Below are 144,179 nucleotides of genomic sequence, written 5' to 3'. Positions count from 1 at the left end.
GAATAAATGCCCTTTCACTTGACACTGGCTAGTCAAATCAATTGCGGCGTAGTCAAGAAGCCACCAGAATAACAATTTTAACATACAAAAAAAAAAACTACAGAACGCCCCACAAGTTGAGCCGATCCTATGCTCTCCTAAGGTCAAGATGATGTGGGCAGCCAAATTAAAACATGTGATTGTTGAACATATTCCAAATCCACGGGTATTTATCTGCTGCTATAACAGCCTCCACTATCACTATTTTGGAAACCTGGCTGAAGGGATTTAACTGCCATTCAGCCACAAGAGCATAAGTGAGGTCGAAGGTGTGTGATGAGGTCTGGCGCTCCAGCTCATCCCAAACGTGTTTGATGGGGTTGAGGTCACGGCTCTGTGCAGGCCAGTCAAGTTCTTCCACATCAAATTGGGAAGACAACTTCTGGAGTTGAAGGGCTGAAGTCGGTGTACTCAGGCAGTCGTGTTGCAACAGGAAAGGTTTGTCCCCAAGCTCCCCACAAAGATGAAGTCTAAAGAAGCGTTGCTTTCTGTATCAATAAGATTTATGATACAACGCTTCTTTGTAATGCATAACTCGCCAAAACAATGCACAAATGGTGTGTGATGAAGCATCATTTTTCAAATAAGGATTTCAAGATTAAATATTAAAGACAGAAATGCAAACATAGAAAATATAAATGTAAAATATACAATTGTTAGTTGTGAGACAAATTATACCGTAATATTTTTTACCTGCTTGAGTGCAAATATGCAAATGATGGTACTTTTGGACTTTGGCATTACATTGTGCTTCAAATGTACACAATAACAATCCTAAACCAAGTACTTACATAGACAAAATGTAGCATATAATTATTGCAAATCAATTTTAGGTGTCTTCAAGGAGGGTAGTTTTGTGCATGTTTAGTTTTAAGCATCTAGTATCTCTATCTTGGTTAATTGGACAACATCTATTTCCGCTTTCTGCTTGAAGCTACATCCTGGTTCCTGTTCTGATCTCTGCTGTGCGAGTTCACATAAGTGTTTGCGACACTTTTGTAATATTTGAAATCCTTTGTTCTGTATTTTCTTGAACATTGTGGAGGTTGAGGGGGGGAGGGGGGGTCGCACTGATGTGTATTTCAAGTTGTATTTCTTCTGCTGGAGGGAAAACAAACATATGGAGAAACAAATAATCAAATAGTGTGAAAAACAGAAAAAGAAAACAAACACTGTTTGTCGTATCTTGTAAAGCTGTTCACACATATCGCCCACACAACTCCTCCTTAGCCATAGCATCAGGGTTTCAGTATCTGGCAGTAAGACATGATGGGTGCGGAGTAAGTGTTCGTGGCAGAGGTCAACTGGGGGGCCAACAGGGGCAGGATGGCGCCCCACTAAATAGCTAATTACACTTGGTGCCCTGTTACTGTTGCTTGGATACAGTGTGATTCTAATTAACAGTTTTGTGATTCGCATGCTCTCCCGTTAACCTCTGTTTCTCACACTTTCCATGCCATTAACAGTTTATAAGCTTCACCCATTGACGAGATGGACAGCAAACTAAAGTTAAACTTCAATTCCTCAAATCATCGCCTAAATTGCACAACCCGAACGCATGCTGTCTTGTGGACAGAAGCTCAGTTTGTGGGCGGCTCTGACTTTAAGGGTCACGGACCAACAAACTCTCTGTAGATTTCGCTCTCACTTTTTATTTTTCACATTATAATACCACATGATTATATACAATTACCATGGTGCATTATTTCACCAGTTTTTGCAAACAATAAACTCCTTTTATATTTCTTGAAAGTCTGAATGGTGCCCCTGGGACTGGAGCTCTTTTAGCGATTAGGATCGCTGAACTCTCACAGAGTCTGCTCTTTGAATTAAGTCCCCCTCCCCTCTCCAGCAGGCCTCTCACTAGGCTGCTCTTGCAGGCTAATTGGCCTCGGGGTTGACGTGCAGTGTTTACCAGCGTTCCTCCGGGAGCCGGATGAACCGGTAGAGGGGAAGGGGTGCTGCGGCTTCCCTTCCATCAGCGCTGGCTCACAGCATGGACCGCTAGTCCTTATAACTGTCCCCTGCAGTGCCTGGTCGGGACCCAGGCTTTAGCCTCAAGTTAAAATAGAAAATTCTTCTGAGTTCATGTCAGGTGACTCGAACAACACACACTACCAGGAAATGCAAGAAAAACAAACCCTGGACCACTGATTGCAGACATGAATAATGTAAAGATTGTATTTCTTTCTCCGTGATAAGAAAGATGTAGCGTTAGCACGGAGAAGCACATTTTTTTGTGGAGCACATTTCACACACAAGCAATCAAATAGCTCTACATAATGGATTAAAACAGGGAAAAGAAAAAAATACTTGTGCTATAGTTGTAAGTGCCAAGCTATCTCAAATGCTAGGGAACTACATTTCCACAGTTTATTCAAGACATTTTTTTGTCTTTCTACCATTGACTCTGGTCTCATACCTGTCTGAAAATCATGTGTCTATTGAGCAGACTTATCAATGTCAAGGCCGCTTGCTATCGGTCAATGTCTCAATGAGGGATGGGAAACTCACAATAAGCCGATTGTGGTGAATTTCTATTATCGGGATAATCGTGAGTGACTTGAAACAGCTGTCTGTTGTCTGATTAATCAGATTTATTTTACTTGTTGAATTTGCTTCTAAATCCAACAATTAAATACTGGCCTTGAACATTAGATATGCAAATGGTGGTGTTAGAAACTATTTTAAAAGAAATTATTAAAGGAAAAACTGATATAAGTGCAAGTTGGTTAATGAGTGTGGTTAGTCAAAGTATTTTTTTGGGGGGGGGGGGGGGGGGGGGGGCTAGATAAAGCATATATTCTGTTTTTCTTGCTGTAATAACGCTGTGAGGTTTTAATGAAAATATCTACTTCAGTCAATGTCAGGCTTCACATTAGAAAACCGACCTCTTAAACTGTCAAACTACAGCTTGTCTCTATCACACGCTGTATTGTGGTTAGGTAATTGTATCCCCCCCAATTTTCTGTCACAAAACATGCATTGTAATTTTGAGAACGTGTTCATTTCACACCATTTTGCTCGACCAGACTTCCATTAAAACTATTGTATTCTGGGCACTATTTTCTGTTTGTTTGTCAACTTCTCATTGAGGGAGAAAATTTCCATCGGTTGTATTATGCTCTCTTCTCACTTCAATCTGGCTTTGAGCGCAGCAACGTTGTTAGCGGTTATGAATGGAAATCATTGATGTACCCTCCGAAAATGCAGCAGAATCATATTGTCACTCTTCGATTGACTCAAAGAGGCATTTGTTTCAATTATCCAGAAAGAGCGAGAAGCTGCACAGCCGCTTTCCTTGAACCTTTCTCTGATTGAATGGGAAGCCCTGCATACAGAGAAAGCGTATGGCATCCACTGGCTGAGACAAATCAATTACAGATTAATACCTTGTGCACCAAAATAAGGCTTTTTCAGTGGATTCGGAGTCAAACGAAGAGGCACAGCTTGAATGTCACTGACCTTGTGAAGAGTAAAACGTGAAAAATACCATAAAATTTGTGCTTAAATGTCATGTCGGTGTGCTAAAATCTTTCATAAGGGTCAGACATTGTGACTTTTTTATTCTCTCCTGCAGTCGTAGAATTGGGCAGTATATCTGGGAAATTCTACCAAACATTTCCTGAACAGAACTCCGTAGAACAAAGTCTGCAAATTAACGAGAATATGCGCCTCCATCCTGCGGGATTTGTGGCATTACTCAGTAAGTCCTGGATTATGATATTTCACAGACAGCAAGAACTGCCATCCTTAACAGGAACAGTACCCTAATTTCAAATTAAAAGTACTAGAGCAAACTTTGGATGAATAACAGCCCAAACCCGGCTGCTTCAAAAAGCAAAATTTTAGCCTTTATTTCACTTGTTTGTGTCACAAGTGAGTCCACTTTCTTGTTGCTAATACCCAATTAGGGAGATGATTATTGATTGAGGTGTTGAAAGTTGACTGCTAATCTCCCCTCTCTCAGGTTGAGGCAATCAATAGGCGACCGTAATGAGCAACCTGGTTTCTCAGTCCTAATAAATAGAATTAGATTTAGACTGGATACAGATTTGTAATGCAATTTATGGAGGATTTCAGGTGCGGATATCTCCAGGATTTCATCTAATTTATCGGCCATGCTCTAAAGCACACACAAAAAGGAGCGCTGGTATTCTTTTAAAGTTAGTTTTTAGCTTGTATGTCAGTGAAAGTGCACTAATTTATGCCAAAAGCCATTTCAGGACCCCTCTGTTCTTTTGCTAAAAAATGTTCTATACATATCCGTGAAGCCACCTCTGAAGTTTCAGTCCTGTGCGTGTATTTACATTTTTAGGACTCTTGGGGGCTAGTAAACAAACAGTGATTAAGACTGAAGGTAAGCTCATGCCACCAGTAGCTGCAGAACAGCATGATTATGGCTAATTACTTCCAGAAGGCAATTCCTCCCCCCCCCCCAGTTCCACTTTGTTTTACCAACTTTGTTATGATGAAAGTGGCTCATGAATGAATGCCTTTGTTTGTTAAGTGACAAGTTTGTTGCTGACCCATCAAGGGCAGCTAAACAATCAAACAGTGCAATTGCGGGGCAATTATTGTAAAGAGGAATTTGCACTTCAAGGACGATACAGATGCTCTTGACATTGAGGTCCTACATCATTCTCGACTTGATTAGAGTTAACACCAGGGATCTCTTGAATTTAAGTTGACTTTTTCAATTAATTTCTTTGCACCAGTCTTCCTCTGTCTTGTAAAAAAACAGTTTGTGTATACAACCCAGAAACATCACTTGTTTTCGTGGAGAGAAAATGTCATGTTTACTTCCTGGTTGTCACTTTCCTCTGAAAGGATGCTACACTGTGCCATGATGCAGCCTCTGTGGGCCAAGTTTTGTTTTCCGACAGTGTATTAAAATGCAGGGAAACTTTAGGAAACATGACACATTGCCCAGCACATTAAATCTCAGACTTTTGGGCTTCCCAACTTGTTGTAAAATACAGAGATCTGTGACAGTTGCAAATAAAAAAGAAAATCTCTATGCAACGTCTTTAATAATAAATAAAGCCAAAGAAGCTTCAGCTGGAAACTGTTTTAAATGATAACATTACAACATGAGCAATATGAACATAATGGAGAATTAAGCAGATATGCAGAAGAAAGATTAAAAGTTGATTAAAGATAGGACAACATCTGTCAGGTCACCTGAGATACCGGAGTTTAGTTTTGTGTTTAACTTCTTTTTAATTTGCTTAATATTGAAGACTGATGTCACAAGAATAACAACTCAAAACACAATTTATTATCTAATGACACAAAATGACCTTTTTTATTTAAACAATTATTTTAATTTCTGACGCATTTAAAGATTGAAAGGGCAGAAAACAAATACTGATTTCAATTTACTGGCGCCCAAGGTGATGTCTTCATTCTGTCTTTAAATAGCGGATTTGGCAAATTGGCAAAGCAAACGATTTTCTTCAGTGCAATGTTGCTTTTGAAAGGCTAAATGCCAACAACAAAAATATTGAACCAGAATATTTAATTTGATAAAAGCATGTTGTGGATATTGAAAGCAGCACATCTATTTTTTTCTTAATAACTGTTGAATACTAAACTTTTGGAAATGTTTGGCACACACAAGTCCGAAACATTTTTCCTCCACAGCAGTTACTGGAATTTAATTCTACAAATAGTATTTACTAACACTAAATGCTTGGTGTCGTCTGTTTTTTATATGCAACTGTAGAAACCAGGTTTAAACAGAATGAATACAAATGTAAAACAGGATATTCCTTTACTATATGTCTCTGTCACATTGACGGGGAATTAATTCATGTTGTCGTGCATTGTGGAGGAAGGGAAGGGACAAGTACATCATTATTTTTTAATAAACATTAAATATGATAAACATGTAGGCTATTAATGAATAATGAAAACGCGAGGCCCATTGCATTCAGATGCAACCCGTGGGAGGCTTGGAGTGAAAGGGCGGTGGAAGCTTCCATCGGCTGCGTTACACACAGGCTTGCAGTCAATGCACGGAGACATCTGTCTCAAAATGCCTACTTTTGGGGGCCAGAGGGCCAGCAAACGTTGAAGTAGCCCACGTCTACATGTGCACACAGAGGGATGAGGAGAGGAAACATTTAGCACCATTCCCACCAGGCATAAAAACAGCACTCATGGATCCATCATGATACAGTTTGTGACAGAGGATTCTGTAAATAAAAACATCCACCATAAATGTGTGCATAGAAATACATGAGAATGCAGGAAATAAGGTGTTTGAAAATAAGATTGTGTAGCTTATACTGATCTCATCCCTTCTCTTTGCCACTTAATTCAGTTTGTTTTATCCACAGAAAATATATTCAGGTCTTCGTGCTGTAAAAAAAAAAATATTTACAAGTCCAAACTCTCAACTGGGTTAACTTTCGCTTTCCCTCCCTTTTGAAAGTTTGGACTTTTCTCACTTGCCGACATCAGTGGAGAGTCATTACAGGTGCACTCCTGCAAAAAGTTTGCCAGCTCATTTGCAAAGCTAGGTTAAGCGTATGTAAACGAGATGCATTCTGAGTTAGTTGGAGGGCCGGAAACAAACATTTTCCCCTCCTCCCCTCCCCTTGACAGACGAGTGACAGCTATTTAAATGCAAACTGTCATTAACAAACACAACCCTGCGCGACACCTGCTTTAATCACGGCAACAAAGGCGCAGCAAGTGGCCGAGTAGGAGCCCCCTCTCTGTGTGATATTCAAATGATGGGGCGGTGCAACATAGAAAAACAACAACATCAAAGAATAGGCTGTGCAGGGAGAGGGATATGCTGCACTATGTGCCTCCTACCACCACTGTTAATCAGCTTAATTTTAAAGTGATTAAAGCAAGAAGGGCTGAAAGTCACTAAATCGCTTACCCTTAGAATTGTGCGGAATTGTTGTGCTTTACTTCAAATCTCTTGTTTGTTTTTTTGTTTTTTTAACAGCTATTTCCTGCAGCCCACTTTCACCTTCTTTTCATGCAGTTGCAATTGTCTTAATCCACCTTATGGGCTGAAATATAGAGCTCCACAAGATCGCTGCTAATTCTAACTGAATTAAACCATCTGCAACGACGTTAGTCATGTCATTAAGAAAGTAGAACGGCTAGTTGGGAAGAGTTGAAGCAGTTTGTTCTGAATTCTGGATTTGTTTTGCCTTGGACTTTGGCCTGATTTGTCTTGGTTGCAGTCTTGTCTCGGGTTGTTGTTGTTGTTGTTCTGCCTGGTCATAATTTAAATGAATAAGTCATTGGGCTGTAACATCCTACGTGCCCGCCAAGGTCCGGGCACTTGTAACTAATGCAAGGCATTTGTCTTGATTAGTTTTTGTCTTTTTTGGGGGGATTTTCTAAGCAATTACTTCACAACATCCAGCTGTATTTGCAACAAATTCACTTTGTTTGTTCTGCCATAGATTTTCACAGTTTGAGCTCAGCAAATCAAGATAATCATTTCTTTCAGGGCATTCTTTTGTTCATTTATTCCTCAGTGGCGTGTATCTACTGTACAACAAAAATCTGCTGCCGCTCACAATAATCAAGGGACTAATTCACCATATAACCATTTTTTGCTGTTTGTTCCTCATATACAAGCTATGTTACAATTTTCATCATACACCCACCAAAAGGTATTGTCTATACAACATGTTGTGTACATCCTATTCCAATTTGTGCCCGCTAGGCATACAGATAAGGAATACATTTACAAATATTCCACCTTTTACAGCTCAACTTCCTATTGCATTGTCCAACGGTGCTTCAGGCATGTTTGATACCAACCAAACGTCATTTGATGGATTTAATTGGAAATCCTGATCATCTAAACTCATGTGTTTCCAGACTAGATGTATGGTATATACATCAGTAGGAATCCACACAGTCTCACCAACTTTGTGCCACATATGATTCCGAAGCGCAACTGATTGGACTAATTCCTGAAGTGAATCATGCATCTGTGCAGCAGATCTACTAGAAGACTTGTGCATGTGTGTCGGTTGTATCGCTACAACTTCCGAACCGATGTAGCTGCGGTTATTAGACATCTGTTACAAGAACAGGAGAGAATAAATCAGGAGCCACTCTAACTAATCAAATTTAATCACACAACCAGCCTATTGGATATAATTAATGGACACAGCATGCAACATATATCTGCTTCAATTTGCTTCAAATGTACCTCTTAAATATTATAATTTTATGCAACGTGTTTCATACACATATGTAGAAGTCATGCTCCAGAAAACCTGATTGTCAAGATAAATAAGTACACAGATCCTTTACTTAAGAGGGGGGGGGGGAAATACTCAATTACAAGTGCAGTCAAAATCCTTCCAAGTGAAGCAAAATTTATTAAAAGTAACTAAAGTGAAAGTTTGAGTCCTGCTGGAAAATGTGAATTTAATTATATTATTAAATGTGAAATGTGAACTACTACGTCATTTGCCCATCGAGACAGAAGACAACGAAGTGTTCGTGTAAAGGCCAGTAGGTTTTTATTCACTGTTACGATCATGCAAAAGCAGCATGTATCTACATTCAGCAAGCGTAGCATGGGCATGCTAATGCTTGTAATTGATGTGCTAACTTGCTTGCTAATATTAGCCCCACTGGCTTTTATATAGAAATGAAGTGATTTAGAAACATGTATCTCATTCCACCCTCATCAGGTAACGAGCATCACTATTACACACCTTTTAACTATGACTAGCTTGGAATCCACAAAACCTGCCTGAAATTCCATGTAGTGGAATAGAAGTATGAAGTACTGTAGCTTAGAATAACCAACTAAAACACTTGTACCTCATCCTTGTACTTAAATACAGTACTTTAGTATTCTAGTTACCTTTCACCACTTGTTTTAGTTTTTACCCTGCAGCTTTGCATATTCCAACAGTCACAGACTTAAAACACTCCCACGTTCTCGCCGTGAAAACTCTTCACACTATAAGATTAGACCTTCAGTGTGCACAGAATGCCCAAGCCATGACAGTGAATGATGGCTTTATTTAAAATCGTAATACTTTTAATAAATGAAGTACAGGGTTGCGCCGCAAACTCGTAAGACGTGATTAAATACTCCAGTCCCTTGTTAATTAGATTCCCTCAGGTGTTAACTGCAAATGCCAAGCCTCCCAAAACGCAACGGCGGTGAAGTCTGAACGAAGACGCCGAACTAAGGAGGCCACTCGCTATGTTGGGAGCAAAAATTCCTGTATATATCAGGACAGGAAGCCTCGATCAGATGGGGATTTGGGGGCTTTCGCTTCCAGCAGATTTGCGAAAATCCACCATATCCACGAACATGCAATCCAAATGACATTTAGGAAGAGCACCTGTGGAAGTCACTTTCATATAAAGTCATCCATATGTCCTTTGCGATTTAACATTTGCGACAATGAGTGAGGAAGTGCAGGTCTATTTGTTTTTAACTTCGCAGTCAATGCCATTATTACTATTCCATTTCTGACAATCCCTTCACACCGAGAGCAGGGCTCATAAACTGTTGACAGAATTATATAGAAAATCTCCAGGGCTTAACTGGATCACTGCTTTCCTTTGGCAACAACTGACTTGCAATTACAAAGAAAGACATTAAGTCTGTGACGTACTACAAATCTATACATCAAGGGTTTAGATGTCTGGTTTGTTCCCTTTGGGGGTTATCTTGTATGGAAAAGAGTGTTTGATTTTGTGCTTTTCCGTTTGAATCTTGCATGCTTTTATACCTCGCTGAAACCGCCTGAGCAAGAAAGTCCCGCTCTTATATTTTTCTGAGCTTGGACACAGGCGTGTGTGCATTCAATTTATCCTCCTCCGTGCATATGAAATAATAAATAGATGCATTCTTTGAGGTGGAAAGCATCAACTAACTCTGAATATTGAATAACCGCTCTTCGAGGGGGCAGCTATTTTTGCTTACCTTTTTCTATGTGCGTGCATATTGTATTTGAACATAATCCCCCCCCCTTGGCGCTCTTTGTTCTCACCGCCATGAACTGTATTTAAATCTCTGAGCCAGGCTCCTCACAGCCATCGGTAAACTCTTTGCACCTGCTTGAGTGTTTGTGTGAGATTTGACGTGATGAATGACGCCGTCACCTTTGTACATAATAGCGAGCGGGAGCAGAATGCGAGATGAGCGTGAGGCGCTTTAATTCAAGCACCACGGGGTGAAACGATATCCCGGCTGATACAGTTTATTGTGTACTTTAATATTAATGTTAAATTAATATTATATTATGTTAATGGTTCAGCGGTGAGGCCTAAAGTGACTGTGGCAGCTCGGTCTTCTGCATGAGGAACCCTGCGGTCTGACACAACGGGGGAAACGAAGCGGTGCGACCAACATCAGCTGGCCGTCGACTGTCTAATAACATTCCTCATATTCATACATTTTACGGTATTTGTTAAGAAAGGAAAAAAAGGACCTTGAACATCAAGTAGAACCAATTCCTCCCCAAATGAATTTACCACAAATTCTGTGATGAATCCTTGGTCACAAACAGCTGCGTTTGTTTTCCATCCATAACCCTCCCACCCACTCGGTCCTTGGTGCTTGGGGTCTCAACCTTGGCTACTTGTCAAGTGCAGAAGCTTCACAAATTTTATTTGGACTGTTTCTCTTTTTTGGGGTGTTATGAAAAACAGTCAGATTCGGCTGCTGATTGGGTGGAGGTGTAGGACGTGTTAAGCACCTCGGGCTGAAAGGAAATAATTGATTCTTGCCTACAAGGTTAGAAAGTGTGAACTTTGAAAACCTACACAGGCCCAGCAGTATACCAATTAATGGTTTTGAGTTGGCAAAAAGAGAGTATGCAGGAACCTCTCGCCGTGTTCGCTTGAAATTAGTGGGAATTATCAAGCATAAACAATCATTTCAAACAACACCCCTCTTATTCAACCTTCTGTGTCTTTGTCTGAAAATGTTAAGCTCACAGGAAGTGTGTTCACACCATCAGAAAAAGTATTTTTCTTAAAAGCTGCATATATTTCCTTTGGCATTAACATCAAATACAGATATTTTTAGCTCCCTCTTCGTCTCTTACCTCGAAAGCAAGTGCGACTTTTAGTGAAATTAGGGAAGTTGCTTCATGCCATCTCCTGTGACTTCTATTTATACTTTTTAGCAACATATATTATGAAGCATCAAAGGCTTTTGTCAGCATATTTATAATAATTTTTTATTATTTCATCAGGCGGTGCATTTCATTATGTGAGGGTAAGAGGGAAGTGGGAGTTTACTCGTCTTGAACATAAAAGAAAATATTAATAAATGGTCACTTAGCATGCTGCTCTTCACTTTAAAGAAGTCCCTCTAGATATCTAAGCCAAATGCAGTGGTGAGCAGATAAACACACATCTATTCTTATTATTTAGAATTTACTTCATTGAGATGCTAATGTACTTCAGGTGAGAAGCCTTTTACTCTTCAAGTTTTCAGTTTCTGCGATAGATCAGCTTCTAAAAATGCCGGTTCACGGCTGAGGAAGGCAGCCAGATCAGTGCGAGTCCGCCCATGTGTCTTCTCACCTCTTCGTCGTACGTATTCTAAACTAGGTTGCATCAGGCGGCTTCAGGAAGCAGGTTTAGCAGAACAAGTTGATTGGAGTCACACTATGGTGAAGCTGAAGATCTCGTCTGCTGGTTCCCGGTCAGCTTCAACGGCAAGAGAGAGGCAATCAACATGGCAATTCCATGCTTTGGTCCGCTCTTATTAGCTGTGTTTGAGGGCGCGCCAAACTAGCAGCTGGGCAGATATTATGCAAATGTATAACTTGGTGACATCACTTTACAGAAGAAAAGATTCAATTGAGGCGTTTGAAGCCAGTCAGGGGAGGTGTTTCTGTGGGGGGGAGGAACTCCCTTTGGGCATAAACCCTGGAGACCTTTTACATGCACAAAAAAACTGAATCACACACTGAAGGAAAGTGAAAAGCAGAAAACCATAATTGGTCCTCTTTAAGATATTCAGTGTGCAGCCAGATATGTTAATATGAAAGTAACACGGATTTTTAGCTTTCTTTTGCTGTAGTAGATTCTGGTTGTCTTTTTTTAAAGTTGATGAAGATTAAAAGTACAGATATTAGTGTTATTCTTAGTCTGGGATGTCTGATAATTTTGGGGCATGTTTTTGTTCAGTAAGGAGAGAAATAGGACTCCCTTCATCACTAGTAGCATACTAAAGGTAAAACATTTAATTTTCTTAGTTTTTATGGATAAATGGGTGGCTTTGCCCGGGATTAAAAATCGCAACAATTCCTTTTAAAAAAAGAATAAAATAACATGCCTTTTTTTCACCCCTTATGAGTTTGCATAAATACAGTCATGATGTAATGCTTTATATTTCTTCTTTCGCTCCAGTTTAGTTAAATAACTAACAGATTTATCTATGGATGCATTCATTTATATTTTGGACTTATGATAATGTTCCGATCCATGTAACACGCAGACTGTGTGCTACGAACAGGAGTCCAATCTGAGAAAATCACCTGAAAGACGCGGGAGTGAGCTATGCAATCATCGTTGGGAGCCATTGCTTGGGGGACATCGAGTCAGATTTATGTGAAATGATTTAGGAGATAAAACCGGGATGTGCTACATTTTGGCGTGTACATATCCATTTGTGTAATTAACTAGGAGTGCTCCCGTTAGCGACGACGGTTAATAAGCTCCGGTGGGAACACGCGGAGGCAGGTGAACCCGTGGCCCTAGAGATGTTAAACACAGATGAATAGATGCCATAGCACACACACAGCCTAGTAAATCAGATAAAATGAGCAGTGGAACAGGACCCAAATGGGCCTCGCGGTGAAAACTCAATATCACATAAATGGACAGGCCTCTCATAGATATTGGAAACTGGTAACCTTGCCACTGCGAGCTCACCTTTTTCTATTGCTCACACGCCCACTTCACATTTACGGGCTTTACCTTCTTCACGTCCATTTTAGCCTTCAAAACCTTTACACGTGGAAGCTGGCCCTAATGGGCAGTTGGCTTAATGAATGTATAATTTTAATAGCTCTGGTAACAAGACAGTGACAACAATATATTATGGAGTCGTACAGTAGCATAGCTTTAGCGTAGTTATAGGCGTGGCACCGTGGCCTCGACTCAGAGAGGCCAGAAGATTGAAGAAAATTCTTGTTGTTCATCTGGAGGAGAGGCATTGACCTCGCGAACTCTTTGCACCTTGTTAAAATAAAAGCTTTTATAGATATAGTTTCTACGCGGCAAGTTTTACTGAGATTTCGATAAATCCGCTTCAAGGGTGACCCATTTAAATCATGTATTTTATGGTATATTCCTTTGAGGAACTTGACAATCTTTTAGTGGTACCTCTAGATTTGCATGAATCTCAAATCGTTTCTTCTATATACACCGCGCTTCCAGAATTTCTGGACTTCATTTAGAATGTTCTAGATATGAATGACTTGAAAATGATAATGGCTTAATCTCTTAATCTTAATTAAAATGGCTTAATGGCATTGGGGTTTAAAGTTTTAATAAGAAGGATTCAGAGCATTAACATAGCAGCATACATCTATTAGAACTGTAAATACATAGAGGAGTGATGTCTACCTGAGCAGAGCCTTGCTATCCCTCTGTGTGTGTTGTATTCCAAGCTTTTCTGTGCTTTGCTGACATAGCCAGAGTGGCCGTGCATGCATTTTAGTGAGTCCTGTATGTGTGGCTAGCTAATGGCTGTCGCTCTGCACCAAGCCTGTTAGCGGTTACTGCTGATAATGCAGTCCCTCCCTACCCACATCATTGTCGTAGAAATAAATGTAGGGCCCAACCTCCGGTCCCATTGTTCGCGATCTCCCACTAGAAACGAGAGGAGGGGGGCTTACCTCCATCTAGACACTGACAATGTTGCATCAATCATGGCTTACATAACCACTGTTGCGTCTTTGCACATGTTGTGGAAGTCCCACATACGCCGGGGTAATCAATCACCTTGCTGCCTGCGTTCATAACGTCACCCATAGGTTCTCAGCAGATTTCCTTGAGCTGTATTCACTGTGAATAGCAAGCCACAACGTCGGTTGGTTTACTACTGCGGTATGAACCCAAAATAAAAAAAATCTTCTTTATTGCAATAAGTGGATAAAAGTATGCCGAAATAACTACACAATGTCTATAATCTCTTTACTAGCACCAGTAAAGCAGTTTCTTTTGCATTGGGTGTTTGCACTGGAAGTAGTCAGACCCAGCCACCTTAAGGACAAGATACAATAGGTTGCGATCCAATGAGCAGTCTGCCGTGTCTCTTGGGCAAGTTACTGCAAGAATTTGACTCTACGATTACCTAACCTGACACAGAGATTACCTCAAACACAGAAATATTGTGTAGCCTGCTCCTAGCATTGTGGGTCAGTAAAAAAAATCCTTTTAAGAAGCTGAAAATAAACACTGTGTTGCTGATGAAGCTCGGTGGATTGCAGGCTGTATACTCCATATCATAGCACCGTGTCATATATCATTAGGAAGTTATTCTACACACAAATGCACCAGAGAGAATAGGAAATAATTAAACTGTTTGATGCCAGAAATATCCATTTAGATTCATAATGCAAGAAAACAGCACTGAGAGTATAAAAAGAACTGAGGAAACACAACCCGTCTGTGATATCCAACAGGTCATATTTTATAGAATTATTTGGGGTTTATTTTTGTGGATGAATTTGCTTCGGGTGAAATTATTGCTACGAAGTTTATTTTCCTTTTTATTCAAAAAGAAAATGTAAAAAGTAGACAACTCTAAAGATACCAGAATATACTGCCACTCATCACTTAATGTACTTGCAGTCTTTTAAAAGGTACCTCACGGTACTTTAGTAATGACAAAATTATGGCATGAACTCCAGCCTACATTGTTATAATAATGCAATAAAGTCTTGTAAATGCCCACAAACCAATGCACTTATCAGAAAAGGGTTTAAATTGTCCCTAATTGCATCGAGTTACAGTCGGTTAGATGGGTTTAGAATAGCTGCACTTGGCACTTTTATAAAGTGGGGACACGGCAGAGAAAGTGTGGGAAAGAATACTTTTTGTGGTGTTTTTTATTTCATGAGCTTTTCAGTGACTTTGGGCCAGACATCCCCTCGCCCTGCCCTTTTCCCTTCTCCATTCGTTCCTATGATTTAAATAATGAAACTCCCGTGTTTTGCCTCTTAGCAGTGCTCTTGTACATCACAGCTGCACAAGAAGAGTGCTTGGATCACCAGTCGCTGTCACAAAGGACTTTACTGCACAGCGGAGACGTAGATGGGAATTATTTTTTTAAGCAATGTCACCTTGATAGAATCACAAGATTGCAGTTCAGGATTTCGTTGGGAGTCACTGCTCTGCGTTGTTTTCGAGCACTTTGATGCCATGTAAGTTGTCAGGTGACAAAAATAACTATATTTTCTGACTTCAGGTGCACGGAGACGCTCGTCCTTTGCAGTCAGATGAGACGCTCTCCCCGATGATCATTACTGTAGAAGTAGAAATGTCTACTAACTTGTGTGCTCTTATTTTGGGAACACAGCCCTGATTAGCATACTCTCCCGCTGCACACGTCCCTTTGGTGGTCTTTGAGTGATTTGCGCGCCGATACATTTTCACAGATTCATACCACAGATTCAATAACATCGGAGTCCGGTTTCTCCCGCGGACTCCTCGCGCCCGCCGTTCTCCAGCCCTCCCGCTCACTCCTCCGTCCTTCACACCGCGCCTCTCCGGTGGTAATTAACAGCAGCGTTACATCTGGGAAGATACCGCGAGCTATGTCAGAAAATTAGGCTGTGGAATAATGAGGGTTGAGGGACGTGTACTGTACCGCTGGTCTGTAGCTCTGCATTAAAATCAAAGGAGTTTCACAGCTAATTGGAGAGGGGTTAAACTGCTTCGCTGCCTCACCCCTGTCCCGAGCCCCCCGCCCAAACCCGCCCCTCAGGAGATGAACGCCTGCCTTTTTACTGTAATTTTGTTTTTCATTTCCATACCAAAGTGTGATTTTTTTTTTTGCGGTTTTCGCCCTCTTTACAGGGGGCATCTGTGGTGGTGAGATACTGTTGAGATAGCTTTGGCTGGAATCTACAGAGCCAATTTAAACTACAAGCAATTACTTCTTGTTATGACTTTTTCCCCTCCTCTTTCTGGGACCGGAAAGGCCACCCAGCTGGGTTGTTTTCTGTTGAATGGCCACCAATTACCTCAACGTCCTCGCAATTGACCATAAGATACACATAGCATGAATCAATGCAGAGTTCCTTCATTTGAGCTGGCCAGCACATCGACTCGCACAAGTGGAATTAGCACAGCACGAATTGGCGACACTCCCCTGCTCTTGCCTCTCCCTGGTTACAATGATGGGATCAGCAGCATGACACTGTATAATGAGCACGGCCATGGTCCACCGCTCAGAAGAATACAGTAAATGCACACCCTCTCCATTGTGTTTGTGCTGAGCAGCTGCATGGTACCACTGTAGATGGCTGCACAGCACCTAATTACAAGTCAGCACTGTGTGTGTGTGTGTGTGTGTGTGTGTGTGTGTGTGTGTGTGTGTGTGTGTGTGTGTGTGTGTGTGTTTGTGTGTGTGTGTGTGTTGTGTGTGTGTGTTTTTTGTGCGTTTGTATTTATTTTAGAGGAAATCCAACCAAATTGTTTTCTTTGCTTTCAAAATCAAAATATGTACAAGAGCCAGTGTTTGTTTCTTACCCTACTTTATATTCTGCATCCAGAAACGGCATTTGCGCTTAATCGTCATTACGAACTAGTTATATATTTTAATAACAGCCATGCTTTTAGCTACACTAATAACAATAATGATGCTTAATAAACATTCCAGGAAATTGCTTCCACAGTATAATTGACTGAAGTAACAGACCGCCAATTAATCTCAGTTGCATTATAAAAATATGATAATTAAGGGATGAAAAAGTATTATATATTGTGGTGATACCATTTGACACACGTGATATCAACTTCATTCCATTTTATAACTATTGTAATACAACATTTAGATGTTTTCTTATGATCAAATTGAACCACATTACAACATACAAAATGGTATGTATTTGTATCAAGAGGAGATGTTAGCTTAATTAATAAGGAAAGATAACGGAATCCTATCAAGAACCAGAAGAGGATAAACCTCTTTGAACTGTCTTATTTATAATCGGTGCCACATCACTTTGACAGTGAAGTGGTTAACGAATGTGAGAAAATGACAACTGAACTCACTTTATGTAACCATTCAGTAATTACTTAATTACTGAATGGCACACAAACAGACACACAGACACCAAGTTAACACACATTGTAATCAAATGACTATAATAATAATAATGTGACAAGAGATATGGATTTGATGTTTGATGTGGGCTTTCAGAATAAGAGGATGGGTGTTTTCTCCTGGCAGGAACTGGTTTTTGCAGTAGTCCAGTGAAACATCATTTCAGAAATGCAACAACTTTATGTCAGTCTGCTCTTATATGAAGCAATAAAACATTCCAAACTCATAGTAGGCACATTATTAGCAACTTTTCAAACTCAGGGCTGCCCTCAGCAACTTGCACAACCGTAGTTGCCCTCCTCCTCCTCCAGGTGGACTTTCAGGTCAAGCACAAACAAAAAAAATATTTTTTCTTTTTTTCCCCCTCAAATGTTATGTAGACATTCAGGCTTTTGTTCTATAGCGATTGACTAGTCCGCCCATGACTTTTAAGGATTCATCATAGAGCCATTTTCAGTCCGTCCATGTATTGTGGGCAAACACCTGCTGGTTTTCAATGAACTAATCACGAACCGGGGAAAGTTTCTTTAGTGTTTGTTGCTAGTCACAAATATGTGGACTGTGTTGCTAAAGCAGCACTACATGTTTTGAAAGTTGCAGCACTGTGGATGAGTGTTATGATTACAGCTGATTATGATCACTAGGTAAAAGCAAAAGCATTGAACATAATCAGCTCAGGTAATGTGTTCGGTTTGAGGTGTATACCTATTGAGTTCATATTCACTATTAATAAACAAAACAAATTGAATTTAATGTTAACCTGTGATTTTGAATGTTCTGATATTGCATTAAGGAGTATAATGGCATTCCTTGTGGCTGCGTATCTTGATCCAAAATGTGACATCCTGCTGGAAAAGACCACAATGTTTGATTGTTAAGAAAGAGAAATAATTTCAAAAAGCCCTTGAGTGCTGGGTATGCATTTGCACAATCATAAAGTCAGTGAGGTGATGCCAAAAAAGACTTAATCAACGTCAACAAAAAGTGTCTGTAGATGCTTAAATAAAAGACGTTGATAATCTGTGTTTTCATAGCTGGTGCTAGGATTTTATGGGTCCATGTCTGTGAAGCAGCTGAATTTGACGTCCTTGAGGCTCTACACTGTCAGGTTTCACTTTGCGTCTTTCAGAAAGATCTCCTCTTTCTGTCCTGGGACACCAGGGCAACACACTGACTGTAAATTTTTTAAACGGCTGGCATCCTCCTCTTTAAGTGTCAGGTTGCTAAAATAAAAAAAAAACACCTTCACTTCACACTCAGTCTGCTGTATTACATATTGAAAAGCACCTTGGAAGTAGAGCGCCTCTTGTTTGTCGACACCTAATAAGGTGTTGTGCTGTTTTCCAGCTGCCGCTGCTATTGTTAGGCTTTTTTTTTAATGTATTATTATTTGTGTTGGCGAGAGCGTCTGCTGTCACTGTCAGTCATTAACAGGAGGCACAATGGGTCCTGACAGATGAAAGAAGCAAATTAATCCAAGACTGATATTAGAACCTGAAGTGTAACCATCTTGGCATGTGCTGGCTGCGTTTTTGGCTTAATGTATTGGAAATGCATCCAGAGCCAGAAGATGAACACGTCAACAAATAGCATCAGTGTTTGTCATAGCTTTGTGGTGTCAAAATGGCAAATTTTTCAGATATTTCAAACGTTTCCTGTAAATGTTTTCCTGTGTTTTGGACACACGTTAAAAGGTGATTCTGCATATTCCAGCATCCTGGCAAAGGAATGTGTTTTACTGCTCGACATTAACAGATGTTTTGAGCCAAGAGTCCCCATGATTTTGTTGTGCAGACGTGGAAGAACTAAATAACGTGAATAAAATGTTCTTTTAATGTACTTATTCATCAAGTTGCTTCACTAAAAAATGTCATGAGCCATAACTAGCTGCCTCTATTTGGACTTCATCCTTCCAGTGATTATGTTCCCAGTCCGGGCGATTCAGTTGATACGGGAGGGAAGCAATAGTTCTGTGCAGAACCAAAGGGAGAGTGTGAGCTCTACACAGGCTGAAGCTGCCTTTCTATTGTTGCAGTCGACGAGGCGGCCGGTGAAGGCAGCAAGGATGGTAGTTTTGCATTGAGATTTAATGGGAATATAAGTCCATTTAATCATTCAAAGGTGTGTTTCACAGTCCAGTATGATAAGGCGAGTAACTACTGTCTTACTGAAAACCGGAATAGTAAAACCACTAATACTCGAAGCATAGATTTCATCTACATGTAAAACCTTGAGCTGATGCCTTCAATATCGAATAGTAAAATACAAGAAATGATTTTAAAGGGCTTTGCTTTGGACTGTGTAGCTTCGGAAAAACGAATAATACGAGCACATAGTAGCGTTTTGATTGGATTAAAGTTTGAATTAATTCCTTCTTTCATTCTTCCGTCGATTCAGAGTTTTCATTTTCCATTTGAACTCAAGAGAGCCGTGTCAAAATAAGAAAGAGGAAGCTTCTGGGAAGATTTGTCATGTAAGAAACTGTCCTTGGACAAAATATTGTTAGATTTGTTCAGTCAAAGCATGGTAATAATCATGTCAATCAATTGTATAACATTTACATGACCCCTAACATGACCCCTTGTTTGTGAACACGGCCTCTTGCAGTGATGACTCCCAATCTTGCAGTTCTCCTCAGCTCTGGGGAGCATTTTAGCTCCTTGGTTTGATTTTGATTGACTCTCATCAGCAGTTTCATCAGTTTTCTCCCAAAAAGCCTTAAATGCAAAGTGACCTTCCATTTTTTGTCTAATGATGTGTAAACTGAAGGTCAGTGCCCGTCTTGACTAGAGCCAGCAGCCAATTAGCCTAGTTTAACATAAAAACTCACTATTTAACACTTTGTTTATTCCCTAAAAAACAACACATTGCTTTCACTTTTTCTTGCTAACCTAATCGGCTCCTTGCTCTTGTTTAATATCGAGTGTACGAACATGAGTGGTATTGATTTTTCCTTCTAACTCTGCAAAAAAGCAAATACGTGCACTTTCCCAGCCTTTCCGAACACATGTATCCCCCCCCAAAAAAATAAAAATAAATAAATGGATGATGTATTACAGGCTGCCTGAGCTGAAAACAATCAAGTGACATTATCACAGAAGCCTTCAAAATATGTGTGTGGCTGCAGAATCAAAACCGTAGTAATTTAGTGTATGGTGGGCATTAGATTCTTTTTTTTTTTCATAAATCCATTAAAATAGAGTGAAGAATGGGGGGGGGGGGGGGGGAGTATTATAAAACACGGCAGCATCTGCAGTAACTCAAATCTGCATTCAGTCACAATAATGAAATTTGAAAGAAAGCCCTTGGGAGATTAGGGATTCCCCTTTGCCAACAGATGTTTGTGAAATGAAAGAGTTTGAAAGAGAAGAGGCCAGGGGAGCGGTGGCGAGGCAGGGCAAGAAAACAAGCAAATTGTAATCTTGAGATGGAGGGAAAAATGTTTGGATTCTCTCCGCATTTGCGCGGTGGGGGCTCAGAGGACAATGGATGAGGCTGATTTCTACATTGTAAATGTGCAAGCAGAGGAGTGCTGCATCAGGATCAAGACTTAACAATGTCGCCTTGCTTTTATCTCGCCGCCACACTCTCCAGCGGACCTGCTGGAATTGACTCGCAGTCTGTTATTCCCAAACGCCCCGAATCACAAACAGCTCGCTCTCATTCAAGTGCAACTTCATTACGGCTTGAAATATGCTCAGATTCAAGTATACATTGCTGTTATATTCCTTGGCTCGTGCCAAACATGATAATTTAGTTGACACTGGGCTGCCATTTAATCAGAGTTTAACACGTCTTCCTGTTGCAGTAAGATGCCTGTAAAGTTAACTTTGTGATAACCCTGGAAGGCCGACTTTAACCTTCAGCTATGATAAAAACATCAAACAACGGCGGAATCTGAGCAAGAAATTGCTTATAGATGGGGTGATACAATCTTCCACTCACCCTCTGTACAAATTCAACTAAAAGAACACTTGTTAAAGACCTCCACTTCATTGGACCCAAGCTGTCACATCTGATAAAGCTCACTGTCACCGAATGGGCGACCCAGGGACAGCGGGAGATTGGTTGGTGCCAAACGCCTGTGACGATGAAATGCACCTTTAACTTAGGTTTTTTACCACATGATCATTTCGAATTGGGGAAGAAAAAAACAAGTCCCAGCCTCAAAGGCGGCAGACTCTTCCCTCAAACAATATTATAGCTTTTAAAAATCTGGCTCCAACTGTCAGACTTTGCTGCAATCTGGGAGCAACATTTGCCTGGAACACCTTGGACTTTAATGATGGCCATGAAACCACAAATGAGCAAGTGAAGTCTTCCAGTGTGAAATCAGGAATGAACACATTAGCGTGCGCTGACAGATGAGTCTTAATTGTTACCTCTGGCAAATGGGACTTCACACGGGAGAACAAAAGCTCTCCTCCCCGGCACCCCGTTTGATGCAATGTGACGATGACCTTGCTGCAATGCACCCTCCGCAAGATCCCTAAGAGTTTATCTTGACAGACTCCCAAAGACTGTCTCTCAGGTGTCGCACTGATAGACCAATTCATTTAACTCTGTCACGATCCGGGGCTTTAGAGGCTGCTGCTTGATGAATCCCTATTGTTCCTCTGCCTGTCTGGCTGTTTGCACTCCTTCAGGCGAAGCTACATTACTGTTTCAATAGCCGGGACTATTACCACGTGAAAAAAATCGGCGCCGTTTTCAATGAGCTTTGTCTTCTCTGTCCTATATTTGCGATTCCATGGCAACAATGACAATACACACCGCCGGACGAATGAAGCGTGAGTTGCTTATAATGCTTGAAGTTTAACTTTTTCAATAAGTTTAAATGTGATGTCTATATTCTGACAGTTAACATAGAAACCTAAAATCTTTTCACCGTAGTGTTAAACCATTGCTTTTTAATGTTTCAACACCCCTATAAACTCATCCTGGTAATAAAAGACCCCCAACAACACCTCTAAACCTCATGAATTATGTTATATCTTGTTCTTTGTCTGTTCCCTCTCGTTCATCACACTTAAGCTAGCTATGGCTTCATGTTTACCCTCCAAACTTTTCATCCATCGCTCGGCGAGAAACCCAACAAACTTAATTCAGATACTGTTTCGCTGTTTCTTTATCTATTGTCTATTTACTGTCTCACTACAATGAATGCTGAAGCATGACAGAGGAGAAGAAAAATGACCTGCAAGATGATTCTTGTAGCAGAAGACATTAACCGATAAGAATGATTTAATATCCATGTTGAAAGGTCAAACATAAATATGAGCTTATGGATTTAGATGTGTTATTTTGCATCTTGTTTTATTAAATCTAGAAAGAGTAATAATGTGGAGCCTTTATTTATTTTTTACTTATGATCTTGGCTGCATTTTTAACTAAACAAGGTTAATTTATTACCACTGAGCCAAGTTCTGTGAGATAATAATAATACAGCATGGTCTGTAGGTCATGTCTGCATGTTTGGCACCCTCGTAAACATTAGGAAATAGTTAAAAATAGCATTTTAGAGGAGGCGATTGACTGAGATTTTCCTCCACACCCACACACAGCATGTTGGAGGCTCCATATGGTTGCAAGAGAGGTGTGAAAACTTTCAATCCAATACTCTCACTCCATATGAGGGCTGAACAATAACCAATGCCTGCTTTCCTGGGGGCAAGTAAAATGCAGCATCATGCTTGTAAATCTAGCAACTCACATAATAAAGAACTAAGAATTAAAGAGGACCTGGTATGCGCCTTTTCTGGTGACATCACCACTTTGCGGAAGGAATATGAGGCGTTTGAAACAGACTGGGAGCAGAGTTTCTGTGGGGGAGAGTAACTTGTATATGTACAAAAAAACTGCATAACACACTAAAGGAAAGGGAAAAGCAGAAAACCATATTTTTTCTGCATAGTGATGGAAGCAGCTTATGAGTGACTCATCTTGCTTCCTTCTCATCTCTGTTGAGAGATATTTAAATGATCAATGTTGACGCATTATCCGCATCAATGTCATCAATTACGCCGACTAATTGCAGCAGACCTAGTTGAACCCTGCTTATGGTGCTGGTATACATTTCACACAGCATTGCTTCATATGAAGGCATAGCAGAAATAAATGATCTGAAACCCTGACATGTCCACTTTTCTCTGGTGGAGAGGAGACACTTCTGTTGCTGTTTCTGTTTCGTTTTCCTCTCGGTGCATTACTATAATCCACTGTATAGGAGAGTGCAATGTGGACTTTGGGTGACCAACCCTTCCTTGTAATACATCAACAAATCACCACAAGTGGCTGCATCTCAGTGTGCACACTCATTCCGAGCAGCTGGACAAGCTCATCGCCAGGCGGGGAGTGTGTGAGCGGTGTGAGTGGTCTGGCCTGGTTCAGGAGTAGGCATGTGGGTGCTAGATGAGCCATTGATCCTTCCCAGCAGGCTTTCCACCAGGCGATTCCTCCGCTCGCACATTTCCTCCCCCACTCCATTGACTTTCTGCCATGACGTTCCGCTGTCACGGCAGAACATTTAATGATCCTCTGATGGAGTAACATCACATTTATCACTTGCCGGCAAATGTGACAGGGCAGAATTTGAGGGGTGACCAGAGGCCAGAGCAAAAAACAAACATTACAAGCCAGGAAGAGGAGCTGCACTCTGACTAACAGTAGTGGCAGTCGCAGAAGTGGCAGAAATTGAGGATTAAATCCCCAAAATGACTGCGCAGAAATGTCTTAGGACAGATTTGGCCAGGACAGTGAGGAATTACATTCGAAGAGGACAAAGTCGATCCCAGACACTGAAAGGTTGCCTTGTGACATCTCTCTTTTTCTTTTATTCTGATCCCTCCATAGCCTCAGTCGTTTCGCTTTTTATTATGTAGCCATCAAGTGCATATTTAAGACTCCTTCTAATGGATTGTAGTTTTAAAACAAATCAGCTGGAGGAACATTTAACCAAAAAGGGTGAAATTAGACTTACGTTGGGAAAGAGACACCTGTAACTCAGCGTATTATAATTTTTTTTCATGTGAGTTAACTTCCCAGTTAAACGCTGTATCTCTCCATCCACGAAACTAACGTTAGCTTGTCTTCTTGGTTGGTGATCGAAGAAGTGAAGTGAGAAGCTACTTTTATCAACCGCCGCCTGAAATCAAGGACCCACTTTCACAACTTATTCAGAATTTCAAGTTGTACTTTAGCTCTGTGCTAGAATGGGACGTTTGGCGGGCGTAGCGACAGCAACCAAAGGTCACTAGAAGTTGAAATTAGACATTGGCCATGGTTAAGATGTGTGAGCCGTGACAACAAGAGCCACTGTTCATGCAAAACAACAATGGCGGCTTCCAAAAGATGGTGCAATAGCATCAGTAGAGCATTTCTTCATAGAAAAAAAGAGCAAAGAACGGCACTGAAGGCTTTTCTCCATGGAAAAGATGCTCTTCTCTCAATTGGCTCCGACAAGAGTTGTGTTAACAGAATAGTTTCCAACGAAGGCTTCTGTGTAGCAAACCATCTGGCGCATTGGGTTAACTCGGGATTTCAGAAGTAAAAGTCTTACAATCTGAAATGATTCACATACAATTTGCCGAATATAAAAACATCCAGTGCGCTCTTGCCTCAAGCAACTGGTCTGACTTACATCCGAAGGGAAAAATCTGCACTGTAAGGTAAAACAGTGGCTATAAGGTCGAATAATTAGAGTGTGGCGTACCGCTGCACAAGAAAAAAGCTGTCTAACAAATTTTGACCGAGAAAAAGAAGAAGAAGAAAAAGAAAAACAATGTCGAAGGACACTGAAAGAGATCTGTTAATTTACAAAAAGGCTCGAGGAAGATTTAATTAAGCCAGCTGCAGGAATGGTAGAAAGTGCTGAGTCCTGGAGACACAAAATATTTATTCATCAGCCCATTAAACTTTAATTTACCCCCGCCCCCTATTTTTAAAGTGGAGGGAGAATGGAGGAAAGCTTTGAACATTTGACCTTATATGTAAAAGTGTAGGGTGAGTCTGAGGAGCCGCAGGGATTGTTTTAATCATTAAGAACCAGCAGCAAAGAAAAAAAGAATTAGCTCTATTGGAGTGGACTTGGATTTTATTCAAATCCTATTATTGCGGCATTTGATTAGTCCCATTGCTTGTGAAAATTCTGATCACGCTCGGATGAGGAAAACAGATATGTGACAGTTTGAGCAGGTAACCCCTTTCTGGAGGATCAATAATTGCCGACAGAACAATGACAGATTACAGTGTCAAGCAACAAGCTTGCCCGAATCCCGCTCCAAATATCCATCATGTCATACGTAACACTTCGCTGTACTGTCGGCAGCGCTCTTTCAATCTGTGCCTGATGAAAGAATGCCGGCCCCGGCTAAGGAGGAAACAGTCATGTGCTTGATTTGTCTGCGGCCTAATTATATGGCAACAAACGAGTTGCCAATCATGAGAATATATTGTCTGGTTTTATCTCAGGAACTCATCAAGTCAACCCAATTAAAAGCTGCAATGAGAAAGACATCGGCAGTGAACAGGGCTTTCATTCAGTTAATTCATGATTGCCAATTAAAATAGAATAGCGTGCAAAGTTGTAAAGCTGTCAGGAGGGCCAAGCTAAATTACCCTTTTCCACTTTGAATGATGGATGTGTTCATTGCTCTCCCTTATCTTATTTATTCTCCGGGCGGAGGAGGGAGGGAGAAGGGGGACAAAACAGGAACAGTTTAAAGAGTATCTCTAATGGAGAAGCTTCCTTCTTTTGGAAAACCCAAAATCTGCCAGTGGAAGATTCTTAGATAGAAAAAAACCCTGTAATTAAATAACGTACAGTATCGCAGATCCATGCAGATGGCGCAAATTTTTTCTTATAAAAATGAAATCCAAAGACTGCAGATTGCATTTGCAGTCAGTATTGATTTTGATATATTAAAAGGCCATAGGTGCATTAATATGCCTTCTTATTTTTTACCAATAGAGTCAGCATATATTGACAGCATAAATCAAGGCATTTTGCAAGAAACCGTCTCAAAAGTCTCTGTTTGTGTCCACGCAGCTTATTTCAATGCCTTTTTAAATGTATCCACAACAGTTAAAGTGAAGGCAACTTATCCTGATTGTGTCTTCTGCACCATTAGCCACTGTTGCTTTACTATTGATGGCCTAATTAAAATGTGTCAGGCTGAAATATGTCACTTTTTTTTTTTAAAGGCTGAAATTGATAGCTCACATTAATTTTCACTTTCTCAAAATGACCTTTAATTTCACCCGGCAAACGCAGGCTTGTGTATACACCGGCACTCACTCCCCTTTTTCCCACTCCTGAAACAATATGTCAGACAGCTTTGACAACAAGCGGAGGAAGCCGACCGCTCGTCTCAAAGCTCAAATAGGAGCCGCTCTTATGTTTCAAGCTTTCAGGAGAAAACGATATGCCAACGCCTCCAAGTAGTGTCAGTGCTTACTCTTAGCGCTAAATATAAGCATGTAGTTACTGACTTGAAACTATAGGGGGCGAGTGTACAAAGCAAGATAACTTTAATGTTCGTCGGACCGACTCAACGCTGCCAACAAAACGTGAACGATTACCTCATCATCACATCACTCCGCCAACCTTAACCATTACTAAAATTACAGGCGTCATGTAGTTCCCAATCTCACTTATGGAAAATAATACAATATATATGAATGTAGTTACCATTAATTCATTAAATACATCCATCCATTATCTGTAACTGCTCATCCCATTCAGGGTCGCGGGGTGGCTGCAGCCAATCCCAGCTGACATTGGCTGAAGGTAGGGTACACCTGGACAGGTCGCCAGGCTATCACAGCGCATTAATTAGATCATGTGAATTATTTCAATAAAGCTGAGAAGTTAACGTGCAAAGAAATATTCATGCCATCTTTCATTGTCTTCAAAAAAAATCTCCCCATTTTTCTCCCCATCCTGCCACTCCTTTGTGCCGTTTGGTATTTCTGTTCTTTTTCCTCCTTCCCCAGCTTTTCTATTCCCCCCTTGGGATTCTCTCTTTGTGAAAGCGAAACAACCCCCAGATCCAAAAGTGTCGCTGTGGGGAGGTTTCCCCCTGAAACGGCCAAGAAGAAAGGGATATTTTCTATGTGGCGTCCTCGGCCTCGGGAGACGTGCTCCACAGGTCAAAGTTTTTGCAGCAGATTAAAAGCGAGCCTCACCCGGGCCCAGGGAATCGATGGCGTAGCGTAGGAAATGAAAGCTGTGACGGACGCGGACGACCACATCAGCTCCTGTCACCGTGCGTCCACTCGGAGAATTCTCTTCATCGTTGGCAGCTGCTGAGACCTGAGGGGGGACCGAGCGGGGGCGGCTCTGTCAGCTGAAGCCAACGTGGCCCCGGCACACTTTTGAACCGCGGAAAGCCCACCGGGGGCCTTTTCTAGAAAAAGGCTTACAGGGCTTCAGACACTCACACTATCAGCTCAATCAACTTGTGCCACTCTGGACTGAGCTTTGAGAACTTTTCTCATTTCAGGGTTTGTCCTCACATGAGAAATCAAAGAGTTAGAAGTTGGATACAGAGAACAAAGTTAATGGTGAACGGACAGAAAGCAGTTATTTTCTGAAGACTTTTATTCTGGTCACATTGATAATCAACAGAGCTCATTGTTGCTTAATCTTTATTCCATATACTGATTGCACCCATTTTTCAGACAATGGATTTAATTACAGTTTGTCATCCTCTTTTTTATTTCTTTGTCTCTTGTGCAGAGAATCTCATCCATTTAGATGCGTACATTAGTCCCAACTGACAAATACAGATCTCGTTATATCACATCCCTTCAGTGTTTAATGTATCTGAGGCTAAAAAAGTACTTAATGCTAACGTAAGCCTGCCCCCCTAGTTACTGTTGCTAGGCCACAGATGATGTGGTTGAAATTGTTTGTAATATCCACCTAATGACGGCACAAATATGCAAAAAAAAAAACAACAACAACAAATATACACAAGGAAACCACATTATCCTTGTATTGAAGTGCAGAGCTACTTAGTGTGCATATTATTCATATAACTGGGATAAATGTAAGGTCAAACTGTGTTCTTTTTTAAACGTAGCATTGTCCACCAATAATGCTCCTTGGCCTCGAAAGTTGGCCATGATAACCATTGCAGCTTAGAGCAGACAAAAACGCTCATTAATACATTCATAAGAGTTTTTCCCTTGTGATTTTGTTTTCGGAAAGGCTGAAACAAGACCCTGAACATTTAAAATACAGAGTAGTGCTGTTACTGTGGCCCCCATGAACCCTGCTTCAACAAGTCCCTACGTACAGTAGTTGCCAGGCTGTAAGTGGACAGTTGCTGTTGGGGGTGAGATGTTCATCTAAAAGTTTTGGCATCCAAAAGTTTCATCCTCGATTCTCAAGCAACACAGGTAGTTTTCACATTATGCAGAGACACCTGAAAGTTTTATCCTATTATGAGAACGCATTAACTCAGCATCATTTTAACAAATTGAGGCATTCCACACTTGACAGCAAATATTTGTCCTCATCTTCCCATTTTGAAGACAATCTGCTGCCCCTCTAAAGTCTATTTTCACTTTGTGCCTTAAACAATGCCTTACTTTATATTCCCTATCTATGTTCTAGGAAAAGAAAAAGAAAACATTTGTAATGTATTTTGTTCTGCTCTCCTTCCACCCACTGACTCAGCAAGAGTTCTTGGCGGCTCCTACAATCCCTTCCATATAAAACCAGAACATTTAATGGGTAGAATAGAAACTCCCCAAGTTAATGAGAAACATTTGAAATATGCCCGATAAGAAGAAGACCTGGGTTTTCCTCCGGCATTCATTACCCGTCGGATTCAGTCAGCCCGGCTCCTCATGTCTGTGTATTCCCATTTGACACTTGTTGGTTGATCGAGTTCATTAGATCACCACTGTCCATTTCCTGTCCTTGCGATCGGGGACTCACTTGTGTCAGCGGTGGGAAGGGTTCGGGGCGCCGCGGGAGCACCAGATTGGGCTCGACAGGACTGCATTTGATTTTCAGCATCATGACGCAAACGCCACCTGGGCTGTTGCGCGCTGTTTGTGTTCACCTGTGTCTTTCTGAAAGAATAGAAAAGGGCAATGCTTGTCTCCTTGTTACATGGTGGCCAGGAAACACGGGGGCTCGTTGAAGCAAACAGAATGCAGATGCTTGTGGTGAAAGAGGGATGTGGAAAGACGAGGAGCAAGCAGATGAAGGGATGGGGGGATAACAAGCTCTTTGCCAGCCAGGCAGCCATGAGTGCTATTGCTCTGCTGGAGTGAATGCAACAGGCTCGGGTTTTTCAGTCTGACTACTGGAGCATGTGAACACACATCTCTGCCACCATGGGAGAGGAGACTGTCATGACAAAGCCAATGCCTTTGCCTCTTTTTTTTGTTTTGTCTTCCACTATCCCTTCCTGTTCCTCGTCTATGTCTCCGTCTCATCCTGTCCTCATTTCTGTCTTGTTTGTGCCTGCTCTCTGTTTGCCTCTTCCTTTCTTTCTCATTGGATATAACACAAGGTGACATTATTTTCCCTCTTTTCAAAATGGAAAGAAAAGCATCTGGGTGATATGCAGTCGAGTCTCGCTGTCAAAAGCTCGGAACATTTGCCACCTTTCAGGGGAAATCCTAATTGAAAACCCTGGCTCGGGAGGCGCAACAAATAAACTAGAAATGTGCGAGCTAGAAGCGAATACAGATGCGATCCGATATGCAACCAAAAGACGTTTCTATAAGTGATCGTGTGAGGCCACAAAATCTATCTTTTGTGTACCTTGTAGAAAGACGGAAATTGAAAGCTGTGAGTTGTAGCTCCTTTGCAGATGGTGGTAGCTGTCGTCACCTTGGATTTACAGCGGTTTTGTTCAGAACGTTCATAGAAACTTCTTACTTATAGCAAAAGGCACTTGCCTGCCCTTCATATTGGATGATTAATGTTCAAATGCAGACCTAAATACTTAACACTTCACAATGCACATGGAAGATTCTCAAGGCTAAATTAGAACGTGGATCTGTTGTCGGTGTGCTAGCCACGTGGGCGCCGGCAGTTTAAGCTACCTATACTACTTCCACTACTATATATAATATAATATAAATATATTTATTTATATGCCCGTGGTTAGGCTATTCTGAGGGATTCAAGAAGTTAGCATCTTTTTGCACCAACTGGTTCACCATTGGAAAAACTGATGCCATCCATGAAGGAGCAAGACTACATGAGTCGGTGTTTAATACACTGGTATTTGCAACATTGCAGTTCAGGTTAAAGCTGCATTACTATTGTTTGGCCACTGAAATAAAAATAAAAAACATAGTTTAACTTGACTTTTTAAGTTATTTTGGCAAACTTTGTCATGTCTAGGATAAGACCCGGGTCTCTAGGGATTGTGCTGGCTGAAAGTCTGTCTTCAATCCCCAACACTGTAAATTTAGATTTTATCGACCCAGTAGTAAAGTTTAAATGCTGCCCATTTTTTCTCTGGACAGATTACACATTGCACTTTTAAGCTCTACGGAGCTTTGTCGTCGATTTTAGCAAATTAAATTAAAATATAATCAGCCTAATTCAATCATAAAAGCTCTGATAAGCTCTGTGCTGGAAAAACCCCCCAGAAAACTGACCAAGTCAGTGAACAGCTAATGAAGAAAGTAACAATTTAACAAGAACAATGTAAGTGCAGGGAACAACCAGCAGAATGTATTACGTTGAATTAAAAGAAGAACTTCAATTTGGGACATTCGTTGTTAAGTCTGGGACAGTTGAAAGTAGAATTTGTTCATTTTGAATCCCGATCCTGGGGGACTGCCCCGACTCACCCCTATATCAACAAACTTTCTGTTGCAGCAATTACACATGTTTGACCTAGCGTCAGTCTGCTGTAACTCCCGGTGTGGGGTTTCTAGTTGCTATAGCTAACAGCTAATTTAATGCCGTCTCCCAGAGCCAGAGCCTGGTCTCTTACTGGTGATGAGGACAAAATGAAAATACAAGTTATTTTCTCTTTTCTGCCTTTTGTTGATACAATCCAATAAATAAGCTTGCACTTGCAGTGGGTATGACAGTATATAATAATGCTTGGGTCGGCGAGCAGGATCCCCTCTGACAGCCTTATTTCCCTTTTGCAGAGGTGTTGTTGCTGCAGATTTGAGTGTGAATTGAGAGCACGGCCCGAGCTGCCACGGCTCTGTGACACACAGGCCGCTGAATGCTAGCAAGTTTGTGTGTCATTAGGATTCGGATCAGGAAGCTGTCTCCGTCGACACAAACTGAGGTGAATGAACATGTCTGTCTGCGGCGAGACATTTCTCTTGCAGAAGCCGTTGCGACGCATCTGAAGGGAAATTGCCGAGAGTGACCTCTGTACTTGTCTGTTATCCATCTCGAGTATTTACCTAGATGTATTTTTTTCCCCCTCGCTTTTAAGGGTTTTATGCCCAATCTTCTCGAGAAAGAGTGAATGTCACTTTACCTCTAGATGCGCGGTTGTATTACCTGACGGGATGCAAGAGATGCCACAAGTTCATGATAAACTCTCAGAAACATTGATTATTCGCACAGATGCAGAAGATTGTCCTTGAGGAATGACTGTCTCTGCAGCGTTGGCAGGCCGTGTCACCAACCACCAAGTCATAATTTTGCTTGTGTGCAAAATTGCATCTGCAAGCATGACAATATTTGCAACACACTGTATATCAATGAGGATTAAGACAATTTATATATGGGGGGGGGGGGGGGGGGGGGGGGGTGCACGCAGAGGTAGTTTGTGCTGCAGAATCTCCTTGTGAGGAAATATGAAATATTTTTTGAAAAAAAGGGAGTAAGTATGAAAAAAAACCTGTTCCGTTAAATTATTCTGGAAGACAAGTTCTAAGGTGCAACTCAGCAAGATTGCCATTCCTCCCCCGTAATCTTTTTAACCCCCCAGGGAAACAGAAGAGGTATGGGCTAAATTAGTGTAATCTGAATGAGGGTTCCTTGAATGTGGTGGTTTCAGCCAGTGAGCGATTGTATCCGCCTCCAGCTTCAGTGTCCTGACAGACAATGAGGATATGACCATCTGAATCGATACAGCCAATCCCCCATGATTAGGTCATCCATTAGTTCACTTGATCTCTCGACCCTCTTACATAGCATTAGATGAAAATGTAATCGCTCAATACTTGCTGGATGATTAGTCCAAATCCCTGCCTTTTAAAAGAGGAGCGGCCGGACTGTTTTGATGCATCGTATGCAAATAAGTCCGTCTTTTGTATTTTGGTCATGGTGCCAGAGTCAGGGGGACGTCAACTCCCCGGCCTTGTCCCTTGAACATCAAGGCCCCTCTGATCCCCGGCTCTCTGCAGACTTACCAACACCACGGAGTGAGATGCATGTTCACACACAGCGCGTGCAAAGCGAAGCCCACACTCTAGCCGAGCCTCTCCGAGAGGAACGCTGCCGCCCCGAAAGTGTCTGAGCTGGACATAAAGAAAAAAATCAATCAACAAGAATTAGAATAAAATTAAAAAAAACAATTAAGGGGGCCTTTTTACTTGTGTGCGAATGTCTTGGTGCAATTATGGAGACTAGAAGGAGTTGGAGATGAATTAGAACAACCACTAAATGGAATTCAGTTTGATGATAAATCAGGAGCCCACTGTCAAGATCACGGTGTGAAAAAGGTCACTAGCTTTGAATCATTGCTCCGCCGGCACTAAAGAACGTGAAGGCCGACGCAGTGCGGTGAATCCTGTTTTCATTCACTTAAAACTTGCATCAAAATTCATTAAACTGCGACTGTAAGGACATTTTTAAATGTTCAATGTGGGTTTGCTTATCTGCATAATAAGAACAACCATATCATGAGTGGCTCTTTCAGCATTATTCTTCTATTTGTGCTTGCTGTGTGTTTAGTGCTTTGTCTCCACAGTGCTGTTAAAAAAAAAAAAAAAAAACATGTGTTATGCACTTTAATTGTGGGCACAGAGACATTTTCTTTTAAATGTCCACTGGGGAAATCAATACCTTGTTCCGAGCTGAAATTGGCCAGTCAATGTTACAATTATCTGTTTCCAATGAAAGTGAAGGGCAAATACTAGAATTATAATAATAATGCCAATTGTCTTTGAGCAGGTCAGAGATTGAACAGAAATGAACGTTACTTATCTTGATGTTAAGGGTATCAACCCATATTATACATCAGTTAGAGGAGCGATATCCAACCAGCTGGTACTTAAGCAGATTGTAAGGGGGGCATGGAAAGATAGCAGAATGAAAACAAAGAATTAGAAATTGGTTGGGGAAAATAACATATATCGAGACAGCTGTAAGTCAAACTCTATACTGAGTTAGCAAGCAGAGCTTGGGAAAGTTGATAAACACTTGAAGTAGTTACAATAAATATATGTCCATTGACAACATTGATAAATGTTCTACCATGATAAACCTCTACCATGTTTATCAAAATTGCTTTATTTTTGAGATAGCTTGTTTGTTTACCTTTTGTCCGTATAAGAAAATGTTTGTCAAGGTCTTTGTTAAAATCCTCCTTCTGGCTCAAGTTCCATTTTTCTAAGTGTAATGTTGTGATTGACAGCTCAGAGGGCGGAACGGAAAGTATAAAGGAGGTCAACGATTGGCTGGAAGTTAAACCTCGGGCTTTTGTGAATTTCAGGCTCGTATTGACATCAAATCGCATCATAAATGAATCATTTTCAACTTCTCCCAGTACGTCTTCCTCATATTCATACTGGGACATGTTGTGAAGTAGTTTTCTGACCACTATCTTCTTCTCTACATTGAAATGTGGATCATTAACCAACGTCGAGCGATATCTCAAACAAGCTTGTTTATCTCGCCGCTTCCTAGTTACAAATCCAATCAGAGCCAGCCAGAGAGGATATCACTGCACACCTTTTTATTAATTTTATTAGAGTAATATTACATCATATAAACAACGGGCTGATTTTCACAAGGTTGAACGTAAACCCAGCGTCTCGTGAAGTGTTTTTACACACCGTTTTTAACATGAATGGCAGTGAAAAACAGTTAAAACAGGTAGGCTGAGCTTTACTAATATATGCACACAAGATGTGTTGAAGACAGGGGGAACCTCTGCTAATGGAGAGAAGTCAGAATTAGACTGGTATGGTCCATTTAAGTGGCTCTTGGATTTACAGTTAAAGCACTAAATGGTTGACGTTTGATAGCGAACAGTTGCCAAATGGATAAAGCATAGAAATAGAATATGAGGAGAACATACATTGGATTGTTGGCCATGGTCATTGGACTTGTTCAATAGAAAATAGTGCTCAGCACTGAGCATTGATCATGTAAATATAATTAGTCGGCCCGCTACCACAATGGCAATGGTCATAAAAATGGCCGCCGTTCTGACCACCCTTCTTTGTTGATTAGAATGTGATATTCTAGTCTCTACACTCATGCTGTTTCTACAGGATGAACAATATATCTGAAATAAGGGATAAAAGGTACAGTTTGCTAAAATGGTTGACAGTAAAGGATTCATTGTTGAAATAGCTAAACATAGCCGAGTAAATATGTGGTTAAGACAGATAAAGCTAAAAGTGATGGATACACAGAGTAGTGTTTGAAAGAAATACACATTTAAAATAGTTATCTAAATGTATTGCATAAATTGTTAGCTCAACGTAATCGATACATTGTTGAAATATCCATTAAAACTAACCAAACCACCGACAGTCGAACTGTATGAAACCTAGTAAACAAAATGCAGCTGCTGACATTAAGTATGCATTGGCAAATAATGCAGAAATCTGACTTGATTGTCCTTGGAGGTCACACTTTATTAATGCTCGATAAGCTGCTACAGTAACCCCTTCACTGTTTTTCTTGTTAGTGTGCGAACGAAAAGACCCATCAGGCGGTGTGTCACCGGGGAGCAGATAACAGTGGGCTAGGTGAGCGGAGGTCAGAGCATCCTGCGTGCGGGGAGCGGGCTGGGTGGCGGAGATGTAATGGAGGCAGGGCCGCTAAATGCCGGGGACGGCCGTTGGGACCCGGAGGGAGCGGGACGCGGGCCACATCACCTGAGGCATCTCCTGACCGCGAGTGATTGATGGGGAAGAGCCGACGAGCCGGGCTCCCAATGTCACTCGCCAATTAAATAACTCTCACCGCTGAACTGCAGCACCCCACCCCCACCCCCCTCGTTCATCCCCTCCTGCCATACACCTCCCTCTTCTCCTCCCTTTCACCTCTCCCTCCATTATCACACACCCACTCTCCCTCTGTACTCTGTCTCCCTTTAAGTTCTTATTTAGTCCAGCTTTCCTCACCTCTATCTCCTCGGCATTACGCTCCTTTAACGTTCCCTTTGCCTCCAACAACATTATTCTTCCTCTCATCCCCACTACATTGTGCTGTAGATTATTTCCACCTGTCCATTGTCCCCTGTGTCTAATTCCATCTTTGCTAACTGCTCTTCCAGGTATGACAGACAGAGGCTGCTCTTTCTATTAGTTTGGGTCAGCGCTCCTTTGCTTTAAATGACAGAAAGAGCTGCACAATAGTAATGTATTCTGGGTCCAAGAATGCAAATGGCGTGGAGGAGAACACGCGGAGGATAGGCCTTTGGATGAATAACGATCCGGACTATTTAATGTGAAATGTAATGTTTTCTCATGTGAGAACAGGTGTAAATGACTGAAGTTAAGGAATGCAAACATTTGAATTATATCTGTTTACTCTCACGAGGCTGGACGAGGATAGTTATATTCTGTGCAAACAGTGGCATTATTAATTGGAGATGTTTACTGTCACTAATTAGAGGTGTAACTTCTACTGGTTTGGTTTAAAAAAAAAAACTGCTGGAGCTCTTGTTTGCAGCTAATTGGATGGAGATCAAAACTCTATCTATGTGGAAGTGCACTTAAAAAAAAAAATCATTTTTGGAAAGTATGTGTTTTGCAAGGAAAATTACATGTGATTTAATTAATTCTCGGTGTGAAGTGGGGTTTCAATCCCTCTCATTGGTTAAAAATGTCAAGATTTTTGTATTGATTTCCTTTCCAGCAAGGCGATCATTTAACAGTACACATGCCATCTGCTGCCTCGGCTCCCCCGTTCTCTCCGCCAAAACGCTGCGTGTGATTCTGGCTCCCCCCCGGCCAACTTATTTCGGTCAAACTATTTCAATAGGCAGTCTCTCTCCATCTCACTCTCTCTCTCTCTCTCTCTCTCCCCGCGCTCCAGTCGGCGACGACTTGGCTCAGACGAGAGCGTTTCCTGTCTCCGTCCGGCGCCCTCGCATGTCTTCGCTGCTGCGCGCGTCCCCCCGTGTGCCCGTGCAAGGGAGCGATAGATAGATACATACCCCCCAAAAGCCTGCAGCTGGAGTTCCCTGCACAGAGTCAGCACTGCGCAGGATAGGGAGAGAGAGAGGGTGGGAGGGAAGGAGGAAGAGAGAGACACACACACAGAGAGGGATCAGACTTGCCACATCCCTGCCAAGAGGGTGAGCATTTTACGCGCGATCCTGTAGCCGATCTCCAGCAGCCCCGCTCTGCCAACAGGACTAATTTCACCACGACAACTTGTAAACTCTTTATCTTTAAGTTGTTTGTGTGTGTGTGCGTGTGTGTGTGCGGTGCGTGGAGAGGGGAAAACACCCCACAACTTTTAGCAGCAGACACCATCTGCGCCGCGGTGAAGTTATTCCCTCTTCTTTCGGTGAGTAATTGCAGTTGTGTCCAGTTACGTATCACGCGTGGATGTTTTTTTTTTACATTCCCGCAATGCATCTCATTTCGTTTGCGGTTTTTTTTTTGTCCCGCATGGAATTAGTATTCCGTGGACACAGGTTTCCTGCGGCGGCCGCGCACTGACGGTCCGCGCTGCTCGATTCCCATCATCTTCTTATTTGCCGCCGTCCTCTTCCGCTACCCCCCCCCCCCCCCAAACCCCGAAGTTGTTGAGATGTTAAATCGATCTGTGTTATTGATGCGAGCTATTGTTTTTTCTTTTTATCCGACAATCGTCTCTTATCGATTCGGGAACAGGTGCGCCCTGCGAACTTTTTTTCTTCTTCTGCATTGTGCAGGTGTTGACAGCTAATGCGCAATGATTGATACTTAACAGGAGGGTCAAAGCAATCAGGTCACATCAAGGCCGAGCACGGGGGGCTACCTGCTGATTTACACTGCAAAGAGTCCATGTCAAAGAGTGCAGGACTGGGCTGCAACATCTCCATTTGTTTGAATCAAGAGGGGGGAATGCAAGCAAGCAGTGTGGAAGAAGATACATTGAGGCGAAATGAATCATTCTCTTAATTAGACGATCTGTCCTATTTCAGGTTAATATACCTCCACATGTTTCCAGGGAATTCATGAAATGAATGTGCCACTTGTTTAATAGATCAATACACAATAAAATGACTTGTAATGATGGATATTCATTGCAGTGCAGGTTGATTTCGAAGCTAAATGCATCAAATGATATGAGAGATCGGTGACTGTGCAAAATGCTAAATGTGTTTTTATTGCCTGAAACTCCGGTAGTCCCTTCAGTGAGTGTGTGTGTGTGTGTGATAGTATTTTGCAGCATTTATAATTTATATGATCATGTCCCTGTCAGGACAGGGTGGGTGCGTTTCTGCCTGTGCACATGTGGAACTTTAGATCTCAGTTTAAGGAAAAAACGTGACTCCAAAAATTCCCAGTTTTGGCTTTTGCCACAGGAATATGTCAAATCTTTATCAATAATCCACCTCCTGTTTGGTGGACGGACCGGTGCTCCATCGTGTAACAAAAAGGCAAATCTTTACACAGTGTCATTCAGCCTCAGATCGTCTTGCCACGGATGCCAGAGGAATTGAAATGAATGCGGGATGAGGTATTAAAATCTGCGAGTGGGGAGACCACCCCTTCAGCCGGGCTCAAGCTCCTGCGTCAGCAAGAGTCTGGTCCGTCTGTACTGTAGTCGGCCTTGAAGACTCACCGGCTGCAGGGTTGTTGTTGTACTGAAGCTGACCCTATGCTCTGATTTTCCCCCGGGAAGGAGACACAGAGAGGGAAGGTGGAGGAGAAATCAATAATAACTGCTGTTTTTTTTTTTATTATCACAGAGTTTCAAATGTCACTAAAAAGATCTACATGCTGGTTCACTCACTGTGCTTGACTGACACCACAAACCGCCTTTATGAAGTGACTGAAACCATAATTCACTTAAGTTCTCTGCAGTTTGTGTTGTGTATTCTGGCCCGTGAGTGAAGACACTCAATGATTGAGGAGAATATGGATCAGAGGAAGCGTGTGATTGGTTACTGAGCGCCCTAGCACTGGTAATCCTGTTGTGAGACTGGCAAATGGGATTAGGACACTGTGTGTAAGAGAAACAGAGCCGGGGGATGACTGGGAGGCTTTTACGTTCACGGCTTTATCTCACATTTTCACTTAATTTGCCGTCTTGGCTTTGACACGTTTGCCCAACAATGAGTCTGCTTCTCCGCGGGGAGTCAAACATGGACTTTGATCGTTTTTTGAAAGGCTGGTGTCGGTACACTGAGTCTGCCAGAGATGGTATTTTTTGCTGATATTTGAATATTTGTAAAGGCAGCATCATTAAAAGTACCAAAATGTTGCATATGCTTTAAGGTAGGACCCCAGCGATTGATCAGAAGACTAAACAGCCTTTATATCAGAAATAATAGACAGTTTGAAATGTGGAAGTTAACACACGATGCCTCTGTTTTTTGTTTTTTTATGTGCCTGTCCTTCTTCTTTACATTTTCCTTGCTCGTAGCTCCACAGTCAGTCATCATACTTGAAGACATCAGGCCTGGTTGTCACTCCTTGAGTGTATGAAAAAACATCTTCCACCCAGAGAGATAATCCATCACAGTCGACGCCTTCATTTGTTGTTGTTTTTGTTTTTTTGCCCAAAGTTTTTTTTTTCTTCCTCCTTTGTCACTTCAGTGTGCCCGAGTCGAGCGTTTTCATATCAACGCTGCGTTGCGTTACGCTCTGCTTACTGTCAATCACCTGGCACCGACGGGGAAGAAGAAACGGTCATGAGAAAACACACTCGTGTCACATTCTTCTCTTTGTATTCGTTTGCGAGCGGAGCAGCTAATTTCAAGCTAGATTTGACGTTGTACGCTTTTAATCTTTACAATGATATAACAATAGACATGTATTGAGGGGAAAAAATGGATTTATCTGCAGCATGAACTGCTTCTTAATTTGGGCAAATCAGCTAGACAGTAAATCAGCGAAAACTCATTTAATAACAAGCCAATATCTTCTGCACCCATTACTACATTAGCGTTATCTCCTGAACCCACCCCCACCTCTCCCGGTGTTCAGGGTTCAGCGAAGCATTAACCCCGGCCGCGTGGCTCCGACTGACCCTACGCGTTTTTTCTCCCCCACGATACCACCGCTGCAACCTTCCTTCCACGACCAGGTCTTGCCCTGCAGACACATCTGCTCCACTTTCCACCTCCACCATTAAATCGTCATGCAGAGCCAGTGACTTTGAACGCGTGCGTATGTGCGTGCGCGTTCATGTGCCGCAGCCTCAGCGTGTATTTTGCGTCCTAGTTCACGTGAAAGCAGATCGGGGTGCATGTCTTCATAGATTTATGGCTTTCGGATCCGGTTTTGCCTTGTAGGGGTTTGTGTGCTTCTCTGCACTGTCTGAAAAAAAACAAAAACGTTCAAGATTATGAATTTGAACATCTTTAACTGCGTGATTCCAGATGCTTCTCACACACACATCTAGGTGTCTGCAGAGGTGACAGTCACTCTGTTGTCATTTACTTCCGCGTTGATTATTAGCACCGGATAATTACTCCGCTGTGGCGAACCATAACGGATCACTTCCACAGGATGTGTGCTGCTGTGCTTTTTTTTTCTTTTCTTTTTTTCATTTTTGCTAGGGGGAAACAAGAGACTTAAAAAATGAGAACTGAAGAAGCTGTGTGGGAAGAAAGAGGTCACTTTATGCCAAAGCAATTACCTTACTCGTCCAAGCCCCTGCCAATACTCTGCATAGAGGAGAGAGACAGAGAGGTCAGCGTGGAAATAAATACACATGTGGTCAAACTCTCGTTTTTTAAAACGTCTGCACCTCCTGCAGTTAAAATGCCATTTAGGAGTCAGAATCACCCCGAGATATTGCATAAATTTGCAAAGCAAGCTCTTCACTGTTTTCATTTTCCTCCTTCCACATATTTATTGTGGGAAGCCATTGTTTCGTGTCCTGTGAGATAATAGCAGCGATATTATGAAGTTTATGTAATTGACTAATGACTCAGGACTGCCGGGATGCGTTGTGACATGACGAACCTCATCTGTCAGGAGCTGATGCTTTCCTCCGCGTTGACAAGTCTCTGGCATCTTGGGGGATCTGTCACGGCATGACGACGGCGGGGAGACAGATCCCCCTCGCTCGTGCTCGGGCCGGCGAAACAGACTGTTCGGGAGTAGAGGTCAGGAGCACTCGGGCCATCACGCTGCTGACAGCTCAGATTTATTTTTAATCTCGGTGATGAGAGCTCGCCACACAGATCATGTGGCTTGTTAGCGTTGAGTGGCGAGCCCTGCCACCATTATGCCACGCTCGTATGCGAAGGAAATGTGACAAAATAATGACCTTGCTGAGGTGAGGCCCAGATAATAGGGAGCCAGCCGAACAGCGTGTGATTGTTATTCCACGCAGCCACTGTTGTTTCAGTCGCTGTGAAATCTCTACGCTTATGTCATTTCCTCCTCCATCTTACCCTCATTAACATCTCGACCTCGCTGGATTTCTTTCTTTGCCACGCATGGTGGTGAAGGACATTGTGTTGATTGTACAATATTTACTGTCTATTAATATATGTTTTTTTTTTTTTTACCGATTTCGTCGTGATTGGTGGAAAAAAAATGTCATTATCGTTGCATCAGCAAGCACATTACTTGCTGTCTAAAGTGACTGCGGTCACAGAGACAATTTTGCTGACGGTACTTTCTCTCCTCTCTCCTCTATGTCTTTGTCTCCCCTCCCTCCCTCTCGCTCTCTCCCTCTGTTCTGATAGGTGCCAATTATACAGCCTGTGTGTTGAAGCCTGCCCGGTCGCCACTGACCCTGTTACCCAGCTTTAATGTCAACTCCCTGGCTCCTAAGTGGAGGGAATTACCCCGCTTTTAGTCTCCAATCAGGAAAAAAAGAAGAGCAACACAGCAAAATGCAGAGCTTGACTCTTTTTCAACCCGTGCGCTCTTTTCAGGGTCTGACTGCTGTTGCTCTCTGGTGAAACACAGGGTTTTTTCAGGACTGTGTGGATAAAACCCAGAGGGTTTTGACATTTCAGCCTTGTTGTCTTTTTTTTGACTTTTTTTTTATTTTTTAAACTTGCTCTTCTTCTGGCCTCGTTGCTTTTTGGAAGGGGCCCAGATGATGGGGTGGTGTTGCTCAGGCATATGCAGAGCCCTGGCTCTCCTGGCGCTCCTGTTTCCCCTGCGGGAGAGGGGCTGCTGGGGGCTGAATCCCAGCCCTGGGCATCTGGAGAAGTCCCCACACTCTGATCCAGACCCCTGGGAGGCCCTGCAAAGGCACAAGCGCAGCTGGGTATGGAACCAGTTCTTCGTATTGGAGGAGTACACAGGAAATGAACCGCTCTATGTTGGCAAGGTAAGCGATCTGCGACTGTTAATGGGTCAGCATTAGCACGGCTTATCGATGTGTTGTTATATTCACCTAAAATACAACAACAAAAAACACCTTATGATAAACTGAATCACACAAGTCCTATTATAGCAGGTCTGGCACCAGGTTTAGTGCACCTGTACAGTAGTACACATATCAATAATCTCCTACTATAATGGCCTGCAAAATCTGGGACACAGCAGTGTTTTACAGAGTTGCACATATTCCTATTGCCCTATATACAATGTTAAACAAATGGAAATATGAAACTCAGATGGTGGAGGATGGTGTTCTCCATTTTTATTCCAGCCAGGCTGAAGTATGTGCTTGTTGAAATGTGCAGTTTTAATTTATAGGCCGGTGTTCGATGTGACAAGGTAATCTGCATCGTAATCATTCCCCAGAAAAAAATATTCAAAATTGTCTTGTACAGTAAGCGTTCTGCCAAGGTACAAGCAGGTAGATCAAAGTAATGCATGTTTTGGCAGATAAATAACTTAAAAAATGTATTTCAGACCAGTGGAAGCAGAAGTAAGATACCACTATTTAAAAGTACTTAATTTTAAATAACTTTTAGTCATATTTTACGTTTGTATTATTATTACTAGTGCATTAATGTGTAAGCAGCATTGTACTGTTATATGAGCTGCTTTGAACTGCATTACATTCTGCTGGGTTGTTTGTTCATTGTATTTTATGAGTCCATCATTTTTTTTTAAATCAGCAAAGTAAAGCTGTCAGATCAGTGTATGGAGTAAAAAGAAGAGATGTGATGATGTAGAAGTATAAATACGTATGAAATGGAAATGCTTTGATAAACACACAGTAGTAACTAACTTCTAATTTTAAATGTCAGATACATCGAGTGCAGTAAAGCGTGATTTATTTCCTTTTGAACTGTAGGGAAGTAGATGTACAAGGGAGTACACAACTGAGAGTCAAGTAAAATGTAAGCGCAAGTACCTCAAAATGTACTTAAGTACAGAACCTGAATAAAAGTGCTTAATTACAGTCCAGTACTGGAAGGTACTTCTAACTGTGAAACAAGTATGAAGCAGAAAAAATGAAAAAATATAGTAGAGGCATATCTACCCCAATATGAACTACTCTCTACAATCCAATAAACGTAACAATTATTACAATTTCTTTCTTTAATTTTTAAATCAAATATTTATGTTGAAGTCGGCAGTAAAAGTGCAGTCTTTGGTGTACACAAGGCTTTCAGCACCACTGTGTTCGTGGACAGCTCCTGCTTAGAAAACGGCTCCAGTGTGTGCCGTGCAGGCCAGATGGGTCCTGGATTGGTCTCTAGATCCCTGTTATCTTGGAGAATTTTCTGGTCTTATTATTAAATTAGTTTTCATCTTTCCACTCATCTGCAGGATAATCATTCTCATCTGCATGTATTTGCCGGGTCTGCTCTCGTAAGCCCATTTCCTTGCTGTCTCTGAACTGGATTAGCGTCTCCAGCTGGAATTAGGATACATTTGACTGTCCTATTGTTCTCCTCGTTTTTTTTTTTTTTTTTTCGCCAGAGAGATGCTGGAGGAAAGCAAATCAGAATGAGAGTATTTTGTGTGAAAACTGCTGGAGTTCAGCTAAAGGTCAAATCTTGTCCGAGCGTCGACAATATCTTCAAATCCTGTCTTGTCTGATCTGCGTGTCCCCAAGATATCTACTCTTTCTGATTTATCTGGGAGAGTATTTTCTGCTTGTGAACCTCTGTCGCCTGATTCAGATGTTTGTGTCCTTTCCTGGGTTTGCCATCTGAAAGTAATAGAAGAGAGGCCAGAGTGTTTATTTTCTTTTACACATGCTTGTGTCAGATTTTCTCCCCCCTTCTTGTTAGTAAATCCCCAAGGATGTCAACAGGCTGATTATTTATTCATGGATGTGTAGAGATTTGCTTATCCACGTGGAATATACGCATTTGCAAACCCTTTACTAACAGCTGGTCTGTTTTTTTCCCCATACATGCATGATTTTTCGTATTTTTATGTTCATTGTTGTGCTAGCTTTAGTCGTCTGGGGTAAAGACGTTTAAAAAGCTAGCTACATCTTTACATCTGACCTCGTGCCCAAGCTCAATCTAACCCTTTCAGAAATATGAAAAAAATGGATTCATTTACTCCCCGCAGGCAGAGCAGACTGCCTGGGAGGCTGAGAAGCTGTCACATTATTTGTTCCCTAAGATCATAGTTGTCACATAGTGTGTGTTTGTTTGGTATCACGAGGGCACGCCGCTGCTGCAAAAAAGACTGGGCAGGACACCCTGGCCTCGTGTGAGCGACGTGGAAGGTCCCTCCATGTCAAAAGAATGACCTCAAGAGGGATGATTTTTTTTTAGGGAGCTTCTGCCAAAAAAACAAACAAACATGCAGCCAAAGCTTCCTACTCAGCTCTACAATTTCCAGCAGGTTATTGGCAAAAGCAACAGAGTGACATTAACCGTAATTTCTTTTGTCAGATATGTGCGGTTATCTAATATGACAAACAATGGGACTCTGTGTCCAAACAATGGCACAGTTGCTGCACAATTTGGTCATTTGTTTGGCTGGAAGCAAAGGGAAATATGATATAGTCGGTAGGAAATGGGAAGTCATCACTTTGGCCTGGCTACTCCCTTTGCATCTGCAGTCTGCTCGGCATTAATGCATTCTGTCAGATTCTGAATTTCACAACCAAATGTCCTATTATGCCTTGGCACTCTGCCTCGGGTAAGTTTACTGGCCTGGAATCAGCTGCAGTCACATCAAGCCACTGGAAATATACATTAAAGAACAAACAGCGCGGCGCACCGACGAGCACAAACGCCGGAGCAATGCATCCACTTAACAAACACTCTCCTGTAAACATGGTGTGATTAACATTTTCTGCTGTGTTTTCATGTGACTAAATATTTACAAGCGCTGAAACGTACTAATCTGTAGCTTCTGCTGAATAAGCCACAATTTTTTTGGAACACGTCTTTGGATCTTCTTTTTTTTTTTGGTCAATGCACCGACTCTCCTCTTTAGTGATGGATCAGTTTCAATTAAAGTGACTGGAGGAATTTCATGCGAGGCACAAGCACACAAACACGGCCCTTATGCTGCATCCCACTTTGTTTATAAAGAGGTCTGATGAATGGACTTACTGTATTGCACCTTATAATTCAGGCTCACACTCACAGCAGAGCCTCAAATGGAAAACACCCTGTGAGGGAAGAATCTCTTATAGCTCGCTGTCAAATCTTCAAGTGAGACTGAAGAAAAGGAAATTACTTACCTCACGTGTCGCAACGCAGGAAACAGGAAATGTCCCTTTTTCCTCTCTGCAACAAGTGCTTCCGTTTGATCATATTTATTTCAACAACGATTACGCATTTTCATGAGCGTGCATCATGACTCATTTCTGACCTGGCAGCGAGAGCCTGGTGCTGTGCAGGCCTGTGATTCAGTTTTCATAATCAAACAATTTGCATCATGCGCATCAGGGATAATCCCACAGATAATTACAATGGAGCCAACATAGCATGTCACTATGCAAGGTACTTCATTAGCATTCTATTAGACGCTCGCTGTCAAATGGGTTAGAATCATGGAGCGTGCGGCGACGCGGCAAAGGTCAGCCTCGGCGGCGTGTACTTGCACTCGCTGGTGCCGCAAACACAAATCGGTGCAGCTGGGGAGTGGTGAGAGCAGCATGTTGAGCCGGGAACGAGGGTGATTCAAGCTGACGGAGGGGACATCGTACACGCGGCACCCAGGGAAAAAAGCTCACAAGGGGGGTGGGGGGCTCATGAGACATCCTGGGGGCCTCCGGGATGGTGGCAAAGCCTTTATCTGAGCCAGGGAATCAAAGCGGATGAAAACAGCAGTGTAAACCACACTAGAGGGTAGTTATCAGCAGGGTAGGGGAAAGGACAGGAGAGAAACATTGTTAACACTTTCTCTCACATGTAAACGGTGAGACTGGAGTCAACGTCAGCAGGTCACTTTTAAGATGTCCAGCAAAGAGCTCGGGACAATGACAGGAGAGTGTTGTGTAAACTGGTTGATTCAAGACCAAAACCCAATAATTTAAGGTGGTAAAAATATTAAATTGCTCTGCCTTGTGTGTGTGAATGTGTGTTGTTAGTGTGGCTGTGATGTAAAACCCTCGTATGTGTCTATATAACAACCAGCAAAAACAAACGCATATATGAGACTAACAGACAATCGATTGTTGCATCTATTTTAAAGGCTGTCTAAATTTAGCCGTGCCAATGTCATGTTGTTCGATTGGATCTCCTGTCAGGCGCAAATGTGTGTTTAGTAAGAATGACAGCATTGCGAGAGCTCGCCCTGCAATAATACCCGCAGGAGAGTGAGAGATGTCAGTCAAAGCGAGTTCTACACGCCCACGCAGACCTGAGAACGGTCTAATCAGGCAACGTCGGTGAGAAACACCTGGGTAGGTGGACTGGGGTCGGCAGCAGCCCACAGCTGCATCAACCCATAAACTCAAAAAGCCAAATTTGCTCCAGTGCGTAGCTTACACACACTAAATTTGATAAATCTGTCAAATTAAAATGTTGTTCTCCAGACACCAGTGCGGAAAATGAACTACAGCTTGGCATTTTCTCCTTTTGTTCCCAAGATGTTTACTAAAACAGATGCCTGTGTGAGTCAAAGTACAGCAGAGACAAAGGCATTCCAGACGTTTTTTTGATCGGGCACAGTGATTTACGTCTCATATGTTTGCACTCATCACAGAAGCAGTTTGCCTTTTTGGCAAACTTAAGTCGTTATTTAGAGCTGTAGATTTACTCGCCTTGTCTCACCTCTTGGCTTCGATTCGTCAAATTTATGGCGGTCTGTTTACGGCTCCGTAAAAAATAATGTCCATCATTGTGGCATTTGGAGGTATTGTATAAGATAAATGCTCTTTTTTTGTAGCCGCTAGAACTGTAACTTAATTAAATATTTAGCAACATTGTGGGCGCGCGGGAGTTGTGCGATACTTTGTAGTTGTTTTTTATGTTACGCTTTCTGTCTGAATCCTCTTTTATGTGCTTTTTTGTCTGAGTATGGAGAAGTATCCTGAAGTGCTGATGTATTGGATTTTCCACATCCCCAACTGGTCTGACCGTGAATAATTCAGGAGAGGTCCTCCGCCTGTGCTGAGAGTATAGACATACTATGAATACACAAAAGTTAAGTTTTTAGATCTCTCCATTTTGCCGCTGCAAAATGGATAACAGGTGGCCCAGAGACTATTGTGTTTGGGATAATGGTGGTATCTAGCATTCTCCTCCATTTCAATGAATAATGTAAACATGGCAGGGCTTAACAGCAGTTCATGTATAACAAAAGAAGCCGGTAAATGTCTGCCACTTGTTCCGCCTAGAAGGGAAGACCATTTACCTTTTGTTTAATATATATATGAAGTTTTAGTTGAACAGAAAACAAGACGTGATATGTTGCACAGGCTTGTGTGTGCAGAGGCTCCTCGGCTTTCCTTTCCATATTACAGAGCGGTGGTGGTTTTTCAAGCACGGACTGATTACATTTAATATGATATCCGAAGGAAATTAAAGCAGTTTGATCTCAGTGTACCTGATATTGGTTTTCATGCAGCCTGATCAAACACCGGACTGCATTACAAATGTTTCCTTAAAGTGCAATTGCAGAGATATCGAATTTTACTCATCTCTATAATTTCTCCTTCAGAGAATTGCTCATTGTGTCAAGCGTGGTTTGAGATTGATTCATTATGTATTAACCTCTGTTGCCTATGGGGCCCCATTTTTAAAGTCTGTCAAACCTCCATTGACTGTAATAAACATTGAAGCTCCATAGTTATCAGATTATTTTCCACTTTCTGCTTCAGTCTAATTTTAGAAACATCCATCTAAGTGAGAAATTTGGTTTCCTTTTCATGTAATGAGGATGAATAATATGATCAACGAAGGTGGATTTATACATTTGAAACCAAATTGCTTGGTACAGTATTACCATGATCCAGGTTTCTTGGAGTTGTTGCATGTAGTAGTGAGTAAGTAAGTAACCCTAACCCCTGATGATTCTCAACCAGGGGCGCTTGTGTCCAGGGGGGTTCCACTGTTAGATTGCTAAGTGGATTATCTTGGAGAGAGTTAAACTTTGGAAAAGCTTACTCTATCCAGTTATGGATATCTAACCATATTCAACCCTAACACTCACCCTACAATGCGTATGTGGCATTTTTATGTGTAATAAACGTCAAATAAAACATACAATTATATATCGTCGGCATAGAAATTGTAACGTGTGTTTCTTAATAATATAATGAAGTAGTAGCATGTAAACGGAAAATACTGAGGGACCTAGAAAGCATCTCTGTGGAACGCCGTATTTTATAGGTACTAAAGCTGATTGATAATTCCCAATTTCCACACAGAATGATTAGATCGATCCAACAGGAGTAATACAGTGTGCTGACCACAGTCAGCCTGCAAATCATTAAAAACCCTGAGGAGTGTGGTTGCTGTGCTTGCCATTAAAACCCAACTGAAATTTCGCAAAGACACCATTCATAAAAGAAAGTATGCTTCTAATTTTTTAAGACCTTTGCAAGGAATGTCTGTTTTGAGATTGGACAGAAATGATTAGGAGTATCAGGGTTTTTTTTAAGGCTGCTTAATGATAACATCAGCATTCTAACATGCTGACTTAGTTTAGTGAGTTAGCTTTAAAAAATGATTAGATTTGCAGGTTTATGGTCACAAATCAAAGTATCGGACAAATAATTATTTTGACCCAATGATGAAAGTAACAGAGCCACCAAAGTTATTACACTTCATTGTGTGAAGGATGTGAATGTACAAAATGTTGTGGCTTTCAAATAGTTGCCAAGACATTTCAGTCCGGACCAAAGTGGAGTTGCTTCCCTGGAGCCATGCTGTTACCATGGCTAAAATATTTAAACTTTTATAATTAGTAGTGGTACATAATATCCAGTGTAAAATCCGTTTAATTGTAAATGCTGGGTACTGGAGGTCATTCACCGGGTTATGAAAGGACAACTGTTCCCTATTCCAATTGACAATAATTAATTGCTCTAACAAACTGGCTTTTGTGTGATTATTTTGCATGCACTCTCTTTGTTTACAATAGTGCACTGAGGGTTGATTTGGATTTTTGTTTAAATGATAGGAGAAGAAATACATAAATGGGTTATTCAAATGTCTCTCTTTAACTTGATTACTCTCAGTGTGTGTGTGTGTGTGTGTGTGTGTGTGTGTTTGTGTGTATATAAATATGTACAAATTCCAGCTCTGCTAAAGTCTTCTCTCCTCCATCCCCTACACACACATCCACACACACACACACACACACACACACACACACACACACACACACACACACACACACACACACACACGTTATACAACCCAACCCCCACAACCTCCTTTAGACATTTACAATCCAAAGGATGTATGTTAAAACCGGGGATGCATTGGCCACCTCTCGGTGTAATTAAATTCAGTCATAATGAATCATAGCCCCTAATCCTAAAACAGGCTATATTTCCACAGGGAGGAGAAATGACCTACATGTACTGGAAAACCTCTTAGTATAGCCTTTCTACTACAGCTTTCTCACTTGGCATTTGCTCTGAAAGCATGGCAAACAAACACAAACTTCACTTTGAGTTTTCATTGAAAGTCAATGCGTTGCGCTTATTTCCATATCAGTGATATATACATATATACATATATACACACACATCACACGATCCATTGTTATCAAAATTAGGTAGCAGCTTCAAAAGATACATAGCAAGTCATGCCATGGTTTGCAAGTATTTTTTTAATAATGTGGTTGAATCTTTTTTTTTTTTTTCTTTTCTTCTGTCTACGTTTTATGTTCTGGTTCCAGCTAATCTTATGTGACTTGAAAAGCAGTAGAATGTGCAGCGGCTCATTGCTCTGCGGAGAAAGAATCCATGCATAGTAACACCAGGCAATTAGGGTATTGTATGGGCCAGTCATCGGACTAATGTTGGTGATTCACAATGGAGGGTTCGTACCTTTTGCTCTAGGATGTGTATTTTATCATTTTCAGGCAGTGTTGGTAGTGGCCCAAGAAGCTGTCACCGGTTCATTGTGTTAAAAAAAAATAAAAAAATTAGCTTGGCAGCAGGAGTACACAGAGATAATGTGTACTTTGTTTTTCTGTTTTGAATGGCCACGGGTAAAGAAGAAATAGTGCACTTGGTTGCGCTAATTACGATCTCTATCTTTGTTCCGTGTGTTTGAATCATTGTGTTGAATTCATTCATTTTTTTAATTGCACTTAGTCCCTAATTAAATCATTGAATGTAAAAAAAGAAATGAATCAATCTTTTATTCTCGCCTAATAATAGGCATCCACTATTAATCATGTGGTGCTGAAAAACAGTACATACATGATGCAAAATTCCATTCCACACACATTTTTAAAGGAAGCCATTGATTCATAGATTTTGTCAAAATAAAGTATTCTGACAAATTAACCAAATTTGGACCTGATGATGGCACTATTTATCACAATTCATGTGTGCCAATTAATCTCAGAGTTGCTGATATATTTCAGTCCAACCCAGCGAACTATCCGCCTCTGATCCCAAAAGTGAAGCCAGAGAAACAAAGCTGTCACTTTGTTCAAAAGGTATTTCCTTCACAGCCCGAGCTCAATCACCAAATGATCTGGTAAATAATTAGAATGCAAGAAGTGACCTTTGCCTCCGTCTGAGTCAAAGGCATGGCCATAAAAACATAATTGCTTGATTCTGTGTCCATGTACCCCAGTGAAGAAAACCAGCCCCCCTCATTCCTGACTCCGTATGACAGACTTTTAGAGCCTCAAGGCCGATTTTTGAAATTTAGAACCACAATAGCTGCATTGGGCAGAGCTGGTGGATTAATCGATCTGTTTCTTTTAACCCAAAGTATTCATTCAATTTCAGGGACAGCAGGGATAAGTGGATCTTCCGTGGCACAAAAAATGTAGTAAATGTAGTAAATAATTGTTCTCGTATTAGTATGTCTTTTTCTATGTTTTATGCCCATGAAAAACCAATGGCACTTTCCTTTCATATGGCCAACCACAAAACTTAACTGTGGCCCCTTTCTTTTATTTTTCCTTTTCGTTTCGTCCTACTAGATTGAAGTGATTCCATAAAAACGCGCAAAATGGCCTACTTTTATAACCATTTCTGGACTACCTATATTAAACCAACCTTCCAGCCAATAGGACCTGGGCCTTAAGCTGACAATTGGTTTGGACTTAGGTAAACTAAAGATGGAAGACAAATTATTCCACCTCCATTCCCAAATTTCACTCCTTCCAGAAGATATCACTTTGACACCGCCTGAAGTCAGTTAAATTTAGTGGCTCCAGAGAGGTTTGAGGGATTTCTCTGAAGATATCCCGGTCTTGGAACCGAGCCCGATCATTTTCTATGGAGGAGATGAGTTCATATCCTGACAGTGTTAAATTATGCCGGGGGGCTAAGGCTATGCAAAGACTATGTGATGATTCAGAGATGGATTAGGCTATGATCTAAAGTTATTGAATTTGGCTGCTGATATCCCGCACAATGAAGAATGGAGGCAGGCGAATGATTTTCTCTTTTTCTTCGTGCAAGACTAAATATATTCACTACTGGAGGGATTGTGTACACATCAAAAGTCTTCCTTCCCAAAGGCCCTCTCATGTTGGGGTTTAATAAGGTATTTTATTGTTTGAAGTAGTGCTGCTTGTTTGAGTTGTTTATAATCCCTTTGGATCGCAGCAGCACTGTCAGTAGTGTAAAAGAGATGGCATTATCCTCGTGTTTTCTTTTCTTTCCCACTAGCAGCGTCTTCGGTCACATTATATTATCCAGGTGGGCTTTTCATTCTTTCCCCGAAGAATTTAAGGACGGCTCGAGTCACTGAGCTCAGGATTTGTATTATATACTTCAATGCCAGTAGTGGGCGATGGACATGTTTGATGGTTATGGTACGTGGAAGACAGGATGGAAGGCAAATAAAAAGCTGGTGACAAGGTAAACATTCTGTACTGAATAGCAAGTGAAGAGCTCACGTGTGACTGCGGTCCTCGAACATCTCACAGTGGAGTGTCTATTAGCTACGCTGGATTTAGTTCATGGTCAGTTGCACTTTGCTTTTTTATTTCAGACCTTCAGATCTTGTGATTTCAAGAAATAGAATTAAAATAAATTTATAGCTGGATTCCCCATGCTTTTTGCTTTTTGGAAGTATTCACTATGTATGTACATATGTATGTATGTATTTTTTTATTTTCACAAAGATGGCAGTAATTGTTCTTTTTGTTCAGTTGAGTCTTTTGCAATTTCTTTGGAAAGCAAAACAACAAACTGACATGATTAACTTATTTTCAACAGTTTACTGACAGATGGCAAAAGATAATCATATTGTAATATTTTCATAATTAAACATATGAAACAGTAATTAGGATTAGCTTCTTTTCTTTCTTTTGCATGATAGCATCTGTCTAAATATCTTTCATCGTGAGTTGAGCAAAACAAGGATTTACTGGATGAAAATAACATAAGTTATCATCTGATTTATTGATAATAATAAAATCATTTAGGGGTAGCCTTATGATAATTCAGAAAAGTACTGCATTCAGTCTCTAGATATTCTCCTTGACATGTAGAGGACAGGTTGCAGCACCGGGCAGAGGGACAATTCCCAGCTGGCCATCTGACATGAAGAATTCATAGATACAAGCACAGTTTGACTTCTTTGAGTGAAAGTCCAACAGATCAATGTCTCAAATATTTGAAATAGACTCAGGACATAAACGTTTCTTTCCCTCTCAGCTGAAAATACATCACTTCTCAAAAGAGAGGACCATTAACAGCTGGAGCCATGATGAAGATGACATTGTCTAAAACTGAATTTGCTAATTTATTAATTAGTCAATCAAGAGAAAAATAATGTGCGACTTTTGTTAATCAATTAATCGCTAGTAATTATAGTAAAATGGCTTTTTTCCAGACTGAAATATAAAGATCTGCTTTTTTCCATGTTATATCATTGTCATATGAGATATGATTGGAAAAAAACGAGACATTTGAAGACTTGCATTGGATATTTTTTCATTATTGTCATAATTTCCTGGCATTTCATAGACTATAGGCATCGAAGATTCATTGAATGAAAAATTGACAGATGAATAGATAATGCAAATCATCAATAGCTGCAGGTGAATGCATATTTGATCCTTTCTTTTTTTTTATTTTACTATCCTTGAGACATTCTTTGTGTCATAAAAAAATCAATTATATGCCCACAAAGGCCTACAGCATGCAAATGGAAGGTATTTAAATTTGTGAGAACAAAAGTGACATTGTCTATATTAACTGTTAGCTGATATACTTTATTTATGAACTGTGAAATATATGGACTTGATATCAGTATTTCTCACACACCTAACATGTGGAGAAAGGTTGGCAGAGTGTGATGTAGTGCAGCAGTTATTTAAGAGACTGGCATCCCCACTCACTGATGGAGAATGGTGTGGACATGCATCATCCCATGTTGAGTGCAGGCTACAGTGAGCTTCCATTATAATTAGCGCTGGACTGTAATGCAGACGGTTAAATGGTTTGTGTGGTCATTTACGTCGGTTTTATTTTCCAAGAGATGATCAGTTCTAATTTACATGGCAACCCATCAATTAAAGTACATAATTTAAAGGTGTCCACTTACCTGGTGCTCCTGGTAAGTACACTGGCCAAATTTAAAAACTGTGATGTTCTGTTCTTATGATTTGTACAATAGTTCCTTAAGATGTTGACATTATTAAATGTAAATAATATTCACTTTCCTCACCATGAACACAAGTGTAAATGTTTGTCAATATAATCCAATCCACCGCAAACATGAAAGTCTCTGTCTCCAACCTCCACAGATATGTCGAGCCACAGGATTTTAATGCGAAATTGCCCGCGTAAGAAACTTCTGCCGCAGATTTAATTCACAGATTTGTTTTCTTTTTTAAAGCTCTAAAACACCGTCAGGAGACCTTGATACAGGCAAAAGCAAAATCAATAGACCAGAGTGCACACCACATACGTGTGGAGATTGCTCTCAAAACGCTTCAACTCCTGCTCTCACTGTAGAGATGTGTCTGGAGTACCAGGACTGCTCTCTCCACCCACGCATAAAATCCATACAGCCTCAGGTATGTTGTCTGTGCATTTTGGGAAATGTAGGCACTCATTTGGACAAGCTTGGATTCGAAAAGGAAACTTAAAGCACCCACACTGATTATTAATAAAGGACCACAGACACAGCATGAGCCCGTGCTTTAATTTGACCTCTGTATCGATTAAATAAGCTGAATCTACATCTCTCACATGGGATGTGATGTGTTGGACGCCGAGGTGCAAGCATGCTACGCCTTTTTGACCTTAATCGTTTGCGTCAAACATCATTTTGCCATTTATTTCAGACGCATTGCATCTTATTTACTTGAATAAGATACTTAATTCGCCCACATGTTAATCGGTGCTTCAAAATTAGGTCCCTGATACCTTAAAAATAAACTGAGCAATCTCTAGCACTCTTTATGAGTGTTAGGTCCAGACAAATTCCCAGGGTACACTGCAGTTTTTAGAATCCAACCTTTTCAGGACCTTTGAGGGCATTACTGACAAAAAATGTCCAGTGGAATGTGACCATGACCTGTTCATTTTATTTATTTATTTAATTTCAGAGGGCTTACGGAACAGTTATATATAAACTTGAAACATTGTACTGACTTTTAAAAATAAAAAAAGTATTTGTTTTTTTTCCATAAATGTCTAGACATTGCTCTTGACCAAATTGAGAGATGTCAAAAAAAATTTTTTAATTTTTTAAATTTCACTTTAATGAAGGAAAATGTATTTAGATAGTTACAGATTTACTTTGCAACTACCTAGTTGAAACTCACATTTAAAAAAATGTAGTGGTCGGTTTAAAAACTGAAAAAGAAAAGGTTGAGTGCATAAATTAAGAAATATAAATGCCAAATTTCCATTGTTTTCAGATAAATGACGAGGTAAAGAAAAATCAGATCCAAGTTATGTGCTTCTGGTTTGGTTTAGAACCGTGGACCATGAGGCGTTGACATCACTGCGTTGGCCTAACTTGCCGAGTCTTCATCTCTTGGGTTTGGGGTCTTTTTAGCACATAACACACACACACACACACACACATCACACACACACAGCAGAGATATCATGCTGACTCCGGTGCTGTCTTGGGTACTTAAGGCAGCGACGGGAACAACACATTGGTTTCCCACAAGCGGCAGACAAAATCAAAGATGACTCGCTCCTGACAGCGAGATTCCCAAATGTCATGTGAGCGATAGATTGAACACATAGCCCATAATACCACATTTACTCACAGAGGAATCATACATGTTGCTTGGATATCTGCTGTTTCCTCCAAATGTGGTGGCATATTTTTCAGGTCCAACACTGCATTAATCATTCAAACTAACAGCAGGCTGCGTGCGGGGATGTGGGGGAGTACAATAAGATGCATGTGAGCTAACAAGACAAAGAGCTAGCTGTGCTAGCTGGCTGTACGCCACGGTGTTAAAGGGTGGAATGAAGTGATGGGAGAAATTCCTGTGTTAATGACATCATCAAGACGAGATTCAGTAATGTTACTGCATTGACATGCCTATGCCAATTAAATTCAGTTTTAATTAAGGTCCTTATTCCTTGTGTGTTTTCATGTTTTAGTTGGATATAGCAGAGCTTTCAGAAACATCCATGTTTCCATTCGTAATTATGACCTGGAGATTTACAGAAATGTTATCATTTCAAGTCAAACTCGTGGTTCCTTTAACTCTGGTAAGGCATGAATGCGACATTAGACATACAGAGGAAACCACTCGGGCCTGAAACATTCTGTTCAAATGCTGTTTAAATAATGAGCTTAAAGTAACCAATCAGTTTCATTTTGGGTTTCATAAGGAAAACACATTTAAAAACGACTGTAGGCTAAGCTTAATTCAATTTTGTTTTTTTTAACTTTACTCATCTTCTTCCTGTTGGTTGATGCTGCCCTTGTCAAGTGGATAATACCAGGTCGACTAATGCCACCAGTGTAGTCAAACCCTGCCCATCGCCGACTGAGTCCAACTCCAACAACGTAGCGTGAGCAGCACATGTAGACGAACGGCGCCCGCCTCCCTCCCTGCCACTCATCGGGAGGCCGGTCAAAGGGCCAGCTTTAATCTGCATGCACCGCCTACGCAGCGATGACAGAGACGCGGCCAAAAACTGTAGAAGCCTTAACCCTTGGTGAGGGAAAAGCGGGAGAATTGTCAGCGAGCCAGTAAATGGCAGAGCTGTCCGTCTAATTACTTTATATCCATGTAGTAAATATCCAAATGTCAATTAGGTGGTTATCAGGCATGATCACTACAACCGGTTTCCACTGTAGTGGCACTTTAAGCTAAATGGTGACATCAGCATGCCAACACAACAGCAGTGCGATGTTGACCATCTTTAATATGGATTGTTAACATGCTAACATTTCGCATCAGCATTAAACCCAAAGCCCAACTGAGGTGTGGGTCATAAACCACAGTGATGATGATGATCCAAGTTATAACGGGTCATCCTGAGGTGACAAATTCCACAGCAATACATGCAAAAGTTGTTGTGAGTTTAATCAATGGCAATCCATCCAGAAAGACTCTGGATCGCGAGCCCCTCTACTGATCTGTCGAAGTAAACACCGATAGAAGTGTTTGCACCCGATCCTCAGCCGACGTGACCGACTGATATATTGCTCTTTTAACGCAGCCTTTCTGTCTTATTGGCCCAGAAAATGGAGACGCTTCACAGGCTCATCAGAAAACCTCTTCACGCTTTAGCTATGACTTTTACTAAAGGCCACTTTCAATAAATGTCAGGCGCCAAACATTGGTAAACAGTTTTAGCTCTGATCAAATTCCAGAGGGGTGGTATACACAGTGAGGTTGCCATGTCTGTACGATTACAAGGGTTCCACTTCGGAAATGGCACATTAAACAAATGGAGCGTTTCCCACCGGTGCCTGACAGTATTTATTCCCAACACTGAGGAGGCATGCCCTTTCACTTCACGTCCCACTCATCCAAACGCTGAGCCCCCCCAGTCCATCCCGTCACCGATGAGGACTTGTTTGACTCCAGTTACAAAGCTTTACTAGAGAGAAGACAGTTGAAAGGAAGTGAGGGGAGAGAAGGGAGATGGCGTACAATACATGTCTCAGGGTGAACCAGGCTCTTTACGATGTCCTAACCCCCTCGGGAACAGATTTTGTGCGTTATAGTCATAAACGGTGAAGTGATGTCAGTCTCCAGTTCTTGAAATTGTCTGATTTATGGGTGATAATAAGGCGGTTATCATTCTCCTGATCCACATCTCCAATATTTGGATTGTCCATTGTCCTTGTCGGTCATCTCCGTCCATGTATTGTGGGTGAGTAGCGGCGGAGAAGAGATTATTGATGCCACTGTCATCAGGCGGTCACCTCTGAGTGCTCGGAGAGACGAGTGCTCTTCACCGAACAGGTTTTTAATCAAAATAATGTGTGTCAAACACCGTTTCCCGCCGAGAGCTCGAGTGCGTGTGGAAGAACATGAGTAAACAAACATTGGGGCAATTATGCTTCTCCAAGCATTCAAAAAACATATGAATGGCACGAACATTTTTTTGTCAAAATCAACAAAGGAAACGTGGGAAGTGGAGGGATTTAACTGGTGAGGATATCGTATGAGATTATTTTATTGTCACATTTTTTTTTTAATGAATAACTTTTTGTTTGTGATATTTCGTGAACACAGACATAGAGATTTATGACATTTCATTTCCCACAGTTGTTTGTCAGCTGGATGTCTGTTGACATTATCGTAGAATAAAGCACTACAATGTGTTGTGATGGACATTATTGGCACAATGGGACAAGTATAAGAATGAGAATGATTAAGTCAGTGATTTGGTTACTAACAATGAAGATGCAAATGCTTTCAGACAAGTAATATATGTTATTGTTATTTTTTTTTAATTGTTGATATATGGTATAATCATGTTTTGGAACTTAAAGTCCTATAGATTTGGGCCTGTGGCGAATGTCAACAGTCAACATGTTGCCTTGACAACACATAGGATATAACATTGATTTTATTAACCCATTCACATTTATAAGGACCCTAATCGGAAGCCTAAATATGCTCATTAAGATGAATGCATTGACGTAATTTCGAATATTGACGCAATATTTATAAGCATTCCTTATTGACACCAGCTCTATCAGGTAGATTTAGTTAATAGCTACGAAAAATCCTGCCGAAATGCATGTAAATTTACCATTTCGAACAGTTTACACACAAATTTGTTCTGCTCACATTTCATGAACAAGACCCAAAGTCGGTAATTTCTTACCTCACAAAAGTCAGTAGTATTCGTCTTCTGGAGACCTTGAACATCTGAACAAAATTTCCTGGCGCTACATCCGATGCTTGTTGTTTCAGTGTGTGTGACGGACAGACCTGCGATTATCCACCTGAAGTGCCGTCCAGAAATCCCTTCCCAGGCAGTTGCACACCACTTCACCATTTAATTAATGTGACTTTGATGACTCATGAGTGCCATGTGAACCCAAACCACCTGGCTGGGTTTAAATGTCTGGGAACTCCACTTGATTATCAATCAGTATATGAGTTTGAAGACTAAAACAGCAAATCCAGGTACCTTTCACCTATAGACACATGGATATATAAAAATATATTACAAAGCTCCTATTGCTGTCGTTTTATGTCATCTTTGCCCAAAAAGTATAGTAAATTCAACGACATGCTAGAGTGGAAATACCCTCTTTTTGGCCCTGTTAAGGCTTTTTAACAAACTGCCAGGGCCTTTTTCATATGACAGCCAATGGCGAGTGGCTGCAAGACAGATGGAAAACAGCCACTTTGGAAAGGGCTGTCACTTTTGTTGGCAGAGTGGAGCTCTTTCTAAAGTCGTAGAACTTTTTAACTTTGTAGACGTGACCACACAAAGTCGACTGCTGTTTTCATGAGCAGACTAAGTTTGCCTCGCATGGTTGATACATTGTAATAACAATATAATGATAGAGCAGTTTGTAGTAGTTTTGAAGCCAGTGCGGAGCAGTGTTGTTTCTTTGACTGCCGCAAACGCCTTTTGTGACTCACCTATTCCTATTTTCTGCACAATAGAAAGTGTTTTCTCTGGAGAGCCGGAGAAATATGATGCTAACCTCACTTTTCTAATCTGAAACACTCATCCTCAGACTTCCAAACTTTTCTTATTGTATTGTAAATTATGAAAGAAAGATACACCAAAACGCCACTAGCCTCATAGATACCATCAAAGAGCACGTAAATAATGTGCCAGACTGAAGGCACAAAAAGAGACACGGTGCACAAAGTGTTTGTTTATGGATTTTTTGAGTATCTCTCAATAGGATTATTATTTTATGAGAGAAACAATTTATTATTAAGATTAACTAGAATATAAGGGTTCATCCATGAGTGGCAGCTCCCAAAGTAGGTGAAATCTGTATATTTAGACGTAGATTTTGATATAGATTTGGTTTAGCTTCTTTTTTTCTTTTCAACTTTTTTTAATTTTTTTTTTTTATACCAGACTCCATCTTTAATGTAATATAATATAAATAGTGATATTTTGATAGCCTCCATATGATGGAAATAGTTAAACTTCAACTTTATTTATTTATATAGTGCCTTTCATGCAAAATCGCAATACAAGGTTCTTACAATTTAAATACAACAATACAGGGAATTACAGCCAAACAATTAAAATAAATAATAATAGTAATATAGAAAATAAATAAAACATAAATAAATAAAAATGCATGATTAAGAGAATGCTAACTGCTGTATAAATACCTTTGAGATTGTCATCTACTTTAAACAGTAAAATGTCAGTAAAATCAACGTGCTATGCAGTCGTCATAGAGAGGTACATTTCAGGAGGAAATCATAACATTGATATATCATGTGTCTAATTGTGATAAATTAATAAAAAGTTTCCATAATCCCTGGTTTAGGGTTATAGTCGAAGGGATTTTCAGTGGATTCAGTGGGCTGTAACACTGAGCCAGAGTTTGTGTTCGGGACCAGAGGTTCAGAACAGTATGTGAAGTGATATTTATAGCCCACTGTGGCCTCTTATACTGTACTGTATGTCCTGCACTCATCCCTAGCAGCTCTTTTTGTTACTTCTACATGTAGTTTTGCAATTGTGTCATTTCTAAGCCTGTGGCAATGTCACTTGACAAACTTCTGCTGTTTTACCGGAGCATACTTTGCAAACATAGTAAGTAAAACTGTTGAGATTGAATCCTCATTCCCAGCAGAAAGTCGGCGTCCCACCCACTGTTAAAATTCGGCTGTAAAAAAGAAGTTGCCATCTCACTGTCAGTGAAGATATCAATAACGTAGTGTCTATTTACAACTGGGTGGGAACCGTCACCAAGATGAATGTACTCCTTCATCCAGCAGTAAGGCTTTCTGGCAGAATGTTTGGTAGTAGTAGTAATAGTAGAAGTACTTTATAGAAAGAGCAACAAAGAACATATTATGTTATAGTATGTTGTGATGGATGCGTGGATCAAACTCTGGACTTTCACCCAGGAGACCTTGTTAGAATCCTGATTTAAAACTTAGTTGACTAATTATTTTCAATTGCAGTTTGGTGAGCTTTAGGCAACAAAACTAGTTGGGTTACTTGCATTTGGGTTAGGATTACTTACTGTAGTCTATGTAAGCATAATGCAGTTTTTACTGTTTGACCAAGTGAGGTACTGGGTGATTGTCTGTGCCATGCTAGATCATCTTTAGTTTGGCAGGATATGGTGTCTGGAAACATATTTGTTTCTCTTTAAGAATTTTCTTTCTTTCCAGTCTATCTACTTTAAGTTTACTGTTCACGTTAATGTCATTTCTGAAGACGTTTTTATAGTCCAACAGTTCCTACTTGAGCTCACTTTTCAAATCGTGTATGTTCTTACTCTTTGAATGGCTTCAGCTGTAGTAAATTTGCCCTCCTTGAGGGCGATTTTCATCCATGCTGTTTCTCTCATCATTATTTTTGGGTTTTCACAAAACTTCCTTGCTTCTAACCCCACTCACTCTGTCATTTTAGTTTCTTGTGCGTTACTGTCTCAAGTTTCTATACTAATTATTCAGGAGCGCTTTACGCTCTGTGTAGTAGAAGATTCATTCACATTGATATAAACTTCAACCGTATGTTCAATCATGTTAGATTTTTTGCTGATTTTCTGATTGTTTCAACGTGCAGACGAGAGGAAAGGCAAAGCAATTTCTTGTATTGTAGCCTACCTGTACGGAGATACAGGCTCCTCCTTACTGTTCACGTTATTGTTCTGATTCATCCTTCGATAGACTATCAGTTGTAGCCTGTACTCACTCACACATAAAGAAATATGTGTCACAACGATGGCATCGAAGGAGCCTTTTTGTGACAAGAAAAGAGCTTTGATTTCTCCACCGGTAATACTTTGAAGTGAGAGAAAAAAGTACTTTGAAAGGGATGCCTATTCTTGTCTTCCATTTATGTGCATCTCTGTGATGAGGGCAGCTGAATGCTACACAGACACAACGTAAAAAATAAGTGAAAGCTTGCCCTGATTGCTAGCTTGATTAATTTCATTGATGTGGATGACAAATCGGCACGGTGGCAAGGCTGGCAAACCACGAAAGGCACCAGATTGACAGACCTGGGAAGCACTCCAGCTTTAATTAACATGTGTATGTTTGTTTGTGTGTGTGTGTGTGTGTGTGTGTGTGTGTGTGTGTGTGTGTGTGTGTGTGTGTGTGTGTGTGTGTCAAAGGCTACTCCCAACACAATACGCTTCTATTGTGCAAAAGTAAATTAAAGTTAATGTCACATTTGACATGTATTTAAGAGCTTATGTTGAGCAGTCAATAAGCATCAAGTCGTTTGGAAAATGCTGGATCTTTGGCTCATGTGTGTGTTAAAAATAATGAGTGAATTAAATTCTGACATTTTTATTATTGTGGCATGCGTACCACCATGATTTCATACAAACCAGGACCGGACAACAGCAGCGAAATGGAGAAGTTAAACGGCTAAAACGGCCCAATATTTAGATCGTCATTGAGTGCCAAAAAATGAATTCATCACTGACAGAAACATTTAGTATGTAGTGCTGGAAAAATCTGAATAAATACCAATTAATCTATCGTTTTAGGCAAAGTGAGCAAACACATTCAAAATTAAACAGCCATTCAGGTTTCCGCTCACCAGGATGTGTCAGGGTTCTGTCGAGCCATTTCATGGAACATTAACTCCCTTAAATCATTATAATATGTACAAAAGAAAATGGGACTTACTTTCCACTTCACGTAAATCACATAGCTCATAGAAGTTCACTGATGCCACTCTTATTTGTAGCATTCATATTGGCACTGATACAGCTGCTTAATACTTCTGCACATCAGAAATTGAATTTGTTATATGTATTTATGAGTAATAAGGTAGTATATCTGCTTTCTTTCACTAAGTTTTAAAGGACCAGTGTGAAGGATATATATATATATATACACCAATGCGTTTTGAATAATCATAATTACATTTTTCTGATTTATAATTCAAATATCTGCAGTTGCTTTCTGGCTGGTGAGAACAGCAACTGAAGATATGTGTAATAGATTCCCACCAGTCAGATCTCTTTAAGATATCTGTAATCACAGTCATTACACGCTGTTTCAAATTTCATTATTTATTACGCTGACAGGATTCACATTACAGATATTCACAGCACACTCACGAGTACTCTAATTTAAATCTTTTTAATTACATTTTGACTCGTAAGAATTAACAATTGAGTTGTACAGATAATCTCATGAGCGATATGTGAGGGAAGTTATGACTGCTCAAAACTAGATATCTTATATATTCTATTCTCCATACAACTGGGCGATTAACTATTACCAGCCAGAATATTGAATATAAGTTTTGACTTGCAGATGTGTTCAATGTTTTACAAAATTAAAAGGATTTGCCATAGATGATCATTGATTAATGTACTGTCAGTTATTTCTTCTCAGCCTGTTTTATTATATTTAAAGTGTTTTGGCCTTGTGACTTTCACCAATACAACACAGGCTGCAACACTGTTTCCTGTTGGATCTGATTGTTTTGGTTTGTCGAAGCACGTTCTATGAGTGCATGACGTTTCAGTAACATTAAAAGCAGCGCATCCTATGACATTCATGTTGATTTAATGTGAAAACGCATGGAAACAAGAATGACTAATTTAATAAACACTTGGATCAGAAAACAGATTGAAAAAAAAAAATGTGTGCACACCATTGTTTTGCCTTTTGAGATCTTGAATAAAATAATTAGAGCCCATTTCTTTGGAAAACCCGAAATCATTTTCTCCGCATGGAGAACAGGGCCATTATCTCTCAGGTGTTATGACTCAGCCAGCAGGTGCAGATATGAGCCGCTGCTGTCGGATGGAGACAAAGTGTATAAATGGCATTCACAATCCAGGAAATCATTTCTGACTTTGATTGAAAGCCGATTCTCGCGTGTGAACAGTCGCCACATCGGAGACACAGAGCCATGAACCCAGCCTTATCCCTGCAGAAAACCGCCTCTCTGCATTTTCATATTTATCCTCTAAAAAAAGCTATTTGCGCTTGCTTTGTACCTGCTGTCAAGCCATCACACACATCTGTTTGTGTAGATTTAACAGTCTCTTAAACTGCCTTTTTCACTCATTTTGAAGCCGCTTTTTCGGGGTAGAAAATAGAACGTCTCCTTATTTGATTTTGTTCAATAAATTACAAAAAAAGTGTTTCTTCTTTTGATGAATATTCAACCGACTTTTGCTCTTCAAAGTGACACTCCAGCTACTCCAATTTCAACTGCCGATGCACACACTTCACCTAAGTGCTTTACCTTCTACTGCTTTCGTTGCTTACACTTCAGCAGGCAATTCAACTGCCAACAGGGCTTGAACTGAACTGAAAATGCCCTCAGCGATCAAAGTGACCGCTTTTGTCTCTCACAGATCAATTGACACCTCCACTCCTTTTAGTGTTTTAACATGAGCTGACATCTTCAGCTTAAACTGCGACTGTCGTAGATTCAGTTTTAAGTGTTAACAAAAAAAAAAAACATTTGACCTTTTCTGAATGCTCGGGCACATGCTGCAAAATCTATATAATGCAGATCACACTATCTATTTTATTTTATTTATTGTACATATATTTGTAATATTGCACAGTGGTTCGGAGAGAAACGCATTTTCGATTCCTCTGTATGTCTGGCACATATTGTAGAATTGACAATAAAGCTGAATTTTACTTTATTTTTTTTACAATCCATTGCTGTAAAATACCGTACCTTAATTATAGTTACACATAAAAATATTTAGCGAAACAAATGGCCATCTGTCTCTTGTAATTACTTAAAAAAGTTCCTTATACACTCATTTATTTTTAACTATCTTATTCAGGGCAGAAAATAGAGTTTCACCAATTTTGTGCAAAAAAAATTGTTGCATACTTACTTGAACTTTCCTGATGTGTCAGCTGCTGCTGCTGCTGCTGCTTCGTGCAAGCTGTTCAAAGAATTCACATTTGAACTTTTCCGGCATCTTAAAAATCGTCTTAAAAATATCCGTTAATTTGCTCTGTAGGTAAGCGCAATTCTTCACATGGCAGACTGCCACACTTCAAATGACATAAACTTCGGATACTTCAGGGAGTTGAGCTAAAAGGGAACACGTCCGCTCCACCAGCATCCGATATTTTTGTGCTTGAGAAGGTTTTCATCTCGCAGGGTAAATAACATACAGTTATTCTGAGAAAATAGACTGATTAACTGCAAATGAGTCAACAACCAAAAAAAAAACCTTGAAATGGCTTCTCAGAAAAATACATGAAACTTTGTTGGAGAGAATTCTGTATTTCAGTCAATCTCTTAAATTGCCTGAATTGCGGGGATGTTTATGCTTTTATAAACTGTGTCTTTATGCTGGAATCTGCCTTTTCGTAATCACTCAGATCCACATAGCACTAATCCAAACGAGTGCATGTAATCATGGTGTGTTTTAAGTGTTAATGCAAATTTCCCAGCACAAAGATGCTACCCAATAGAATCAGACAACCAACACACTCATTCACTCAGAATCAAGATTTAAAAGCCGCTTCATACAAGAACACAAGGTACATTAAAGATAATTGAGAAGGGACCAATAAGTAAGACATAAAGACATTAAATTAAAGGAGAATAACTATCATTCTATGTGTACAGATCCCATACATCTGTGTGATAGCTGGTAACAGTTTCTCCATGGCGATTGCTAATTCACTCCCAACTAGAACTGAAAGAGGACAGGCTGAGCCTCTCAGAGCACAGCACCATGGCTACCCACCAGAACATAGTGAATAGTGAAAAGAAGAAAAGCCAAGCATGTCAGTGACAGCTGCACCGGAGCCCCCCTCTACATTTCAAGCCCCTTTATGTAGCAGAATGACCCTTCTTGCTCCTGTATCCTGTCCTGCTTTATGTGCGCCTCATGTATGTTTTATTGTGCAAGCCTCAACTCCCTGCTGCGTCCTGTAATCACCTTTATTCCCTAGTAAATTCATGATTTCTCTTGGCTATAATAGCATGATACAATTATGCAGTGGGAAGGCTCATTAGGGTACACGCAGGTTTTCTTGTGCAACACCTTGAAACGGTGTCAGAGTGCCGTCGTCTATGTTTCACATTCTACATTTAGGTTGTTTGTGAAACATACCTTTGCCCGCAGAGACCCCATTAAACCCCGACATTCAGCTGCTCTGTGAAATATCTGGAGGGTGATTGTTGATTAAGGCCTCCTGAGCAGCGGCGGAGGCTGTTTTGTTGTAGCGGATCCGGTGATGCTCACAGGTTGCCTGTAGGTATAGACTTTTTGTATCCATTTTGGATTGTGCACGGTCCATTGAACAGGGGAATTTGTACTTTCCTCAAGGGAGGTGCAAACACAAAGCTTGAAACACACACCGTTGGGTTTGAGCATTTTTTATTTTTATATCTATTCATATTTTTCTTCTTGCGGTGGTGTGCCGGGCCGAGCCAAATGGGCGCAAAGAGGGAACAAAGTAGAATAACACGCTTTCCCAATGTGACTTTTCATGTAGCAAATGTAACAATTTCAACACATTGTGCAGCCGCGCTAGTGATAGGACATGCACGTTTCTGTGGGTTGTTGTTACGGCTTCTTTTGTGCCTTCTACCCCTCTCCCTCGCTACAAGGTAAACAAGCAAGCACAAAGCTAACAGGATGGTCCCCGGAGAACTGCCTGCATACAAAGCGATGATAAGTGTCAGCACTGATTTCAGAAGGGTTCGTGTTCAGATCCCATCCCCCCCTCCCCCCCTCACAATCCCTGGGAGTGCCTTTGAGCTACACCGCTGCGCTGCATGCTGTGTTATAGTCACCTCGAGGGAAGCAAAGGAAAGAATTACAGAAGGAGACTTTTCACTTTTTGCAAGTTAGGCAAGTATGATACGAGTCGAAGCTTCAAATACCACCTGAAAATCAGCAGCGACGGTTTGAAAATGGGTTAGATTAATGAGAGAGGAACATGTTTGACCAGGGTATACTTCTAATAAGCCCTGCCAAACTCTGAATATTTTATGTAGCCCTCGGTGTTGATGAGATTTACAGATGGAATTTGCGGCGACAGTTGCTGCACTGGTTGATGGAGGATGGGGAAATGGAGCAAACAGTTCACTGAAAAGACCACATAGTTTGCTTGACCCCTTGAACCAGCTTGCATGCTTTGTGGCCTGCCACTGTTGTCCTTCTTGTCCATGGCATTTACCGGAAACAAACGGCCACGGATGGCTTCCTCCAGATTAAATGTTGACTTTCTTTCGCGGCTGACAGTTTACCTCGAGTTTGCTCCCGATAGCAGGAGGCAGCGAACAAACACGGCAAGCTCTATAAGAGAGGCGACGTATGCACGCCGAGGCTCGAGGACACAACCAACGCAATCATCACGACCCCTGAAAGCGGCATCCATCAGCGGGCTGATGGATTCCATTAATAAAAAAGCATCGGTGTTGTATCCACTGTTCAGCTTGTACTCCTTCAGTGCCACCGCTATAATATCGACCTAATCATTCCCCCTTCCCTGCAGCGCTGGCTTGGAACCTGAAATACCATTGTTATTTATCCAGTAATGAGATGTTGACATTTACAGATAAATTGGAGGAAGAGTTTCGACAATAATCCAGTGTGAGTGCATTGTAATATCAAAAGAAATGCTGTATAATATGCTCTTGTTATTGAGCAAGAAAACTGCCCAACTACTTAATTGAAAAGCACTGTAAACGATGTGCACGTGCTTTGTTTGTTGTCGTAATGATAAGAAATAATCAAATTGCTCAAATATAACGTCTATAAACTTTTCACAGAGTAATAAAGTAGCTTTTTTTTGTGCTCTTGAGCACCGGGTCAGGCGTGGTGAGGATATTAAAAATCATGTAGCGTCAAATATGTTCTGACAATCCATCAAAGGAGTCTAGACATCAGGCCTTTATCCTGGTGCTTTTCATCAGCGATCGTTAGCTACTGAGCTCAACCGGGGATCAAGCAGTGGCGGGAACACAGCGATGATCTCCTGAACCCTAATGACGACATGTCGGCGGACTGGTTCTAAGCCTCGCCAATCTCCCTGACGCGGGATGTAAGCTCGAGACATGGCCAAGGAGAAGTGTGGCATTTCCTATTTGAGAACCTGGAGTAGCTATGGCGTCTCAACCTTCAGAGAAACTATCGTTGCATGAAGTGTTTCCGAGTGCAGCTTGGAGAATCTGAACCCGGTCTGCAATAAGCTACGAAACATCTCTCTACGAAACCGCACATAAGCTTTGCCTCCAAATCTATGACGAATGTTTCCCGAGGAATCATTTTCTATTCACATTTACTAAATTATAATTGATACAAACACACATAGTGCTTTTAACATTAGCTGAAGTTGGGTTTTATGTGAGATGAGGCTCTGCCAGATGTTTTATGGGGACGTTTGATCGTTTCTAGCAAGTGACATTGGAATGACAGTAAGTTGCACCATTTATGTATAGCAAAATCATGGTGAAATGTTTTATGATATCCCCCCCATGAAGATGCTATTTGGTTGGATTATGGGAAATGTAGTTCATAATGGGCACTTAAAGTCAAGTCAGTGTTGAAAATGATTTTAATATCTTCTTGCGTGTCCTCCAACTTAATTGAAGTGCAATCCTAAATCTTTTAAAGTTTGCAGTGTTTTCACTGTGGAGATGTACTTAATACTTTGCAGAAGCCATTCGTCTGCAGTAGGCTGGACAAAGCTTGTGAGTAAGTAGGGAAAGCAATTATCTGAAAAGAGCCATTTTAGCCGACAGACAGATTGATATAGTCACACCAGGCTCTCCTGATTTTATAGGTTTGGAGGCAATAAGATGCAAACACTCGGAAGATTGAGGACACTGTTGAAATATAGATATTACGGGTTCAATTAAAGCTTCCTTTTTTTTCCCTGCCTGTACACTTTTAGCACCAAATATTGAGAAGAAAAAACAGATCCACTAAAAGCTTGCTCAGCGTGCTGTTAATTGAGGTGTTTTGTCATGTTGGAGGTGATGGAGTGAAGACAGAAATATGCACTCTGCTAAACGGTGACAGTTGAAAATGGTCCATCTGTCCATGTTTAAACACACACAATGGCCTTCCTCTAAGATATGTGGCAGTTTCTGTGATCGCTCTCATGTTCCCAACATCGAAGGGGTTGATGGCCATCAAACAGCTCCGGCTTCAAACAGAATTGTTCAGGGTTGGTTACTTGTCACGGTAATTTCAGCGCTCCAAAAAAAGTCTTCGAGTGTTCTTTCTTTAGAGATGTTTCGGGGGATTATTTTTGTTGGAGTCGTACTTTGAGGAGGGGTCTTGAAGTCGTCTTTACACTTCTGACATGTTCTTCTGAGATTAAAACGCCCCCATAAGAAGGAGGTTGCCGTAGTGACTGCACAGGTTCAGTGATCAAAATGTAGCTCACCTTGACTTCTTTAGAGACCTCCGTGCCTGTTTGTGGAACATTAAACATCGCCTATTAATATTTCAGCTACTCTGAGAAACTCATATTTATAGTGGTAGCCCACATGCTTTTTTGAGCTGAAAAGATTTGATTTCAAGAAATGAACTTGACTGTTATGTGGTGTGCCATTCGTTTTAGGCAAGGATGTATTATGTGGCCATTAAAAATGAGAATCTGACAGCTCTCTATTGATTCTAAGGGGGCAGAAGCAGTGTAGGATGATTTTTGCTATAGGTAGGCTGCTCTTAATGGCAACATGGGAACTGTTGAAAATATTTGCGCTTTAATAATCAGATGTCATGTCACAGACACGTTATGTGAAAAATTGCACATTCACGTCTTCCTGTGCTATTCCAAAAGGGCAGAGAGTGAATGGAAAGAAAGCTCATTGAACATTGGAACATTGAGTCCACTATACAGAGCATTCATCCACTGCTATTGAAACGTTTCTTTGAATATTCGACTATTCATGAGCAAAAAGAAGCATTGACACCTGACATCGGTGTAATTTAAGTAAAGATGGTAGATATGATAGACAGGGTCAATGTGCATGGGCTCCCCTCGAGCAGAAGTATTCTTGCTTGAAACATTTCCAAGTGCAGCTTTATGAAAGCTTTGAATGTGGATGAGAAATATTTCCTGTGGAAAGATTTGTATCCTGCAACTCCAAATGACAGGTTTCTGGACAGAACGTTGCTGTAACGTTTTCGTTATTGGATCCCGTAGGATCCTGTGTGTTTGCTTTTTGGACGCAAAATAATAAAAATAATCGAACTACAAAGATCCATTTGGTGAATGCATGTTATCTCTGGAGGTTTTAATGGGAAATTGCTAGTTTGATGATCCTTAATGACCATCACATTAGTAAGCAAGTCACAATGTCATTGCAGTAAATGGCACCATTTCATTCCATTTATTTTGTAGCAAAATGATTCATGCATGAATCCTGCATGTTTTGATCTGATTTAGATGTCCGGTAAACATGGTGTGTGTGTGTGTGTGTGTGTGTGTGTGTGTGTGTGTGTGTGTGTGTGTGTGTGTGCGTGTGTGTTAGAAGTGGAATTCACATGGTGTAAATACATATTTCATACATTTACATATTTTAGTCGTATTAAATGTGCAATATTAATGCATAATATTAAAATGTGAAAAGTGACATGAAATGTGCTAAAAGTGAATTACAGTTTAATCAAGCTTGTTATCTCTGAATAGGTAATGTGAAGTTATCCCCTCATTTGTGTAATCATCAATCCTTTAAGGCAAATGCCCTCAAGTCCTTTATTAAATCAGGCACTACTACTAAAATATTGACATTATTTTCCAATAGATGGTATACTTTTTTAAGCGATTGCCTTAATCTGATGGTATTTTTTCTTCTTCCAGCTACACTCAGATGTGGACAAAGGTGATGGCAAGGTGAAGTACGTGTTAACTGGTGAGGGCTCCAGCTCCATCTTCACCATCGATGAGAACACAGGGGACATCCACGCCACCAAGCGCCTCGATCGGGAGGCGCAGGCCTACTACACCCTCCAAGCTCAGGCCGTAGACCGAGTCACCAACATACCAGTGGAGCCCAGGTCTGAATTTGTGGTCAAGGTCCAGGACATCAACGATAACGAGCCAAAGTTTCTTGATGGACCTTACTTGGCAGGAGTACCGGAGATGTCGCCCTTAGGTAGGATTCTTCTTTCGTCTTACACATCATCCCATATAGTTCCCATCCTTGTATTTATCCCTCTCCTCTACTCCAGCTCATATTCTCACTTTCTCTTTGACTTGCCCTCGTTCTGACGGCTGCCGTTTCATAATTGTCCACCTCACTGAATGTGTCTACATCTCTCTCTCTCATAGTCTTAGTTAGCGATATGAATTAGAATCCAGTGTGTTCACTTTGTAAGACTCAATATGCGGCAATCACATTGGGCTCAATTTAAACCATATGAAGTTCTTGTGCGTGAATTGAGCTCCACATCAATTGAGGTCAAGGTTAAACTATTTGGATTGTTGCATCCTTTAGCCGTATCATGCAGGTTTATTATCACCTTTGTTATTTTGTACGCCATCTAATCCGACTTACTAATACTTTTCTGCACTTGAGGTTTAAAGATTTAAATACCTTTGGTTCCCTTTTTGAGGTTGTACAAAGATTGTAGATTGCTGTATTACCAAGTTGTCCTTGGAACATGTGACAAGACAATTCATTCATGTAGCACATTCAGACATTAAAATTCATTCATGGAAGATATTGAGAGTAAAATAAATGAAAAACTCAAAGAATTACAAATCGGGTGTAAAAGGTTTGAACCTGGCAAAACCTTACAAGCAGTGATTTTTGTTTTTGGCCGAAATGCAGGCGAGCGCCAGATGACCTGAGAGGCTTTTTTATTGCAAAAATATGTGTCTGAATAGTGTAAGAATATTCAGTTCATTAGTGATTGATTTGATATAGTCAAAAAGTATTATAATCAACACTTGGAACTACTATTACTTAGCCATCAGACATTTTTTATCTGCCTTCTATCATTTGTTGTTACAACTGACCTTCGCTAAGGCCCGCCCCTTGATGCTACTAGTCAAGCTGTAAAAACTACAATGGAGCCCACACTGTAACTAACTGCACTCCCTAAATAAAATATCTACATTTAAATAAAAAAGAATGTAAACGCCATTTGATAGAGAAGGAGACAGAAAAGTCTTAAAGGATATCACCAAGCTGTCAAACTGCTTCAGAAGCAATAAAGTTAACAAGGAAGAAGCTCAAGGCTGTGCAGGTCACTGTGTAAAAGTGAACCACAGCATCACCTGGCAAAGAAGACAATGGCATTCAGGAACAACAGCGTTCCTCTAAAGCCGGGTAGGTCTTTATTGTTACAATCTTTGAAAAGCTAAAGCAGCATAGATACATTCACTATACCTTCAAGCATGGAAGTGCTAATGCTAGTTAATAATGTGCACTGTTAATGTCAGCCCCACATGGTTTTTACCTCCCAACCTCGCCGGGTAATGATTACACAACTTATAACCATGGAGGGCTCAAAATCAACAAAACCAGTAAAATCTGAAATGATTGCATGAGAGTCTTTGGAGCTCAGATATTAGCCATTCGTTATATAGGTATTTTGACAAAAAAAAAAATGTCACTAGATGTAGTCAGATGATCACCAAAGTCACGACAATTCATGAGGGAATCCTGAATGTCATCATAGCAATCCGTCCCAGAAGTGTGGAGACATTTCACTGAAAAGCCTCAAATGTCAACTTAAAGTTATTATGATTCCTCCTCTGGGGACCATGAATGTCACGTCAATCTGTCCAATAGTTATTGAGATACCTCAGTCTGGACCACAAGTGTTGATGACCAACATTGCCATTTAGAGAGCCACTCCGCTAGCACGGTTAAAAACATTTAACAGCTGTAGTTGTGGCTCAGTCAGTCTTTCTGCTGTTGATCACATTAGCATTTATCACTGCAGATATTTCTTTTATCTGCCTGTTTTAAATGCAGTCCTGGAGGAAGCCATCATATCAGACCCTGTCTTTAACTTGCTGCTCCCTGCTGCATGGTCAAGATTTCCTCCAAGGTTTAGAACGGGTCACGCTCTAGCTCAAAATGCTGGTAAATGCAAATGAGCCATAACAACATCCTGAGGCTTTTCAACTTAGCAGGTGTATAAGAAACAGAAAGAGTGACCTCCATATTGAAACGCCATGGTGTGTCTCTATGTGGAAGTTAACGTAGCACTTCGAATGTTAGTTTACCGACGCTTGTTCAGCTTATATTTCAAGGTTTGTTATGATTTTTCCAATCATTTTGTACCCATAAATGCATCTTAAACTCTGCATTTTGAGAAAGAAATGGGTGCCACTGATGGGTAAATGCTGTGGGAATGCTGTGTTGTGTTGTTTTTACATCAGTGCATTGTAATGAAGTCTGATGTACCTAATTTACATATTTATCACCTCACATATGCCAGCAAAGACCTCTAGGCTTAGAAATGTTGATGAATGACGCATGTTTAAAAACCGACTCAAGCAAATTTAAGCTCTGAATCAGGCTTGAAGGCCACGGGCATGTTTTCCACAAATTGGGCTCAGAGTTTATTCTTACAGGTACCTCTGCTGGAAAAAAAAAATAGTCTGATCCAGACAAATTCATCTTTCTGTCCATCCGTTACACAGCAGCACATACATCCTTAACTTCCTCCAGCTCCTCTCAGGGTTCCCAAGGCACTCCCAGGCATGCTGGGAGCTGCGGTCCAATCACAAGTGAGCTATGAATGATGGGATGGATTCCAAATTTTACCTAGGTATCAAATAAGGCAGATATGTTGCAACTGACTTTTCCTTTTAAAAACACACAATTTTGAATCTGTAGTTGGGAAATGAATTATTAGTATTTTCTTTGGAGGTGTTCCTGCTGATTATTAATAGCAGACATTCTATTACAATATATTTGAAATGACAAGAAGCATCCTGTGAGAGGAAAGGAAATCATTTGGAGATATTTGATACCGAATCCGTGTACATAAACAAAAAATAATTTGTCAGGCACTTCAGTTCGCAGTCTGAATAGCAATCCATCATCAGAATCAGCAAGCAATCAGTCCCCTCACAATGGTGGAAAGATTAGAAGTAGATGTGGATTGTACACAATCAACACAACAGCCATCATTCAGCCGGCGTCTGAGCATGTCTTTAAAGTTACTTATAGACTATATCCACATTTCTTTGAGTTAGTGAATTAAAATGCATCGTCACTTTTTAGACTATCAACAAACACTGGTACCTGTCTATAGGGTGAACTGAATGGCAGTTCCTTTTGCTTTTTTGTAGAGAAAACAGAATAATTCTGTTCTCATGCCTTTGGATTCATCCTGAATTTCCATCCATCCGTCGTCTACCGCTTATCCTGTGGATCCCAGCTGACATTGGGCGAAGGCAGGGTACACCCTGGACAGAACGCCAGTCCATCGCAGGTCCAACATGTAGAGACAGACAACCATTCAATTTAGAGTCACCAATTAACCTATCCCCATCCTGCATGTCTTTGGACTGTGGGAGGAAACCAGAGAACCCGGACAGAACCCACGCTTACACGGGGAGAACATGCAAACTCCACACAGAAGGAACCCGGGGCCGACCCGGGAATCGAACCTGGGACCCTCTCGCTGTCTCGCCACTACACTACACTACACTACACCACCATGCAGCCCATCCCAACGTTCTTAAAAAAAATGTACACACGTACCTTTCCCTGTAATTAAAAAAAGAAGAGTTTCACACTGGTGTTAACAGGCTTGTGATTACTGGGCGAAGACGGGGAGTGATGTCTGCATTCGAATGCATTTTATCGAATATTTAACAGGGGCTTGTTTTAGCTAGAAAGGGTGTTAAGCTGCTTTTAAACTTGCTCAAACAGATATTTTTGGGCTCACCTGGGGTAACGCTGACGAGCTGTGAAATCAACACTAACATATCACATCTTAAATTGATGAAGTGTTGCCAAGTTTGGAGGTCTGGATGTTTAAACTTCCAGCAGATACGGAGCAACGTTAGCTTTTGACTTTGAGTGTAAAGTCCAGTATCTCTGTTTCTGGTATCTAACTCCTTAGGGAAATATTTGGCTCTTTGGCTGCTCCACTAATGACTAGCTAGTCGTTAAATGTGGCTGCAGTTTACTGTTGAGCAGGTAGAGTATTTTTTTTTTTTTATATGAAAGAGTTACCTGCTGCAACTGGAAAAGACCCTTTAAAACCAGTGAGGGTGAAGCAAAACAATAAAATGTGTGCCAGAAAATGAAAACAATGAAAGATGCTCTAAAGCTCCGTAACAGAGGATCATTCTCTGCGGGTAAATCAAAAGGCAGGACCCCTTTTGCATGAATGCCAGTATAAACTTATTAATTATGGGCATCTTAAATTTCAGGGTTTTTTTTTACCAGCGTGGTAAATGAAAGCACACTGCACTTGTGCACAGCAATAAACACAATGAACTGAAAAGGTCACTGTGCATATCAGCATCACCTCAAACATGCACAGCGCCATACAGATGGAAATTACTGAAAAAAACAAAAGGTGTTATGGCCTTTTTTTTTTTTTTCTTTCTCCACAACCTTGAAAGTGAAAATGAAAATTTCCGCAGGCATGCAGCGGCAGTGGGAGTCGTTCGAAGGAAACGGCTCTTTGCTTACTATACAGGCAGGGAGATCTCTGAAGGATTACGCAGCCGACTGTCAGCGGGGGGTGCAGAGCTCAGGCTTAAGGAACCAGAGGATTAGAGTACAAGGGCTCGGAGTCTCGTGTCCAACCCGCGATAACACGGCAAGCAACTCGGCACATAGCTCAGAGGGAGGAGCGCGTTCGCACCCCGACGCAGTGGGTCACCCCCGCCACTTTATTAACTCCGCCAGTTCCCGTGAAGGTCTTCATCACAGGTGGAGGAGGACAATGCCTCGCCTCTCTTTGTAAATACCCGCACAGAGCAACCATCAATGCGGCGAAGAGCAGGCACCTTGTGTCCTCAATAATTCCTTTATAGACGTCTTTAAATCATTAAGGGTCACAGCTCTGCACCGCTGATGAATGAGTTCAATTTAGAGCAAATCATGAATTCAATTAATTAAAGTAATTAGAGGCGGCGCTCGTCCGTACGTACAAAGACCTTACGGCCCGGGGATCTCCGAAGGCTTTTGTCTTAATCACGACGGGGATGTCGAGTAAAAAGACGAGAGAGCTCGAGGACAGTCGGAGGTGTGACAGTCGTGAGGCTCGACTCTCTCTCTCCTGCTGCACAGCAAAAGGGGCCAAAGGAACAGTTTGAGGGCTCATTACAAGCACAGAAAATGTAATGTCAACCCAAGGCCACCGCGCTTGAATTTACTACGCACCAGTCCTATATCCAGCTGTCATTGTTCCTGCCTAATTCATGAGAGCGCCGATCAAGGGTGGGATAGTCATTTCATCCTGGAAATGAAAAAGGGTTCCGCTTTAGGAAAAGTTGATCCAAATTATTATTTTCTTTTTCCCCTTTTGGGGTCATTGTGATCCCTTTTTTGCATTGTGGGTTACAAATATACACTCAGTGGCCACTTTATTACAACATTTCCTTACCTTTCCTATCCAGTTAAAACCATGTATGTCCAAAGTTAAATTAAGTTAGTATTTCTAGTATTTCTATTAAAAAAAAGCCTCTTCTATTTGCACAAAGCTCATGAAAAGTTGACTTTGTGGGAGATACGCGCTTCTCGCTGGACGCCAACGCTGCAATTATGATCTCAGAGAATATGATGCATGGCTGTAGATTAATCTACCCAGCAGTATATAAAGGAGTTCAAATGAGCTCAACCTTAAACATCCACAGCAGTAAAACGCAACGCACACACTCACGCGGCAGTAATACGAATCCAGAAACACCATATATGATCGTAAAACACCGGCAGGGACCATTTTACTGCAGAATGAGGGCTTTTACTTGTCATACGTTAAGTAATTTGCTGATAATACTTTAATACCGTTATTTAAGTGCGGTTTTGAATGCATGACTTTTACGTATAGTGGTGTAATTTTTCGCACTGCGAGATTGATGCTTTCATAAGTAAAAATCTTGAGTACTTCTTCCACTACTGGGTGGGCTGGACTACTTCATAATGAGAGGTGTTGCTGATTTTTCTTTTGTCCTCCTTCTGTCATTGAACTGAATATTATAGGCATCATAAATGTGGGATTTACGGCAGAGCAGTTGTATTTGATTGCATTAGATTGTCCAGGTGTACCCAATAAAGTGGCCACACCTCGGATGCCAAATGCAGAGGAAACAGCAGGTAGTGAGTAACTTTCTTTCCCTCCTGGCAGTTTCAAATACAAGTTAAACTCTAAACCAGAGGTCATCAACGTTTTCAGGCCAAGGATCCCCAAGGATTATAGTGACCCTGTGGAGGGGAGACAATTGTGTTCCTTATTGTCCTCTGTGTAGTGCAGCTTATTGTGCCATGTTTAATAGTACTTTATTCTGATGTATGTATACAATGCTAAGCCATTCTAATCATAATTGTTGACAGATTCATTTTTTTTAATTCTATTTTGGCATTTCTATATCACAATTTCACAATATAAGTTCAAACAAACAGGGAGATTTATATTTGCTGAATATATGTTGTATTCATGTTAGGGTGTATTTTTGGACATATTTACATTTTTTTGTTTTATTTATTTTTTATTTTTTATTTTTGGACATATTTACATTTTTGGAAGAAAAAGACTCCCCTGAAATGATTCCCTATAGGGGTCTTGGACCCCCTGTTGGAGATCTCTGCTCTAAACAACAAACCCTGTTTATCTGAAGCCCCGGGCTAATCAATTTAGTGTGACATCCTTGAGTGGCAATGCAGAATTACTGGGCTTAAACGCATATTCATTAAAACATGTTGCAATTCAATTTTAAAATCAGGTATTTTTTTACATTTTGCTTTACTTTACTCGCATGCTTTCTACATGCAGAAGATGCCCACCCACGTGGTTTGTGTTACATTCCGGATCACAATCCCCCCCCCCCCTCCGTTTGCACTCAGAAATGCATATTGTACTTGACAGTAGGATGCAGCCTGTAAACGTACCTGTCTCCCATTCACATTTGAGCACGCCACATTTATTTTCATTACTGGCAGATGACAGTTGCTCACCCAAGATGCAGAATTGATTAGGAAACCGGTTTTGTACACAGCTGCCGGGGAAACGAGTAAAAAAAAAAAAAATGTGAAGATCAGCTCCGTCACGTCAATGAAGACGGACAAATATTGAAGGGATACAGACAGGACAAATTGAGAGGCAGATGACAGCCTCGTGGAGCAGAAAGAATCTACTCAAATTCTTCTTTTTTTTGACATCCAGCTCGCCCAGGCTTTCAATCTGACAATATTGTTGGAAGAGCATGTTTATTGGACGACCTGTAGGGGAGAAAAAAAGAAGCTTTAAAAGCTGTGCTCTATCCGAGTCCATATTGAATGTTAATTTACAACCCCGTCTGCAGAGCACTCTGTGAAGTGATTTTAACTATCAACCTGTAATAGAGATTTTGCCGTCGCAGGAGTTCTCTTTCACACAGCCATCCTTTGACCTTGGTGTTTTAAACTACCTGTAATATAACCTGTCATGACTAAGAGGTGATGATATAATCTAGGTGTCCTTCTACCGCCGGCCTGGTGATAACTTCTCCAGCTTCTCCCAAGCTTTTTCTTTTTTTCCTTTTTTTCTATTATATTGTTCACATCCAGGGCCAGGGCCTGTTAATTTTGCTTTATGGCCAGCATGGAGGACTCTAATCTTCAATTTCTGTGATCACTTTCATTCTGTAAAAAGCCTGTAAAATACGTCTCATGTTGGAAAGTGAGATTTTTATTAGGATGTTTTCCTCAAAGTAAAATATCACCAATGTGCTCCGATATGAGCTCAGGATGAGTGCAGCTTGCCATTAAAGTGATATATATTACAGTATTCCCAACTGGAAAAGGCATGTTTTTATCAAATAACTCCCTATTATCACATGGATATCAACCCTTTGACATTAAAAATGTGTACCCGTTAAATGAGCCCATCTGGAGCAACGAGGCTAATTCATAGCACTGTGACCGACCCATTGAAATTGATTGGCAGTGATTGTTGCTGATCATGTTTTCTCTGTGAAATCTTCAAAGGCGTCTCTGCCTTTACCTTCCAACGCCGCGGCTGTCAGCTCAAGTCATGTCAACCGCGTTTTGTCGGTATGTTTAAAAAGAAATACATAAGGAGTCATGTCTGATGTCTTCGCTGCCTGGGAGGAAGAGTGGGAGAGGACTACTGTACTGTACTGTACTGAAACAGTTGTCAGTTGTCAGCAGTCGAGTTTGAAAACAAATTTCCTTCTTGTAAGCTGGGAGGACGTCTGGGCACTAAAGGGCACAAAAACAAAATCGGGCTTTATCTTGAGTTTTTCTTACTTTATGTGCAGTACTCCGCTGAATAATGTTTCCCTGGGACTAAGGGGAGACGGTGTACAATATTATATTTTCTCTTACAATATAATTCAGCGGTCAAATTCCTTCCCTAAGCCTACCATGGTTAACTGTAGATCGGGAGCTAATAGTGGACAGTGTTGTTAGCTTATTGGCTAAGTGATGTGTTATACAATAATAATTAAAACATGCATTTGTACTTGTTAGTTTCTTTATCTAACAGGCAGAATCAAAATTTACTGATTTAAGTGGCTGGCTTTTGTTTGTGTACATTTTAAGCAAAATTCCAATTAATTATATATATAGTTTGTAAAATTAGAGCAATTTTTAATATAGTTTTTTTTTTTAAAGGCTTGGTTTTGCTTTCTTTCTTTTTTTTTTATTAATGCAGACATTACAAGATCTCCGGCTACCATACCAAATACCCTTTAAGGTGTATGTATGTATGTAGGAATAGATTCAGTCTTAATTTCTGGTAATTCAATAGATTATTTTTTGTGTTATACTATATGGATTCTATGGTCAGTATATCCTTGTTGGATAGTTACATTGTTTTGGTTAAATCCTTAGGTCTTTTCCCTGTACTATGATATATAAATCCATATAAACCAGCTCTGCCTTGCACTGTGTACTAGCGTCTGAATTTCCCGGAGCATCCTAAACAAACAAAACTTCAGATGTGTGAACAAAAAAAACAGCGATCCTGGCTCTCGCCTTCACATTTAATTTCATTTTCCCAGTTCCATTTTTCCTCTCTGTAGAGCAGCATCTTCTCCAGAAACAGTTTGAGCACCCTAAAAATCCGTAACTGAATGGGTTACCATCTGTGCATGTTAACAAACTGGAAAATAAAATAGTTAGAGTAAAGAAAAAAAAGGGAATAAAGGAAGGAAAAATGTTTTCCCAACTGTGCCTTTTTCTAAAACTTTCTCTCATTAAATGAGATGCAAATCTTTGATCTACAGAGTTTTATTGAGCCCTAATTTGTGCAGAACAAAGACAAAGTGTCCTCCTATGACATCGCCGGAGGACGAGTTCAAACTCTTTGTCACCTCTAGGAAAAAAAAAAAAAGTTTTGGAATGCATTTGATATGCAATGCATAATCATTTCTTTTTTTGGTGGGGATAAAGTACCGGTTTCACATAGCACAGATTGGTTGCTGAACCCATTTGGCTGCCGAATTAGAATCAACAGATTGAAGTTACGGAAAAGATGCTGCCGACTGATCTGCGGGAGGGGATTGGAAAACAATGGCAGCCAAATGATCTCCAAAGGCGGGGAGTTACACTTTAATCCTGCCGCAGCTTCCCTGCAAACGATTGCAAAAACTGACCGAGTTATTTGTTTTCGCAGCGTTTGAGGCCGAGAGCCAGTGCACAGCACATGTCAGATCTTTTGGTGCCTGCTGAAGTGAAGAAGTGCTTTAAAGAACAACAAAAAAACCACCGAAAGTAAACAACAAAAGAATGTGTTATGACTAATTACTATTGAGATAATTTACTGCCTGAGAAGTCACATTCTCATTGCTCTTCCTCCTTTTTTCCCCCTTTGGAAGTTGAATTGGTCACACGCTCTGTTGATATGTTGTTTCCACGTTTAGCTCTGTTTGACTTCCTGGATGCCGTCTTGGAAACTAATGAAGGGTTGTCTCCCCGCAGGAACCATGGTGGTCCAAGTGGCAGCCACGGATGCAGATGACCCGACATATGGGAACAGTGCCAGGGTGGTCTACAGCATCGTCCACGGCCAGCCGTACTTCTCAGTGGAGCCCAAGACAGGTAGGTTCGCCACAAAGTGGGGGGGATTCAATACTATATCAGCTTTTTACTGCGAGTGGTGAGATCCTGCATAATAAGAATCACCAGGCTTTTTTTTGTTAGGCTTTTACTCGATTTTACATGAAATTTCTGTTTTTGTTACTTTTTTTGTTTGTGTATTTGAATCACAATGGCTGAATAAAAATTCAGTGATGAAGAAGACAGATTACCGGATCTTTTGAGTGATAATGAATACAAATATTATTTTTCTCAATGAGATTTTATATTATTGCTTATTGAGTCGTTTATAGGCAGTGTTAAAGAAAAAACAAAACTACTCATTAAACCGAATGGCACATTTCAGAATAATGTGTATTAGGACAGCCCCCTCTTAAAAGATTAGTTGCCTTATTGTATGTTTTCTTTAGTCAATTAGTCAGTTTTATACTTACTTATAATAATATAACATATCATATTAGTTTGTCATATTATATATTAAACATCTGACATATAAGGTAGCTAGAAATGAATTCGTGAAGTGTGGTGTCGAAGAAGTATATTGAAATACTCAACTAAAGTACCTGAATATTGTACAGTACTTGGAAGCACAAATGCCGACAATGAAAATGTTTTGCCATCAACAAATTTAACCACCGACTTTCAAAGAACGCAGCTGTCAACCAGATTCTGTCAAATGTTGTCATTTGGTCCAACAAAGATAACAGTAATCAGAAAATAGAAGAAAAAAAAGAAAAAAAGGTCTGAAAGAAAGTGCAAGATAAGATGTGAGGTACTTTGTTGACTTGTGGGGCGTTTCATCCTTAGAAGTGCAGCGGCAGTCCTCGCTACATCTTCATAGCCGGCTCATTAGCCGCTGCCCTGCCGAGGCTCGGCTACTCCATGCAAAGCACTCTTGCGAGGAAACATAAAAACGTGGGCCATCCCATAATACTCTTCGTCTCTTTCGAGAGCAACACGCACACACATGTTGTCGGCCTCGTGAGTGTAGTTCAGGAACTGGCGGAAGCCACTGCAATGCAGGGAGCTACGTGGGTTATTACTCAGACACTCAGACACAGAAATGTGAGAGATGCTCGACAACAATGACCTGTTAGGTTCACTGTAAACATTCAATCAGCCTAACCACCGGAAGAAAGCGGAGCAGAGAGGGAGAGAGAAAATGAATGCATATCGCAAGTAAGGAAAATGACTTCACACTGTGTTGGTATAATGGATGTGGAGTCTGAGGAGCGAGGTTGTTGTGTGCCTCAAACATTTCAGCACACTTCAGCTGTGAAGTAGCTCTGAATCTCTATGTTGTTTTTCCCCTTTCTAGAGACATTCGACTAATGAAGCCTCCCGCTGAACCTTTCATTAGGAAACATTTCCGTGTTTTGGGGCAAACATTTACATGTTTTAAACACTCTAAATGGGAAAAAAGTTCCTCATGGATACTCTTTAAGCTCCGACAGTTCCACCGGGACTTCTCTGAGGCTGCAAATCTTTGATTCTAAGTGATTCCTCATGGCTGCTTGGAAGCTAAAACTTCTGTGAGCTAATTAATGCTGTGATCACCTTCCTTAAGATGGGTTTGGTTCGGAACTTATGATTTATTTGTGCTTCAGTGTTTTCCTTGGTTCCTCTTTGCAATTAATTCAGTTGGTGATCAAGCAACAGCCTTGGACCTCGTTTTTTATCATTTAAGGCAAAAAGTAGCTGATAATCCAAATTTACCCTAAAACAGGTCATATAAATAAAGATGGCTTTTGCATGTTTACTTTGTAAAAACAAAAAATTTCTGAGGAGTTTTGTGATCTTTAATCATATCTCAATTTATTTTCTGAACATATCCAAGACTTTTAGTAATCTTCATTCATCTTTATTGATAGGTTGCTGGTTGCATTTTCCCGACCCCACAGATTCAACCTATTTGTCCAGATAAATAGATTTGGTCTCTACCATTCCCTGAAGGAAACATCTCGAGGTCTAGCTGCTAAACCCTTTCCTATGCCCACCAGCTCTCTGCTAACTGTCTCCTGTTTGGCACTGAGCAGGAAGCATTCATTGAGATTTTCAGCTAAAAAAACCAGACTTAATTCACGCTGATGTTTTCTCGCCAACGGATGTATTCATGGTTTCGTTTCCAACACCTGAGGGAAATATCTGGCCATTTAGCAGGTAAATGCTCCACTGTTTTCACCAGATAGTTGCCAACTTTGTCTCTGTGCTGTTTGATGCCGGACTTGTGGCGTTAATGAGTTTTTATTATCAATTAACAGCTGCCTGTTTGGGCTGGAAACAATGCTGATTACTGAACCAAAGCAGTATAGCTTTTCTCCCATTTTCCTGCTGGATACGTGCTTGTGCACGTGTGGGGATTTCACCCAGAAACGTCCTGAACACAGCAAAATATTATGTCTGCTTTTGAAGAACTGAAACCAAATGTTCTAAAAACTTTGAGCGGATAACCTGTCAGATTTTCCTGCTTTCTGAGGCTGCCTCATTTCAATAAAACACTTCCAAGTTCACCTGATAGGATGCCACGTATTCACTGTATTTGCACAAATTAAACCTGAGCGCTGGCTATAGACCTCTTCTGACAGTTGAAACTAAAGCGAAGCTGGATTTCATATTCCTTCTCTCACATTCCTTCCACTGTTTACAATACAAATTGCTCAAGTTGTTAGCTTCGAGGTTTGATTTCTCGCTCACACTGAACCCCGACTTGACACCAATGTGTGGAGAAAAATGTTGTCTTCCAAGTTTTTTCATTGTAAAGAGTGGAAAGTTTAAAAGTTGATGCTCACAGACAAATCCCACATTGGTACTCTACTCTCTGTAGAACAGTGGGTGGTTTATTAACCTGTCAAAAAAGAGGCAGACACACACACACACATAAATGTGCACCCAGACACTGCCCAAGGGTCCCTGCCAGCACCTCGGTTTCCTGCCGCCCATCTCATCCTGACCACGACTGATGGTCAGGAAGCTGATTGGATGTCGTGTTTATGAAATGCAGTATTGGTCCCAGAGTTGAATAGCGTGGATGGCTCTCAAGGAGGTGTGACTCCATGTGGGAGCAAGTAGACATGTCGAGTAACCTTAATAAAAAAGAGTGTAAAAACACGACTGATGGAACACTAACCTGTGTGTCGAGGGGGGAATCCTGCAGGCTTTTACAGCAGCATTGTTACTCTCTTGAGGTCTCGAAGTTTTTTGATAGATTTCTTTTTTTTCCTCTAATATTGCTTCCTGAAAAAGTAGAGATACGTGTAATTATTATAGAAATATTAGATGTTCTTCCGGTAAGCTTCATCTTAATTTAGTTACCTTTCAAGAAGAACTACCTTGGGGAAATATTAATGCTACTAAAAAAAATGCTCTGCCGGTTTTCTGTTAAAAAAGATCCCGTTGTGTCATCAACTTCTACCTCTGGAGCTCTTTTTACAAACCTGCCGACATCCGTGCCTATTTGTCTTTATTTGCTGTTTATTTATTTTACACTTTCCCGTGAAAATCACAGCACTTACAGATATGATTAAATTATCCGAAAGCAACTCATCTCACTTTCTGCTGCTTCTTATTTTAAGATTAAATTAAAATGAGCGCCGTGAAGAACTAAAGGGGCCATTTATCATGTTGTATCCGAGCAGACGTTTCTGAAACGGCGACCGACAGGAACTTGACCACTTGCCTGTGGCTCTTCAGTCTTCTTTAACAAAGTTTGCGGGAACACTTGAACCCGTCGTCGAGTCTCGAGTGAGACTTCATGACACCGATACCAATTAGACAGAGAGCAGACATTTACTTAAGTGATCTTGAAACAGCATGTCTGCCCCATAAAGTCCCCATTATACTCTCATATCTTGTTTTTCTTTAAGCCATTCAGCTCAACGAGCAGAGCTCATACTTTCACAGCCTCAGACTCGGTTGCTGACGTGCTTTTCATTAAGCTAAGTGGATTCTTTAAACCCCAACGTTGATATTTCAAATGATTTGATGGCTTATGATTGCTTACTTGGAGTGGCCTGTGTTCCCTTACAGTAGAGATATGTCTGGGTCCAAATCAGGCCCGATCCCACTTGAACCCGCATATTTTCTGTCCAAGCCGCAACATTTTTAGTGTGATAAAAACGTTGTGAATTTGGGAATTGATTACATCTGTGTCTGTGGGAATGTTTCGATCACACGAGTTGGAAACAATCCCAGCCAGCCACCACTGGAACCGAATTCTACAAGTACTATAACACTATTCATCGTATTAAATTGTGTCTCCGGGCACATCCAATATTTTCTAACTGTGGAAAACAATCAAACAAAGTGGAGAACTTTGAGGATCTTTGAGAATACCCACACAGAGTATAAAAGATAAATGACGTTCCAAATATTTGCTCTCTATTTATTTGATTAAAAAATCAGGGAGAAAAACTGAAGAGGAATCCCTCTCCCAGGATGGAAACAAATGTTTTATACGCAATAAACAGCATAATAATTACAACATACAATCCATATTAAATAAATTATACATTAAATGAGATCAGTAATAAATAATCATAGAAGATGATTACTACTAATACATTCAGCAGCATTGGATGTAATGGAATGATGATGATAATAAAAGCAGTAATACTAATTATTATGTGACTAATAGTAATAATGGTAGCAGTGGGTGTTGAGAAGGGCCACAGCAGCAGAGAGGGAGAGGAGCTTTGTATATCATAGGGAGCTCCCTGGCAGTCGAGGCCTACAGCAGCATAACTAGGGGCTGGTCCAAGGCAAGCCTGAGCCAGCCCTTAGTATAAGCGTAATGAAAGAGGAAAGATTTCAGCCTACTCTTAAATGTATCTTTCCCCCGGACTTTAACTGGGAGCTGGTTCTACAGCAGGCAAGCTTAATAGCTGAAGGCTCTGGCTCTCATTCTACTTTAGGAGACTCAAGGAAGCACAAGTAACCGTGCATTCTGGGTGTTTTAGTGGGGTAATAGGGTGCTACAAGCTCTTTAAGATAAGGTGGCCCTCGCCATTAAGGGCTTTGAAGGTGTGGAGGAGGATTTAAAATACTATTCTGGATTTTACAGGGAGCCAGGGCAGAGAAGCGAATACTAACACAAGTAAGGCTGTCGCAGAAAAAAAAAACATCTATTGAATTAAGGGATGCCATTATTTGTCTACTTTAAAAAGTTGCATTCTTTCAAAAGGTATTATAATCCCTACAGATGGCTGACATCGTGTCCGCCTTTCTGTATCGGCTGTGGAAGGGACCGCATTATTTGTGTTAACTGTTAGTTTTTAACATAATGTCAATACCATGTATCTTACAGAAGACACTCAGGGGGTGAGACACCAGCTTTTTAGACAGCGGACCAGGATTGAGTGTTGTGGGATGAGCGTTCTTCTGTCTTTGCAAGTTACTAATTAGTCCCATTTGCAGCACACGCCTGGGCCGTAGCGGAGGGTGACTTTGACAAAGTGCCTGAGCTGAAATACACTCTGAGCTCCACACTGCAATACAGCACTAGCGATTAAGTGGCAGAGGGCTAATGGTCAGGGGAGGGGGGCGGGAGGGATGCGTGTGACCCGGTGTTAGGTGGGTAGCATCCTGGCTCTTTCGTTTAACAAGTCTCTATACTCTGGTTCTTAATCCTAAATTGAATCTACAAGGTGCCCTTGGGAAAAGTACTTAATCCTGAATAGCTCCAATAACTTGCAAGAAATGTATAATGTCGGCAAAATACACAAGTTGCCGCGCCGAAAAGGTGCTCAGTTAAGACGGTATTTTGTAATATATATAGATTGATAGCTTGTAGTTTAGTTTGAAGGTTGAAGCTGAAATGGCAAATGCTGCTTAGGACTGCGTTATAATTGATGGCAGGCTCAAGGAGGTTTGAACAGCTGCCTCCAGCCCCAATACACCTTGGCGTTATGGCAAGTCCTAAAGAGACAATTATCCGTGCACATTAACGCCGCTAAACATGCGTGCAAGCTCACGAGCTGCAATGGCTGGAATAACAAGGCGAGAATTTGGTTAGTAGAAAATGCCAGGTGTCTGAATGAGAGGATTAATTACACTCTGAAGGGGGGGGGTTAAGACGTGACACGGCTTGCCTCTCGGAGCGACACGAGTGTGACATCTGAATATGACAGGCACTCGGATGAGAGGAGCCTGGACGGACCGAGTTCCTCTCCCCTCAGCCCCGGGAATCTAATTAAAGCGAAAAGGCCAGGTCCAATCCCTGTGTAATCATCACGTGTGGAAATCTGTCGCTGGGGTCAGGAGGAGACGGGTCTGCGGTGACGGAGCCCGTGATTAAGATATTAGCGTGGCCTTTTTAAAAAACCCGTGTGTGCTTTTCATTACCCTCTTCTTTAAAAGTGCACGTTGTGGATCCGTGCCAGACTGTTGTTGTGGCGACTGAATGGAGAACATTACAGCTGAAGGCGAGATATAAATCTGGCTGCCGTCTGTAATATAGAGACGGAGATGCAATTTTTCAATTCTAATCACAAACAACAACAACATACCACCTGGATGTGTGCGGATGTACACGACAGATGAATGGATCCTGTGTTTTGTAAGAGGGGTCCTTTGTGTTGTGGCCCTTTCACACTCAGTAGGTATAGGGACCCGTGATTAGAGCATGATGCTTGGCTGTCTTCATAATAAACTACCTGGGCTGGAGGTTTTATTCCCTGTTTGTATGGCCTGTTTTTGTGTTATGGGATCTATTCTTTGTAAGTGGACCGCCCGAGGGTTCAGCAAATCACATACTGCACCCTTCATGTTTAAGTGTTCATCACCTTCATCAACACCTCTCATAGCCGCGCGGCGAGCCACAGGCTCCCTCCCAAAGTCTGCACTTTTATTTCCTCTTCCCAAGACAAATGTCAAGTATCTGGGTTTTAGCAGGGAGCGCGGCCCACCCGTCTGCCGCCAGTGGTGTGGAGACAGCTAGATAAATGCGCGGTTACAATGCGTCTGGCTCGCACCGGAGGCGAGGAGTCACAGCGATGCGAGGCCGTGCCGAGATAGCGACAGAAGGATTTTAATCATCGCCTCTCCCCAGGAATGACACCAGCGCCGCATGGGGTAACAGAGATAGAGAGCGAGGGGGCTGGCACCCAGCAGACAAACAACAGTCTCGCAACATCGGCGTGTGGATTAGCGGTGTCGCTCGGTGAGAAGTATGTGTGCTTCTGGCCAGGCGGGCGGAGAAACATGTCTCGTGTTTTCCAGCGAATCAGGATTCACGGCATCATTAACCACAGCCAATATCTCTCAGGCTCTAACACACCAAGCTGATATTAAATAAGTATATCAATTGTGTTTGAAGCCTATCTATGGTTTAGCGAGAGCATCCATTTGTCTCTCTGCTGGCAGCACAAGCCTTTGTGGAGTTTATTTCACCTGTTAGGATTCATCCAATGCAGCTGCTATTATAATCCAACCATTATCCAGCTTCCACCTCAGCGTTGCTTCACCCGAATGTTTAAAGACGTCTCTTTCAAGTCTAGACATGAATGCTTCGTCCCTATGGTTGCGTTGTATGGAATAGAAGAAGAAAAAAGTTTTGCTCTGTTTGTGCCTAACTAGTATGACGAGAGCCTCGCTGGATTGAAGGCTCGGAGTAACCTTTTTCTGATGCAACTCTAGTAAACAGAGTTCACAGGTGTCACTGCAGCAGGCAGTGGTGTTGCTCTTTAATTGGCTGGAAGGTTACAGTGTGGAAGAGGCTACAGAGAAGTGGTGAAAGGATGGATGGGGGGACGAATGCGAGGGGATAAACAGAGCAAGGAGGGTGAATATACACAGCGCGGAGATGGACGCCGAAATTCTCAGATTGGAAAAATAAGAACATGTTTTGATGTTTTGCTTCACCAAAGGAGAGAGGCTTCATGACATCGTTCCACTGTTCAATATTTGATGCGGGACTGAATTGGCATGTTGGCTGTTGCAGAGCAACAACAAAGGATTATTGTTTTATTGACCACCGTCATCCCAATGTAAGCCCACCAGCAGGGACTTTGGAGAAAGGAAAGTGGACAGGCTCACTATAATTTAACTAACCGAGTCATTTAGTTAGAGCAGCCAATAACCGTTTTCAGCTGGGGGGACTGTAATGACATTAATAAAGAATGGCAGAGAGAGAAAATTAAACACTTAATGGTTTATTTTCAAGTACACCCGCTGTTGACGGTCAAAAGCATCTTAATTTTTCTCTTGAAGTCTGTTGACCCACTTTACCTGATTTGTTTGTCCTTTCTCCCGTGGTCCTGGATTGAGTTTAATTGCAAATACTGTGTGTGTGTGTGTGTGTGTGTGTGTGTGTGTGTGTGTGTGTGTGTGTGTGTGTGTGTGTGTGTGTGTGTGTGTGAGAACCTGAAGTCTGAGGGTTAGTTATGCAGTTCGTTTTTAAAGGAAAGGTTTATGAAAGGAGCATTTTCTTGAACCCAAAGCACCCAGAATAAAAATAAATAAGAACACACAAAAACCTAAAATATATAATCCTAGATTTGTCAGGCCTTAATCATGCTAGTGAATGCTGTTAATCAGAATCCCCATCTAAAAAACAACCCAGGCCTCATCAAGGACGGAGCTGATTGTGAATACTTTAATACATGTAATTAGCAAATAAATACAGTGAGGGGTTTTTTTTTCATCCTCAAGAGATTGGACCTCAATTATATGTCAAATTTCGGGGCAAATTAAAGGATTATGAAAAAAAATCTTCAGGTGCTTACTCTTAGCAAGAGCTCCGCTTTGATCTGCTTTATCAGGCCGTGAATGCGATAAAGCAACTTAAAATGATTCATTTATTGGGAGAACCGTGTGCTTTGGCTTCATGCGTTTCCTAATGAGTAATCTTCCATGTTCCGTATGAATCTTTAATAAGTGCCATTTAATGAATGAAACACATTGTGGGGTAAATCATTAAATTTGAACGCAACAGTGATTGCTTTTGAGGGATTAGGAGCCGGTTTCTTTGGATGTAAATGCGTGGTGTTAATTTTTTCTGGAATAATCATTTTTGTAGCTCAAAGATAAAGTTGAGATTGGAAAAAAAACGCCATTAATGAAATTATTCTTCCACAAGATTTTACTTTCTTGTGTATGACGTATTGGCATACCCGTTTTTTCATGCAGCAGCTCAGGTGCGAACAGATAAATGCCAGACGTTTGATGCCAGTGTTGTCACATCTCTCATCCCCTTCTGATGCCGGATCAATCACGACAGGAGGACAGTCAGATAATGCCTCCCCCGACGGCTAAAATGTCCCCTTGCGTGTTCTCACGTTTCTGACAGGGTCTTAGCATTAACCTCGTCATATGTCAGCCCGCTAAACCATTTGGAGTGACGGCACATTTGAGGGCACGGAAGAGTCACGATTGATTGCTGTTGTGCAAACAAGCTAGCAGCCATGCTGAGTCATTCTTGTTATCGCTACGTGGAGGGTTGATGTGCCATCCTATGTTTTTAATTTAGTTCAGGACCTTTAATGAGAAGGTGGTTGTCACTCCTCAACCCCCAACCAAATTCACTATTTTAGAGGATTTATAGAACAAAAAAAATGTATGGTTGATCAGCATTCTTGCCAACTTCTAGACCAGAGATCTTCAACAAGGGGGTCCAGAGTTACTGCAGTCCCCGAAATGATTTGATCCCAAGCTTTATTTCTTCCAAAAGTTTTAAATATGTCCGAAAATACATTAACATGAATACAACCTACAATAAGCAAATATAAATCCTCCTATTTATTCAATGTGATGAGGTGAAATTGCGATGTATAAATGCCAAAGTTGAATTCAAATATGTTCTGTAAATATAAGAATCTGTCAACAATTATTATTTTAACAGCTTAGCATTGTCAACATTGACGTTGAAGACCTCTGTAATAGACATCGATGTCTTTCTCTTCAGGTGTCATCAGGACCGCTCTGCCCAACATGGACCGGGAGACGAGGGACCAGTACGTGCTGGTCATCCAGGCCAAAGACATGGTCGGTCAGATGGGCGGCCTCTCCGGCACCACCTCCGTCACCGTCACGCTCACCGATGTCAACGACAACCCGCCTCGGTTCACTCACAGTAAGACTCCTGTTCCTGATACGGGGCCAATTAAGCTTGTCATGTTCGGTACATGCCGTGTTTTCAAAAGCTCCTCGGCAATCAGCAGTAAAGTCATCAGCTCCCTGGTTCGTTTGCATATTTTCTGTGTTCCAGCTGAGTGGGGCTTTAAAGATCTATTATAACAGGAAAAACCTCTTGAACTCATAGACCACATGTTGGTATAGACTTACATTGCATGTAATGAATACTGGTACAAAAATAGCTGGGCCCTCATTTCACCCTTAAAAGGAAACCATTGGAAAATATTAAATTTGCTCTATTATTCCGTAACATGCTCCCTGTAATGTGTGTTAAAATAAACCTGAACAGAAAGTACTTTGAAATCTCAGAAGCAAAACACGCTCATTAAATCTTCACCATTAAACTTCATCTCATCCCTTTTCTAAGGTTTTGTTAACTGCTGTCTGAAAACCATTCTCTCTTTATCTTTGCAACTTCCCCGCATTTGTATTTCCCAGCAAACATTTGGACTTTTTTTTATGACTAAATTAAAAGGCAACCTTCCTGCAAGGTGTGCGCCTTCCTACTTTGCTTTTCATCAGAGCCGTGGGCTGCTTCGCCGTTCGATACCAGGATCAATCAGGCTCCATTTTTCTTTTTTTTTTCTTTTTTGTCAGCCTATTTCACGGGCTGCAAATGGTTTCCAGGCCCAGCTTTAAGATTCAAAGGCACACGGTGCTTCTCATGATAATCTGAAGCTCTGGCAATCGCTTTACCACTGATACCCCGACCACTGTCGAGCTGGTGCACTCACCACTGGACTTCTATGAAGAAGAGTCAATTTGCGGGTCCCTGAGGGGGGAGGAAGGTTCAAGTCTGCACAACAAGCCATCAATGCCGCTTTAACCCAGCGCTGTCATGTTGGGAAGAAGGAGACATCGGAGGAGTTTGGGTTCTTGCTCCTGCTGTTGCGCTCGCAGGGTCATGGGTCAGAATCGATAGACCATGATTGAGCATCACAGCTGATAGAGAGTCCAGGACCTATAGCTAGTCCTTGGGAGGAACGAGGGAAGAGAAGCCAAGGTTAGCTTGCATGAGAGGACATGCAGGGGGGGAGGGAAGAGAGGTAGGTGCATGGGGCAAATCGGAGGGAGGAAAGCAATTCTTCGGTCTTTTAAAGAGCTGCTATTCCACGGCAAATTAAAAAGCCATTATAAAGATTACATGGCGGCAAACAATGTCAAGCAGATTAGCATTTAGACGGTGGCTGAGGGAGACACTGTGAGGAACACAGAAAGGTCTGGTAATGAGCTCTGCCACGGTGATTGGGGAGATTATGATTAAGAATATGATTCCCCTTCTTTATTCTTATAAGAGTACTCTTAAGCCGAAGGGTCAGACAAAAGCTCAGGGAACACAATGGAGAGTTTTTGACTAATAGAATATTCAAGTGGGCATTTCGTCCCGTGAAAGCAGAATGATCTAGGCATGGCTTCTATTTTTTTTTTATTATTATTATTTTTTTAACTTATCCCATGACATCCAGACAGCATTTATGGAGTTTTCTATTTTGCTGAATATATTCTTTCAGCTGCAATACCCGCAGAAATGTGACAAATGAAATTGGTGTCTGCCACGTGTGTCACCGCCGCTGCCTGTCTGTGCTATGCAACGTGAATTTATTGAGGCGCCGCGCAGCTGAATCAAAGCTGAAGGGGGATATAAGAAAAAAGCTCCGCCGCTCCGAGGTGAGTTGGTGGCGAAATAAGCACATCCATTACCAGCATCCGCTCCTGTCCTTCCTCTTCCAGAGAACTATCAGTACACGGTGCTGGAGTCGCTGCCGGTGCAATCCGTGGTGGCCAGAATCAAAGCGGCCGACGCAGACATCGGCTCCAACGCGGAGATGGACTACAGGATCATGGACGGCGACGGGCCCGGCATGTTCAACGTGACGACGGATGAGAACACACAAGACGGGGTCATCATCCTTCTGAAGGTAGGAAGAAAGAACACAAGCCTTGGTGCTGAGACTTTCTGCCCATTAGTTGGACCACACTTCCCCTCCTTAAAGCCACTGAGACACAGGGCCAAATGTTCCGGCTGTTGGGTGAAGCCGTGTACTCGAGCACCCGGCGTGGCATTGAAAATTGCTTGAAACATTGATTGAACTGGCGTGACTATTCTACCTTCAAGTGCTTATAAAGACATATCACACTACTGCATTCTTTTCCCCAACTCTTAACTGTGAAAGCTGCATTTGTGCATTTATTTTTTAACAATTTTAGCTCCGAAAATGGCACACATCAATGAGCCACACTCTTCCAGTGGATGATGAGTTCCTTTATTACAAGGAGCACATGGCACTGTCACTTATTTTGAGTCAATATCGCATACAATGCTCTGCAGCTGTGATATTTACTAGAGCACCACATTTGTATTAATCCACAGCCGAAAATAGTCCCCGGCAAATGTTTTCCTGTTTGAGTAACATTTTCTAAGAGCTACAGTTCGCTGCTGTTTCAAGCCTTTATGTTTAAAAATAAAGTGTATATTTGTGAGTAAATATTGACGGTAATAAGAAGGAATGAGTGGGCATGGAGCTGGGTGAACAGAGAGCGTGGTGGCGTCAGAAAGTGTTAAGAGACAAATTCTATCATTGTTGATTTTGGTCTTTTCATGGGATTTGGCAGACAGAGAAATCTGTGGTGTGCTGGATAGTATTGATAAAAGTGTGGTTCCCACAGAAGAAAATATGTTTTCTTTGGTAATAATAAATAGAAGGGAAAGAATGTTTTTAATTATTTATATCAGGGCAACTTTGTCTCCCAGTTTTCCTTTCTCCTCACTTCAATTTGTCTTCTGCACCTTTGGATTAATAGATAATCACTAAAAACAAATCAGTATTGACGATCTCCAACGCCTTTGATCGAAGTCAACACCCCATGGTCACTCGAAGGTTCGCTACCACAACAACTCCAGACTAAAAGGAACTTTATCCCTTCAAAAACACTATATATAATATGATAAATGCCTAAATACATCAAATGAAACATTGCAAGTTAATTGATTAACAAAGCTGCTCACTCATTTATCATTTACGCAAGAAACGCATTGCCTGTCCTTGCCTCACTTTTATAGATGCTCCAGTGCTCACACTTTACATTTCATGGTTTCCGAGGACGTGAAATGGGCTCCTCGGGCCGTATGGATGTGACAGTTCATTGCTGCAGCTCTTTTGTAGGAGAGGGGGAGCCATTGTTGGACACCAGCGGCTCTTGTCAGAAAGGCCAATTTGATCCTTTGTTTGTTTTTTCCAGCAAAGTCAGACAATTACAACATCGGAGAGAGTCGGCGGCAATGAATGTGTCAAATCAGTCATCTTCTGCGGCGCGTAACACGTCACAACAGGGAGTTCGATAAGCCAGACAAAATGACAAAAATGCTTTCAAAAGCATTCATTTCTGTATATGTTGTTCACCATGTGTGGTGCCTTTGTTCAAATCAATATCGCTTTCGCAGCAAAAGTAACTATAATCCATCTGCAAATGACTTTAAGTCTCTCTCTCCACGTCTTTAATCGGGATTCACATCTCTGCATTGAATGAACGATTTACAGATTTGCATACATATGTAAACTGTTCTTTTACACTTGACTGACACACCGCCTCTCTCATTTTGCTAAGAAATGCAAACATCTCTGTTGGGACCTAACCGTTAGGACTACACAATGCGGCCTACAGAAGCCCACACATGCGGCCAGGACAAAGGGACAAAGGGGATTAAAACTACACCGCCATTTTAGTTTCACTTCTCACCCAGGTGAGGAATGTGACGTCACAACGGGCGCCCCAGGGGGTCCCCTGGAGCGGCCTGAGCTTTATAAACCGAAGCCGCCCGGAGAACGCTCTCTTATTCACTCTTACTCTCTGGCTCCCACTCCTACCCGGGAGCTGGTTCCAGCGCTTCCATCGCAACACCACGTTGCCACGGGAGGCGACCCCTCCACCAACAGGAGGTGGACACGGCCCCGCAGCGCACCGCTGCAACAAGAGGAACCAAGCCGGTTCCTGCCGTCCAGCTACCAGACGCTGTCTGAAGTAAGCTGACCAAATCGCCAAGCCGCGATTATATCGCCGTCCGTGGAAGAAAGAAACACGGACTGTTTTCTTTATTTGAGTTTGATCAACGAGAGGAAACCCGCTCCGCTCTCGTCTGGACGAAGCCGACTCATCACGTCCACCGCTGACGCCGGGGACTCACGAACCACCGCCGTTACGGAACGCCGTCATCGTCTTACGCAACGATACCAGTAAGAGGCTATCAGTCTGGGCAGAGACATAAGTGATAGTGTAGGATATGCTTGTAATTCTTGTTAATGTGTTTTAAGTTCTGATCGCGGACCGCCGAGTCCGTTGGTTCATGTGCTGCTGTATTTGAATGCTGATATCGCCGCTGGGTTGATTTCTGTAACAGTGTTTTCGACTAACCTCCGCCATATTCGCGAGCTCAGAAAGCCTCTACTATCAGTTAAAAGACCGGTCTCGCGGAATAAACGCCAGTTCATTCACGCGAGCCCGTGTGATAACGGCACGCTGTCTGTCCCTCCGAATATCGCTCGCGCATCCTCTCTCTCTTTGTTTGTGCCCCGCTAACACACACACACCGCACACACGTGTCCTAAGCCAGCTGTTCCCGGCGGGCGCTAGGGACATAGCTACATCTGGTGGCTACATACGGCTATCTCTCTCTCTCTCTCTCTCTCTACTCCGTCAGACCTCAGTGGCTCCGCCCCTGACCGCTGCGAGGAATAGCTCCACCTCTCTCTCTCTCTCGCTACTCCATCAGACCTCAGTGGCTCCGCCCCTGAACGCTGCGAGGAATAGCTCCACCTCTCTCTCTCTCTCGCTACATCTGGTGGCCGCCCATAGCCATCTCTCCCTCTCTCTCTCTCCCTCTCTCTCGACACGCACACACACACGCACATGCACACGCACGCGCACACACACACACACACATCCTTTGTTTAAGCTTAGCTTTGTGTGTTAGGTAGTTAGGTAATAAGGCTTTGTTAATTGCAGTGTTATTGATTGTGATCATTATAACTGATTTTAATAAATCTTATTATATTATAACTAGCGGTCTCTTGTGCTTGTTGTGTATATGTCACTGGATAACAGCAGGTTGTGAAGGCTAGTGCTTGAATTTCACGCCTTTTGTTTGTTCGATTGGTTTTGTACTCCTATGCCAATGATCACGATGATTGGCATGTGAGTATAAAACCTTTATATTGAGACTGAATACAGTTTTAGGTTATCTTTTCCCTGATCCCAGGGTGGTGCCCCGTTTATTCATGATTATATCATGATAATATATTAAATATAATTATTAATACCGATAATCATATTGATATTGATAGTTAACTGTTGATAACCAAATCTGCTCCTGCTACAACCCCAACATCTCAAACACATGTTTGTTCTGTCTCCTCCAGCCTCTAGACTTTGAAACAAAGAGCAGCTTCTCTCTGAGAATCGAGGCCACGAACAGAAACATCGACTCCAACTTCCTGAGCTTGGGCCCGTTCAGCGACACGACCGGCGTCAAGGTGACGGTGGAAGACGTGAACGAGCCCCCGGTCTTTTCCACGCCGCTCAGCAAGATGGTCGTCTCGGAAGACGCCAGGGTTGGCACCTCGATCGGGAGAGTGTCCGCTCATGACCCGGACACGTCCAACAACGGCATCAGGTAGCGATTTCTCCACCTGTCAATACAATATGTGAAACATCTCCCATGTAACAATTCCAGAGCTGGTTGTTAGAGAACAAATGAGCTCCTCGAATCCCAAATAAAGCTCCCAAATCAAGTAAAGACAATGGCTGTGTTCGTGATCCATTCAGCTACTCTACATTATCTGCAAACACAGAATCCAAAGACCCAAGATAGCCCCCCATGGGGGCTGTCGCGAAGACAATGCCAGATGGCGGCAGGGCCGAGGAGTGCAGCATTTGCTAAAAGTGAAATGCCATGTTAAACAAGAGAAGGGCATTCCTGCAGGAGGGTCGAGGCATCTGTGACTCCAAACAAGCACTTTGCCAATCTGTGCGGCGTCGCTCTCGAGAATCTCCACCCATTTTGCATTAATTGAATGAACATTGTGTGGAATTCATGCTTGGCCTGTTAGGATTGTTAGTAATCTTAATCAGAAAATCAAATTACGACACCATTGTAGCTGTAAATTGCCTCTTTTTGCTCCCATGACTGTTATCAGCGTCTGCAATATATTTCACTACATCTGTTGGAATTAAAATTATTGTGGAACTAATGCATCCACAAGAGTCAAATTACATTGCAATAATACCCTTTGGATGTAGGCTAATTGAAGTTGTAATTTTCTCTAGAAATACGAGTTGCCGCGTATTGAAAGGGTTTGATCAGTGCTGTGTGCCGAGGGCCAAGCAGACAAGACCCCAATTTGATCTACATTTAATAGCATTTTGTTACACTCGTGCTATGAACAAGGTTTCACGCCGCATTTCTGAATTTAAAGTCTGCACTTTTCTGAACTGTTTGTACCCTTTTGTCGATTGGAAAACATCTGATATGTTCTATAAAATAAAAACAACTCATTGATGATTGATTTAAGCTCTCAGCGTATCAACTGGAAATCTTCGGTGTGATTGCTGCACAGTTTGATGGAAGAGAAATATCATAATCTTTGAAGAAACACTAAAATGTCAAATCAATAATACTATCAAAAAGCTATTGTTTTTTTTTAAAAGTATGTGGGGTTTGTGTTTTTCCGTCCAGGTACTCCATCGACAGAAACACAGATTTGGAGCGCTTCTTTAACGTGGACGCCCTAAGCGGCGTCATCAGCACAGCCAAGCTTCTGGACCGAGAGGCCAACTTGATCCATAACCTCACCATCTTCGCCATCGAGAGCCGTGAGTTCACTTAAAGCATGCACTTCCTTCTTTAGTGGAAGGAATATGCTACAGTTGTTAGAATGTATGGCTAACTGCCTTACTACTTACTACAAGTATACTTCCAATAAGAACTTTGAGGAGAGAAATCTGCCCCTGGGGCTCAGCGAATGGTCAGTTTTGTTATCGTAAACATCCATAGCCTTTCTGTGTAGAGGGCAGGACAGTTGTTCGGGTTGCCGTAGTGACGTCGGGGAGTGACCTCCATGCGTCGGCGAGATGCTGACTCAGGGGGGGCCATCTCACCCACGGGTGAACTTTATTAATGTGATGTGAAAAAGCTCTGCCTGCCTTTTTGTTCACCTCTCAAAGGCTGGAAGGACACAAGTGCCTTTTTAATCCGGCCTTCCTATCATTCCACTTCCATCACGCAAACACAATGGGCGACAATCATCAGCTCACAATCCACAGAACGCTCCCGACAGCTGCGTCTCATCAGCATAAAGTAAAAAAGACCAGCAGCCTGTCAGCCTGGCAGTTCCTCTTGCTTTTACATCTTCACAGCCAACTGAGAAAAAGAAGCATTCGTTTTTCTTCAAAATCTTTTGTCATTTTTCTTTTTTGCTTCAAAGATTTGTTTTTATTTACATCCAACAGCACACAGACACCACTTGGTTGATTCCCAAGTGTGAGCGCCTGCCTGATATAGCAACAAAGAGGAGGCAGCACGTAATAATAGCCATATGAAATGTCACAACAGTCCCTCATGCATGAGGTACTGGCATCTGACACGAAGTGACACCCGGGCGCCGTATCCAGCTGAAAACATCTTTGAGTTTAAGGACTGGCTACAAAAATCCACTGGATCGCAGTATTTATAGTAAATATGTTCTTTGTAACTCAAGAGAGTGCAGAGGCTCTTTTGTTGGGGGATTTTTCGAGCCACAGTCAGTCACATTTCATCCGATCTGGTCCGACCGCGACACTGACAGGAAGCCTGTGGCCCCGAGGCACCGCGCGTCCTTTTTATCGCCATCAAATCAGCCGCGCCGAATGTCAGTGCGTCATCTCTGGCCCGGCATGGCGGCGACGCCAGGCTTAATCATCATCTTGCACTCAGACGCAGCCATTTAGCCATCAGTGTGTGTCAGGCAGACAGAGGCGTGAAGCCCACAGTGCAAGATGGCTCGTCCACGCACGCAGCCCTTCCCCCCGACAACAAGCCGCCACCGAGCGTAATCACTTTGGCTGATCCGCGAGCGGAGTGGGTAAGGACGCCAGCTGTTGGAGGCGCGCTGCATATTTCATTGCAGCGGCACTTTCCCTCGCCTCCTCCTTTGTGATTAATTAAAACGCATGAGAAAGATCAATATTCCATAAATGGGAGTCGAGCGCAAGGAGGCAAAAAGGCAGAATCAAAGTGTTTAAAAAAGGAAAAGTTTGCTGAAAAGCTCTGACGCCAACGATGGACTGACTTCTCTCTCTTTCTCTCCCTTCAGAGGACCCCACCCAAATTGGAAAAGGCATCGCTCTCATCACGGTGCTGGACATAAATGATAATGCCCCGGTCTTTGCCATAGAATATGAAACCCTCCTCTGTGAAAACACCATGCCAGGACAGGTAAGACCCAGAAATCTGTCTCTGCAGTTGGTCTAGCTTCCCTTCCCTTTTTCCTCTCTCCACGCTCGCTTGAAGTTTGACTCACAAAGACAGCCCGCTGACTCTCAAAGCCATTAAAAGTCTTTCATGTTCCTCAAAACAGGTTCACCGTGCACATCTCCACTTCACAGGTTGAGGTCATCCCAGGGAGACGGCATCATTAGTATGAGACACATCCTTAAGATTTAATAGCAGGTGTAGGTGTTATCATTCATTAGAGATGTTACTCTCATCCCGCTCTGTCAAAGCTGACTAAATTAATGACAGTGCTTGACTCTGCCTGTGGTCTTAATCCACAATAATATCACGCTGTAATGTGATACCTCATGATGGGACGGATCGGTGCTCCGCCGCGGTTTGACTTTCCATTCCGAAGCTTTGTGTAATTAGACGATCGCCGCAGAGAGCAGCGGGGCAGGGCACGCATCAGGAAATCTCCAAAAGGGGACCCAGAGAGATTCGAGGGCTTGGAAGATTTGGTGATCCGGGGAAAAGAAGGAGGGGAAACGAAGCCATAGCCATGCATCTCATCAACCAACTCCCCCCTCCCCCTGTGTTCAGCATTTGGCCTCATTGTTGGTAAATGACTTGTGTGTCTGCGGCGGCGATTCGTCTGCTCTTGGCATTTGGAAAATACAATCAGAGGCGATGTGTAACGGAGGCGTGTAGACCTGAATAAGTACAATTGATCAGAATGATGCATCGTATTGGAAAATGGCTATTAGGCCCTTTTAAATATGCTATTTGCATTCATATATCGGAGTTGTTTGTCAGCGTGCTCGCAGGAGGGTGAACAAATTTCATTTGCAAAGATGAGAGACTATATTTCATGTCTGCCTCTATTTTTTTTTTTTCTGTGTGCATGGTGCTTGACCACAATATGTAGCCTCACAGGTGGAATTATTGCTGTGTTGTATTTTTCAGTTTGTCTTTCAAGTGTTTTGCGCAAGAAAACAAAAAAACAGATGAAGGTTCAATACATACAATTCAACCTACCTTAAGGTATTTTAAGATATTCCTAAATCTAAATTTTAATTAATCCGATTCTAGCCTGAGGGCCTGAGTATTTGCTAGAATAAACATTGCCTCTGCTTTAGTTGCATCATTATTGAAGAATGCCTTTCTACCACGGCTGAATGTCTATTTTTGGTTAATGTTGCTGCCCCTTATTTTGGGATTGTTGTCGCTCAGTAATATTAAAATTACAACAACCCGTCAATACACCCTTAACTTCAAATTCAACCGATAATTTGTACATGGCTCCCCACTATGGCCTGATAAATTATGGCACAGAGCCTATGACAATACTGAAACAAAGTCATTCCCCGGCAATCAAACCGGCCCCTAGGACATAGCAACAGCCACGGCCCATGACAGCATCATCAGCAGGAAAAGGTACAGCAAATCTGTAATTACTCAGCCGCGGCAGACAGATTGCTTACTCAATGCCAGCGATAGCTGAGCCGTGAGGTCGCCCCTAGGTGTAGCTGGGAGCTGCTCTCCTGTAAAGCGAGGAGCTGTCGGTGACGAAGGCCTCTGTCCTCATCCACCCGGCGAGAAGTCGTGTCGCATTCACACTCCATACGGTCTCAAAGTGGTGCAGTCATCTGCTACAGCTGCAAACTGCAACATGCTAATAGTTTGTGGGTTGAAATGGTTTTAAACTGAAGACAAATGGTCCAGAGAATGACTACATTTAGAGAATGAAGAGCTGCACGTGGGCATTTAATTGTCTTGGAAGTAAGTTTGTTAATTAGTTAGTTAGACATCAAGTGCAGGGTTTTAAATATAAATGCAAATCTGGAAAATCATTATAATATACCACTGGAAACAAATATCTCTTTCTCTCACGTTGTATATTGATGGAGAAGAGAAATGTGAAATGTGATTTATCACAAGCAAGAACCAGGTCTTTATTATGTTTTTCACATGTGAAATATGAAAGAAATCCCACATCTTTATGTAACTTTATGACAGGTGAAATGTTCTTTACATGACTTCTTACATTTCAGATGCAAAATATTTCAAAACCCCAGGTTTGGATTGAAAATTATTATCAAATATAGAAAAGAACTGGGTGTAAAATGTGTTTATTGTTAAAGAAGAATTTCATGTGAATATTATACACATACACGACATCAGCATGTGCTTTTAAACCATTTCAATGAGCCCATGATATAGTTATTCCATCCATGATATATTTGAAATCAGAGGCCGATATCATGAATAACTTACAGTGAAAAACATGTGAACTTATGTTTCACTTGTGAAATGTGCTTCATCGTCTCCTTCACCGTATTGTTAGACAGAACGACTCCTACAGGCAAGAAGTGTTTGTTCTCCGTCTTTTTTTTTTCAATAATTCCAATTTCCATTAAACTCCGTTCAAATACAGCCGTCTGTTTAGCCAACGCTGAGGCGCACCACAGGGATTGCACCTTGAGACTGAATAATGAAGGCAGGCAAAATGGAAATTTCGTGATGAAATTTACACCCAAAAACACATCCAGAGCAAAAGGAAGGAGAGAGGTTGACATTTGAATGGGAAACCCTGCCTGAATTACAACGAGGTGTCGGCTGTCTGTTAGCAGGCGGGCTGCGTGGACTCCTAACCTGTCAGATGTGTGCTCCACCGTCTCACTGATTCCTAATTAATTAAAAGGCTCCTGTTGTGTGCTGTATGTCCGGGTGTAACGGCTACCGGTCGGCTGCACTAACTGTGTTTGCTTCTCTGTAATGCTTTGTTAAAAAAATCTCCGGCCGCCCACTGGCTGTCACGCCCATTGGCTTATTCACAGCTGCAACAAAGATGAAATAATAACATTTGCCAGTCGGGGCCGGGGTCGACTCTGTGGCTCTGCAGCACAGATTAACAGGGAGTGCAGGGATGGAATAACCTGCCATTTTTCAGGCCTAATTAAGGCCGTCTTGTGGCACCGACTCTCTCCGGAGACGCCACTTGTTACGGATCATCGGTGCGTCTGTCTTCTGCCATAATATTAATTGATATTATGATGGGGTTGGAGGGGGCAGGGGCAGTGGTGGGCGGCGGGGGAGGGTGGGGTCACGTTGTACAATCACTTCAGTGTAAGCGTTGCATACACGAGTGGACTTGGCATTCTGCTGCCCCCAATCTGCTCCCCTGCTCCCTCCCTGCACTCCTGCAGCATCTCTGAGGAGGCGCGGCGTCCTCCAGAGATTCATTGAAGAACGGGGGGGAGCGCGGAGGGAGAGACGTGAGGCAAAAGAGACATTCTAAATGCGTTCAACAAGTCATAACTGCCAATCCGAACACCGACATTCGCCTCCCAAGGATTAAAAGAAAACGTCAACATAAAGCATGATGCCACACACCCGTCAACATGGTTTTTATATATCTATTTGTACGTAGACTTGGCATGTGTTGAAAACCCGCGGATATACACAATAAGAGACTTTGAAAACTTCTGGCCAGGAACACTTCTAGCATCTCCACCTCCGCCCCGATCAAAAATTACTCCACTTAGCACCTCCTCCCGACTGTCGGCATCAATCACGCAAACGTCAAGGAGCTTCTTCACACCATTCCTGTCTTCATCCAAATTATCAGGTTATTATGAGTGTTGCGTGAAGGTGGGAGATGAAAACAGAAATGTCAGAGCGCAGAGGGACGCGGGAAAGATTAGCGTGTGGCGGCGTACAGCGTGTTCTATTAAAAGTAGACAACGTTTCATCCCGGATCTCACCGGAGATCATGGCAGCCTCGGCGGTTTGGGCCTGTCAGGATCCGGCCAACAGAACACGTGTTATGAGGAATCTCGGCAAATGATCCAGATAAGTGACGTGAAATGAGGGAACCGGCTTATAAAGAGGGAGAGATTGAAAGATGACATTTGTTGAAAGGCACGTACGCTATTACAGAGTGTGTGTGTGTGTGTGTGATGATGATGACAGCATGGCGGGATGTGTGAGCGGCGTTGATCCATTGCCACAAAGTTACAGGTGTTGCCATGGCAACGACTGCCACCTACTCGATGCAACGCTTATTTATACTCTCAGTGCAACTTTTTCAAAGTGACTGTCTTGATTTTTCTCGCATGCCTTGTTGACTATTGGGTAATTACACGTTTAATGCAATATTAAAACACAGACGTGAAGGAGTGCGTTTTTTAAAATGCAGCGCAATGTTTACTCTGCTGGTGTCAAAGGGGGAAGTGTGTTTCAAGCTCGTTATCCCTCACATTTTTCACACACCAAAGCCTCGCCGTCTAGCCATGCTACATTAGCTGACATCTCTTCCCTCATTATAGAGGCCACTTCTCTAACTTCTAGCTCTCCAGTGAGAGTTTGAATCAGCACAGACACACCAGAACTACAATGGGCTATGGTCATTGTAGTTCAGGGAGGGTCTTTGAAGGTTCAGCTCAATCAAGAAACGTGTCTCCCAGTAACTGTTGCTGTTCAGTTGGTAAAAGTATCACGGTTTGATAGCTTACCCATTTTTCCTTTAATAAAAAATACCACAACTATATGAAATACAGGCCAAGTTAGAATCTTTTATTCATTTTTTTTTTAAATGTCAGATATTATGCTAATTTTCAGGTTCATACCTGTATTTTTTGTTTCTACTGAAACACATTTACATGCTTTAATGATATGGGGATATTTTCTAGGCAACAGCTTGGAAGGAAAATAAGTCAGGATTTCGCTATTAGGGCATTTAACAGCGTTTAGGACCCAAAAGTGCTGCAAAGTGCAAGTGTTCATACGTAGAAGTGGATTCACCTTTAAAAAAAAGCTCCACTGAGGCGTCTCTATCTCGTTGCATCACATGAGCAAGCTGGAAATTGTAAGTCCTCAGTTTGGCCACTATAAAGTTTGCTACAAAGCCTGGGGCTCGTCCTTGGGGATTTTAAAGCCATCATACAGAAATCGTTAGTTTTAGGCTTTGACACCCTGCTCACACTTGTGATTCTTCTTTTTAATGATCATGTCATTATTTTTTATTAATTTAGAGTTAGACTCCACTTTATTGTGCGCAGAATACAGGTACTGATGCATTTGCTGTAAAGCATTAAAGATGGGCCCTTTTTTCATAATTAGACTGCAAATCCCAGGTGTGATAATTATAAGTCTGGTGTTAACTGTTCGGTCGACAGTGCCAGCACTTACTTACTTCCTCACCTCATTAAAGTGAGTATAGCCCCTTTTGTTATAACATATATCAATGGCAACACGTATAAATGTAAAACTAAAGCTCTGTTCCCTACTCCTTCCAAGCTGGGGGGTCAGGACTTCCCATAGGATAAATCCCAGGACAGGATGGTAAAAAACTAGACACGCCCCGATCGAAAGCAGACGGTTTTCAGTGTCATATTTCTGATTATTTGCCGGTCACATTTACAAACATGATAGTTTTACATCGCCGCACAGCAGCACTGCTAACAACCAATTTTGTAGACAGTGCTTTGTTTTAAGATCACGGTGAAAAAATGTCTTAGCACCGCATTTATACCCTCGACTAGTTTTTCCACAATTTGAAATAATTCTTTTATTTATTGTGTATTGTGTCCAAATGCTTTCAACACACAGCAGATATCCTTATACTTGAAATAAAATTTAGTTAACAATCTTTGCAATGGAGCTGTTTGCATGCACGCCTCTGTTGTTTGCACATCCTCCTCCTCCAAAGCCACAAACTGAGACACCTTTGTCCTTTTATATCCTTTTTGATCTGATGTGCAGCCATGCGTAAACTCAAAAAACCCTTTAATTCTGTGATTCATAGGCCTCCTCAGTCTTGGCTTGCGACAGGCACCAGTCTGCCGCTGCCGTTAATGTCTTTCAGCCAGAATTTATGTCTACATCCATGCCTCTCTCCTCCTGTCTGCTACTCAACCCATTAGAGAATTCCCCACCAAAGGTTCTCAGGAACGCCTTGCATCAGAGCCCCACTAATGAAAGGCATTATACATTACAAAGTGTTTGATTTAAGGATGATTTACAGTCCTTTCCCTCAGCAGAGGGGAATGGAAACCTTACCCGAGATAAGCTCCAAAAATCCATCTGAAATATTCAAAGGACATCAAAGGGTTCAAATTGTGTATAGGATTCATCGTCGGTGTAAGAGCCACAAAGCGAAGGTTTCCATCTGATGTGAAATTTCCATAACAGAGTGAGAGGCATGTGAGTTATTATGATCCGGGAATCAATGGCAGCTTTCATGATATGCAGGTGCTCGCATGTGTAGGTGCTCAGCGGTTCTGTCACTGATGTGGTGTTGACACAAACATCAATTCTGTCTGTACATACAGATAGCCCAAATGTTGTTGAACTGGAGCAGATAACCCCCCTTTTTTTGCATTTCAGCTCCACACATAAATTCCCCTTTTGCTGCAATGCCAAACAACACAGGGAGGGAGGGGGGGGGCATACTTTGTGATTACTTTTGCTGATGTAAGAGAAACTATTTTAATTTCGTTAAGAAACGGGAGTAAAATATTCATGAATTTTCATCCCGCCTGCCAGTTTTAATAATTGGCAGGATGTCGTTTACCACCTACACCAACCCCTAATACCTGACAGTTTTTAACCAGCAGCATTTAATCACAGCTGACAACTGATAATCCATATCTCAGCACTGATGGATCATTTTGCTTTTTTTTTCTCTCTCTCCCTCTCTTCTTCCTCGCCCCTTTTTATTTATTAATTATTCTATAATTTTGTTTTTCTCTTGATGTTTGACGCAGAGCTGTTCGGGTCTGGGAGATGTGATAATTTAGTGTGAATTGCTTTTAAGAATCTGTTGGATCCCGTCCACGGGTGTGAGTTGTCACGGGGTTGAGTTTCTACACAGCCTACAAAGGCTTCAGGAGGCTTGATCTAAATTTATAAGGACACTGCTGCAGTAACTCCCACTTTGATGGCCGTTGTGGCGGCTATCATTTGTCGTCCATATGGCGTGTTTGTGTGTGATATGCTCCTCCTGTACAGCTTGTACCGAGTGAGATTTTCCTCTTTTTTCCCTCCTTCTTACTGCAGCTAAGTGCAGCTGTGCGGATGAAATTAAAGCGTCATGTATTTATAATTTTTTTTGCTCAAAAGAGCAAACTTGATTTGGAGATACCACGTTTGTATGAATAAAAAAATCATTACAGCACACGCTGGTGGGTGTAAATAAATTGGTTTATTTGGTAATTTGATTTCCTGCATTATTTATAGATGTCAACACTGCCATGTAATAAAAGGGAGGAAGATTCTGCTTAGTCCCGGGTTCAGAGGCAAAATAAAGTGGGCCAAAACAAATAGCATGCACTTGTTTTACTCATAGATGAATTTTTGTCTTACATCACCTCGAGCTAGAGAAGTTTGTATCGTGAGTCATTTTCCATCCTTAGTAATGAAGTAGGGATGTCTGACTGCAGAGTATGTATTTATTTTTGAACAATGACAACATTCAGAGACCCGACATTGAATTTATTTATTATATGGTGGTGAATGCAGGCAATTATATATGACTGAGATTTAGAGGTTAGAGTAACGGTTTCATGGTCTTATCAAGCAGAAGAGCACATTCTGAGGTGTTGTATTTTATGGAAAAGTGTCCTGTTTGTGGAGTTTTTACATCTAATTGTATTTTTTATTTGCTGTAGTTTAATTTAAGAGACCTGACTGAACAGGATTATGTAAATGCACAAACAAAATCAGGGGGAAAAAATACTCTACCGGTCGGTAGAAATGTGCGGTGAAAGAAGAAGAAGAATTCTGTACAAAACCTGAAAATTGCCATGAAAACTCATCAACGTTATCAGATTATGAACTTGTCAGTATGAAAAATGTGTTATTTCATTGTGTATTTGCTGTCTTTCTGACTTTTTCAATGAAGAGACAGTCAAAACAGGTGACAATACTCCAAATAATAATGTATAGGAAATACTTATAAGCAAACAAGCAATGGACGGCTTATAGAAAACCACGAGAAGTGGATCCATCACCCAAAAAACTATCATTTGTTGTTAATATGAGGATTATTTATTTGTCTTTTAAAACGCATGCTACATGTAAATGCTCTATTTATTGGGTTTCAGATTTTGTTATTGACCATAAAAAGTCTATAAAACGTCTTTTATTTTGCTAAACTGGAGAAAAATGTTAATTACTAAAAGTCTACTTTCACTGTAACCTGACATCGCCTGGCGCTTTGCTCATAATTGGCTGTCATCTGCAAAAAAAGTATTTAATTTCTCTTGTCATTGCCTAACAAACTGTGTAATACAAAAAAAAATCTATTTTAATATTTCTTTCTGGTTATTACTATGATTTCACTAAATGGATGTTGTGGTTTGAGGTGCTGGGACAGAAAGTATAGTTTGCTTGACAATGATTTGCTTCAGAAGAAACCACTTTCCAAAAGAAAACACTTCATCCCTAAGCGGTTGCCAAGCTCTTGCCAAATAAGCACTTACTGCACTTGAAGAGATAAATGACACAAATCCACAGCCAAACATTATAAAACAAACCCTTCCCATCAATCAGAATCAGGTTGATTTCCCCACTTCACTCACACCATCGCTGGGCCTTTAAGGAAGATTTATACCCGCGTTCTAAATAAATGTATGACAGAGTGGAATGTGATGCATATACAGTGTTTACTTTCCTTAAACTGATACTGTTGTTCTTGTTGCATGCAACACATTAAACCATTTACAGCTTCGGTCATCACCTGATCAGCCAGCGAGATGGGATAAATGATAACCTCCCATGTCTTGCGGTTTGTCCCCGTTGTCCTCAGGTGATCCAGACCATCAGCGCCGTGGATAAGGACGAACCTCTGAGCGGCCACCGCTTTTATTTCGCCCTCACTGCACCTGTCGCCGGCAACCTCAACTTCACCCTGCGAGACAACAAAGGTGCGAAAACCATCTGTGTTATTCCTGAAAATTCACCTGCTGCTGCTGTTATTTTTATAATTATCTCTGATTAAGATGTTCACACAGAAATCTGCAAATCCAGGGAATCTGTTAATTGGTTTATCTGAAGCTATAATATGAAGCTTCAGCAGTGAAAGTCAGTGTTCTTTTCAAAATAAAAGCATTTTTAATGTACTATGGAATACACCTCATTAAGCATGGGATAATTTAATGTGCAGTATGAGCCGTTTCACCAATTAAACGATGATACTAAAGATCTAAGTTCTTGTTGGATCAACCTTGTTGCATTCAGCCGCTGAATCAGAAACTCTCTCTTGAAACTGGATTGCCGTTGGCCTTTCGGAGTCTGTGAAGGGTGTTGGTCAAGTTAGGTACGGTCTATTTGCTGCTTACTTCCTTCCAATTGAGCCTGGCAGCAATGCAATTGACACTCTGGCCATTGCTCACTCTGGCTCTCTATATCTGCCCTGCATTGGGACACAATCTACTGTGCAATCTGACTCTGGGAGAAGAAGTACAGAGTAACCGGTGCCCCCTGGCGTGGCTGGCTGTGCCAAATGAAACCATAATTCTGCCATGACAATGCCCTCGATGGCCTTTTTCTTTGTAATTGTTCATGGAAACAGAATGCAAAAACAAGCTGGAGCACATGTGAGAATCGTGCCACAATCCACAACGACAGGGTCTCCAAGTGCTAGATCACAGTTGAACCTTAACACACGGACTGAAATCCGCCTTTGTACCGTCATGATTTGCTCACCACCTACACAGTCCAGTGGGTGGACCAAGAAAATTAGCCCCTTAAAGAGGGAAACTTTGCATTCAGCATTGAAAGCAGGAGACTTGTGCCCGACGCCATCATGCAGTGATCCCCTCTCTCAGTAAATGCCCAGTGTTGAGTTGTTTGTTCCAGCTCGGTTCAGGTTGCCACGTTACTTTGCAGAGGTGGCGGCAGCAGCCAGGCTGTTGACGAGTGCAGACCCATGTTACATGATGATCCGGATGTTTCATGGTTACCTCCCTGCAGATTAGCAGCAACTTGGCTGGAAGACCGCTGTTGATGGCTTTGTTCTCCGTGAACATACGGCGTTTACCTTGAATTGGATATGTTGAGCAGTTTTGTGGTTATGTCCTATTTAATTCTTTAACGTTTATATTCAATGTAATCTTCACTTGGCAACAGCAGCGTGGAAAAGGTGTGAGGGGGGTAGTGGTTTTGGCAGATAAGCTATTAAAAGTGAAGGAATAGTTCTACAATTTGTAAAAGATGCTTATTTGCAGCGTTTGATTTCTGAAAAAGCAGATTTAGTTTTGTTTTAATGACTTATATTTAATAATAGACACAAGCCAGTGTTTCACAATTAGCATCAGAACATTTTTATTTAACATTACAATTGTTAATTTTCAGCCCATCACAGTTGCACCCAACCGTGTGTTCCTGTTCTTTTTGCTGATTTGACTAAAGTGGCATTTTACAAGCGAACCCACATCTCCACACTCATTTTTTCACCTTGTTCTTCGACTCAAAGAGCAATCTGACTATCGCTAGGAAGAACAAAGGAGTTGTCCTTCAAGGCGAAATCCACATTTCAAGTGTGACTGCTCAATTTGAAAGTGCATTTCAATCTATTGAAGCAGGTTTTTTTTTAGCTGCTGTAATGGCATATTGTCCTCCTCTGGCTGCCTATTTTCCCTTTCATACACTGAGAATTCATATAAGATTTTTGCCATCAAACCAAAAGCTGTTATTAGCCAACAGGTGGTCAAAACCAGGGAGAGACACCACGGTGTGTCATATAATGAATTGTGTTAATGACACCATCTGTTGGCATTCCTGCTTTTAATACAGTAAAATGATTCCTAACTGCACAACCAAAGTGCAGCCATCATCACAGAGTATTAAGCCTCCTGCTAGTCATATATGTGCACTCGCCGTGTTCATTTGAAGCCAATAAACACAGCTCTCCGGGCTACTTCTCACAAGTCTGACCCATGCTATGTTTCCCCTTCTACTTTGCAGACAACACGGCGTCCGTGTTGACGAAGCGAGGTGGTTTCAGGAGACGGGAGCAAGCTATGTATCGGCTGCCGGTGTTGATCGTGGACAGTGGGAGTCCTGCGTTGAGCAGCACCAACACACTCTCCGTGCGAGTGTGCGACTGTGACTCCGACGGCGTGGCCTTGTCTTGTGGCGCCGTGGCCTACACCGCCACCGGCCTGAGCACCGGCGCCCTCTTGGCTATTTTAGGCTGCATCATCACACTTCTGGGTAAGATCTGTGTGACCTCAGTGTCCGTGGCAACAACAGCTTTCTTCCAGAGGTGATCTTTTTTTGCAGGTTTGGCCACTCTGCCTCCGATATGAAGACATTCTATCCATCATTTGATGATACTTTTTAGGGTCATGGTCCGGTACAATAAGGAAAAATGCAGTCCACCACCGCCCGCTGTCCTCAGATGGCCATTAAGTAACAGAAAACCTACACTTTCAGCTTAAAATGTGTGTTTGTTGCCAAATCGTATAAACTTAACAGCTAATATGACAGATGACAAGCAAAACCAAATCACTGAAAGCCAGAAAGCTGCGATGGAAAGTGTACTACATAAACACTGTCATGTGTATGAAATATGACCAGCCGCCGCAGTGATGGCACGAAGTTTTTGCAGATAGTAAGCTTTATAAAAACCAGAGTTGGTTGAAGCCAATATTTCATACTATTTCTTTATAAAAGTATGTCAATCCCCGAGTTACTCATGTTTGTTTGGATTTCCCATTGATTTATAATGAAACATTTTTTTCCAATATCTCAAACATACATTATAGAAAAAATTATAAAAGTTAAAAATCACGTGAATCCGTTACCGTTGTGTATAACGTCGGATGATGATTCTTTTTTTTGCGATAAATCTCACAGCGGAGGAATAAATCAGGTGCGTGAAGCAAACCCTGCTCTCTGATGAAATTCAGACTACTCTTCTTTCATCATAAAAAAAAATAAAACAGAAACCCCTCGCCCTCCTCTGACCCCTTCTCCCTCCACAATAATGTGTGTACAGACTCTTAGCAATCAAAAAGAGTGGGCAGAGCGTTGATAGCCGACTCCAACGTAGCCTCCCTTTTAAGTCCTCCGCCCGAAGTAGCTCGCAGGCTTTGTTGCAGCGGGAATATATTCAAGCCAACAATCTTTGCAGTTCAGATTTCAGTTCAGATTCTAGTAAGTGGAGGTAACGTCAGATGTGTGCTGTGCAACAAAACACTGCTTACCTCAGTATTTACAAGCCATTCAGACTTATCTCGGCCATTACACATTCTGCAGGCGGCTGATCTCGAGGTCTCGCACATGTCAAACCCGGAGGGAGATATCTTCCCCTCACATTTCCTCTAGTAAATACATGTGACCCAGGTCAGCCTGCTCTGAATAGCAGCCTGGATGGAAGTAGAGTACCACTGAAATCTTCCCAAAAGGATCAATTAACTGGAGTCGTTATCCTGGGTTTGAGTGTTTTTATGTGTTAACTGGACCCAGTAGATGATAAAATATATATTTTGGGGGGGGATCTGGTAGTTTATTGGATGAGCCAAGGCTTTACCTTGACGTGTATTTAATTATGATTGTCCAACCTTTTTATAAGAGATTTGTCTCACAAAGAAAATGCACTATAGCTGTGATGACATTATAAAGAATTTTATACGAAAAAAAGGCTCACTTGATTGGACACTTAAACATAAGGGTCTCCAGCAGCATTTTTAAAACCTTCTATTGCCAGTTATGATTATGTGTCATTTATGTGACAGCGCTCCTCTTGCATTTAAGCACACTATACTGGACAGAGAGGGAAAAAAAGTGTAATTTCATTGAGAGAAAGCCGTGCCTGAAGGCAGCCTGAGATGAGATTTAAGATCATTTCCTCCCCTAAAAGGAACTCTCATGGTGCTTTCCTCCAGATAAGTTTCAGTGTATTTTATAAACTTAATTAGAGTTTTTCATGGGGGTCATAGAAGGAAGTACTGTATGAAATACTGCGTTTTCACTCCCTTCCTTCTGTTCAGTGCAACACCAAGGTGTTCGTGAAGACACTTGTAAAAGAAAATTAATTAACATAACCTTAAAGACGACGCAGCACCGAGCTGTCGTCTCCTGGCTGCATTGTTGCTCATAAAACCGACAGACAAAGCGTTGCGACAGCGGGGCAGTGTCCAAGTTTAACGCTTAGGTGGTCTTCATTGAGCTGAGGGGCGTCTAAACAGCACATACAATAACTGAAATGAGTTCTTTGATGGGGTCAACTTTGCTTTTTGTTTTATTCCCGTCCCCTTGAAGTGTGCCTTCCTTTTATTGCAAGAGAGAAACACTTCTCTTGATAAATGAAAAAAACTTCAAAAGAGTAAGAGGAGGGATATGTGGCGGTGCAACCCTGAACCCGGCATCGCTAATGAAAGCTGGCTCTCTATGCTGCACGGCATGGCCTCAGGCCACAGTCTTAGAACTGGTGGCCTCCAGTTTAATATACCTCCAAGTCTCTGTTTGTGTGCGTGTCCTTAGCTGTCCCCGTCACTCTGTTTAGCTGAATTGGATCAGCTTCTTTCCCTCTTTTCTCCGCTTCCTCTTTGGATATCCCCCTCCACCCCCTCCCCTTGTATTAACAGCCCATGAGTCCCATCCTTTATTATCATCTTCCTTGATTCTCTTCCATCAAGACCTCATTCAATCTGTAGGTAGCAGATTGAGGCCGTGATTGCGTGTGATTGTATCATTTTGGGTGAGTCTCGGATGCTCTTAAGTAATGGCGGAAGAAGTCTTCACATCTTTTACTTCAGTAAAAGTAGTAATATCACAGTGTAAACATACTTTGTTGTAACTCAAGTACAAAAGTACCAAAAGTGAAAGTACTCATTATGCAAAGTGGTTGATTTCAGAAAAAGATATGTTATATTTCTGTGTTAAAATTAATAATCCATTAGTGTGTTCCGTGCTTGAATGGCGGTAAAGATGTAGCTGATTGAATGAGTACGTTATATACTGCTGGGTAGCCTAACATATAACATATAACATATTGCTAATAATCAGCTGATTTGTTAATAATATGAATCGGCAAAGTAACTGAAGCTACCAAATACATATGCAAAATACAAAGAAGAAATCTTGTTAAGTACACGTGACAAGATATACTTAAGTTTACTCAAGTAAATGTATCATAAGTACCCACTATTAAATCTTCTTCTTCCCTCCATCACACACTCGTGGCCGTCATCAGTCTAATAACTACAATCCAACGCTCGTCAGAGAGCCGCTCTTCTACTCGCCTGTTAGGATTCATCAGTTGTCTTTTAGAGCTTCCATCACAGCAGTCCAATGCAAAGTGTGCCGTTTCCACCGGCGTGCCTCTAAACCGCACGGCGCTGCATGCACTTTAGCTTTGGCTCTACGTCCTCATAAGCTAAGTGGTCATTAATCATGGGTTGATATTTTTAGAGTTAATTACAGAGCTTGTCCTCTCCTTGCAGTAAGATTCCTGAAAAATGCCAGAGTACAATTATGTTTTGTTTTGTTTTTTGTTGTTGTTTTTTTTGGGGGGGGGGGGGGGGTTGCCATTTATAACCTTTTTTAATGATACAGTTTATTTTTGGATGATGCATCAGTGAGTCAATCATTATCCTTTTCCCCCCCGGTGCAGGTCAGGTATGGCTCAATCCCCCCGAAGGCCAATTAAGACATTACGTAGCACTCCAGAGCTCCAGACAGTTATTTCTGTCTGAGTATTCCTTATCAGACTCATTCTATAAATGTCTTAATGTCCATTCTCCTGCCTCGTGTTTTACTGCCTGTCTGCGGTATTTGCCCCTCCATCTGCGTCTCTATTTATGTGTCTGTATTCAGACGGCAGACTCGTTTCTTTTTCCAGATCTGATCTTTAAGCTCCACTGTGCACATTGTAACCTACGGATTTGTGTCTTTAAACTGTGTAATTATTTGCTATCACACTGGTTGACATGCTAAAAAGAAAAGGAACAGAAATCAGCCCCCCACCTTCATTTCTCTCTTCTTTTTTTTACGTTAGGAAGTCAATTAGGAGCAGATTTGTCTTTATAACGACAGCCTGGCAAAAGCTAAAAGGACCTCTTGTATCGGAGCTGGGAGGGAAGAAACTGCTAACAGCTTGCAGAAGGATGCATAGAACAAAATAAAAACAGAAAAATAAGACAGTCAAAAAAAACACATAATCCGGAAAGATACACAGTGTGACAGATAGCATCAGCGGCGGCAAAGAAACCATAAAAGCCGTTTGAGTCATGCAGCAAACATACAGCGGCGCTGATAAAGAAGCCAATAACATGGAGGATTTGTGTTTGCAGATTCTGATTGTTTCTTTGCCCTTCATCACGTTGTGGTGCAGAATGGATTTTTCTCGCCACGTCTCCCATGCAGGAGAGTGATATCTGACATGTTGATGAGGACGCGTGAGACCTCGGTCTAGACACCTTTGTTTTCTTGCCAACTCTCTGCCGTCTTATTCTCTGTTCTCACAGGCAGTAAATCCAGAACTGGAGCTAAAACGATCGGCTCGTCAATTCCTTTTTAAATGATTTGTTCAGGAATAAAGCCAAACATTTCCTTAAGCTTTAGCATGTAAGGATTTGCTGTCTTTTTTTTTCACTTTTTTCTGACTTTTGGGAGGGAGACTAAAAGATGAATCAATTAATTCATAAAACAGTCCACAGATTGATTTATAATGAAATAATTATTGCCGGCGGCTCTAAATTGAAGGTCGTTTTGTATTTTTTTTAGCTGATATTCTCTTCTAGCTGATACTAATCGAGGGACACATGTCTTTTATTTATGAGGCTACGTTTTGTTACCTTCTGTTGGCTCATGTCGGGCGGCCTGCGTATTTGACCCCGTATAAAACCATAGATTGGAAATATAATGTGTGAAATATCTTGTACAGTTCCCAAGGACATTTGTCACTATTATGACTTTTTATAGACCAAACAATGAAGCGATTCATCGAGAAAATAATCAGTTTAATTTGTTGGAACACCTGGTCATTACAGTGTGTTTTAGAAGATCACTATAACTTACATGTCCAGACCTCGTTGGGTTGAGATCTATGATACTATGATCTGTATGTGATTACAGTACAATGTTCAGTCCAGCTTTGTGTATAACTTGCCCATGAAAAGCACCCCATGCTGTGTTTCTGTGTACGGCGGATACTGAACAGCTGGTTAATTAATCTCCCATCAAACCAAGCTGTTAATCAGCAGCTCAACTGTGGCAGCGTGATCTTTCCACTCACATAAAGAGTTATGAATGGCCTCACAGAAACAATTGCCTGTACAGTCATTTTTCAATAACAATCAGTTGACAAATTATAGATAATGATTTTTGACAGCCATTTAACTGAGGAGGTTTTATCTATTTGATTATTGTAGGACGTCCTGTTCAACCACAGCAAACCTACGGGTGCTTTAAAGCCCGAAAGGTATTTCTTGTCTAAGTGAGTCTCAAGTACTGTTTATTATGAGTTTATCAGTGAAAAAAGTCGTTGAATGTGTTTCCTCAGGACTGTGTTCTTGTGGTTAGTTTGTCGATGGCCTATATTTTCATACAAATGTCACTAAATCCTATTTGGTGCTTAGAGGTATGTGACATCATCGTGTACCAACTTAGACCCGCCCATTTCTAACCAGTTCGAAAAGCTCAGAAATTCAGAAACCTACCTTAATATCAAGTCATGAACCAAACGTGTCCAACTTTTGCAGGAAGTTGCGTTCAAGAAAGTCTTTTCAGTAAAATAAACTTATTGAGAGAATAGACTCGGGACTTTAATATTTCATTTTTTAATTTTTATTTCTATCTATTATTCTACATAGAGTATAGAACGTATGTATTTTTGACACCTCTCTTGCTGATTGATACCGCTTTTAGAAAGTGCCCTGCAGCATAGAGGCACAAAATGATTGAATAATCAGTTCCAGTTTTGCCAGAATCAGCAAATGAAGAGGAAGAAATACTCTAATGAGAAAGTGCATTCAGTGATGCATGCTGGTAAGAAAAAGGGCCGGACAGAAAACCCACCTTGTTCGGTATCGATCGTACGTTGCAGATCATTTAAACAATTCAATCTCAGCAAAAAGCCTTTGTTACATTAAATTGATCTGCGTTGCATCTGTTTTTTTTAATTGAGCGTTCATCATCAGTAAATGAAGATTAGCGTCTTGGTTGTGTGTTTGCTCAACTGTCTGGGCTGGAAATCATTTCTTACAGGACCCTTGGTACCTGACACAGAATCACTATTTGTATGCCCGACCATCCACCTGCCCGTCCTCGTAGGATGTGATTGGATGTTGGCCCGTTTCCAGCCTGTGAAGCATCACGGCTGCCTTCTAGGCATTAAACCCTAAAGAGCTTTGCTGGAAAGCGCTGAGAATATTCTATTTCAATGTGCCACTTTGTAATTCACTTTGGAGAAGCCCCACTGAATCCAATAGAATTTAGAATGACTTCAGTTCCTAAAATTAAAGGAAACAATCTTCCACAGAGATGTTTGGCATCCCGTCTTAAACCGCAACCAAAAAAAGAAAGTGTTCACGGGTATTAGTGGTAGACTGGAGTGACCCTTTCACAAAAGGGGTACCAGCAGGCACCAGATAGCCAACAGAGAGCCACCCATTCATCTCCTGTAGCCTTTCCAAGTGACACTTTCCTCCCTTGCATCTCTTCCATTTGCTCCCTTATTAGAGGGTGTGAAGTGGTGGTTGAATTTGGGTTCCTGGGCCTCTTTCTTGGCTGCCTGCAGTAGCTCAACGTCGAGCAGGAAAAGAAATACGGGCCCACGGAGCGATATTTCACTGGTACCGGCTTGACATTGATGGATAGAGGATCATTAGACATTTGCCAGTTTGCTTGGGCGTAGAGTTATTTTCAGCAATAATGTATGGGAGAGGGAACGGGGGATGGAGAAGGGCTAGGATCTCAGAGGGACAGAGACTCCAGTTTGGTGGAGTTTTGTACAAAACGTAGGCGATGGAAACCACAGAGGGTCACAGTGTATTAAATTGCTTGGGATGGTTTTGTAAACTGTTAATTGGATTCATAGTGCCGTGGCTTTCCAACCTTTTGAGTCAGATGTTCTCCCACAGCCCTGCCAGATGAACCCAAATAACCCCTTCACTGACACCACCGTCCTCTTTCAAATGCCTTCCTTTGTTATTCAACACTGACATAACCTAAAAGTGGGTATTGCTATCCTACAATTAGAATTCCATACAGTTTAATATATAAATAGCTGCCATTTAGAGAGACTAACCATCCACTACCTTTTAGCTATTAATATAGGATTCTATATATTATACACTTAGTTGCGCTGCTCTGCAATCCGTCCACGTACCTCCGGCAGATGCAGCAGCACCCCCTCAGGTACAAGCACCCTAGGTTGGAATCACTGTCACTCTGTATTCAGCTCTATAAAAAAAAAAACACATATCCCTGCATCATTTCAGCTGACTGCCACAAAAATGATCTATATATGCACGTTGTCAGTTAATAATAACTCATCTCTCTGTCTCTGCAGTGATGGTACTGCTAATTGTGACGATGCGCCGGAGGAAGAAGGAGCCTCTGATTCTCGAAGAGGAGCGGGACATCAGAGAGAACATCGTCCGCTACGACGACGAGGGCGGCGGCGAGGAGGACACGGAGGCCTTCGACATGGTTACCCTCCGCAACCTGAACGCCATCAGAGACCCCAACGTCAGGCGAGACGTCACGCCCGACACTCCCACCTTCTTCCATTACCCGCCAACGACCCGCCCGTCTTACAAGTCCCTGCCGGACAATGTGGTGTTTCGAGAGTTCATTTGGGAGCGACTCAAGGATGCTGACGTGGACCCGTCAGCCCCCCCTTATGACTCTCTGCAAACATACGCGTTTGAAGGCAGCGGCTCTGTTGCGGAGTCACTAAGCTCTTTGGAGTCACTAAGTACAGACTCAGATCAGAACTATGACTATCTCAGCAACTGGGGACCACGCTTCAAAAAGCTGGCTGACCTGTACGGCAACAGCGAGGGCACCAGTGTCTTCTCATAGCCCCTGAATTACTCTCTCAACATTTCTCGGACAAAACGAAAAAAAAACAACAACAAAAAAAAAAAGTAAGAGTAATTTATTGTCAGAGGAAATGATTTTGTCTGCCTTAGTGCACGGGAGGAAAAGATTCAAAGACAACACGAGACAGATCGAAAGAAAAACACTTTGACTTCAAAGGGTTTTTTTGGTTTGTTTACCTCCTTGTGTGGATTTTTCAGAAGCGTGCCATGGTGAGTTTTGACACATTTCAAAAATGGCTTGACTGAGGAGGAGACCTTGTGTGCAAAAGACATTAAAAGGTTTCAGATGTTGGACTCCGGACCAACCACTGACTGCAGAATGCATACGTGTTGGAGTATTTCTACGGGCTGGCACATGTCCTTTCATTGCAGTGACGGCCATGGGCCCAGCTATTTTGCTTTGATGCATTCCTTTGCTATCTTTGTGCAAAAAAAAAAAAAAAAAAAAAAAAGTAATGTTTGTCATGAAATGCCGTGTCCCTTGCGACTAATCAGAAGTCACTTGACTGTTTATGAAATTTGACAACAATTTCCGTGGGTTTTATTTTCTTCTTAATGGTAACGAGAAGCTTTTTCATGAACATTTTCAACATTATTCATGGACTCACACTTCTCCACATTATATGAAAAGTTCAGCTGCACTCATACAGTATAAAAGTAGTTGATGTGCTAAGGAAGTGATGTGAAGACATGCTGTGCAAATAATAAAAAGAATGACACGTCTTTGATGTCTCCACTGGTTGAAACAGGAAAGAATAATTTCTCTTATTCTCCTAACAATACATTTTGCAGATGTTGCAATGTAGTGTTTGTCTGAGTCTGTTTTTTCTCCCGCCTTTCTATTGACAAGACCGATGTATGATTTCTGAGCGATAAAATGTCAGGATTTGGTTGTTCTGCTTTGGTATTGGGGGATGGGGGAGGGGGGACATGGGAACGTCTGCTACATGAGAAAGCTTTGTTGAAGGACTAGTCCTTGTGCTTGATCTAGATGCTAGAAAAAAATAACTTGTTTCCGGAGTGACGGTCTTTAACTGGGTGAAGTTTGTAAGTAAATGAGTTTTGCTTCTGTAGTTTGCAGAGTCCAGCATATATTGTCATTCAGAAATGAAATCATTAATGTCCATGATTTGTTTGTTAATTGATGGTGAAAGGACACACTGTATGATCATTTGTTTTTCCAGCTTAAACAAATTAATTGGGTGTCAACATGTACAACCGATATGTATTATTTATTTTGAAAAGGCAAAATTGTGCAAATGATGTTTTTATCCTTTTTGCTGAAAATAAAATTGACATTCAGTTCCTTAAAAGACTGAAGGGATTTCTTATAGTCCACATAATAGTGACATAATAATTACTCTCTTTGTGAAATTGTGAAGTCAAGGAACCAGAGAGCAGGGGAGAACAATTCTTCTTTTCGATGAGGCTTTTTAGTTGAAAGGACTGATCGAAATGCCTGTCATGACTGCGAGGCTTACCGTCGGGCATCTGAGCAGCTTTACAGGTTGGCCAGGCCTGCGTCATGAAGACAAAGGAAGCTCTATTAAAGGTGTGTTCGACTACTGCAACTCAGTATAATGAAATGTACTGAAGTAAAGTATGTCATAGAAAATGTCACACAAAAGTCATAGAACAGTGAACCTGAAAATGGAACTTAAATATATGATATAAAATGTAAACTTTGTCGTTAAAAAGTGTTGTATATGATTAAAATAGTATAAAAAGTGAGGAAAATAGTCAGTAATATATCGAAAAAGTCATGAAAAAAGTCATAGTATAGAATGTCGAAAAAGTTATAGTACAGTATATCAAAAAAAGTAATGGAAAAAAGTCATAGTATAGTTTGTCAAAAAGTTATAGTATATAAAAAAGTCATGAAAAAAGACATAGTATAGTTTGTCAAAAAAGTTATAGTATATAAAAAAGTAATGAAAAAAGTCATAGTATAGTTTGTCAAAAAAGTTATATTAAAGTATATAAAAAAAACTAATAAAAAAACTACTATGAACTAAAGTCATAGTATAGTATGATGAAAAATGTCCTAAAAAATTAATGAAAATAATTATAGTATAGTATGTCAAAAAAGTAATGAAAAAAGTCATAGTATAGTTTGTCAAAAAAGTTATAGTATAGTATATAAAAAAAACAAATGAAAAAAAAAGTCATAGTATAGTATGATGAAAAAGGTCCTAAAAAATTAATGAAAAAAATTATAGTATAGTATGTCAAAAAAGTAATAAAAAAATTAATGAAAAAAAGTCATGTAAAAAGTCATAGTATAGTTTGTCAAAAAGTTATAGTATAGTATATAAAAAAGTAATGAAAAAAGTCATAGTATATGTCGAAAACCAAGTTGATTATTTCAAGAGAACAACGTTTAAGACTTGAGGATCCAGATGAGATCTTTTTACAGCTGACAGGTGTCGGAACCCAATACTCCATGCGTATTAAGCAGTACAATGTACTACTATTGTAAATGATGTCAAGGATTCATAGTGTACGTTGCATTTCACCAGCTGAGGATTTTTGTCCATGAACTCAGATAAACAGCCGCTTTCAGCTTCGTGATGATGAGTTTTCTCACTGATCCAAGATGGTTTATAAAATGGTCTGTTTGACTGATTATGTAGCAGAACTTCCTCAACACACAAAGGAACACATTATCCTTCAGGTTCATCAGAAATCACTACAGGAGTTACATGACTTTGACTAAACAAAACCAAAACAGACATTTTTTGTGGAGTAAAAAGTGGTAACAATAAGTAAATCTGAGATGCAGTGGAGAAGCATAAACTTACATTTTTAAAAACTCTGATGAAGTACAGTACTTGAGTAAATGTACTTACAAGTATTCCACCTCAGGATTGTGGTATTGATGCCATAACAGTCAATTTTGCCTGATAGCTGAGAACCTATTATTGAATCTCAACGCAGCAGGAATCAAAATTGAATTGATTTGCACTGGTCGTTCCATCCTTTTTTATAAAACTCTCAGTAATAATAACTGTTTTCAAGTGTGCAAATCGAACTGGACTGATGTTCATTTGAAAAGTAGCCGTAGACGTCTCGACAGCACTCAGAGGTCCACAAGTGACGGTATAATTCACAGTGATGCAAGCGCTTGCAATGTACTTGTTATGCATCTTTGCTTGGTAAATATTCCGTCTCCTTACAGGTATTGACATAGTTTCCAACGCTTTGAACTTGGCAAAAACAAAACATCTGAGATTTTTTTATTTTTTTTTTAAAGTGCAAGTCAGGAGCAACCAAGGTCACAGTGTGTGTTCACGATGCGGTCCGGACAAAAGTACAGGAAGAGATGTGGAGAGTTTGTTACAGACTCACAGGTAAAGGTGAGACTTCGACGTAGCAAAAAGAAGGGATCGTGTAGAAAACGCTTGGAGCGGAAATGGATGATGTCTGTAATCAGGTGCAATCTTTGCTTATTAACTCTTTCAAAAAAAAAGATACTCTCATTTTTATGTTGCAACAAAATGTTAGACCATAGGCGTATCCAGCCCGTTTTTAGCGGCCCTAAATTGATTCCCAGCACCGCTAAAAAATATTACATAGATAAATGCAATATAAAAAAAACAGTCATTTTGTTTTTTTAAACGTAAGTTTATGTTTGACCACCTTAAACATGGTCAAACTTTAAACAACAGACCCCCCAAACCCCGTCATGGTATGGTATGATGCACTTTCTCTCTCTCCCACCTGCCCCGTTCACCCCGTTATACCTCATTATCTTTTCATTTTAATACAATTTAATATGATTTGTGGTACTTTGCAAAACCAAGTCAAGGGAAAGTTTTGATCCCACCTAAAGCTTTGTTCCCAGAATCGCCCCTGAGTTAGACCCTTATAGAATTTAAATTCATTCACTTGGTCTGGACTCTAACTTTTCAACAACAGAGATTTACAAAAAGTATAAAAGTTAAAAGGATGCTGATATGTGGACAAATAGCATTTGTTGCCTTGATGGAAAAAAAAAAAAATTGTGTTTTTCTGTCTGAATAATTGCAGAAAATAATCTTCACAAATGATGATGATCTTTGAAGCCTAAAGTAGAAGCAAAAACCTTTTAAACAAATGTAGCCACTTTCAAGACATGTCAGGCTTCCAAATTCACCAGAAAGGTTGTTATTATTATTATTATTATGATCAGTATTTTATGTTGTCGAATGAGACATCAAAAGCACTCAAGCTTGCAGACCGTGCAGCACTCTATTGTGAAGAATACAGCTGTAACAGACCAGCGACCCCTAATAGACAATTCACATAATTTCAAATTCAATTCTGAAATAAAACTGCTAAAATGACAGTAATGTGTGAATTAATTGAAGAGTGAAAAAGGTCGTCGTCGTTACCACGGTTACATGGTCTAATTTTGAAATGTATATAATCTAAATCTGAAAAAAACATTCGCAACAAGAGCTTAGCATGTAGCTTAGCATTTAGCATCATCCCAGAATTGTCACTTGCAGCCACTTTAAAACTTCCACAACACTACTTCCAAAACTTGTTGAAACTCTTTAAAAGAAAACTCTTTCTGCTTTATTTCTTCCGAATCCATAGGTTTTATCAAAAAAAAGGCCAGAAATAATACCAGATACCGATTGCAGTGATATCATAGCAAGATAAATATGTCACATCTGGAGGTCATGAGATCGAAGCAGATAGACTCCAACACATCTGAGGTAAACTCCTGCGCTGATAACAAGATGTTGATTTTGATTGACCAGCTGTCAATCAAAATCAGCAGAGAGTGTCTTAAATGGGCTGCTGCCTGGGGGGCACTTATGAGCAATCAGGCCCCCTCTGCTATCAGGGGCTCAATCTGGACCTCGGCTGATTACTCGCGTCGGCCTCGGCTCTGGAGGCCCTGGGCGGCGACAAGACACTTCGCTCAAATCTTATCACAAGCGAGCATCGTCAACAAGTCGCTCCGGCGAAGAGGTGCCCTCTTTCCGAAGCCCTCTGATATCTCTAATTATGTGTTTGTGTCAAACCTGAAGGAAGCGAAGATTGTGGCGTTTATGCTGGAATATAATGCGTTAACTAAACATTTTCGTGTGCTGGCGGTTGATCACAAGGATTTTCTTCAAGATATTAAGGTGGGAAAAAAAAGTGGCCGACAGGTGTGTCTTTCGGAGCGCGTTGAAGACGTTAAACTCAGGTATTAGATGCCTCCCTCTCTGGTGCCGAGGCTGAGGAATGAGTTAAAATATCAGCCTCACTCAGAGCCATCTGGGGACTAAGTCCTCGCATATTAATGCACGCGGGTGAATATTTATTTCTGCGATTACCCAGCATGGAGTAAAACTCCAAAGAGAGTCTGTCTCTGTTTTTCTCGCTCAGAACAAAAAAAAAAAAAAATGAAAATACATATTCACGCCGACCGTCCGTCCTGGGCTGCGTGTTGGTGGCAGACCGGAGCCCCCTGCTCTGGCATCAGCTGGACGACTTCTCACTGGTCCTTTGAAAAAGAGAAAAGGGGGGGAAAGGAAGATCAAAGGCCTTTGCAGCACCATGTTTTATTCTCTATCTCTTGCAGCAGCGTTCACACTTTGCCTGCCTTCAGCAAGAGAAATGTCAGACCTGAGGTTTGTGTACTCTATAGTTCCACACAAATTAGACCGGTCCCAGACCTGGGCAATATAAATAATTCTCTTGAGATGTGTGTGGGAATGTGAGTGCAGCAAGCTCGCTCCCGAGGCGCCTGGGGAATGCAAGGAGCGGGGGAAAGTAGGTCAAAGTGGCAAGATTAGGGTAATAGGGTGTAAAAAGTGTGAAATGTGGGATAATAACTGGAAAATAACTCCAAATGGATCCATCAATGATACATTAATGTTCAAGGAAATCGGCCAGAATGATAAGGTGGATAAATATTTGGACTGGAGATAAATATGGAATGGGAACGCTTTTCAGAAAGCTACCGTTTGAGTTTGTCTCAGAAAGGTCAGAAATAACAAGATAATTGTGAGAGCTGTCGCTCAGAATTCACTCATGTTAGAGATTTTACACCGCCGCTTAAATATAAATGATTATCATTCAAAGGTGATTCCCCCCTCTTATTGTGAAGGTGTTTTTCACAATAAGAGCAGCTCAGGTAAAGATGTCGAGTGAAAAGCAGCCCGCCTGGTCCAGCCGCTGCTCCATTTCAGATTCACTCTCGTCCCACAAACTTTCTCTGAGACTTTATAACAGTTTTTGGAGCTTTGAAATCTCACTGGGGGAAGAAAATCTTATTACATCATCCAATTTCTTCGCCTCGGACGCTTGAAAGGAGATCTTTTGGACAAAACACAGTAAGAGCGAATGGACAGTCCACTCTCTCGCAAAAACAATCTCAGCTTTTTGGTTCATTTCGAGTCACTTTCCCCCTTAATTCTCATTTAAACATGCGACCGCGGCTACAAACATGCTTAGAGCATCGGTACAATGATGAATTCAAGTAATTAGAAAATGATGCACGGGAGGCCCTCTCCAGCGATGATTGGCAAAAACATGTCAGGGCAACATCAGCAATTAATGAGCCATAATCGACGTCGGCCTAATTAGCAGCACTTTGTACGTTGACGTAGGTTTATCATCATTAGCCGAGCCTGGCTCGATAGAGCGCCGAATATGTGGGTGGCATAAGTGTTTGTTTATCATGTAGACACGTAAAATAGTTACATGCTAGAATAGCCTCGGAGGAGGGAGGGGAGGGGGAGGGAGGGGGGGGTGTTTCTCTGTAGGCCTGAGTCTGCCATCAGGAGGGGCTTCGGGGCTAATTAGATCTCCACAGACTCCAACGTGTTCAAGATTCATCCGAGGTGTTTGGAGGGTTTTTAATAGTCATCTTCAGCTCAATTATAGATTCAAATCAGGATGACTCATAAATCATCTATCAATGGGATTATTACCACCAGCCTCTGTTTAACAACGGTTTAACACCACTTCTGTGCATTTAACCGCCGCTGTCCGACGTTAAGAGCTGCAGAAAAAAAGAGAAAAAAAAGTTCACGGTGGATGATTTCTCTTCTTTTTCATCCTAAGGTGTTTAAATAATTAGCAATATTCATCGATCACATCTTCTGCCATCCACTCATTAACATATTTTTACATGAAGCTACTAAAACACACAGTCGACACCCTCTTAATCACTCGCTCGCTGTCGTTTCCCTTTTCTGTTGGCGTTTCAAGGCGTGGAGCGCGCCGGGTTTACTTTTCTAATGAAACCACACGGCACAACGAGAGGACGGAATTACCCTGTTCCCATTTAATTGAGTTTGACCAGGTAAGCGCTCAGCGTTGGTCTATTCTCCCCCACAGCAGCGTCTCTCCCGGGGAGACAGGAGAGGCCGATAAACTTTGAAGCTCGCGCTGAGAACCTGCTCGCTGCACCCCTCTGCATTATTCATGACGCGGGGACTAGAGCATCTTCAAATGGCCTGTCATTTCCTTTTACCCTCCATCACAATGGCCATATGCTGCACACACTAGAGGGGGGTGGGGGGGGGGGGGGGGGAAGCAATCTCCGGCTAAGCCCAGCCAAACAGGAACACATACCTAACGGATGCATTCACAGGTAAATCCACACAAGGGAATACATGCAAGTGTAGGGAAAACCTTGGGATTTCAAAAAAAAAGAAATGGCACATTTCAATATTGGCCATTGAAAAGGAACCCTCCTCCCACTGCTTCAACCCCACGCAGCTCCTGCTGCACAAGTAAACACCACATTCCCTTATCCCTGCCAAGTTGGAGAAAAGTTGCAAACAATAGGGGAAGCAAAACGCTTTCAATAGTTTCAGTGTGACATTTTTTTTTTGGAGAGGTAAGAAATGCGCCGGCGTAATTGTTCTCCTAGGAAAAGAAAAGATGTAAATCTCCCACAGCGAGGCGCGGCTCTTTTCCTCTGTTGATCCTGCTAAACTAAGTGCAGAGGCGTAATCATTGTTTTTGAGTATCAGTCTCACGGTTCTCCGGTTCCTCTCAGACCCGTGACACTCTGTCAGCCGCCCCGGAGTGCTTTCAAGCCAATGTTATTTATATTTACCGAGTTTGTTTGCGTGACAAAAACCACACAAGGCGCGTCCCTCAGAGGTAATTGGGACTGCCGTCATTTGGCCTCCCTAATGTCTGCCATTCAGCATTAACATATCATTAGCTCTTTCGGGGACTGTTCGCTCAGACAATGGGAGGTCTCCACGGACCCCCGGCTCCATCAATATGCCAAAAACCAGTTGATGCCTTCTCTTTGTTGTTCTCCGGGGAGAGAAGTGGAGTAAAGGGAGCGAGAATGGGATTTCAGGTGATTATATTAATTTTAGCTTTTGTGACCGCGGTGGATAGAATATCCATCCATTGTCTACCACTTATCATGTATTCAGGGTCACGGGAGGGCAATTAAGGGTCATCAATGAACCTATCCCCATCCTGCATGTCTTTGGACTGTGGGAGGAAGCCGGAGAACCCGGAGAGAACCCACACTTACACGGGGAGAACATGCAAACTCCGTGCTAACCACTAAACCACTGTGCAGCCCCTGGATAGGATATATAAAGATAACTGACACTTCCCCCTGACCTTCACCTTGAAGTGAGAAAATGCGCCGACAGATTGTGGAACGTGATAAAATGGCGTATGGTTCCCGAGGGGCTCGACGCGGAACCTCCTAAAGTAACATCAGCCTTAAAGTGATTCGTTTAAACGCTATTGTAAAAACTCTGTCCTTGTTGAATGGTGGAGATGAACCGCACCGCCTTGATATCTAACGACAAAACATCTGGCAGATGGTTTCCGACGCGGCGATGGAACCGCTGCAGCTCCAGCATTTAGTCTTAGTAAATACCTTGTTTTGACACCTAGAACGGCGTGAAGCCTAACGTGATTTTTTTTTCGTGTCGTCTCACACATTAAACAGGTAGATGCTGGAAAGTGATGGTCTCCGGGGTAATTAGAGGGTTAAAACATCAGTGGAAAAACCTGGAATCCTAATTCCATGATGCATATGCTATTTTATTGATATATCATACGTTAAAAACTATGAGCATGAGACAAATAATAATTCATTTTGGTTCACGGTGCTCCTCCCAGTTCGTGTCCTCATATCAACTCTTTGTAAAAAAAAAAAAAGAGTATAAAGAATAATCAATAACATTTGCAAACTGCAGACCCGGCCATATTGTTATTACCTTGTATTGTTATTATGATAAACCAGAAACCCAAAGAGAGAGAGAAGTTTGAGCTGCTCAGGGATTCTTGTATCAATCAAATATGGGAAATAACCTCGAGGTTGTGATACGGCTGGCAGCTAAATAACGCTATCCGGCCAAGGGACGACGTCGGGCTCCTGCTGGGCGAATAAACACGTGAGGATTCCCGTGGACGGCCATTAGAAAAAGTCACTGTTCGGTGGGAAAGGCTGTCTAATCCCCGCTGGTATGTGTTTCAAATTCAGCAGACAGAAGGAAGCTGATCCAATTCCCTGCATCCTGCAGGACACAGATCTGCATTTCCTCTGCACTTTGATGAAACAGCAGCCAAGCTGTCCGCCTCCATTAACAGCCCCTCTGATTTTACACTGTGCTCTGACAACTGTGTGTGTGTGTGTGTGTGTGTGTCTGTGTGTGTGTGTGTGTGTGTGTGTGTGTGTGTGTGTGTGTGTGTGTGTGTGTGTGTGTGTGTGTGTGTGTGTGTGTGTGTGTCTGTGGGTGAATATAATAAATATGCTTGAGTGCCGGTGATGTATGTCTAGGGATGTGTATGTTTATATTGCTTTATTGCAGGGAGCACGGCCGGGACACAATTTGTGTTTATTTTAAGAAACCTGGACACCATGAAATCTGTGGGGAGACATAAAAAAAACATATGGAATATATATATATATATATATATATATATATATATTCCATATATATTCCAATCTGGGATTTTACAACATATTTACACTGCAGTTACTCTGAACAGGTACTTATTCCCAAAATGTACACATTAAATTGCTAATATTGCACAAATCTAGATTCAATTCAACTTTATCGTTCAAGTACAAGTGCTGAAAATGCAGTTAAGCATTGAAACAGAAGTGCAAAAAGCAGTAAAGTGCAGAGTAATGTACTTATGTATAGTGGTAATACTGAATAAAAATCAATAGGTGTTTTAATGTATTTTCATGCAGATCATTTATTATAGCTGTTCTCCACTGAATCAGTTTTTGATCATTTCACCTCCTTGAAAGACACATCATTAACTTTTAGACTCAAGAGATTCACATTATGTTGTTTTGAGAGTTTTCTAATTAATTAAGACATTTAGTGCCTTTCCAGTCAAATATATTTCACCATAATTAGTCAATGTGTGGAGTATGTCTTGAGTCTAAGATGCATCGCAATACAGAAGTGGACGATTCTGCACAGATTTTGAAAAGATGCAGATTTTCTTATATATAGACTGTTGATTTCTTGAAAGCACTTTTTGCATAAAAAAGGAGTTCAAACTATATAGTTGCTTGTATTCATTAATAAAAATAAAAATAAATCACGCCTCTAATAATTCTTACATAAGAATGTTTTTTCCAAATAACCTTCTTCCACTAGTTTTGGAGCCATTTCTCTGTTGTTAACCAGCAGCAAAGTCACAGCGAGTCAGCAGCGTTTCAACCTGCAGTTCAACATCGAAGGTGAGTAAATGTGTCAAAACACAACATGGCAGTATTTTTTACTTTCATGTGCTGCTGCTTTTTAACGTTACCGGTCAGAGAGGAGGACAGTGTACAGTGTGAAGCCCTTGTGTTCTTTTCCCACTCTAGTATTTTCCAGGTCACATCCTTCTAACACAATCAGCACGAACACGGCCGGTGGCTGGAATATTCAGACTGTAGGCTTTGCTAAATGCCACGCACGCTTGTCACAGTTATGCAGAACGATGATCCACACAGCTTGAAGGGCAGGACATAAAAAAAAAATACAATAAAAAAAGAAAACGGTACATATTTTTGTTCCACCTCTGCGATGACGCGTACGCACAGCACGGTTAACTACCAGAAATTGGCCGTTGAGTTCAGACGTGCTTGTAATGCGGCTTAAATTGCGTGCCCTTTCAGACGGGGGGGAACAAACCTCCTCAATGTCAGCACTCTCTCCCACATGTTGAGGGCTTAGTTTGCCATGCAGTACAAGATCTCTGGGCCTGTTTAGTATTCACCCACTTGAGTTTCCTAAAGGTTACCAAACCTAATTAGACATTTATGCAGGATCTTCAAAGGTCCCTCCGTTATTAATGATGTGCTACTTCTGAGGACTGCATCGATGGCTTTTTTTCTGACTCGTAGAGCGCCTCACAATATGTGCATACACAATGGCGATCCGCAGACTTCCAGAAAGTGAGAAGGGGACCGGTGGCTTCCTGGTACTTATTACCATAGCTTGCATAAGTGAACTCACATTGTAGGCTTTGTTTTACTATGATATGGTTTTGATTCCAAAGAAAGGCTGTCCTACATGAGGCAACAGGGAGTGGCTAGACTAGGCCTAGTAAAGCCTTCAAAATAAAAGCACAGAGGATGCATAGTGAGAGAAAAAATGCTAAAAAAACACAAAGATTATGTAACATTTACAACTAGAGATATCTTCAGATTACTTTCTAAATCAAATGATTAGCCTAAAACAATGTTAATAAAATAAAATACTAACAGTTGACCAACAAGCTGAGCAACACTACAGTACATTAAATATATAGCAAATATAATGTTTTACTTCAACTGCTTGTATGTTACTTTTATCAATTGTAACAGAGAAGTAAAGGTGGAAATTAATCACAATATATAAGCTGGAAATGTGTAATATCCATCATTTTTATGTACAATATGACAGAAATGATTAATCAATTATCCAAATAGTTTAGTTCAATTAGTTTGAGAGACATTTTCTGGCAATCAACATCAATTAATTAACATAACTCTCTTTGTTTATTCAACAAAACAGATCACAAGCACATCTGGTCAAATTCAATCCACGTTCTTATATTGGCGTCCCATCATGAACATATATAATAAAACAAAAATGGATGCAATAAGAGAATCTAAGTGAACACCAAAGTCTTGTTCTCAGCTTTTTAAAAATGTTTTGTCTTCTATATTATAAACAGCACAGAGAATGAAGTAGATGCCACTAACTTTTCACAGCAAACCATCTGTGTACTTTGATTGACTGATTGGATATTTTTCCCACCAAAAAACAACAATTAACATTCCGATTCATGCATGAAGAGGAACGGAGAAAACTATAATTATTCTATCTTTGCATTCTTCTCAGGAAGAAGTAAAAAGATCCTCCAAGAAAGTCAAAATCGGCTAATTGTCAGATTTTAAGTGATGCCTTCAGAGAAAGTCCAGGACGGATGTCCAGCCTTTCCTCGTGTCCTGAATTTGGAATTAAATAATAAAAAAAAAGTGTAAAGTAAACTTTTCCGTTGAACGCGATTAGCTAAAGCTAATTATTTTGTAATTATGCAGCCATGTTTACATCCGGCCTCTGGTCGACGTAAACGTAGCCGACGAGACGCCCCAAATAAAATCCAATTTCAATGTATTATTCACATTCGGACTTTAATCAATTATGAATGACAGCTAATTAGTGGTGTGAAGGGGCCATCGCTCTCCGCAGTGTCAAAGTCTACTAAATGTACTGTACGTCATGTGTGGACATTGACAAAAAACCTCTCACCACTTTACAGATTTGGGTGTCTTTTTGCTGAGGAGACTTCACTAATCATCTGTGAAAAGTACGTGCAGCGTTTTCCCCGTGTGTGTGTGTGTGTGTGTGTGTGTGTGTGTGTGTGTGTGTGTGTGTGTGAACGCGGTGCGCATGTGTTTGATAATAATAAAGCAAGTGAAAATGAAGAGGAGCTAAACTGTGTAAGTCATTTCTCATTTCCTTGCTTCAGTGCCTGTCAGAAGAAAGCCCTGCATTTTTTGAATGATGGCTCAGACAACAAAAAGTGAACAACAAACCCTGTGGCTCCGAGGAAAGAAATGGAGGAAGAAGGGGAAAAAAGAGGGCAGAAAGAAGGAAAGTGTGCAAACATAAATGACAAAAAAAAAAAATGAGCAAACCAACAAATGAACAAAAACAAAATTCCAACATCAGTGCCTTGATAATATCATTGAACATGCCCTGAAAGTGTAACAAAATAGAAAAAAAAAATCACCTTTACAGTTGGCACTCATAGAGTTTTGGAAGGACCTTTCAAGGGGCTGATTTAATGTGAGAGCATCAATCCTTTAGCAGCACAGAGCCTTGACAGCGAGTGAAAGTAATCTCTTCTTTATTAATGGGACTTTTCACTTTGGACCCGAGGCCTTTGGTATTCCATAACAGCAGTGTTCACAGTACAGACCAAAGTAAAAAACAATATGAAATCGGATCAAGTGGATGTGTTATGTATGATAAGCGGAAAGTGTTTGTTTCTAAAGAAGCGGCGCCCTTCGAGAAGAAGAAGAAAAAAAGATGAGTTGGAAAAAGCCAATCGCTGAAAATAGTGTTTTGAGTATTTTGATGGCATTTATGGAGAGAAACGCTTCCTTGTGATGAGTCGCAACGAAGGAAAACACATGATTTAGTTGCGTTTGTTTAAATCAATTCAACTTGTGTTTTGTGCCACTTTGACAGATTGTTAGCATGTTAGCTACATTAACTTAAAATATGAAAATATGTTTTACACTGCCCCCAAGTGGCCCAAAAAATCAAGTCATGATAAGAATTTATTTAAAACATTAAAAATTCATAGTTAATAAGCATCATCAAATGTTAAAAAAAACATGTCTCATTCAAAGTGTGTGGGTGCCAACAAACCCAGCAACCATGAACCAGTGAGAAGAGCACAGTGAAAAATATGAGACGCATGTAAAAATAACACAAACTGTTCCAAACGGCGGGATATGCTATTTTTTTTTTAATGTTCATTTCATGCTGGAGTCAAAATGATGATTGGTGATTAGCTGCAGGCTCACTAACTCTCCAATCACAGTCTGTTCGGCTCTCCTCTAATTCCAGGAAGAAGTCACACTAATCGGGCCGGTGCTTCCAAAATGGCTGCTTCCTGAATTAACATCATCATCATCAGCGAGCTGGAAACGACTAACCTTAAGTGTGTGCTGCATTGTGGTTGTGTTCAATGAGGGGCCAACAATGTCAGGGCAGTAATTCATATGCTTTTATGTACACTATCAGGTTTTTTAATGGCTGCGCGGCACCTTTATATCCACATTTAGTTTTTGATTTGTAGGTCTGAGTGAGAGGACATGACCTCTTAATCAGATGGGAACTTGGGAAATTATATCATTCAGCATTCAACGCTATGCTTTAGTGATGCTTGATGCATTTTTATGTTTTATTAGGTAATAATAAGCGAGAAAATGCCCAAAACAAGAATATTATTATTATAATTGTGGGACAATTTGGTAGAGAATGTTAAAACACTTAAGTTAGTAGTTATGATGTGCTTATTGGCCTTCAAATGGACTATTACAGCTTACATTAACCCCCGTGATCCTCATATTCTGTGTCCTCCGGGTCAAACCCCTGCACTAAACCCCCAAAACAAAGCAGCTAATTTGAATTTTAAACAACAAATATATTCTGCCTGAAGACACAACTTACCTGAGTTTTCCCTCTTCACATGTATTCAGGAGACACCACTTGTTTCTATGATACTGTAAACTGTATTATTTTTTACTGTATAGGTGGTAAGTAATATTTGTATTTCTATAGCCTAAGAAAGAAGCAGACATGTGCAAAAATGAATTTTTTATGCAGTTTTATTATCCAAATAAGTCGGGTTATGTATTTATTTTTGTGACTGTCGGGTCATTTTGACCCGAAGACAATATTAGTACTTTTTTATGTACAGCCTACATGGACATATGAATAAGAGCCAAATCTAATTTTTCTTATGATGGAGTCAATCAATGAAAGTCATCAAATTTCAAGTTGAAAAAATACAATTGAAGTGATTTTTCGGGTCATTTTGACCCGAGGACAACCGGAGGGTGAAACCATATGAACCCACTGTCTAATCAGCTCCATACAGTTGTACACAAAGGCTAATAAAAAGAGACCAGCCTCTCAACCCTTAATATGCGGAGTATTACTCTTTAGCATGTGGAGATCAGGCCTCCCGCTTGCTTTGCTATGATTGAATCTCTGGAGGGGGGAGGGGATTTAGTAAATGGTCAATTTGCAATGGAAAACAGTCTCTTCAGCCAAAACAAAAATTCAGCTCGAGCCCGAATAGTCTTGATAATAATCGAGTAGCCCCAGGCATGATGCGAAACTATCAACTTGTAAACGAGGGTCTAAAACCCTCCAAACAGCCACCAATTAGTCTCTGATGGGCGACAAAAGGAGTTTCCAGAGTTTTTGAAAAGCTTTATTACCTATTAATTTCTTTTCAAAGCGTACCAATCCCCAAGTCTCCCCACAACGAGGAGAAGAACTCATTAACGGACCAGAGTGTTGAAAGCTCACGTGAAATCATTTGCAGGAAACGTATTCCGTAAATCCCCAAATATTAAAAGTTTGCATAATCTTTTAACACGTTTGCTGTCGGCGTTGACGCCAGCACACTTGCTGGGCGGTAACAGCCCGGTGGTGTGTGCACAGGCTCACACGTGGAAGCTGCTGGGTGCCAGCTTGATCATCTGCTCAACTGTGACTTGACTGGGATCAGCGGTTAATCAATGAAGGATTTAAATGTATATATGAATACCATCCGACTAGTCATATAATCCTCATCTTCCCAAGCATTTTATGTGTCAGCAGGGAGCTGATATGAGAGGTATGGAGCTCGTTGTTGTTTTCCGTCTGCTTGTTTATCATCATTAATCACAAATACTGGCACTATGGACACTGTGTTATATAAAAAAAATCAATACCACACATATTATGTGCACACATTTTAGTCTTGCTGGCTGACAACCGTGAGAAACATACATTTATTAACCAAATCTTAATCTTCACGCTCTTTAATTAAATTCACATTTCACTGAATGATCTGATCAGCCAAACCTTGAGGCGTGCATGTTGATGATTGCATGATTTTTTGTTTGTTTGTTTGTTTTTTTTTATATATAAAAATGGGTCTCAAAAATCCTTTCAGGCATCTTTTCAATCAACTTTCTGCCAAAAGGAGAGTCCCCTCTCAGAGCCCCTCCGGTGAGCATTGTGGCCCTTTGTGATGAGTTTGGCACCGGGTTTGAAAAGAAGAGCCGAAATCCATAACCTGTGCAGAGGACGGAGACAGTTGACGGAGCGAAATCCTTCACATTGCTGTAATGGGTATAATTACACAAAGAAAGGGGCTGTTAGGTTAAATTAGCCGTGATATTCACCATGGGTAATGACAGAAATTCAGAAGGTTAAATGACACCAGGAGCTGAATGACTTTTGACATTAAGGTACTTTTTGAAAAGGGAATTAGAACAGCGCCTTTATGGGCAAATCCAATACCCTCCATGTGGGACTGTGGAGATCGGTTTGAAAGGACTTTAAAAAGAGCTTTTTTTTTAAAGCACCTGGGTCTTTAGAAGTCATTGTGAGACAATGATTTAGTCTAAAAAGTGCTGGCTGGAGAGATTGTTTCCAACTGTGCGAGCTATTTGAAGCTCACTTTGATTTGCAGCGATGTCCGCAAAATTGTCCTGCTGAGCGGTGCACCTACGTACAAGTAGCCGCCGCATGAAAAGGAAAAGCTGAATAGATTCGAGCAATTAGCCGTTTCTCCGACGCCGTCTCTTACCTCGAGTCTTTTCCAACCGCTCTCCAAACGGGTTCATTTATATACTGGTCGTGAGAACTGCACTGGGTCAACGTTCAGAGGCAGAAAACAGCCCAATTAGTGGATGAGGAGGTGAAGGGGGCTGGACCAGAGCCCCCTGCAATTACCTCCAGCCACTCCGCGAGCAGCCGCCCACGCAACGCCACCGCGGAAATGAAGGAAAGCAGTGAGCTGGCCGCTTTATGTATTTTTTCTTCAGTTTGCTATAGCTGTTGTGTTCTTCTATATCACTCTCTTTATACATTTCAAATCAAGCCCACTTTTCTCCGCTCAAACTTTTACTTTGCTGGAGTTTTGCTGCCAGTGACCCGCGCGCTCTCCCTCTCTCTCCCGGCTGCTGATTGGCTTACATGAGTCGTGTGATCTGCTCTCTCGTGACTCAACAAAAAGCGGAAAGTTATATCATACGGCATAATACATGTTAAAAGAGTTCATATTTAATGGATAGCCTTCTGTATGTGAATTAAATTTTCTGTGAGGAGGGAAAAAAGGCTAATCAGGAAACAAAAATCTCCATCCAAAAGAAACATGTTGCCATACAGACAGGGTGCATGTTCATTTATATAATTTCATAATGTAGAATACAAAATACACATACGGTACAGTACAAAACTGTTATGAGAATGTAAAACATGATAAGGAGTGAATAATGTTACATATATTACCAGAAATGTAAATTTCACAGGTCAGTCATGCTGTAAACAACACGTGTAATATCATCAAACTGTAATAAAGCATTGTTTCACTATAAATATATAAAACATCTGCCAAAGGGACTTTTTCCCAACAGCTGGGCGTACTCACTAGTGGCTAATTGTCTGTGTGGGTGTAGCCAGGAAACAGTACATACAGTGAACCTAGTAACGTCATGTAAATAAAAGAAAGCAACAGTTCACCCGGTCAAGTTGTGCATTCAGTAGCCTGAATGCACCTCAGTCTGGATCCCATTATAGGCTGCTCATGTAACAAGTAGCTTAACAACAAAATAGGTCCGTCGCTGCATTAAAAGCGTACGTGACCATCGTTCTGATTAAAGCTTAGATCAATTAAGGCTAAGAGGATTTGGTGAAAGCTGCGTGAATGGATATTATTTGAAAGAAACAATGGATGGTGTGACTGTGTGATGTGTTGAGGGGTTGACCGTTGTTGTTCCTCTCCACTTCAAACTCACTGTTTTGGTTTCCCAGCCAACAGAAGCTGCTCTCAACTACTTATTTTCCAATTGCAGCAGGCAGCTATTTTCAGCAAAAAAAAAAAAAAAAAAGTAGAAAAGTCTAGTGAAGTCACTGAGCACGACCTACCCAGTGTGACACAACAAGCTAAACATAGTGTGGCAGCGACTATGGAGCCGTAACACTTTGCTCAGGGGTTGGAGGAGAACAAAACAGAGCGAGAAGTAATGGTGCATTCGCCATGGCAACTTCATTCCATAATAATACTGGGAAGGTCGGACAACGCAAACTGCAGTTTCCGTAGTAACACGTCGGTCATGTCATGCCATTATATGCACAACCATGAGAGGTTGCTTGTCAGGAAAAACACCAGATGGTTTTAGCAAACACTGCGTAATTATCTTCTACAAGAAAAGTAAGAAGACGTATGAAAGATGCCATTTGATTGTTGCATAAGAGTGAGTTTCTCGTCCTTTGATTTGAAGGCACTGGGACAACATGAGAGATATACATAGAATTTTAAATAATACAGCAGAAAAAATAGGCCCAGATACACAAGACATGTGCGAAATTATTACTATTACAGATTGATTTTATCTTCAATATTTTGTGAAATACATTTCGCTTTCTCGCTCAGAGAAATGTGAGAATAAGAAACCACACATGTCTGTATGATAAATACTGTATGAAGCAACAGCCAGCAGCCAGTTAGCTTAGCATTAAAAAAACATTTGTCTGAAACTGATTTTGACATTTTTAAACTTGCCTAAGCTCAGCCCGTCATGCAAAGATGATTAGAACAGCCGTTGAAGGAGGAGAAGAAGAAGAAGAGCCCCTCAGAAGACAGTGTCTTCCTCCCCTCCCCCATACCAAGGGGTGAGTCGAACCGTGTAGGGTCTGGGATTACAAGCAGGCTGTTCAGGTTCAAGCTCCGCGGCAGATGACTCCAGTGAGCTCAGGGACCCCGTGGGAGACCCGGAGCCCTCATATGCATAGGTTCGAAGGCAGTCAAACGGGGGAGCGTAAGGATCCTGGTCCGCCTCCGTCAGCCTGTCCAGGATAAACTGCCTGAAGACGTCGTCGTCCGGCCCGATGAGGTGGGATTCCCTGAGGGACATCCGGATGCTGGCCCTGACGTCCTCCCGACGCAGCCTCCTCTCCCTCCTCCTGTGGTGATGGCGCAATGGGACGACGGGCTGGCAGAAATCCAGGTCACCCCCTGCTTCTCCGTAATACAGCACCTTCTGCGAAACCATCTCGGGCAGCTCCAGCTCCTTCACCTCCACCTCCGATCCCTCCCGCTGCTTCCGCCTGTGCCTCCTCACCATCAGCGTGAGCGCTGACAGCACTGCAGACATCAAACAGCAGGCGATCATTACCGTTAAACACCAGGCCATGAGCTTAGCGGGGAGAAAAGCATCGAGGCTGCCTGATGGAGCATACGGCGTACTTGTGCGCCGACAAACAACGGCCAGCATCGTCTGTCTGGAACTTCCCGTGGATCGCAAAAATGAAACACAGATTTGGCGATAACTGTTTTAATTCCAGCTCACACATAAAAGGAAAGACTTCTTTATTTGCTCCACGTGGCACAGAATGTTAAAAGGGTGTTTATTATATTCTGCTGTGTTTTCAGCGTGCATTGTGCTCGTCTGACAGAATGTTAGCATAGCAGGTATTGTCATTAATCTTTCATGTGATGGGCACGGAGAGGACACAAAGCAGCCGAGGTCATAATAAAGCTCTTCACTATGCAAACCCATCAGCGTCCCAGGACGATATTGCTACTGATGTATTGCAACCAGTATACTCATTACCTGACATCATTGCTCTGCAAGCTTGCAGCATTTTAAAAGCGTCTGTTAAAGGCACGCTGGTGAGTTTTAAAAAAAGGGGATTCAAATGAAAGTGCAAATTTTGTTAATGAAAAAATCCCGCTGTTTAACACACGTTTATATACTTGCCAAAACGATGTGAGGTGCAGCTGCTCTAGCTCAACAGATCCGCTGAAAAAGAATGACTTTTTAACGACAAAAAAACATCGGTAGGACTTCATCGATCAACATGTCAATACATTTATCTATCCATCTACCACAAAAAAACAAAAAAAGAAAATGCTGACTCTTTTGAGTCAAATCTGTTTTGTCAGGCTCCATATTGAGATATCTTTCATTTAAAGGTTGAGTAGGTGATTCTATCTCACACTTGCTGTTATATTACTTGAAATCCACACCGATAGCAATGAATACATTAAATAATCCGACATAAAAACAATTCATCTGTGGCCGTGACAGGACTGTAAAACCCCGTCCAATCCAAAAAGTCAGGCCCGTCTGTCAATCCTTACTTCCTGGTTGCACTCTGCTGATCTTGGGGGAGTGGCTTTGAACAGCAGACCGAACAAAGGGGGCGGGACTTTTACAGTTTCAACGATGCGTTCAAAGTTTTTGCGTTTTTTCTAAATGACCTACTCAACCTTTAAATGAATTCATCTAATATTTGTTATTTTCTCATGTTTATGTATCTTATGTTTTGGAGCGGCTTACAGCAGCATCCTAAATGCTTAGGATGGATTTAATGCAGAGGTCAAATTTCATGTATGAATATTATGTATGTGATTCAAATTTTAAGAAAGAAAGAGATTATTTTGATGCTAAGACTTCCAAAAAAAGCCAGTGTGTTCCTTTGATAAACATCGTTATTTGAACATTGACATTCTGGACCTGCACTTTCTTACCTGTGAGTGTGACAAGGCAGACCAGTAGCCCTAACAAGGTTTGCAGGCTGACTCCCATAGACATGGCGAGGGCCTCCACCCCCCCTGTGGGACAATGGCCGGCGGGCTGGCAGCTGCACACACTGATGGTCAAAGTGCTGGTACTAGAGAGAGCTGGAGAGCCGCTGTCCGTCACCACGACAGGAAGGAGGTACTGGGTTCGATCCTTGCGTGTAAAAGTACTCCTGCGTGCCACGATGCCGGCTGTATTGTCTGAAATTAAAGTGAGCAGAGGTTTTTCAATGTCATAAAAAAAAACATGAGTACTGCTTCCACTGTGAGTGCTGATATTTTGGAATTCGACTGACACAGTAAAGTGATTTAAAATCCGAGCTCTCTGAAAGTGCAGAGCACCTTGCCAAATCACATTTTCCGTGTGTACAAGAGTGAATTTGGAAAATGTGTTTCAGATTCTCCCGTAAGATTTGATCAAGGCCCCTGGCAATAACCTTTTGGGAGTCAGATATGCCTTGTGGCGTTTGGATTTTTATTAAACGTGTGGTTCATTTTGAATTTCCTGGTTGCTGACTGGCCAACCACCCATACGTCGCACCTACATGCATTTAATTCCAAACGTATTGGACACATGTAATCATCCCTGCACACTGCTTTTGTTTGATTTCTTGCACATTTTCATAACAAACTCTGAGAAAGGGTTGAGCGCCTACTGACTACAAGGCAAACGCTCTTTCAATTTACTTACTCGGGAGGCTGTCAGCCACGAAAAAAAACAACAACACACTGAAGGATTTCATTCCAAAATCTGGCAACAAAAAAAACACTCACGGGTATATGTGTTCATTTAAATTCAAATTTTTGTAATCACAAAAAAAAAAAAAAGTGCTTTAGTTCTGCCTTTGTCACACATTTAAACTGCTGCTAATACAGGTTTGTGGTTCATCATCTTGCATCCAGCCACCAACTGGGAGTGTAAGTACGGCTTCATCTGATTTCATGTATTCACTTTTGTCCCCCGGCTTAAAGCTCCCGAAAGGAAAATGTGAGTCATTTGCAGGATGAAATTTCCTGGTGCAACAAAATTAGTTCATGCTGAGTGTCTCGCTGCGACAGCGCAGTTAGCTTAGCATGAGGACTAGAAACAGAGGGGGGGGGAGCTTAGACCCCATCTTTAGCAGCTGATGCTCACATACGCAGGCATCAACGATTGTAATAAAAATATTCTGAGATGGTTTGCATAATGTATTTGGACTTCTGGTACTATATTTCTATGAGAATCTTCATGTATTTGACTTAATTAGCTAATTTTTCTTTAAACAAATCTTCCACCAACTGAATAAAACCTTGATTGTCTCTGATAGTGAAGTTTGGATTGATGTGCTTCTCGGGGATCATAGAGAAGTAGAAGTGGTGTCCCCCCACTGGGTCGTCCGGGTCAACGGCACCGAGCAGCTGAATGAGCTGGAAAACACAAGGACACAACTGAGAAAAACACAGCAGATTCCATGTACATTTGTATTTCCTTCAGGCGATACGGCTCAATGCCAGAACAAGCGTCCTTTGATATTTAAAAATAGTACATTGACGTCATGCAAGATGTTGCAATATGAGAATGTTTGCTGTCCACTTCATGGACGTTTCTCAATGCCACACTGTTACAAAGTAAATCATAAACATCAGCGCATCATAATATACATACTTCACCCGCCTGTGTTCCCTCACAGATATACGGCCGGTAATCTCTTGCAAGCCTTGGCACATTGTCGTTTATGTCCAGCACTTTGATGAACACCACCACAGAGGAGGATAAATGGTTCGGCGCTGCAGTAGTGAAGATAGACATTTGCTGGAGTCCACTGGGTGCATGTATCATAAATGCTTTGTAAAAGCTCTGTCAAAATAATGCTTTAGACTGACAAATGTTTCTTCTTCTAGATACACGACGGTGGAGCGAAAATAGTGTAGCATCAACTTTTCACAGCTTTTCCTCCAAACCCAGGATACAATATAACATAGAAAACCGGAAAAAGAAAGTATTCTACGGAGATTTAAGGGTTTTCTAGTAGTCGTCGTAGTAACAGTTACCTTTTGAAGTACTCCTTGATTGACACATTAATTGAATTAATTTTAAACTGGATGTAATTTGGATGCATTTTTACTTAAAATTGGACATTGTCAGGATGACCACCCCCTTTTAGACCCCTGTATCGGTCCTTTTGGTTTGTATTTGGTCAAATTGTCAATGTTGTATTTCTACTATCACTTGGAGTGGCTGAAGCTGGTCGTCTCATTACTTTTAGCTAATTATTTCTACCATTTATGAAATACTTACAGCATAAAATGTAATAAAATGCTGTTAAATAACTATTTCATACACTTATACTTTACATTTCACTAACTATTCAGGCTGTTCTCATTCACGGTTCACACATAATGAAAAGTAACGCAACATCTATTGTTTAGGTGTTACAGCTGACTCCATTTTTTTTTTTCAAATTGTAGGGTTTTATTTTTAAATTTAAGCTTCTGCATAATTGTTATGCTATCTCATCTGCTCTACCCCCCCAGGAGTACTTCTGGCAGGGAACCATTACTCTACAAAGATTTATCATAGCTGTGAATTTATTCTGAACCAGTTTCCTGACTGAGTCAGGATAAACGTTAGCGACATGAACAAGATGCTATTGTACCAAACATTAACATTCTCCTTACTTGTTTCCTTGGCTTCCACAGTCACATTGTGCCAGTTTGCAGTCTCCCGGTCCAAAGCTCTACTGACAGTTATAGTTCCATTGTTTGGGTCTATTTTGAAAGCTTTTGTGTTATCGCTCCTTTTGTCAATCGAGTATCTGGAAGAAAAAAATCGGGGAGACAAACATTTAGCAGGCAAGGTTGCTTCCTGGGCAAACAGAACATCGTGATACCGCGGGGAGATTAATTAGGCAAACTTTTTAAAATTTTAAATCTGTTGACAGATATCGAACAAAAAGAGCGCTCACGGAGACAATAACACGGTGAAAACAAAGCAGCTCACACAGCTGGCATAAGCACAGATTTGAGTATTTGTTCCCCCAGTTATTTAAATGTAATATCAAACCTGACGAAGGCCTTTTTCTATTTGTCATCAGTGAGGACGTACGGCGTAAGAAGACAGCGAGACAGGGGATCTTGTAAACAAAGAGAGACTTTTGTCTTTCTGGGATGATTCATCCACTGTCTACACGACGTTACAGGTGGTGATAAACACACATCAGTGGGCCTTGTTTTCTGATGGTTGGTGACTAGTTGGTGGGGGGGTGGGGGCTGGAGCCGATCCCAGCTGACACGGGGCCAAGGCCGGTTCCCAGTCGCCCAGACACAGACGACCATTCACAATCACATCCACACCTACAGGCCAGTTGGAGTCAGCAATTAACCTGAATGTCTTTGAACTGTGGGAGGAAACCCACTCTGCCGGGACAAACTCCAATCAGATTGGCCGGCCAGCGAGTTCAAATCCGGACACCACTGCGCCGCCACACACACACACACACACACACACACACACACACACACCAAGCAAACACTAAACTTACCTTTAACACTCATTAATACAAGTGATTATAACACATGGTTGAATTAGTGTAACCAGGAGTGGAAAGGACCCTAAGAAATGGAATTATATTATGTCTGTGAGCCACTCTGACCAAAGCAAACTTAATCATATTTAGCAGAACTCTGGAAAATTCCTAAAATGTCAGGCTGAATTTATTAATCAGTGAGACGCCGTCTCCAAGGGGACAGTAATAGACGCTAGGCTGAGGATGATATGCAGCACCTGCCACTCTTAAGCTCTGCTGAGATGGACTACGGGCACCAGTACTGCTGATGTCTCCTCGGCAACGTGCCCCAGTTGCAAATGACTGCAAATCTCAATTCCATATGCCACCTCGTATGGTGCTTTATTACATTCCCACGTCCTAGCCACGTCGCTTTGTGATAATACCACAGCAATAGATAGAAAAGCCTGCGAGGTGTAAAAAAAAAAAAAGAAAATCAGTCATGATTTATTCAGCAGGGCTCATTTCCTACTGAAGTAATATGAGATAAATATGACCATGTACGGGGTATCCAGAGATCAAGGGTAAAAATGGATGCACCGAGCCAGTAAGACTATTTGAAATGGAATGATTTTTTTCTACCCCGTGGAGGAAGCTGACTCGGGACGTTCCGCCCCCACCAGCTCGGGCCTCCGCCTCGTCATTATCACGCGGTCGGGTGGCAGGTGCCATTCCTGGTGATTTAGACGGTTTACGCTGCCGTACCTGATGGGATTGTTGACTGTGTCAGTGTCTCTGGCACTAACGCTGCCAACCACACTTCCCACAGCCGCATTCTCGGCGACTTTCCACTCGTAGACAGCCGAGAGGAAGACGGGCGGCTCGTCCACGTCGTCCACCACGATCTTCAGCGTCGTCCTGTCATTGAAGTCCTCCAGTTTTAGGAAGCGGGTGTCCACGTGGTCGTTGACCGCCTCTGCAGCCATGACAAAACGTCTTTTAGTTTCATAGTCCAAAGGCTGGGAAGGAAAAGAAATACATTCTTTTTTTAACGATTCACATTAATACAGCGGCTGTTAGAAGCAGAAAACAACTGGCTCATCATCATTAAGCGGGCTTAAACAGTAACAGCTTTTCAAAAATTGCGTCGCCAACTCGTACTTAAGAGAGATGATTATTCCCGTGGGAGCAGGACACGGCTCAGATTAGATGTTGAAATTGTTTAGTCAATGTCAATAAGCTGCCAGCTGTGAGCACGCGCTTAAATAATGCTGAGTTTGATTGATTTTTTTTT

General features: G+C 41.4%; 2 protein-coding genes across 2 annotated transcripts in view; one reads left to right on the top strand and one right to left on the bottom strand.

Moving 5' to 3' along the window:
- The first annotated feature begins 36,947 nt into the window (after positions 1-36,947).
- On the top strand, positions 36,948-119,863 carry LOC311029235 (cadherin-7). The gene is made up of 12 exons (XM_084034277.1): positions 36,948-37,052; positions 41,401-41,996; positions 70,580-70,874; positions 80,844-80,963; positions 90,859-91,026; positions 92,820-93,007; positions 96,503-96,756; positions 97,819-97,955; positions 99,434-99,555; positions 108,365-108,482; positions 110,524-110,772; positions 118,079-119,863. The coding sequence occupies exons 2-12, from the start codon at positions 41,760-41,762 to the stop codon at positions 118,591-118,593; spliced, it is 2,403 nt and encodes an 800-aa protein (XP_083890403.1). The 5' UTR covers positions 36,948-37,052; positions 41,401-41,759; the 3' UTR covers positions 118,594-119,863.
- Positions 119,864-135,906: 16,043 nt separating this feature from the next.
- Positions 135,907-144,179, bottom strand: part of cdh19 (cadherin 19, type 2) — an 18,810-nt gene continuing 10,537 nt past the window's right edge. The window contains exons 7-12 of the mRNA XM_084034259.1: positions 143,651-143,904; positions 142,059-142,195; positions 141,046-141,167; positions 140,690-140,807; positions 139,350-139,601; positions 135,907-137,960 (exon numbers count right to left, since the gene is read on the bottom strand). Coding sequence (XP_083890385.1) covers positions 137,449-137,960; positions 139,350-139,601; positions 140,690-140,807; positions 141,046-141,167; positions 142,059-142,195; positions 143,651-143,904 — 1,395 coding nt within the window. The 3' untranslated portion in view covers positions 135,907-137,448. The remainder of the gene's footprint in view (positions 137,961-139,349; positions 139,602-140,689; positions 140,808-141,045; positions 141,168-142,058; positions 142,196-143,650; positions 143,905-144,179) is intronic.

This window comes from Eutrigla gurnardus, assembly GCF_963514095.1.
Source record: "Eutrigla gurnardus genome assembly, chromosome: 18".
NCBI lineage: Eukaryota > Metazoa > Chordata > Actinopteri > Perciformes > Triglidae > Eutrigla > Eutrigla gurnardus.
The sequence above is the reverse complement of the archived record's forward strand: the minus strand, read 5'-3'. Positions and strand labels throughout refer to the sequence as shown.

Excerpts from the sequence above, each read along its gene's own strand:
- LOC311029235 (XM_084034277.1), top strand. The coding sequence starts at position 41,760 with ATGATGGGGTGGTGTTGCTCAGGCATATGCAGAGCCCTGGCTCTCCTG. Across the intron at positions 99,556-108,364 it reads AAAACACCATGCCAGGACAG|GTGATCCAGACCATCAGCGC; the intron begins GTAAGACCCAGA and ends CGTTGTCCTCAG. Across the intron at positions 110,773-118,078 it reads CTGCATCATCACACTTCTGG|TGATGGTACTGCTAATTGTG; the intron begins GTAAGATCTGTG and ends CTGTCTCTGCAG.